The sequence below is a fragment of the Notechis scutatus genome, chromosome 9 (assembly GCF_049901735.1).
Source record: "Notechis scutatus isolate UNSWTSFEM ecotype Mainland chromosome 9, rNotScu1.2, whole genome shotgun sequence".
NCBI classification, from domain to species: Eukaryota; Metazoa; Chordata; class Lepidosauria; order Squamata; family Elapidae; genus Notechis; species Notechis scutatus.
The window spans coordinates 11,537,220-11,681,398 of record NC_142017.1 but is presented as its reverse complement, the minus strand read 5'-3'; the positions used below and the strand labels follow the sequence as shown (position 1 = coordinate 11,681,398).

General features: G+C 41.0%; 4 protein-coding genes and 2 long non-coding RNA genes across 9 annotated transcripts; 3 read left to right on the top strand and 3 right to left on the bottom strand.

Annotated features, from left to right (window-relative positions):
• Nucleotides 1–27,801: 27,801 nt before the first annotated feature.
• On the top strand, nt 27,802–60,781 carry CDH5 (cadherin 5). 2 transcript variants are annotated; one of them, XM_026672040.2, is made up of 12 exons: nt 27,802–28,163; nt 44,528–44,744; nt 47,357–47,645; nt 48,586–48,702; nt 50,259–50,426; nt 50,687–50,874; nt 52,106–52,359; nt 53,021–53,151; nt 54,438–54,565; nt 55,399–55,507; nt 56,339–56,581; nt 59,903–60,781. In XM_026672040.2, exons 2-12 carry the CDS (start codon nt 44,556–44,558, stop codon nt 60,412–60,414), a joined length of 2,328 nt encoding a protein of 775 aa, XP_026527825.2. In that variant the 5' UTR covers nt 27,802–28,163; nt 44,528–44,555; the 3' UTR covers nt 60,415–60,781. The 2 variants fall into 2 exon arrangements, with proteins under 2 accessions (XP_026527825.2, XP_087827735.1); XM_087971609.1 differs by having other exon boundaries at nt 27,943–28,163; nt 44,327–44,744.
• Nucleotides 60,782–67,231: 6,450 nt separating this feature from the next.
• On the bottom strand, nt 67,232–70,200 carry LOC148129835 (uncharacterized). The gene is made up of 2 exons (XR_015750575.1): nt 69,946–70,200; nt 67,232–67,569 (listed from the first exon to the last, which is right to left on the bottom strand). It is a non-coding gene; the product is annotated as an uncharacterized LOC148129835 (long non-coding RNA).
• Nucleotides 70,201–70,389: 189 nt separating this feature from the next.
• On the top strand, nt 70,390–113,245 carry BEAN1 (brain expressed associated with NEDD4 1). 2 transcript variants are annotated; one of them, XM_087971611.1, is made up of 4 exons: nt 70,390–71,056; nt 103,710–103,919; nt 105,180–105,321; nt 112,450–113,245. In XM_087971611.1, exons 1-4 carry the CDS (start codon nt 70,960–70,962, stop codon nt 112,796–112,798), a joined length of 798 nt encoding a protein of 265 aa, XP_087827737.1. In that variant the 5' UTR covers nt 70,390–70,959; the 3' UTR covers nt 112,799–113,245. The 2 variants fall into 2 exon arrangements, with proteins under 2 accessions (XP_087827737.1, XP_087827738.1); XM_087971612.1 differs by lacking the exon at nt 70,390–71,056 and having other exon boundaries at nt 103,781–103,919.
• On the bottom strand, nt 103,748–118,611 carry LOC148129834 (uncharacterized). Its single transcript, XR_015750644.1, has 4 exons — nt 118,370–118,611; nt 117,401–117,540; nt 116,859–116,932; nt 103,748–103,864 (listed from the first exon to the last, which is right to left on the bottom strand). It is a non-coding gene; the product is annotated as an uncharacterized LOC148129834 (long non-coding RNA).
• Nucleotides 118,581–127,456, top strand: LOC113414921 (uncharacterized). Its single transcript, XM_026672042.2, has 2 exons — nt 118,581–119,182; nt 121,712–127,456. Exons 1-2 carry the CDS (start codon nt 118,826–118,828, stop codon nt 123,077–123,079), a joined length of 1,725 nt encoding a protein of 574 aa, XP_026527827.2. The 5' UTR covers nt 118,581–118,825; the 3' UTR covers nt 123,080–127,456.
• Nucleotides 127,457–128,814: 1,358 nt separating this feature from the next.
• On the bottom strand, nt 128,815–143,853 carry TK2 (thymidine kinase 2). 2 transcript variants are annotated; one of them, XM_087971610.1, is made up of 10 exons: nt 143,551–143,853; nt 141,342–141,379; nt 140,411–140,485; nt 138,705–138,758; nt 137,575–137,664; nt 136,657–136,730; nt 134,975–135,063; nt 133,945–134,024; nt 132,557–132,637; nt 128,815–131,376 (listed from the first exon to the last, which is right to left on the bottom strand). In XM_087971610.1, the coding sequence occupies exons 1-10, from the start codon at nt 143,723–143,725 to the stop codon at nt 131,239–131,241; spliced, it is 894 nt and encodes a 297-aa protein (XP_087827736.1). In that variant the 5' UTR covers nt 143,726–143,853; the 3' UTR covers nt 128,815–131,238. The 2 variants fall into 2 exon arrangements, with proteins under 2 accessions (XP_087827736.1, XP_026527830.2); XM_026672045.2 differs by having other exon boundaries at nt 128,815–131,337; nt 143,551–143,849.
• Between the last annotated feature and the right edge of the window lie 326 nt (nt 143,854–144,179).

The window sequence follows — 144,179 nt, the reverse complement described above, 5'->3', positions numbered from 1 at the left end:
CTCTGGCCTTTAAGTAGTGAGAAATATTCAGAGATAGATCTGAATGCTACTCTGCAGAATGGGAAACCTTGGAATGGTGAAAAATACAAAACCATATGCATTATTTCATGGCACAAGTTGGCCTGGAAATTGAATCGATTTCCACTTGATTTTAATCCTAATATAATTTGTAACTTATAATTAAATTTTACAACATCCCGTCTATCTTAATATAAGGGTTCCTGTTTAAACCTGTTTAAACCTGTTTAAAGACCCATATCCCTTAAAAAATTTCATCATGCTGTCAAAGATGGAAGGAAATACAAGGTCTCTGGTTGTTTCCTTGCAGATGTTTCATTAACCAACTAGGTAACATCATCAATGCTAGAAGGGACTATGGGGTTTGCTCTCATTTTATATGCTAATAGCTTGCCCTGTCAGTGTTGGTGGGAGTGGCCTTGGGGTTCCTTGATTAGCTTTACTTGTCTAAGTTGATAGTTCCTTGATTGGAGTATTGTTTATTTGATTGTTGGTCTAGTGTTGATGGAGGGGGGGAATGAAGAGAGCAATCAGCAACAAGAGGATGGCCTTAATTACAGTGGGAATGACTGCATCAGTGGTGGGATTCAATTTTTTTTACTACCAGCTCTATGGGCGTGGCTTGGTGGGCGTGGTTTGGTGGGCATGGCAGGAGAAGGATACTGCAAAATCCCCATTCCCTCCCCACCCCACTAACCTGCTTTCCAGCTCCATTCTCCTGTGAAGGGCAACCAGAGAAGACCCAGCCAATCAGCTGGGACTCAGGAGGCGGAGAATAGATGGGGGCGGAGCCAGTCAGAGGTGAGATTTGCCGGTTCTCCAAACTACTCAAAATTTTCGCCACCGGTTCTCCAGAACTGGTCAGAACCTGCGGAATTCCACCTCTGGATTGTGTCGTTAGAAGACCTGCAGGCCTAGTTTGGGAACAGATTATCTAGGGAAAAAGTTGTCTATGTGATTGCTAGGATTGGTATCGACTTGATAGCACATAATCCTATTTCCAGTTCCACCCAAACAGAGAATTTCCCCCTCCCCACTTCCAGCTCTACTTTTCCCCCATTTCTTTTCCAGACAGCTCACCTAAGGAATGCTGATCAAAATTTGGGCAGTTGGCAACTGGCATGTCTTTTGCAATGTCCCAGGGACACATGGCTGCCATTTGCAAAATTTCCAACAAGCCAAGTCAATGGGAGAAGTTTAACGGTTATGGGATTTGCTTAACAACTGCAGTGATTCACTTAATAACCATGGTTAAAAAAAAAAGGTCATAAAATCAGGTGTGACTTCCACATCACCGCCATCTTGCTTAGCAATGGAAATTGTGATGCCAATGGTGGTCGCAAGTTGAAAACCATCTGTTGCACATCGGTTGTGTTCACTCGTAATTAATATATTTATTTATTTCCCATCACCATTGAACTCAGAGGGGGTATTCAGCAGGTTCTGACCGGTTCTGGAGAACCAGTAGTGGAAATTTTGAGTAGTTTGGAGAACCGGCAAATGCCACCTCTGACTGGCCCCGCCCCCATCTATTCTCTGCCTCCCAATGAGTCCCAGCTGATCAGCTGAGTCTTCTTTTGTTGCCCTGCACAGGAGAACGGAGCTGGAAAGCAGGTTAGTGGGGTGGGGAGGGAATGGAGATTTTGCAGTATCCTTCCCCTGCCACACCCATCAAGCCAAGCCATGCCCACCAATCCATGCCCACAGAACCGGTAGTAAAAAAAAATTGAATCCCACCACTGATTTGAACTCTCTCCTTTAATTTTCCCTATCCCAACCCGGGTGAAGTAGGTTGGGCTGAGAGTGATTGTCCAGCAGAAATGTATATCCCAACACAATTATTCAGGATAAGTTCTCAGAACGTGCTGGGCTAAAGTGGGATTGGTTGGTGCATTTCCCATTGTGTCGTGTGAATAAAACCTTGGCAAGCAACATTCGTTCATTCATCCTGAGTTCTACATAGGTTTTTTTTTTTCTTCCAAACTTCCAGCTTGAAAGTAAATGTGGCAGGCTTTTTCTCCCACACATATTAGCACAATGGGGACAACACTGTCAAACTGCACAAACTGTTTTTTTTAAAGGTGACGCTTCAAATGAATGCCTGCAAATGTGCAGAAGGCTTTGAGAAAAGAATTAGCAACCTAGCCATCATCGAAAAAGTGGCTGCGGTTGAAGGAGGTGCCACAACACCCTTAAAATAAAAGTGTTGGGCTTACTTGTTTTTAACTATTTATTAATCATTCAAACTACAGCCTCCGCTTACCCGCTTAGCAAGATGCCACCAGATTAAACCTGATCTCTGCTAACTGTATGGACAATGCAGGCACTAATCCAGCCTGACTCAATAGTGATAATCAATAGCTCTTCCGAGTAAGTTTCTTGAGCCCATCCATCTATCTTACCCGTTGTCTTCCTCTTCTTCAACCCTCTTCTTCAATCTTGTCACACGTAGCCATTTTTCGCTAGTGCATTAGCTGTTTACATCATATGCCCAAAGTGTATGAGTTACAGGTTGTGGATCATCTCAAGGGAGCAATTAATCTTTATTTGATGCAGAATGGATTGAGTGGCTCTTTTCCAGTTCATGGCACTCTAAGTAACTGTCTCCAAATCTGTGATTCAAAAGCATCTATCTTCTTTTTCTCACTATCCAGGTTTTATACTTGAAGTTTACCACTGGGGGAGAAAAAACAATGTTGTTTGACGTTGAACTTTGCTGGCATAAAAATATCCTTCACAATCTTGTCTAGTTTGATCATTACTTTCTGGCCTAAAAATAATTGCTTCTTCTTCAGCATACTTTGTGCCACTATACAAGTAGTCCTCGGCCTACATGACTAGGGGGGGATGCTGCAATGGTGTGAAAAACGGTCATAAGTCACTTTTTTCAGTGCCGTTGTAACTTTGAACCAGTGGTGGTGTTCTACCGGTTCACCCCGGTTCTACTGAGCCAGTAGCGGCAATGAGTAGCAGAGACTGACCCAGTTCTCTCCACCACTCTGCTGTTGGGCCTTTATCCTCTGCTTTTGAAGCGCGACTGCTTTGCATGGCACAGCTGAAGCAACTGGGAGAGTGCAAGCTTGCAGGAGGTGAGTTGGAACGCCTCTGTGCCTGTGCAAAGTGCGTGTTTGGTGTGCACGTGCACGCAAAGTGTGTGCATGCACAATGCACCCACCAAGCTACACCCACCAAATCAACGGTAAAACGTTTTGAATCCCACCACTGCTTCAATGGTCACTAAGTGAACTGTTGTAAGTGGAGGATCATCTAGAGTAGTTATTTCACAACTGCCCTCCAAAATGTCCATATTTAATTCAGATTTATCCTAGGGTTTTATATGCATGTGGTTTTTCCATACACCAATATTTTCCCCCTTTCAACTGCATTTGAGAAAGCCGAAAAATTAATGCAAGCAGCCACTGCAACATAACATAAACTTTCAAAACACTTTTTATGTGAATAACTTCTCTGTGTGTGCATAGGCAACAATGATTAATGTCAACACGTATCTAAGAACTGGGTTTCTTAATTAACTGTCACCATACACAGCCACTAGGCAGAGTACAAAACATGGTGCTTCAAACAGTTATTGTCTTCTTCTTTTAGAAATCCAGACGTTTCCTGACAGTTTTATAAGTCCTACAGATTGTTTTGTTTTAATCATTCATTATCTCTGCACATTTTTCTGTTATTCGGGGATTTGTCTCATAAATGTGGAACCAAAAAGGGTTGTGAAAGAAAGGATGTTCACAAGTTAGGAAGAGACATGAGAAGATGGGTGCTAAACAACAATGTACCTATTTATATATTCATTTAATTTTATTACTTGGTGCAACTTGCAATAGTTTTGCTATTGATATATATATATTTCAGAACCTGTAAGTTACCTAGAGCTTGCAAGAATTGAGGCTGCAGATAAATTACGTAAACAAATATGGCCTGTTTAATTTGGCCCGACAGTGTCCTGTGAACTGAAGTTACTAAAAAGGGACAATGTAAATGTATGAACGATATTAACATAGATTATTCAGCAGATTATGATTAAAGCAACATACACGCCCTTCGTGCTATGGCTTTCCGAGTCAAGCCACATTATGCAAAGTGTGGTAAAAAAGAGGGACAAGGAGCAGGGGAAAGAAACTAAAAGTATAATAAAAAGAAGCATAGCTAAAAATGGTTCTGTGTTTTTCTATCCTTGTTTCCACCACACCCATACACTACTTCACAGATTAACTCTTGTTCATTAGGCCTCTCACTTTCCCCTTTTGAAGGATCTCATCAGCTCTATTTATTCAGCTAGCTCTATTATTCTTTGACCCCATTTCCTCTTCTTGGCATATTTGTTTTGCAATCCCAGCCTCTTTCGTCCTCTCCACATGATCAAATCACAACAGCATATACTTCTTTCATACTAATCCCCCACTTTCATATTCAAATTGCCTCCATTCAACACCTATTCCGTTGGTGAACCTCTTGTTTTACAAAAGACACTTCTGAAATATCCTGTTCGCACTGCATTCAACCGGTGTTACTCCTGACATGCCCAGCCTGGGCAGAAACACATCCTTATAGTCAGTAACTTCTTTCAAGAAATTTTCCTTCCTAACAGCATCATTTCCTACCCAAAGGTGCTTTTTTTTTTTTTTTTTTACAAAAAGCGACTGGACTTTCCTGCCTTTTGTGTGTGGGGTGTGTGTGTGTGTGTGTGTGTGTTTGTTTGCTCACCATACTGTCGAGCCAGTATTCTACACCGTAATGATCATAAATGTGAAAAATGAGCATAAGTCACTTTTTTCAATGCTGTTGTCACTAAATGAATTGTAGTCCTCGACTTACAATAGTTCATTTAGAGACCGTTCAAAGTTACAACAAAGTTACAAGAGTTAAAAATGGGACTTTTGACTATTTCTCACAGTTACGACTGTTGCAGTACCCCCAAGGTCAGGTGGTCAAAATTCAGATGCTTGCCACTGATTCACATTGGTGATGGTTGCAGTGTATCGGGGTCATGGGATTTCCTTTTTGCCACCTTCTGACAAGCAAAGTCAATGGGATAGCCAGATTCACTTAACAACTTATCAACTGCAGTGATTCACTTAACAACTGTGGCAAAAATGGCCATAAAATGGGGCAAAACTCACTGAATACATGTCTCACTTAACAACAGAAATGTTGGGCTCAGTTGTGGTCATAGACAAGTATACATGAAATGATGCAATTCAGATAACAGATAACAGATAATCAGAGTTGGAAGGAACTTGTAAGTCATCTAGTCCAATCCCTCGCCCAAGCGGGAGACCTTACACCATTTCTGACAAATGGCAGTCCAGTCTCTTCTTGAAGGTCTCACGTGATGAAGCTCCCATGATGTCTGAAGGCAACTTCTGTTCCATTGGTTGATTGTTCTCACTGTCAGAAAGTTTCTCCTTATTTCCAGGTTGAATCTCTCCTTGTTCAGTTTCCATCCATTATTCCTTGTCTGGCCTACAGGCACTTTAGAAAATAGCTTGACCCCCTCCTCCTCTCTGTGGCAGCCCCTCAAATATTGGAAGACTGCTATCCTGTCTCCCCTGGTCCTTCTCTTCACCAGACTAGCCAAGCCCAGTTCCTGCAACCGTTCTTCATATGTTTTAGTCTCCAGTCCCCAAATCATCCTGGTTGCTCTTCTCTGCGCTTTTTCTAGAGTCTCAACATCTTTTTTTTAAAATTGTGGTGACCAAAACTGGATGCAGTACTCTAGGTGTGGTCTTACTAAGGCTTTATATTCCACCTTTGTGATCCCTAATTCAGTTCCCTTCATCTGGAGTCCAGCACCAGATCTTTGGTTCCTCGTATCAAGGAAGATAACGTTCTCAGAAGGGTTCTGTTGTCCTTTTTTTAGCCTGATTGAGTTCACCATTTAAACCAGGGGTCCTCAAAATATTATCTGTGCTGTAGAACCCTACAGGAGTCTCGTGAAACCTCCAGATCTCTTCTCAGAAAAGCTGTGTGAAAAGCATAAAATGAAACACACAAAAGAAGCTCACAATGCTCAGATACGATATGGTCGTTGAAAGGTTAAAAAATAACTACTGTAGCATGTGATGGTAGGTGCTTCTTTAGCAGCTCACTCAAATCATAGCAAGGAGATCTAAATTTCATTTAACGGTTACTGAAAAAAATGTATTTTTTTTCCCCATCTAAGGTTACAGATCCCCTGAAATCCCCAGCGGACATCCAATTGAAACCTGACTTGGCTTTCTTTTCATCCCCTCCACTGTCCACCTCTCCAGACAAAGGACTGATCAAGCCAAGCTGTTCTAATTTTTTTTCCCATGAAACTAGCTTTATTTTTCTCAGTAAGCCAGATCTGCCAAGCTGTTCTAATTTTGACTGTCTTTAGCAGTGTTAAATGAAGGGAGTAAGCATTATGGATTTGCTCATGGCTGACACTGTGGATCCATTTTCAACGAGCTCTTGAAATCAGTGGAAACCATGTCGCTAAATCCTCCTTGAGGTTTAGAAACTCTGCAGCCTCTCATCATCTGAATTACCTTGGCTTCCTGCCAATCATTTTAAATAAAGGCAAAATGCAGAATACATTAGAACCGTTGATTCTTGTGTTTCGTGTTTACTATGGAAGCTGTATGCATCATTTGCTTCAGCTGCCTGGCTCTTTACCCCTGCTTATTATGGATGCAAGTAAGACAATCGGACCAGAAGATTGCTGGTTTTCATAACTTTGCAAAACAGAGTAGCACTACTTAAGATTTGCCTGTTAAGCCACGAACATCTGAAATGCCACGAGTTCTGAGCAAGCTGTAAGGCCACAAACAGAACAAGGTTTATCTTTGACCATCAAGAGCTGATAAAACTTCCATTTTGCTGACCAAAGGACCAGTGCTTGTCAGGAGTCACAACACAAAGACCAACCAGAATCAGGGTAAAGAATTTGATGGAGCCTGGAGGATGGTATTTGAATTGAAGAGCTGAATTATGATTTAAGATCGTTTATTCTGTGCAGGGGGGGCACGTTGGCTCACTGGTTAAAGATGCTGAGTTCATCAGCTGGAAAGCTGACAGCCCAGATTCAAGATCTAAATGCTGCATGATGGGATGAGCTCCCATTACTTGTCCCAGTTCCTGCCCACCTAGCAGTTTGAAAGCATGCAAATGCGAGTGGATAAATAGGTACCATTTTAGTGGGAAGGTAACAGCATTCTGTCTGCCTCGGCATATAGTCATGCTGGCTATGTGATCATAGAAGTGTCCTCAAAACATGCTGCGTCCCTTGTTTAAGGAATGGTTAACACCCCCGCCCCCTAGAATAAGACACAACTGAGCAGGGGAAACCTTTACTTTTACTTTACTCCATGTATTAACATTTCTGTTCTGTTCCACTAGGTATTATAATTTGGCAGCAACTTCTAGAGTTGTTGTTGGAGGCTGCACAACTAATAATCCTTTTCCATAAGGTGAATTATTCTATTGTATAGTAGAATTACAAAGGTGACTGCTTCTGAAACACAACAGACATGAAGATTCAACTCCTCAATAGACTGGCAACAGTATATTTGAAGATTTTCAGGCAAAAAGTGAAATGGCCTTGTCCTTGAAAGGAAGTTGGTGTTGGAGAAACATTTACAAAAAATAAAAAACCTTATAGCAGGAGTGGTTCAATAATGGCCTCTCTCTCCGAGGGATTTCAACAAGGGGCTGAGTGGCTATTGATCAAGAGTGACATCATTGCATTCTGCCTTTTTAAAATGGTATTGAGGAATGGGACTATTGATCTACTTGGCCCTTAAAATCCATGGTTTATATTCAATGCTCAGGAAAAGAAACTTTCCTTTTGTGAAGATGTTCAACAGTTGTATCCTCTTAAACTCTACGTCTTATCAGAATGATCTGTGAAGTATTGTAATCTGGAGCTCAGAGTTGCACAACTTGTGTATTTCAATTCCAGAATTCCCTAACCATTTGACCACAAATTTTAAAGTTGCCAAGGTTCGATGACCCTACTCATGACCAAGTCAGCTTCTATTATTTCTGAAATACAGGCAAGGATGGCAAACAGACCAACACACACCAGTGAAATGTTTGCAGAGCAGAAAACTGTGGTTCACCTTTGATGTTTCAGCATTTTCATGTATACAATAATGAGCCCACTAATGGCATAGATAAACCATCAATCATTTTGAGTATATTGTCTTATTAGAGACTCGGGAGTGCTTGCTAACATCTACTAGATTGGAACATTTGACCTTTCTTAATTTCAAAAGTCAGATTTCAGCTGCTTTGAGGATTTTAAAATAAAACACATTATCCATAGCACAGCTCAGTATCAACATATATTTTTGGAGAAGTCAGAACGAACCATAGGAATTGTCTAACAATGACACTTACCACAATCCTGTAAGGTTGCAGTTAGGGAAAACAAAACCCTTACAGAAATCCACACCAATACACCACACTTTATTAAAATGTGTCTACCAAGAAAAACCCATACCTACATGATTTTTTGATATAAATTTGTTTCATGGAATTCCCAAAGTATTGCAGAATTGAGTTAAAATCTACTTAATTAGAAAAACAATTAAGCAAGATTGAAACAAGCCTGAATACTGTTTCTCTTCCTTGGCTACATCAAAGAACATTGAATATAGAATAAAAGGGGTGGAAGGGACCTTAGAGGTCTTCTATTCCAACCCTCTGCTCAAGCAGGATATTCTATACTATTCTGGCTGTCCAATATTTTCTTGAAAACCTCTAGTTTCTTTGAAAGTCAAACAACACATCATACAGCTTTTACCTGCAATCTACAAGAGCCGCAATCTACCAAGTGTGCTACAGAATTCTTTCCATAAGCCCTAATGGCACAAAAATACACCATATGCTCACTTTCAATCATAAACCCAAATTTTAATAATAAAAGTATTGTTCAGCTTTCTTTTAAGGAATCTTGGGAGCACACAAATTCAATAGTTTCTGTGGAATTCTGTAAGGATATAATGGAAAGCCTGGAACCTATATTTATATTTTCTTTAAAAACTAGAAACCTTTGGGGAAAAAATCATGAGTTCAATACAACAGTCAGCAATAATAGATTCTTTCAGCCGCGGCTCCTCTGACAATTACAGCAAAATAGAGTATACAAAATTCTCCTTCGGATCTGTGTCATAATCTGTAACAAGAGGGGGAAAACCTTGATGCAAAGAAATACACACTCACAAAAGCCTCCATTAGCACTCCTTTTCCTGCCAGCCTTAGAAAGCAGCAGCATTAATTTACTCCTAAGCTTTAAAGCCCGTTCTTCCTTTGAGGAACGAATGGATTGATCTTTATTGATTGGAACATCATGCATTTAAAAATTCTGTTTAAAATACATCATTCAAATAGGATCTGTTGTAATGATTTGCATCAGAGGATAAGTGATGATACTTTTTTAAAAAAAAGTTTTAAAATGATTTTTAGCAGTAGGCTAAGATCAGTGAGAACTGCAACACGATATCACAGCCTCCAATGTCCCAATTTAAGATCTCAGACGACCAATCTAGATCTTCATTCATGACAGGGAATCTCCCAAATAGGCAGCTTGCAACATTTGAGGGGTCTAAGGACAAAGATAAGAACGGGATATATATTTTTCTTGCATAATTTCCTAATAGGTTCTTATTCTGTTTCCCAAAAAAAGGATTTTCAGGCAATGAAAGATGTTAGATGTTAGTGCACTGCACTAAGCAACGCAGACAAGAATGCCCTGGTTTTCAGTGCAGAGGTTCATCACCAATCAGCTGAAAGAACGCAACTATGAAGCATTACTTCAGCATTCTCCACTGAAAACAAGATGAAACTGCTGAATACATTATTGAAGTTCTGTGATTTAGTTTAGTTTACTGTCATTGCACCTCGCACAACGAAATTAACTATCGTCTTCAGTGTATATTATGACTATGAAAATAAACACAAACACACATCCTTCACATTCTATACATTGAATTGAAAACCCCTGATATTGCATCAATATTGCAATATTGCACTATACAATAGTTACAATAGTTACTGCCCTGGGATAGAGGCTGTTTTTCAGCCTGTTTGTCCTTGTTTTTATTCATCCTCATGAAGTAGTTTCTTAGATGGTTCACAGAAGGGAAAGATGTGGAGCCCTGTTGTTCGACTACCTGCAGACTATCTCGAACAAATGATTATCCAATCTTTTCTTGAAAGCCTCCAGTGATGGAGACTCACAATTCTAGTAGGCAAGCTGTTCACTGCTTAATAACTCTCAATGTCAGGAAATTTCTCCTTAGGTTGGATCTTCTTCTGATAAGCTTCCACCCATCGCTTCTTGTCCTACCTTCAGGTGCTATGAGAATGTTTCTTCATGAATGTTTCTCTATGGAGAAAAAAGTGGTGGACAATGTCCTTGGAGATTCTCAGATCATGATTGTCTGCAAAGGTGCTTTTTCAAGAGGCAATTGAACTTTCTTTGTTTTTTGCTTGAAGACATTTCACTTCTCATCCAAGAAGCTTCTTCAGTTCTGACTGAATGGTGGCAAATGGAAAGATTTATATTCCTTGCGGTCATCTTGTCAACACCACCTATCTCCTGTTTACAACATAATCCTTTCAGCAGTTCCAAGAAGGTTCCACACCCATTTGCACTATTCAGGTGATCCCAAAATAAACCTCCAATGGTCTCAATGACTTTCAGAGAGAGTGCTAACAACTAGATGACTGCAAGGAATACAGATCCTTCCATTCTTTACCATTCAACCAGAACTGAAGCTTCTTGGATGAGAAGCTAAATGTCTTCATGGAAAACAAAGAAAATCCAGTTGCCTCTTGAAAAAGCACCTTTGGGACAAGTGGTGGACAACTTTCTCCAACGTTCAGTGCAGAAACATTGATCGTGAAGGTTACTATACCAATGGGTAGCAATAAGACAAAATCTACAACAAACAGCTTTGGATGCTGCTGCCCTTAATATTTGCATTCATGGTTTTAGTTTAACAGTTTAGATTAATAATTAGATTAGAAAAATTTCCATGCATTTGTCTATTTGGTAATGTAATTATTTTACCACTGTTCTATCTTATATTGTACATTATGTTTTACTCATTTAATTTATGGTCTTAATATTAAGAACATGTATATTTATATCTTAGCATTTTAAAATTATATTATAAAATTATATTGTGTTAGTAACACTAGCTTTTAGATATGTTTATAGGTTACACTGAAATGGTGGTAATTTTTACTGGTGTCGTTTTATGCTCTTCTATGACCAAAATAAGCAAAAGAAATCAGCCAAGTGTCACCATCCTCTGCCATTCATAAAGTAGCAAAATTACACCACGTTTCATGACTAGTTGGTTCTACTTTGCTTGCTTCCTTAATAAGATGCCAAGTTATGCTAAATCTCTTAATTCTACCTCTTTCAATTATCATGGGGAAAACAGTTAAGGCAGAGGAAAGATCACCTTCATTCTTCATAATAATTACACAGGACACTGTAGAAACTGCTTGGGGGGATTTAAAAGATGGTATGTGTTTAAACAGCTACCTGGATAAAGGTATTAAGCCAGATCCAAGCATACTCTTATAAGGTCTAACAAAACAAACCCACCCAACATCGGTTATAGAACAGCTAATATTATGCTGTTTTTATTAACTAGCAGTCCTGAAAACAAATACTTTTTTTTTTTGAAACAAATTTTATTAATTTTAAAGACAAACATCATTTTAAAGACAAGCATCATTAAACATTAAACACATAAAACCTCTTTCCATTGTAAATTTTTACAAGGCAGATAAAATATTGTTTTATACAACATAATTCTAGTATATCCCATTTCCACTTAAGTATCTTTTAGCAAATTTCTCATTGTTTCTCTTTACTCTTATTGAATTACATTTCTTTACTATATTTATCCATTTTATAATCATCATATTCATATTTCCCTATGTCTTGTTTACAGTTATTCTCCTCTAGCTTTCCTCCAGAGTTTTATTAAGTCTTAAACAAATATAGACACTCAAAACACAAAAACATAAAACTTCTTTTTAGAAAGTAGCTTGGCCCTGGGTTACCTCTCTTTATATGGACTTCAATTAAATTTATGCTCATCTTATATAGCCTTACCCATCTTATTTACCATACTATATCTTCATTATAACTTCTCCCCGCTTTCCACTCTTCTTAATTCTATTTTATTTATTTCATCTTAGTTTAAATCATTATACTTGTATCTTTTGTCCATTCATTTCCAATTATCCATTTATCTCATTCCCTATAGTAAAAGAAAAAAAATATTTCTCCTGAAATCACTAATTGAAGTAAGATGCCTTTCCATCGCACCCCTAAATTAACATTTATGGTAACACCTAGTTCCCCATCTGATTCTGCTTAGTACATTCTACCTACTAATTTTAAAAAGAAAAAAAATAGTAAATCTATAAAATAGTTAAATACATAATTAATAATTAAACCCTATAACATTCCAATTATCTATTTCAAAGACAAATGCTGCAATAATAAGTTTATACTAACATCCACACAATAATCAATTCAACTCTATACTTAAACATTCCTTTTAATCTTTTATTACAGCTTAAAATCTATCATTATTAAACCTTTAATATTTTAGTCTTTACTTAAATCTTATAAAATTCTAATTTTCTATTTCTAATACAAATACTACAATATTATCTTATGTACCTTGCAGAATCCTTTTAAGAAAAAAGTTATACATTACCCTTCATCCCTAAAAAAAAAATTCTTTTTCCCATCTTGTTTTATACCTTTGTGGCTTTTTTCCCCTCCTTTCTCATCCCACCTAGAAATTTTTACCTTCTATAAAAAAGCAGGCTTTTCAATATCCATTTGTTAGTTCCATAGGAAAGGAGAGTAAACTTTCTCTTTCAGCACTTTCACTCACCACTTAAAAATCTCTTCTGGAAACAAAGTATCGTTCAAAAAAGTCAAGGTTTTCAGGATGTTAAATACATCTTATGGTCCCGGTTCAGCCAAAAAAACTTTCGCTTCAAAACTTTCTCCTTCTTCCTCCAGCACAATCTTGTCCAGCTGCTGGCTTCTTTGTGGCGGCCATTGCTGACCGCCGCTCCACCGCTTGAGAAAGGGGGTTATGCCGGATGGGGAGAGGGTCTGCGAAACCCCAAACCCCTGTCCGGATCCCCCTGTCTTCGGCTGCCTCTACGGGCAGCCTTATCCTCCAGACCCATCGGGATCGGAGGCACCAAGACGGCTAGCGCAACAGGGATCGCGCAGGATCGCGAAACCCTGCCGCCGCCGAAGCCTGGCAAACCGGAAGACAAAAAAACAAATACTTTTAAGGTGCTCCCCCCATCCTGATTTTGCTGTGCAAATGGATTTTCACTTTGATCAGTGTATTCCAATTTTAAGAGCAATATATAGCAGTTGTGGATGCCTAAGGTCCATCATGGTACCTAACAGCAATATCCACAGGTCAGAGGCCTTTTCTTTGCCACATATTACATATATCATCATTTAAGGTAGTTGCTATTTAGAAATAGATGTGATAGTAGGACAAGGGATGGTAGGCCTGGGGATGGAGTCAAGAGAGAATTGTTACATTCCCACAAGCTGTTTAAGTCCAATCTGGACTTAACCAGCTTGTGTTTAAGTCTTCCTGAATTCTGCTAACTCTTATCTAGCACCAATTTATTGCTGGCCATTGGTTGACTACATTCTTGTGTACAGCCATGAGCAATAAATCAGTTTAATTGGAACTTGTTATGTGGTCTTGATTCAATAGCTGAAGAATCCACAGCCTGATATTGTCCAGATGTTTAGAGTTTTAATTTGCAATCTTTTGTCATTAACCATTGTAGATAATGCTGATAGCAGCTGAAATGCAAAAAATGTTTGAATGGCATCTGTCACCTACCCTCACAATAGCCTCAGGGGCTCTACATTAATACAAACAGTGCTTTTGGATGCTTGCAGTATATTTTCAGTCAGCAGATGGGGCTAAAATAGATAATGGTGAGTTTTCTATAGCATTACACATTGGAGTCTGTACAGTAGTGGAAAGAAAATGCAGTTTCCAGTGCAAGGGATTGCAAGCTTTCAAAGGATGCATTGCGAGACAAACAATCTTTTAATTTTGCATTACACTTGAACAAGTTTACATAGATTTATTTCAATTTGTGTGTTCAGCTCATTTATTCAAATGTTGCATGATTATTTTTAGACAAGAGTTAGCACAAATGAATTGTCTCTTTTTTTGACAAGACTTTTCTCATTAATTTGCACTTACTTTAGCCCAAAACAAAAAATACCTAAATTGCTAACTCTAGTCCTCCATCTACACCTTCAAATATAGTAAATCCCTTTGCGATTAGCGAAGATGTATCCCAACATGGCATGTTGGAAGTGCAAAAAGAAAAAAGGTTCATTCTACCACATGTGGTATTCCTGCCCAGAGACCCAAAATATTGGTTAAAAATTAAACAATGATTGCAAGATATTATCAATTAATCAATAGAACTAGAACCGGAATTATTTTTATTGGGGATATTCAAAAAGAAATATGGGAGAAATATAAAATATATAGTACTACGTATTCTAACTGCAGCCAGAATTGCTTGTGCCCAGTGTTGGAAACATACATGTATACCACCAGATGAATTGATTATTCAAAAAATAATGACTTGTGCTAAGATGGATAAATTAACATTGATGTTACAAGAGAAAGAGGAGACCGAGTATTATAAGACTTGGGAAAAATGATATGACGGGATTGAGCAAAGATAGATAAATGGATGATGGAAAAATTAATGATAAGCAACATATAAACTAATGTTTACATTCGCATAAATTGTATATATTTCTAAATAATCCACAAAATAGTAGTATAAGACGAATGCCACAAACTGTTGAAGTTAAGATATTTGTATTCTTTGTTTGTTTGGTGTTTTTTTTAATTATAAAAGACTAATAAAGTTTATTTTAAAAAAAACAACTATAATAAATTCCATGTTTCCTAAAGGAAAGGAAGCTAACAAATTACTACAAATATGTCTCTTATGACTGTGGGTGAGGGCTCTGTATATTTAATGAGAACTGGAGAGGCTAAAATGATACTGAAGACCCAAAGACGCCACGAGTATCTTGGAACCCACCAGAATTCTCTGAGCTTGGTTGTTTTCTTGCAGATATTTTATTACCCTACAGGTAACATCGTCAGTTGTAACAGCATTAATGATATTAGCTAGTTGGGTAATGAAACATCTGCAAGAAAACAACCAAGCTCAGAGATCGCCAAGAACTCCATTGTTCAACTATACAAATATTATTTTTTATTAGAAATCCTTGCTCCCTACTCAGCTTCAATCTTTTAATCTATGGGTTGGTGACTCATTTTCATAATCAGACTACAGCTCCAGGGTCTGGTGTTCAAGAGTTGATACATTGCCCAAAATTGGAGACCTAATTTCCTACCATTTTGAGATGGGAAACACTTCTCATATGTAGGATGAACTTCGAAATAGGGTTAAGGTAGCACCTCCTGCCATAGCAGTTGCTTTATGTTGGCAAAGACTAGCTATTTCAGAAAAATAGCTTAAAATGCCTTTGGTACTGAACATAGAACATAAAATAACAGAGGTGGAAGGGACCTTGGAGGTCTTCTAGTTCAACCTCTGCTTAAACAGAAGACCCTATGATTTCAGACAAATGGTTGTCTAGTCTCTTCTTAAAAGCCTCCAATGATGAAGCACTCACAACTTCTAAAGGCAAGTCATTCCACTGGTTAATTATTCTCACTGTCAGGAAATTTCTGCTTAGTTCTTGGTTGCTTCTCTTCTTCATTAGCTTCCATCCACTGCTTCTTGTCCTGCCTTCTGGTGCTTTGGGAAACATGTTGATCCCTTCTTCTTTGTGGCAGCCTCTCAAATATCAGAACACTGTTATTATGTCTCCCCCAATCCCAAGCTTTGCTTAGACTTTCATCTTTACCTCACAGATGGAGGAGAAAGAGGCTAAGATACAATGCAACAGAATACCCTATGCCTCCATACTTGAAATTTTAGGCTTAGCTAACTTAGAACTATGCCGCCTTTGAGGTGACCTAAGCATAGTACATAAAATTATCCATTACAATGTCCTACCCATCAATGACTACTTCAGCTTCAACCTCAACAATACACGAGCACACAATAGATACAAACTTAGGGTAAACTGCACAAAACTCGATTGCAGGAAATACAACTTCAGCAACAGAGTGGTCAATGCCTGAAATACTCTACCTGACTCTGTGGTTTCTTCCACTAACCCCAAACACTTTTACCTCAGACTGTCTACTGTTGACCTCGCCCCATTCCTAAGAGGTCTGTAAGGGGGCATGCATAAGTGCACCAACGTGCCTACCGTCCCTGTCTTAATGTTCCCTTTTATTCATATCTATTTCATGTATTAATAATATGTTTATACTTATATATATTATCAAATGCATGCTTGACAAAATAAAAAAATAAAAATAAAGATAAAATTAAAACAGTTCCTCTCAGGCAACCTCACAAGAATTAGGGGCAAGATTATGTCCTAATTTACAACTCAACTGCTCAGTCATATGGAAAGCTTTAAGATATAGAATTGGTGTAATTTCATTTCCTCAGGCCTTATAACTTTACAAAACCTGTTGTTTTAATACATCGTCAGTTTCAAGATATTTATAATTTCTGCAGATTTCAGCCAATTTACTCCTAACCAAACCATTTTCTAAACTAATTAAGCAGATTCTGATTGTGTAGAAGTAAAATTAATCCACTCAAGCAAACAGACTCATTCAGCCATTTTCTTCCACCGGCCACAGTTTGGATATTTAAAAATAAATGTATACAGTCAAAGCCTGCTGACACTTTGGATGTAAGCAATCAAAAAAATATATTCCTTCACATGAAGGAACAATGGTACATCTGCAGCCAGAGAGAAAAAGCAAACAACAGGAAAGGATTTCCAGAAAATTGCTTTCCATCTGTGCTTTGAAGACACAACTTTAAAGACACCTTTAAAATCTACAACATAAAAACATTATTATTTTGAATTAGCATCTTGGGACTTTCCATGTGTTTCCTTTAAATCTTCATCATAGCCTTTCAAAGCCAAATCTGTGTTGAATATATCCAGTTATATAAACAATAGAAAATTAATAACCATCTATAAATTACAATCATACTAAATGATTAAAGTCTTTGACAGAACTGAGATTTGAACAATACATGATGGTCTGTAGATTCATTCAAAGTTATTTAAGGCTGTGACAACAATTCCTAAAGTGTCAATAGACCATTAAAACGGCAGTGATTGAAAAGCAACTGGCAGCTGTTACCAAACTAAAAACAAATAGATTGAGCTAAGAATTGCAAGATCTAGAACAGTGATCCCCAATCTTAGCAACTTTAAGATGTGTAGATTTCAACTTCCAGAATTCTCTAGCCAGTGTGCCATGGTTGAGAAACATTGATGTAGAATGAATTTTTAAAAAACCAACATGCTAAAACAACTTATCTGCTCCTCTTTCTAGAACTTCGCCATTGGTACCAATCATTTTGAAATTGCTGCCAATTTGACCCTCTCACCATGTGACTTTATTTCCCCATATGTTCATTACTAAATTCATTATGTCAGCAGTGTTCCAATATCTAAGGGGCTGCCATAAAGAATTGGAGGTCAGTCTATTCTCCAAAGTATCTCAAGGCAGAACAAGAAACAATGGGTGGAAACTAAACAAAGGAGAGAACCAACCTAGGACACTAAGGAGAAATTTTACTGATGTTAGAACAATTAATCTGTGGAACAAGTTGCTTCCAGAAGTTGTGGGTGCTCCAACACTGGAGGTTTTTAAGAAGAGATTGGACAGCCATTTGTCTGAAATGGTATAGGATCTTCTCTACGAGCATGGGGTTGGACTAGAAGACCTCCAAGATCCCTTCCACTTTTGTTATTCTGTTACAACACACAATAACTGGCATAATCCAATTATTTACCCCTCTTCCCCCAGGGGAAGGTCACATCCATAACTTATACTCAGCAAGGCTACAAAATCTTGAAGTTTCCCCAATAAGTCCACTTCTACTAGCAGTTTAATTCTGAGGGCACCTGATATTACAGCAATAACTGTAAAATACATTTAAGAACGTGAATAAAAGGACATGTGGAAAATGCTGAAGCCGATCAAGAACGTGCAGTCAAAGGATGTCACCACACAAGAGTCCCTATTTGCTCTTTTCAGCCACCAGCGCATTTTGATCAACCAGGCACCATGGCCTTCTTCCCCTTCAACAACCACTTTTAGATCCCCTGTTACCCTGCATGTAACTGAACTGTTTCATAAAGCATTTACCACACCATCCCCACTGTTGGCTATTACCATCTGACTCAAAGCCAGGAATATCCCCCGGACAATGCATTTCCAATGACACAATTTTTTGATATAAAGGATGGCATGTTGTTTTCTCCTGGTGCCTTCCATTACTAAAGCCACCTGCTGCCTTGGCTACAGTGGAGGATAGGGAGTAGCTGATAAAACGCCAGCCCCTCATTTGGGATTAAAGTATCTCCAGGAGAAACACACTAATTGGCTTAGCGCATTTGAATGAACGTCCTCTCAACATTAAGAGTATTAAACATTAAATAATCACACTTTCCATCTTGGGGTTCTGATCCACTCCCTTTGTTTCATTTACTGCGCTATCAAAAAGACAAAACAAAACACACAGGATGTAAAGATTAAAAGTTAAACCAGAATAAGTAAGCGGGTATTTTGAATTTACAACCATCCCTGAACGGCAAGAAAGCGTGGAATTATAGTAAAAAAAGATGCCAGAAGGCACCAACTTGCCCACCCTAATTAAAAGGAAAAGAGGCTCTCACTCAGGGGGTCTCCAACCTTGGCAACTTGTAGACTTCAATTCCCAGAATTCCTCAACCTGCAAACCCAGTAATTCTACTGAAACAAATAAGAAAAAAAAAAGACTCCCTAAATTATTTAAGATTGCTTTCCTTATGCTTCTGCTGAAAATAATGAGGAAAATCAGGGGAAAAAAGAGAGTAAAATGAGTACAGCTATCAACTAAAGTTCATTTTTTTATTTATAACACTTACAGGCCGTCCATCTTACCTCAAGTTAACTCTGTTACTTCAAGATTACCTTGAGGTAAAATTCAAAAAAAACTGAAGCCAGGCCTATCTCCCTGATGTTCCAGTTGAGATTTTAAGGTCCTAGAAACTGCACATTATTTCACTCAATATCCCACAACTTGCTTTTTATGGCTCAAAAGAAAAAAAAATGATTTAATTACTTCATTATCGTGCACCAAATATGGATTGCAAAGAGCCAGTTTCAGTTTGTCATTTAAAGATAAGGTCTGCCCCGCTTGCTATTGTTGTTCTTAACAACGTTTCAGTCTTTCTTGATTCAAAGCAATGTTGTTTATCACAGTCTATCACAGTTCTTTTTTTAAAAAAAATGAGTATTTGGTGTTGGTCTTACAATTCCTAGAAGACAACGTGGATGCATAGCAGTATTCAACTCACATTTTTCTTAATAGCCCAAATGTCAGCTTTTCTGAGGAGACACAAAAATCCAATAAACCACATTCAGGAATAAAATAGCCACTTACAGCAGGTTCAAAGCAGTGGTGGGATTCTACCGTTTGGCCCAGTTTGGGCGAACCGGTAGTAAAAAATGCTGCCATTCGGTCAAGCCAGTAGTAAAAAAACAGCTACCAGTTCATCCAAACCTGTATTTTTTTTCCTCCTGACAATCAGCTGTTCCAACGATCAGCTGTTCTGGGATCCCCCTTGCTGTTTAGAATAGGATAGGATAGGATAGGATAGGATAGGATAGGATAGGATAGGATAGGATAGAATAGAATAGAATAGAATAGAATAGAATAGAGGAGAGGAGAGGAGAGGAGAGGAGAGTTGGAAGGGAACTTAGAGGCCTTGTCATGTGAGTGAGAGACCACCTAAGGCCTCCATGTTCTCATTTAATTATCTCTCCTCTTTTAAAGATTAATCTAAAAAAAGCTATGGAATTTGCTCACCCAAGAGTTTCTGCACCATAATGAATCCTACATATTATTTCTGTAGGGTTCTCCTCTCTCCCATAGAGTTTTTATTTAATGCTGGACTGCATATCAAACCCAAAAAATCAGCACGTGGAGGTGGCTACTTGCTTTGTAGAAAGCAGCTTTAAATCTGGAATTTATAATATCCATTTTGCAAAATGAGCCAAACTAACTCCATTTTATTTTGCCCAAGGAAACTGGGAAAATGTAGAAGTCAAAAACAAACTTTATTAAATATCAGTTTCCAGGACACTTTAAAGCACTTTATGAAAGTTCAAATGGTATAATACAAGCATGTACAGGTGCTCAGCAAAAAAAGTGGATTTTGCCTTAAAATTTTCTTCCCTTGCAGTTTTTGTTTCTACCTGTTCTCATTGCATTACATGAGAAAGAACTTGTTCTCAATATTTTTCTGTTTTTCTTCCTGGATTCTGATGGAGAATTCAAAGAGCCAGTACTGTCCAACTCAAAATATATCTGTAAAGGAAAACACTGATTCATCCCAATTCATAGCTAGTTTATTCACTGGGTACATAGCAAATACAGACAACTTCTGGTTTAAAAAAATAATAATCCAGATTTTTAGAATCATTGCAACAAATGCACTTTCTGCCAATTATTTTTTTTAATGCATGGCTCAAAAAGCATATATATTTTTAAAAGGCACAATTTTTCTGGAACAGGGTCTGAGGTGGAGTCCATCTTGGAAGGATTGACTGCCACACATTTCCATTCATTTGTAGCCAGCCTGAAGCTTTCTATACAACAGACTTCCTTCCAAGAGATTGAAGAATTCCTCTGAGTTTCTAATGAAATGCTTTACAGAGGAAACGAGAAATTCCTATTGTCTCTGAAGCTGCAGTATCCAAAGACTGGGTTTTTAAAAAAAAAAATGGTGGCCATTATGGTATAATTAAAGCTTTGTCTGTTTTTTCATGTATGTGCCTTATGTTCACCACCAGAGGTGGCGTTCAGCAGGTTCTGACCAGTTCTGGAGAATCGGTAGCGGAAATTTTGAGTAGTTAGAAGAACCGGCAAATGCCACCTCTGACTGGAGATTTTACAGTATCCTTCCCCTGCCACACCCATGACCACAGAACCGGTAGTAAACAAAAATGGAATTCCACCACTGTTCACCACCTATTTAAAAAAATTGGCAAAAATACAATGGCACAGTCATGGCTGCCATCTTAACGTTTTTTTACCGTAGCCTGCTGAAAAGTAGTTCTTGATGTAGATGCAGGCAAGGCCATTATAGTGATTTGCTTTCCACATTAGGGATTAAGTATTCGCTGAGTTCAACCTTGGCAACTTTAACATAAGAGGACATCAACTCCCAGAATTTCCTAGCTGTAGTAGTACCCACCCTATGGAACATTCTCCCTCCAGAGATTAAGATGGCCCCAGTTCCACTGGTCTTTTGTAAAGCCTTAAAAACTTGACTTTGTGCTTGTCCACAAAGGACCCTGTTTTCTGCCTGTATGAGTGTTGAAAGGCTGGCAAATGCCTTTCTTCTGAGGGTTCGATTGTCCTGCTGGGAGAACTCCGGTGCAAGGATTCAGACAACTGCTTGAAAGCTGGGTCCTTTTATTTTTCAGGAAGGCAAGAGATAGCAAGAAGTCTGCGTTCCTGGGCTAGCTAGCTTTGTATAATAAACCCCTGATTTTTATACTTTTTTCCTCCTTTTGTGTGTGAGTGCTTGTGTTTGTATTTCTTAATGTTTTAAATCCTGTCAGGGGTTGTCTTCATTTCCGCCGGATGGTAAACTCCGTGGGGTGCAGAAGGCAAACTTTGCAGGGTGGTTTGATTGGATTATCAGTTTCCTAATGTTTTCTTGTGGCAATCTCCTGTCTGCTATGGAATTTATTTCATGTCTTTTGTCTATTTGTTTTGCTGATTTGGCATGACCTGTTGTTTGTAAGGGATTTCTTTTTCTTGTTTCCCTAGCTTTCTTAATTACTTGGCTTTTGTCTAGGGGGCTTCTTTCAATATCTTTTATTAAATCTCTTTTCCTATGTAAGTTTGTTTTTTGGCTGGCCTGATGTTCCCTTTGGGCTTTTCCTGCTTGGGTGTCACCACTGTCCTCATGAAGTTCCCTTTCCACATGAGCAACTTTGGTTTTCTGGATTGTATGTATTTTAATTTTTCTATATGGAATTATTTTATTTTTATTGCTTGCCACCCAGAGTCATTCTCTGTATAAATTGATTAAAGAAAGAAAGGAAATTGGCTATGCATTATGATTTTTCTGTAATTCTCTGTGACTAAGGACTTCCCCCTGAGGATTTGTGGCTGGTTCAAAAATAGCTATGAATTTCTGTGACCGCATGAAGTCCGCTATGTTCAAGATTTATTTCTGAGTCGGTTGAATTCTCTTTGAACCCATAATAGAATTGGCCATTTCTTTGAAATTTGTAGTCCTAAACTCCTCTGACCATCGTGGTGCGCTGTCATATCTCTGCTCCTGGAGTTCATTTGCCTTTCAACAAGGAACTTGGCGCAATGTCTTTGTAGATTCCCATCACAAAACTTCCTGGATTCTTTTGATTGTAATGAAACTAATACACACTACATGATGCAAGAATGAAAATGGAAGTTTTGATTTTTTATTAGCCTAGATCAGGGAACGAGAGGACGTTTGTTACTCCATAATCCGGTGAAGTGGGTGGAGGAATAAATGATGTTCTCATATCCCTGTTATTAGCATTTCCATATTAGCAGGAGTGAACACATTCATGGTGTAAACTTGTAAAACATTCTTATGTCTGTGTCCATGTTGCCATAAAAAGTGGGGAACCTGAACGATCATACGGCAAATGAACTCAGAAGTACATTCCAAGCTTATCTCACAAAAATTGTAACTGAGGCAACTGGGGATTTTAGTCACAAAATTCCTCTATTGGAGACCGTGATTGATGACACCCAGTCCATGAATGGTGTTTTGTTGGAGAATCTGAATTATGACGCACCCAGAGGGATGGGGGGGAAACAGGGTCATAGGTGATTGTAAATTACATGTCTCAGAATCGGCTTCATACAGGTCATGCCAGTATGTGGCTCCTAATAAATCTTTTGAAGTTTTTTGAAGTTTGGCTCAAGGCTCATGATTTAATTAGGGCAATTGCTAGAATCCTGACACATGGATTATCATCAAACTGCTTTTGAGGGACTAGGAGGCATAAATTATGGTGATGTACAGTATATCTATGTTCTGTGTTTAGCCATTTGTATGTGTACATGAGTGAATGGATCACCCTAAGTCAGAAATGGGCCATCAATGTCCCAACTTGTCTTGAATTCCAGTTTCCATCAGTTCAAGGTAACATGCTCAATGACCAGAAAATTGGAGTCCAAAATCTGGAAACTCATTGGTCTCCCCCACATCTGATCCTTCCAACAAAAATCCATCACGTTTAATGTGTCATATGTTAATTTTATGATATAATTTCTATCAACAGACCACATAACTGTTCAGCATCTTTGCAATAACTGTACACAGTGGCCCTCCATGTGTGGCTGTGCTATTTCTAGCATGCCTCACTCTTAAGGATCATGAAAATTAGAGTTCAGCAACTTCTTGATGGAATTTAGAGTGTAAACCTCCAAAATGTATCAAAAATCTGGCAGTAAGCAGTTTGCAAAGCAGAATAGCGTTTATATAGGACGATTGGTGAGTCAATTTTACTGCCAGTAAAAATCCATCTGAATCAATATAAGTTTCATTCAAGCTTCAGAAACTGTGCAGAAAAGAAAATTTATCAAGATGCAAACAATAAATTGCATTCCAGCACAAGAATGGAAATCAACCACCATTATCATTCTAAGACGATGAAATCCTAATGAGTTTCTCCAGGGACTTCTGATTTTCAGGTCGCCAAGGATGCCACGAATGCTCCTTCAAATCTCAAATCCTCTATCAATGTAGAGCAGGGATGTCAAACTTGATTTCATTGTTGTGTTTGACCTTGGAGGGCTGGGAGAGGGCATGTGGGGCATGGCCATGGTGGGCGTGACGTTGGACTCGTGTCAGGGACACCTATAGTGGCCAAGTGCTAAGGCAGGACTTCCCTGAGACTCTCCCTCGCTCTCATTATAACCCTTTTTTTCCCCTTCCCTTCTCTTTCCTTCCTTCTCCTTTCTTTTTCCTTCCCCTCTTTCCTTGTTTTTCCTTCCTTGCTCTCTTCCCATCTTTCCTTCTTGTTCTTTTTCTTTCCTCTTTCCCTTTCTCCTTTCCTGTCCCTTCTTGCATGCTCAAATGCAAAAGAGAAAACACTTCTCCTTTTGTTTTGTTTTTAGCTTCTTTTGAGAGCCCTCTGCCAGAGAAAATGGAGCCCAGGGGGCTTGCATGCACCCCCCAAGCTCCATTTTCACTGGCACGGAGCTGCAGGAGGCTGTCATGGCTGGAAACAGGGCATGGTGGGCTCGCTTGTGGCCCCCTGAGCTCCATTTTCATTAGCAGAGGCCCCACGGGCCAGTCCTTTGCTGTTTCCAGGCTGGCCCCACAGGCCAGATCTAAGCACCCTGTGGGCTGGATCTGGCTCATGGGCCTTGAGTTTGACACCCCTGGTGTAGAGGAATTATAGGGCTGATGGTGGTGTGTTTTCGGTATCTCTTTTGTATTACCATCAATGGATTTGGAATGCATTCAATGGAAAAACTAATGTCAGTGCAAAAAGATGCAATGCAGATTTGACTTCAGAGGATAATTAGGACTGCAGAAAAAACAGTTACTACCACCTGCCTTCCATTGAGGACCTGTATACTGCACAAGTCAAAAAGAGGGCTGTGAAAATATTTACAGACCTCTCACATCCCGGACATAAATTGCTTCAACCCCATCCCTCAAAACGACGCTATAGAGCCCTGCACACCAGAACAACTAGACACAAGAACAGTTTTTTCCTGAAAGCCATCACTCTGCTAAACAAATAATTCCCTCAACACTGTTCAACTATTTACAAAGTGTGCACTACTATTACTGTTAATCTTCTCATCACTCCTTATCACTCATCCCCCTCCCACTTGTGATTGTAGGACTGTAACTTTGTCGCTTGTATCCTTACAATTTATATTGACTGTTTCCTAGTGATTTGATTGTTGATTGTACCCCATCTTTAAGTGTTGTATGTTATGATTCTTGATTCTTAATGAATGTATCTTTTCTTTATGTGTATTGAGAGTATTTACACCAAGAAAAATTCCTTGTGTGTCCAATCACACTTGGCCAATAAAGAATTCTATTCTATTCTATTCTATTCTATTCTATTCTATTCTATTCTATTCTATTCTATATAATAGGAGTGTGAGTCAGATTGCTTTATTTCTCTAATTCTCTTTATTTCTCTAATTCCTACTACAGGGAATCAATTGAGTTGAATTCCTAGTATCAGTTCTTGGAAAATTGTCAACTGCAGGCAAATGAGCTAAGCATTTGACCTCAAGCGTTTGTTAGAAGAACTATAGTGTCAAGATGGCTTGCTTGCCTACAGAACACACTTCACAGTACAATAAAATCATTCCCTGTCTTTTTCTTTTGTGTAACAATTCTCATTACAGGAAACTGAAATCAGGCTTACTCGAGGATAAAATTCACCACCAAAAAGGGAAACTGGAAGTGACTGACGGAAGTACACAGTGCACATCAAGTTCCTGGCAATCATGACAATATTTGCATTTTTTTTTCTTTCTCCTCTGCCTTACTTTTTGAAAAGCATTGTTCTTTTTTCTTGCTTTTTTTCTTTGTCTCTGTCACAGAAAAAGAAAAATCAAACAAACACAATTTGTGTTTCAATATACCAGGACATTGCTGTGGCAGAGATCTCTGAAGACAGAGAGATGAGGAACTGACTAAGAAGTTGGAGGAAGCAAACCCTGAAAGCAGCAGTTTATTGTCTCCAATTTGTTGAGCATTCGGGGATAGAGTCTGAAGACCAAAATCACTCTTTGGAGACTAAGGTCTCCAAGCTAAAAACTCAAAATAATGTCCAAAATAAAATGCCCAATCAAAGAAGTAAACTATTTAAGTAGTAAATGTCTATTGAGATTCACAGTCATCCAGGTCACGGTTGCCCCAAAGATGTTTTTTCAAAAGGCAGCTTTGATTTCCCTTGAAGACACTTTGCTTCCCATCCAAGAAGCGTCTTTAGTTCCCAGAAGCACCTTTGGGATAATTAGGTAGCAACAGTTTGAAGTTTGCTTTCCTGCTCTCCCATCAATAGTCTTGATAATCTTCTAGTTGAGAGTCGTTAGGCAGCTGTTTCCTTGGATAGCCTCTGACTTTCCAGCTTCATCATTCAGCTTTTTTCTCTGCTTGGACAATAAGTGCCATCAAAGCCAAGCAGCATAAAAGGGAAAAGATGTGTTTGTACAAACTAAAGATAACTCAGCAGATGCCTTATTTCTAGGTTCCTCTTTGTTGACCTCAAGCATCTTCTCCTTCACCCAGCTAGCCTTTATCCTCAGCAAGCACTGAGTCTGCAGATTCTGTATTTCTTGCTGATGTGGCTTACTCACAAAGAGTCTGAGGTTTTCCCTTCACCACAATTGCCGGAGGATAAAACCTACATTTTAAAAAGGGTAACCACAAACATAGTATATCAGTAAAAAAAGTAAAATAATGTCACAGGGGTATTTTTAGTATTTATTTTAAATATTTAATCCCATGCTTCTATAAAATGCACTCAAAGAAAATAAGAAAACCAATTGAAATACATTTTTGAAATATAATTGTGACAATCCAGAATTTACCAGGTACAATCCCCATTCTTTTAAACCATGTAGGGCAGGGGTCTTCAAACTTGACAGCTTTAAGGCTTGTGGACTTCAACTCCCAGAATTCCTCCTCCAGTCATGTTAGCTCAGGAATTCTGGGAGTTGAAGTTCGCAAGTCTTAAACTTGCCAAGTTTGAAGATCCTTGATGTAGGTAGGGAGTCTTAGTAGCTTCTATATCCTTGAAATTAATCAAGGTGGATTTTTGCTTCTGGTAAGGTCACATCATCATCCATCTGGACGCTAGAGGTGCATCTTCTCAGTAATAGCACTTGCCTCCTGGATTAAGGCTCCAGATTAAAAACATAAGGGAATTAATTAATTAATTGATTGATTAATCAATTCTTTATTGGCCAAGTGTGATTAGACACACAAGAATTTGTCTTGGTTCAAATGCTTCAGTGTACATAAAAAGAAAAGATACATTCGTCAAGAATCATAAGGTACAACACTTAATGATAGTCATGGGGTACAATAAGCCATCAAGTCATCCTAGGAAACAGTCCATATAAATCATAAGGATACAAGCGACAAAGTTACAGTCATAGTCACAAGTGGGAGGGCATGGGTGACAGGAGTGATGAGAAAATTAATAGTGATAGTAATGCAGACTTAGTAAATAGTTGGACAGTGTTGTGGGAATTAGGGTTAAGATTTAGTATGCTTAATTTATGAGAAACAGAAATTAAAGAATTACGAGGAAAGATAAGGGAGGTTGTGACAACGGAAGCAGGAAAAAAAATCTCTAAATTTTCAAAAAAGAAGATTCAAGGGACTCTCTGAATACGTTATCATGAGTAGCTGGGGAAAGACTTAAAGATTTCTCAGCCAAGAAAACACACAAATGCCAAAAAAAGAAAGAAGTTGCATTCCACTCTTTCTAAGTTTTCACAATCCCCATTCTCAGCCTCTGGCTTGAGTTGTGTTTTTGTTAGCGAATGGCAATGAGTCCTGCCATCCTGTTCTCTACCTCTTACTTCTTGCGAGGGTGATTAAGGCATTGACCCCAAGCGGTTATCTCCTTCCTCCACTCTTCTCTTTGAAACATTAATAATATCAGAACAATAACAGGATGTACAGACTCAACGGAGGGGAAGGGCTGGTTTCCCAGCTGTAGACCCCTTGGCAACAAGGAAGCGGATCACTCCCTGACTTGCTTCATGCAGTCAAATAACTGATTTTACTTTATCCAACACACTCCCATGACTTGATCTAGATGCTGCTTAGAGAAGATTGCAATCGCCAGAATCTTTTCAAATTGCGATAAAGAGGAAGCCAGGTAAGAAAACACAAGATTTGAGATTTATTTTTAGATTTTTTTTTTTAAAAAAACCCATAATTGACAGTTGTGTTGCTTGTCTGTCAAAGTTAGGTGTCCCAGAGTCTCTCCTTAGGATATTTTGTAGGCCTGTTGCCAACCAACTTTCTGGATACTTCAAGTTACCTTACCAGAGCCACCTTAACTGTGACTGGAGGCTTTCCAATTGAAAAACAGTAGGAAGATAATAGGAGACTTTATCAGTTCAGGATAAGAAACTTGAGGGCTAAGTTGTTACGTGAAAACCCAAACTGTCGCACCCAAATAAAAACATAGAAAAACTTCTTAGGTTTTCTCAGGTTTCGTGAAAACTGATGTTTTGTTTTTCTGGAAATGAACCAACTTCACACAGGAAGAATATTAGAAATGGATTTTTGTTGTTGTTGTTGTTATCTCCAAAATATGTGGCATAGGGAAGATAGTAATAAGACTTGTAGAAAATTGGGAGGGAAATCTCTCTTCAGCCATCTCAGGATGGTGATCCAGCTTTGGAAGGCCAATCTGGCTCTTTGATTTACAAAAACCTTACAAAGCCTTATATTTTGAACAGTAGTCAGTCATTCTCTTGGGATGCTTTGATCTGGATTCCTTCACTAAGCTTGAGAGTTAAATTCAGTTTTAGGCCAGCTCTAGAATTCTGTTGTTTTTAATTCATGTGATTCTGTGAGCTGAGCTGGGTCTTTTAGTCGCTGAGCAAAAGTGTATTTATTAGTTCTAGAAGATTATGGATTTGGGCTATATTCTTAAAAACCACTAAAGAATTGTTATGATGTCTTTGCTATCCACCAATGTCTAAGCATTTTTGAACGGGAGAATAATTTATACTTAGCAATGCACCAAAGCTATTCCTTGTTCTTATGAGAAGCATATTCTATTTTTCATGTTTGAACTTTACGTATGAGATTTGCAATTGCTATCGTTGAGTTTTTATGTACTACACATTTCTTTAGGCCACTGATCTTGCTTAACAAAAAAAAATAATAAGGAGTTTGGTAACATATTTTCCGACTAACACATTTTATTAAAAGGCGTAACCTTTTGTGAGTTAAATGTCTATGGAGATTCTCAGTCATTCAGGTCAAGGTTTTCCTAAATATGTTTTTCAAAAGGCAACTGGGCCTCAAAGAAACTACTAGAGATGGGAAGGCTGGGAAAAAAATGGAAAAATTGGGGGAAAACAGGTTTTTTTTATTATTTTTTCCCAAACAGCTTTGGAAAAAATGGGGGGGAAACCCAGATTATCCCCAATTTTCCCTGTTTTTCCCCAGGCTTTTCCATTTCTACTTCAGAAAGCTTTCTGTTAAGTGAGGGGAAAAAATCAAAAAGTCCACATTGTACCTTCCAAATCAACTGTTCCTCACTTTCAGACTTTTTCTTCTTTCTTTTCACTTTCCACTCCAATCTTTTCATAAGGCAAAAAAAAGAAACAATACCATCTGATTTACACAATACCAAACTATAATGTGCTTTGCTTGTCTTGGTTAGATGCCATGTCTAGATATTAACATTTGGGGGGAAATCATGATGAATGAATGTATGTGTTTGCGAAGCATGGCTTATTCAGGAAGGAAAGTTTGATGAAATGAGTGAAGCCTTTTCAAATATTGCCTGACTATGATAGTCTATTATGAGAAGAGAAGGAAGATGAAAACAAAAGAGAAAATGAACTTCATGTTGTAGACTTCATACTGTAGCACCTTATTGCCAATACGTCTTATTTTGTTTTATTTATTTGCTGTACGCTTTCATTTGGTTTGCCTCAGCTCAGCTGCCTTTGTTCAGTAGACTAAACACAAATTGCTTAATGACATTTTAGTCTAGTCTGTTATACAAATCCATCTTGAATGATCAGTTTATGATACATGGAAATCCAGAGAATTAAATGATAAATACTTTTTGAGGACTCTAAAATAACTGCCGAGACCTTGATTGTTATTGTGTGTAATTTTTAATGATCTGTGGACAAAATACACAGGTTTGCGAAGAAAATAGCTTGATTCCACCTGCTTAGATATGGGGCTAAACCCAGGAAGTATGAGATTGATGTCTACCATCAGCCATTGAAATTTATTAGCTAACTTTGGCCCAGTTAGTCTCTCTCTCTCTCTCTCTCTCTCTCTCTCTCTCTCTCTCCCTCCTGAGATTATTGTTGTTTGGGGAAGAAGAAAATGTAAAGCTAATGCAGAAAACAGGCATCAATATTGAAAGGCCTCTTCAATGAAATGATTAAAGGCCCAGGACCCAGGAGCTTTATTTTCCTCCACATCTGGTCAAACTGCATCAGATAAAATAAAAGCCAGACTCGGGAAATTCACCTAAACAATTAACAGCTTTGGAGGGATTTGCCAAATGGATAACCTGTTCTCATATCCTGCTTTTGTTGAAGCAAGTTGTTGTAATGGAAAACAGGATATATATGGATTTGTATAGTCCTTTCGCCTTTAGAAACCCTTTGTGATTGACTGCCTTTGCTGAATTGTAAGAACATCAGATACTGGTTTGAAAGGTGGGGGAAACTCTTCTCTAGCTTCACTCCCCCAAATGAAAAAAAAAAGGCATAAATTGCTTAAGTTAACAAATGCAATGCCCTTGCTATTATTTTTCTCTGAGAACAAAGGAAAGAATGTTGGCTTGTAGCTGTAGATTCTTCTCAAAGCTGTTCTCTCTGGAGCAAATCCCTGGACATTAAGGTGAGAAAGGTTTTTGGAAAATTAAAGTTACCAAGTTGCCAAGTTGCTTCTTTATTCTCTCCCCCTGCCATACAAATACCATAACTGAATGGCAAACCAAACTGTAAGAGGCAATGCCCCTTCTTTTTTGAGCCCCAACATTATCAAAAGGCACAGGAAAAAGCACCCTGGCTAAACTTAGGCAGGATCTAAGCAGACCTGAAATGAATCTCTTAGAGACCGAGAAGAAAATTGTCCCATCACAACCATTATACAGATTGACTACATTATCCCCTCCTGAAGATTATAAAAGAGCTAGAATGAACTTGCAAACCCAGGGGTGGGATTCTACCAGTTCGCACCTATTCGCTAGAACCGGTTGTTAACATTCTAAGCAGTTCAGAGAACCGGTTGTTAGAAGAAATTACTGGCCTAATCCTGTAAGGAAGGCAGGAAGGAAACATTCTGGTGTTGCTTACGGAAACTGCCTCTCCGCTAACCCTTATTACATTCTTGGCAGGACTAGACTTCCTGTCTCAGGAACATCTCTGGAGTTTTTTTTACCTCCTTTGCTGGTACTTTGCTTGTGTGGAGTGACCATTAAAAGTTACAATGGCACTGAAAAAGTGACATGAGCATTTTTCATACTTGCGACTGTTGCAGCATCCCCACAGTCACGAGAGGCCAGTCCAGGAGATGCATGCCTCGATGTGAGTGATGTTGAGTTGGCCACGCCTAGCCAGTCACATGACCACCAAGCCACACCCACCAACTAAGCCACACCCACAGAACTAGTTGTTAAAAAATTTGAATCCCACCCCTGTACAAACCCATATGTTTGGTTTAGCAGAATGGGTCACAAATCTAAACATAAGACCTAGATAGATAGATAGATTTGTTGTTGTTAGTTGCAAAGTCATGTCCGACCCATCATGACCCCATGGACAACGTTCCTCCAGGCCTTCCTGTCCTCTACCATCTTCTGGAGTCCATTTAAGTTCACGCCAACTGCTTCAGCGACTCCATCTATCCACCTCTTTCTCTGTCATCTCCTTCTTCTTCTATTGCCCTGAATCTTTCCCAGCATTAGGCTCTTCTCCAGTGAGTCCTTCCTTCTCATTAGGTGGCCAAAGTATTTGAGTTTCATATATTCATATATATTGAGATAGATAGATAGTCCTCATTTAATTATAACAATTGGGCTTGGACTTTTGGTCAAAACTCATTACAATCATTAAGTGCAGCAGTTGTAACTTTGAGGTTGGGATGTAAGTAAACTTTTTTGACTATTGACAAACTTAATAGTCGTTAAGCAAGGACGCCCTATACAAGTAGGCGTAGAATGCACACTACTTATTTTAAAGGAAAATAGCTTGCCCAAATTGGGGTTTGCTTGCAAAGGTGCACAGAAAAATAGATTCCATTATCAGAATGGCTCAAGAACATGCGTATAATTTTCCACACACTCTTCTACTTCTCTTCTTTTTTGGCTAAGTTCACAGGATTGCATAAATGAGCTGTAAAGAAGCTACAGGCAGGAGAATGAAAAATTAAGTTTGTATAAAATGGGCAGATGCTACTACAGGGAGGGGGGAGAGAAATGATACACTAATCAGAAAGTGATTGAATATTCTGCATTCCATTGAGACAAAATGTTGTACTGCACATTATAAATGGAGCCTGTGGCAGAAATCCTCCAAAGCCTCACCCTTCAGGCAATTTTTGTTTCCTTTCCCCTTTCTATGTAAGGAAAGAGACGGTCCCTTCGAACTAAGCCCGAGTTCATTAGGGTTTTATTTCAATTCTGGTTTAGGGTAGCTGGAGAGAGGCCACAAATGCCTAAAAGGAGGGAAATGCATTGTCCAGTTTCTACACGACCCCCAGCCCTCTGTGCCTCAGCTTTTCACACGATTTAGTGTGAGCCCTTTGGGCAGGCATTTTGTGAATTGCAGACTTCAGCACAAAATTCTGAAAAGTGCAGGTTTTTGGCAGCACGTGCCTTCCTGTTTGCCTATGCTGGGGAAAGCATCCTGTTTGGGCATCCTCTGAGCTCTTCCCAACAGCATTAGGCAGGCCAGCCTCCTCCCTGCCTTGAGTGTCATGAGAAACAGATGGGCCCCAGAGTGTACATCGAGCTAAATAGGAAGCAGGTTAGATTCAGTTTAAAAGAAAAAAAGAAAGAACTGCAATGTCTACAAAGCCGAAAGAAACCAAACCAACATGTTTTTGTCCATACCTGTGCAAACTATGGCTGTATAATACCTGTGGAGATTCGCAATCATCCAGGTCATGGTTGTCCCCAAAGTGCTTTTCCAAAACACAACTGGATTTCCTTGGTTTTTTTTTTTCCTTGAAAGAAGCTTCTTGGATGAGAAGCTAAATGTTTGCAAAGGAAAAAAAAACCCAAGAAAGTCCAACTGCCTTTTGGAAAACCACCTTTGGGATATGTCTGCACAGGCTTAGCATCCCTACAACTACCATTTGGGGTTTTGATTTCTCACGCCTATTAAATAGGTCTCCTGACTGATGAATGTATGCTTACAAATTAGGCAGAAGTTTTGCATTTTCATACCACCCCGATCTGGAATTAATCCATCACAGGAGAGTGGTTGGGTAATACACTGATGGGTTCATAATACAGGGAAAGATAAATGATCATGCCAGTTGAGTTCTCACAGCATAGCAAGCAGTGGTGGGATTCAAATTTTTTTACTACCGGTTCTGTGGGCATGGCTTGGTGGGCGTGGCAGGGGAAGGTTACTGCAAAATCCCCCTTCCCTCCCCACCCCACTAGCCTGCATTCCAGCTCCGTTCTCCTGTGCAGGGCAACCAAAGAAGACCCAGCCAATAAGCTGGGACTCAGTGGGAGGCAGAGAATAGATGGGGGCAAGGCCAGTCAGAGGTGGGATTTGCCGGTTCTCCGAACTACTCAAAATTTCTGCTACCAGTTCTCCAGAACTGGTCAGAACCTGCTTAATACCACCTCTGATACCAAGCCACAAAAATTTAACCAAGGCTAAAACTAACTGAGTTAGCAAACTCAACAAAGGTAGGAACTAGAATTTCCACAAAAACATCCACATGACTCCAGAAAATTAACAGTCTCTCCATAGCTGTGCATGGTTCTAGAGCTCTGGCCTCAACCCTTGTCACATATTATTCTGTCTAAAGGAGTAGGTAGGATTTGTTGCTAAGATGGATTTTCTACGTATTTTTAAAACCTTGCTGTTTTGAATCTTACAAGGGATTTCCCATCTTGCAAAAGGGGGTGAAGGGATGAACTTTCATTACCTTGAAAAGCTGGGCATACAATTAATGCTCACCGTTTCCCAGATTCTTTTTCTATCAAACTTTCAGAAGGCAGGGAACAACAAGGAAGGGAAAAACAAGCCCTGATCAATACATGTATAACAGCATTGAAAAAAAGTGACTTATGATAAGGTGACCAATCGTCCTCCTTTAGGGAGGACAGTCCTCCTTCTGTAAGTTCTGTCTTCTCTTGAAAAGTGTCCTCCTCCATGTCCTCTTTTTTGATATTTGAAGACTAATCTGTAAATCTCCATATTTGATCGATGCCGAACCGATCCGTTGCATGTGATGTGACGTATTTGTATTTGACATGACGATTTGTCAAGGCTCGGTACAGTGTGGTGAGATGCAATTATGAGACGCATGCACAGGAGAATTGTTTTGAGAGAGTGCGCCGTGCGCAAGTGGCTTTGTTTTGTTTTTTTCTTCAATTTATTTATGTCCTCCTTCTCATTGTAAAAAAGTTGGTCACCTTACTTATGACCATTTTTCACACTTACAACCATAGCAGGAGACCTGTGGTCACATGATCAAAATTCAGTCGCTTGGCAACTGACTCATACTTACGACCATTGCAGTGTCCCAGGGTCATGTGATGATATTTTGTGACCTTCTGACAAGCAAAGCCAATGGGAAAGCCAAATTCATTTAACAACTGTGTTACTAACTTAACAACTGTTAAGTGATTCACTTAACAGGTGTGGCAAGGAAGGTCATAACATGGGCAAAACTCACTTAACAAATGTCTTGCTTAACAGCAGAAATTTTGGACTCAATTGTGGTCATAAGTCAAGGACTCTCTGTATGAGGCCATGCCTTATTTTTTTCAAAGAGCCTATAGCTCTATAGGAGGGAAAACATTTCAATAATCTAAAGGAACCATTTTAACTGAATATCTTCTAAATCTCTTTAAGTATAATCTGCATCAGGCCCAGGCAGTCAAAAATATCATTGTTCAGGCCAACTGGGGGATACCAACTGGGAAAATCTGCCTACTTTGAAAGCAAAAATTTCCAAATGTTCTGCCATTTACGGTATGTAGCTCAATCTGGAAAATCACATAATTTAATTATTTTCAAAAAGTTGCTAATATGTTTATTATCTCTCTTAAATCAAGCTCCTCCCATTCATACAGTAATTTACTGATGCCATCTTCCCCTGGAATATTTTTTTCAGATTATTAAATGCCCTGTTTTGGGGCATCTCGGTCATGGTCTCACCCAAATATTAACAAGGTTCAGTCAAGTTTAATGCTTTTCAGGAACAGGCAGAATTTGGCTAACCTGTTACAATTGTGTTACTTATTTGAAATTAAAAACACTTCGATCTTCAATTTTATTGGTTTGGTTTGAAAGTAAACTTGTTTTCTTTTTATTTGCTGACTTCTCCACTAAAAACTCCTGGAATTTAGCTGTGTTGTGTTTAATTGCAATTATTCTTAGAAGGCACTGGATTGATTCTTATGATTGTTAATGGCACTAAAGTGCACACTTTTTAATTTTATATCATTCTAGGTTTACATAGGATAAAATATTATCACTAATCTACTTGTGAAACATCTTCCTCTTATTCTCTCTATAGAAAACACTTTTCATGAATTAGAAACCACACAATGAAATATTTCTGGGATTATGAACTAGGAATTTATCCCCTCCCCCACTTAAATTTAAATTAATATTTCAGATAGCACTGGCAAAAGTTTGACTAGGGCAAGTGATATTAAGGGAGATCTTTATACCACACCCTTCTTCCTACTGCAGGATAGAAATGATGCAGATAATAAGACTTTAAGTTTTGAGTAATGGATGATACATTCCAAAAGGTCTTGAGAACCTGAATGTAATTAGAACCCTGAATGTAGTACAGGATAAGAATTACATTCCTAGGTTACAAGGAGAAAAATTAGTGTCAATTTGGTACAGATCTTACATTTCACTGGAAAGTAATTGAGATGTTTACATGACAAACAACTATTTATCTTCCTGCTGGACGGCCTTGTTAGCCTGCAGTGATAGGGTATTCAACTTTGTTCAGGTATTTTCCCACGTCATTATAGTTGTGCTTTTAAAGTTGTAGCAACGTTTCAGCAGAATCTCATCTGCCATCATCAGGCTTCTGTATTGTGTTCGTCTGTGAGTCAGACTTTTACAGTTGTTTCAGTTTTAAATTTGGGGCTAGCCTACTGCTGTGCCAGAATGGTTTTTTCTTCATGCTGATTGGTTGGGAGTCTTGGTCTGTGTTTATTGGTCTTGGAATTTGCTGTGTTCTGCTTGATTGGTGTTTCTAATATCTTCTGTCTGTTTTGTGGCTTTTTTGTGTGTCTTGATTGGCTGGCAACATTGTGTTCCTGTATTGGAGGCTTTTAGTACAGCTTGGCTCCGAGTAAATGGACGGCTATCATTTGTTAGGAAGCTAGGTTTCATCTGGGTGCCTGGTTGGGGTGTGTTTGAGCTGGAGGTATTGGGGGGATCTGTTTGTGCCCAGGTGTTTGCCTGGGCCAGGGACCACCGGTGGGCCAGGGACCACCTGGTAGGCCAGGGACCACCTCATGGGCCACCGGAGGGCCAGGGACCACCTGGTGGGCCAGGGACCACCAGCAGGCCAGGGACCACCTAGTGGGCCAGGAACCACCAGTGGGCCAGGGACCACCTGGTGGGCCAGGGACCACCGGTGGGCCACCAGTGGGCCAGGGACCACCGGAGGGCCAGGGACCACCGGTGGGCCAAGGACCACTACAGAAGGTTATCCTAGTTCTAGACATAGGTAATTTGTCAGTCATCTTAATCAGGGCATCTGCAACAAAAAATTCGAAAGAGAGGGGGAGCAGAGAGAGAGGGAGAAAGAAAGAGAGAGAAAGAGAAAGAGAGAAAGAAAGAGAGGCAGAGAGAGAGAGAAAGAAAGAAAGAGAAAGAAAGAAAGAAAGAAAGAAAGAAAGAAAGAAAGGAAAGAAAGAAAGAAAGAAAGAAAGAAAGAAAGAAAGAAAGAAAGAAAGAAAGAAAGAAAGAAAGAAAGAAAGAAAGCACTTGCAATAAAAATAGTAAAACTTTGGAAAGCTTTAAGGTGCAAACTATTTGAGAAAACCATATGCTAACAACAAAGGATTTAGCATATTGCAATGATAAAAAGAATTCAAATATTCCTGTTGTAGCTATTGTATCTCATGGTTACCCACTCCTTTTATAAGAACACCATACAATTGGAGAAGAGGAAAGAAGACAAATTAATCCCCAGCAGAAGATATCCTAACCAATAGGCCTAAAATTTACATCAGAGATGGGCAAACTGAGAACCAGGGGTTCCTGTGGCCTCTGAGTCTTTCTCTTTATTTACTTAGCAAAGTCCATTTAATTCAGAGGTCTTCAAACTTGACAGCTTTAAGACTTGTGGACTTCAAATCCCAGAATTCCTCCTCCAGTCATGTTAGCTCATGAATTCTGGGAGTTGAAGTCCAGAAGTCTTAAACTTGCCAAGTTTGAAGACCCTTGATTTAATCCAATAGAAGGGTGATGGGGAAGCATTATCTGACTGGAGAGTAATTGTATTTTTTAAATGTTCATTCAGTTGAAATGTAAACAAAATGGGTTCTAATTACATTCAGGTTCTCAAGACCTTTTGGAATGTATCATCCATTACTCAAAACCCAAAGTCTTATTATCAGCTCAGGAGAGAAAAAAATGGGCATTGGTTTAATTTCTTACAGATTTTATTACATTATTTTTGGGTTTGTTTTTTTTCATAAGAAGCATCATAAACAATGCAATCTATTCCATTATTATTTAGTAATCAACTTTTCCAAAATATCTTTCCTTTGTGTTTTTCAACATACTTGGGGTGGGGTTGGGGAACATTCTGGGAAGTATTTCTATCAGTTTCTTGGAATTGTAGGAAACCTGAAGCTTTTGGTAGAAATGCAGGTCTTCGCCCAGATCTCATGACTGCATCATTTCTATCCTGCAGTAGGAAGAAGGGGGTGTGTAAAGATCTCCCTTAATATCACTTGCCCTAGTCAAACTTTTGCCATCTGGAGGAAGTCTGCCATGACGTCATTCTCTTCTCCTTCCTTTAATCTCTAAGCAACAGATGCCACGGAAATTTTCCAAGCTTTCTTTAAACTGCAGCTCACATCAGCAGGCTTGGAATTCAGAATCCAGGTCCCACCCCATTTCCTCGGAAGGAATCTTGGCACGTCTGGGAAGCAGCTGGAGCACAAGTGCATGACTGATTCCCCTTCCTATAGGCTGCCTTAAGAATAGAATCAAGATCTCATGAAATGTTAATACCACTTTATATTGCTTTGGTAAGACCACACTTGCAATTCTGCATCCAGTTTTGGTCATGACGATGTAAAAAAGATGTTGAGACTCTAGAAAGAGTGCGGAGAAGAGCAATGAAGACTTTATATCAGAGTTTCCAACCTTGGCATCGTTAAGACTTGTGGACTTCAAATCCCTGAATTCCCCAGCCAGCAAAATAACTAAGTCTGGACTAAGTTTAGTTCCAGCTGACTTTCATTGTTGTTGTTGTTAGTTGTGAAGTCGTGTCCGACCCATCACGACCCATGGACAATGTTCCTCCAGGACTTCCTGTCCTCTACCATGCTACAGAGTCCATTTAAGCTCACACCAACTGCTTCAGTGACTCCATCCAGCCACCTCCTTCTCTGCTGACCCCTTCTTCTATTGTCCTCAATCGTTCCTAGCATTAGGCTCTTCTCCAGTGAGTCCTTCCTTTCTCATTAGGTGGCCAAAGTCTTTGAGTTTCATCTTCAGGATCTGGCCTTCTGAATAGCAGTCAGGGTTGATCTCCTGTAGGACTGACTGGTTTGATAGCCTAAAGTCCAAGGGACTCGCAGGAGTCTTCTTCTCCAGCACCAGAGTTCAAAGGCCTCCATTCTTTGGCACTCAGCCTTCCTTATGGTCCAACTTTCACAGCCATATATTGCAATTGGGAAAACCATAGCCTTGACACACTTTAGCCTCTACACACTTAGCCTCTACACACTTTTGTTGGCAGGGGGATGTCGCTGCTTTTTAGTATGCTGTCTTGATTTGTCCCAGCTTTCCTCTCTAGGAACAAGCGTCTTTTAATTTTTTGGCTGCAGTATATCCAGTCTATATATCCAGCATATCTTGGCTTTCATACATCCAGTCAATTTCAACCTGCTGATAGAGAAGTTCTATGGTAGATATTTTATATCTAACCTGTGTTTTTAGGAAAGAAAATATAACTTGGTGCCATCCCCATGTTGATGATAACTGGGTCCAGGTCTGTGAATTGCCTTTCCCAACAGATGTATGTACATGTTAAATAATAGAAAGGGCATCAAATTCTACTGATTTTCTTGCAGAAAGTAATGTTAGTTTTCTAACTCCCCTCTCCCTCAGACCTCATTCCAGAACAGTTTAACGGGAGGAAAAAATGCATCATTTCCTTCCATTATCTATGCCTTCTTATGGCAACCTTCCTCTTGAAACACATGGCTGCAATATTCCCAATTGTCAGCTCTTGGATATTAAGCGAGATTCATTCAAGGCTCCTGCTGATAACGTTACGTCGATAAATTTGGAGTCGGAAAAGATGCAGCACAGTCATTTCAACTGGCTCTCCAACCTATAATACTATTCGCATACCACAATTATTTTACTTCTTTCTCTCCTAAAAATCTTAACCTGAATTTTTGTGAGAAATTAGATCGAGGGATGAGTCTACCTTCTACTACATGTAGCCCTTGACTCACGGCCAGAAATGAGCTCAAAATTTCTGTTGCTAAGGGAGACAGTTGTTAAGTGAATTTTTGCTTCCATTTTAGGACCTTTTTTTGTCACAGTTGAAAAGTGACTCAGTGCAGTAGTTAAATTTGTGACATGGTCGTTAAGTGAATCTGGCTTCCTCATCGGCTTTGCTTGTCAGAAGTTCGCAAAAGGGGATCACATGACTTTGGGATACAGCAACAGTCATGAGTACGAGTCAGTTTCCAAGCATCCAAATTTTGATCCCAGGACCATGGGGACGCTGCAGTGACTATGAGTTTGAAAAATGGTGCTAAGTGCCTTTTTTTTCTGTCCGTCCGTCCATCTGTCTGTCCGTCTGTCTGTCCGTCTGTCCGTCTGTCCGTCTGTCCCTCCGTCCGTCTGTCTGTCCGTCCATCACATTCAGCGAACTTCTTAAGTCATATTGTCATCTAAACCCACCACTGAAAGGGTGTCAAAACCAGAGACTCTCAATTAAAGTCCAGAAGCCTGACTTATTTTATTTCAACTGTGGGCCCACTTGTTCTCCAAGTCCTGACTCATAGTGAGGGTATGATTAAGCAATCATCACATCTATTCAGAAAACTAGGTAGTGTTCAAGAATGAGGAGAAGCAGAATAAATGTTACACTGGGAGATTCTTCTGTTCCACTTAACTTTCCACCCATTATGACCATTTGGAGGTAGAACAGTGGGAAGAACTAACCCAGGGGCCTTCAAACTTGATTGCTTTAAGACTTGTGAACTTCAACTCCCAGAATTCCTCCTCCAGGCATGTTAGCTAAGGAATTCTGGGAATTGAAGTCCACAAGTCTTAAACTTGCCAAGTTTCAAGACCCTTGAATTAACCTATCCAATTCAAGCACAGTGGTTCCAACCATGGGGATGACCAGGTGACCACAAACAGTTCTTTAGTGTAATTACTTAGTTTTAGATAATTGCATTAAATACTTAAAGTGGCTCAGGATGTCAGCCAAGGAGAAGGTCTGGCAAACTGCTAACAGCAGACTTTTGCTGGACCATCTAAGGCAGTGTTAACCTTTGCAAGTTTCAGATGTGTGGACTTCAACTCCAAGAATTCCCCACCAAGCCTGATGATTAGGAAATTCTTGGAGTTGAAGTTCAAACTGGATAAGGTTGAGAAGCATGGATGGCATGCTACTGATTCTGCCTGGCTCTATAGAACTGGTAGCTCTGAAGAGCAGCAGACACTGAACCGGTTCTGTGTTTGCCGTTGTTTGGCCCCACCCGCCCACCTGGGCTCTTACCTGTCCTTTATTTCCTGCTTTTTCAACCTCAGCTGCTTTGTGCAGCCCAGCTAAGGTTGAAAAAGCAGGGGAAAAGAAGGTTTTCAAACGCTGCACACCTGCGTGCAGTGCTTTTCAGCTGTCTGGGCGGCACAGCCTAAGGTTTTTTACACACGCGCACAAAACATAGTCACCAAACTGGTAGTAACACCGGTTGAATCCCACCCCTGTTGAGAAGCAATGATCAAGTACACAAGTGAATGGAAAGCTATTTTTGAAGATATCTATTCCAAGATTTATATGATAGGGCAAGGGACTGGATCCATCCCTTCTTAAAATAGATCAAAGGACAGAGAAATCACTATTTCCTGAGATAGTAAATTTGATTTTTGCAATATTAGAACAGTCTTTCCCAATATGATGTTCTCCAGATATGTTGGACCTCAAGGGCAAGAATTCCCAATCTTCATAGCCAGCCATGTTGGCTGGAAAGTATAGAATTTGAAGTCCAATATTATTCGGAGGACAGTAGCATCAGTAGTGACAGTCACTGGCTTTCAAATTTTGGATGTGACATGGAGAATAGAGTTCTGCCTTTTTTCATTTGTGTGCAGTATATGCAACACATGTTAAAAATAGGCAGGACTTTGATCACCTGGTGGTGCCCATCTTTTGGAGTCAGTGGAAATCATTGAAGGTACCAAGCTTGGGAAAGCTGCGTTAGAAAATATTCTTAAAGATCACTCAACATTTATTTCCCAGCAGCTTCTATCCATCCTTCCTTGTGCTGTTTTTTGTTTTAATCATTTTTTCTATAACGATTGCAAACTTTATTTTCTAGCTGAAATGCAATCTGTGCTATACAGAGGCTCTTTTGGTCAAAGTAAACTCGAAGTCAGTAGAGATGCAAAGTCATTTGATCTTAGGAACAAGCTAAGACTTTAACAAGTTGCTCACAATTATTATAAGCCACGAAAGCTGCATATTTCGTGCATTCACCCCTCCAGAGCAATTATCTAGGCCAAGAGCTCAGATTCAGAAAACCATCTATTATTTAGCTAAAGGTTTAAAAAAAGTTTTCTTTTAAATACTTAAAATTATCAGCCAGTATGATTTGGTATGATTTGGCAAGATATTGACATTCATATTTACTAACACAATTCCCCTGAGAGAGAACGGTAATAGATATTTTAAGTGATTTTAAGTGTAATTTATTAAGTTTTCCTTGGGAATAGTGATTCTGCAAATTAGCAGAAATCTTGAGTGGAATTGCCGTCCAAGTATAATTCCAAAAGATTCTTTGGAGACAGGGCCATGAAGCTAAAGCCTCCATCCTTGAGAATGCACATATGACCACTTTTTTAAAAAAAAATCTTGGAAAATTGGTTCAAACAGAGATAGTACTGTAGATCAAGTTGGGTATATAAGCAGTTTCTATCCTGTAGTTTGGGTGGGGACAATTCCATTGTTACGGTTGCTGTTTATATCATTTGTCTGCTTTTCCAAAGGATTCAGGTAGCCTCTACGCTAAATATCGGTTTAGCTTGCAGGAAAAATGATGCAGCCATTAATCCTGCACCTGCTAGGATCCTTGATTTGCAACTCAGAAAATGGCAGGGACGAAATTCTTCCAGTTGTTCACATTAAACAGAGGAACGTTAATAGCCTTCTAGGTGGAGTTGTGTATGCAGTTTCTTTACTCTAAAACAGGGGTGTCAAACTCAAGGACCCCAGGCCAGATCCGCCCCATGGAGTACTTAGTTCTGGCCTTGAGGAAACAGCAACGGATTGTTCTGTGGTGCTTCTGCCAGAGAAAACAGAGCTTGTGGGGGGCTCCTGCAACCCTCTGCCAGAGAAATGGGGTGCGGGGAGAAGGAAGGAAGGAAGGAAGGAAGGAAGGAAGGAAGGAAGGAAGGAAGGAAGGAAGGAAGGAAGGAAGGAAGGAAGGAAGGAAGAAAAGGGAAGGAATAAAGGAAGGGAAATGAGAGTAAGGGAACTAAAAAGAAGGAAGGAAGGAAGGAAGGAAGGAAGGAAGGAAGGAAGGAAGGAAGGAAGGAAGGAAGGAAGGAAGGAAGGAAGGAAGGAGATGATAATGAGAGTGAGGGACGGTTTTAGGGAAGTCCTGCATTAGCCCTTGACGACCACAGGTGCCCTCAACATGAGTCCCATGTCACACCCACCATGACCACATCCACCCCCTGGCCCTCCGAGGTCAAACACAACCCTGATACGACCCTCAATGAGATCAATTTTGACAGCCCTGCTCTAAAAGTTTTTTTTTTAAATCACCCACCACTGCTAGGTGAAACTGATACCTCATTGTTTCTAAACCTGTTTTTTTTCTAGCAGTATCTGATTTAAAAAAAAAAAGACATTGCTCCTGAAATCTGAAATCTCAAAAATATTAATTATTATGCAAGCATTACCATTGGGGGATCTCAAAAGTAGAGACATTGTTTAGAAAAAAGGCTAACCCTCTAGTTTTGAAGTGAGGCAATCAAGAGACAAGTTTATTTTATCTGGTGACACAAAGTCTATTCAAAAATTAGCCAGAGGAAGTGAAAATTGGGTGTTGGGGAACATGAAAATAGAGATAAAGTTCAAATCATTTGAAACATACGAAGATCTGGATTATATTTTTATGCCATATATATCGATGATGAAAGCTTGCCAGAAACAAAAACTGGGAATGTGAACCAATAAATTAAGAATCTTACAAAATCAGCATAGACCAAAGTTCTCTAGCTTATCAAACAAGCTTCTCCCCAGAACTGAAGAAGCTTCTTGGGTGAGAGGAGAAACACCCTCAAGGAAAAACAAAGTACCAGTTGCCTTTTGAAAAAACACTTTTGAAAGAACCGTGACCTGGATGACTAAGAATCTCCATAGACATAAGGAATAAAGGATTTGGTTTGGTTTGGTTTTCAAAAAGAGGATTCGGTTTCAGGGATCTGCGTGTCTAAAAATGACAGCAAAAATTCACCACTGACTTTTAATTTACTAATTAAACCTTGATTATTATTTTTTAACCTGCTAATAGAAAACAGCTCGTGAGTAACAGCCCTAAGTGCCTGAAAACATTCTTATATGAAAACACCAAATAAACGTCTAATGAATCGTTTGCCTTATACTATAGGGTTTTCTTTTCAGCAGGTAGAGTATCCGTCTAACCTTATCTGCTAAGTAGGATTGGACCTGGTTAGCATTGGGATGACAGACCATCAAAGAATCCCAAGGCTAGAGGCTACACTGGGAAGTTCAAAAGGAACAGCCTGTAATAAATCTTTTGTGTGCTGTTATCATGTTGTGCCCATGTAGTCACCAGATGTTTTTTGACTTCTTCAAACACAGGAGTTTCTGAGATCATCAGACTATAAAGATGGCAGTCTGCTCTTACTTCCTCCTCCTCATTTTCTTGATCCTGACATCTTCCAGTGTGCGTGGAGACCATTTCTCAAAGTCAAACACAAACAATAACTTGCATAAGCGAATGAAAAGAGAATGGATCTGGAATAAAATGCATATTCCTGAAGAGCAGAACGGGACTTTCCCTCATCATGTTGGAAAGGTATGTATGGATTTGGTAGTGGTCAATTAGTAGTCACACACCCAAGAGGTACCACAAGCAAATTCCTGGCATGGAGAATTGCCCAGCAAAGCCCATTAGGCAGAGATGCAATAGTACCCATTTGGCTTTTGCACAGTTGAACACTGGCTTCCCAAAAGTAAGGGACACGGTGGCTTGGTGGCTAAGACGCTGAGCTTGTTGATCAAAAAGGTCGGCTGTTTGGCGGTTCGAATCCCTTGCACCACGTAATGGAGTGAGCTTCCATTACTTCTCCCAACTTCTCCCAACCTAGCAGTTCAAAAGCTTGTAAAAATGCAAGTAGAAAAATAGGGACTCCTTTGGTGGGAAGGTAACAGTGTTCCATGCGCCTTCAGTGTTTAGTCATGTCAGCCACATGACCACGGAGACGTCTTCGGACAGCACTGGCTCTTCGGCTTTGTAATGGAGATGAACACCGCCCCCTAGAGCTGGAAACACGAGGGGAACCTTTATATTTACTTTTTCCAGAAAGCAGCCACATTCGATATTTTGAGATGCAGAAAGCAAATCTTTGGGAGTCTGGTTATCATGAAATCTGATGTCTTCTGGAAGGCCCATTCCAATCATCACCATTGCTGGGGGGAAAGCAGATTTTTAGTGTGGGGCATCCATGTTCTTCTTTGCAATTGGAAAGCCATAACCCCTTTATTGAACAGAACTAGGTGGTGGATGATGGGGTAGGAGAAAAACTACTCTTTCAAAAGACCCTGTGAAACTCCTGCCAGTCCAAATAGATGACACTAGGCTACATGGTTGAATTACGTGGTGGGCAAGGAGTTTTAATAGGTTTAAGTATGCTTTGTTATTGCTAGAAACTTCTCTAAGTAAAGATTATTGTTAAAGCCATGAACACTCCTCTTTTTTTTATACTTTTCACAGCTTTGTAACATGCGACATTTTCACCCCATGATTATATAAGCCCCATGATTATATCAGCCCCATGATTATATAAGCCCCATGATTAAGTCCCCCTCTTATATAAATTCTGAATGCACTCAGTTCTGAGAACCCATCAAAAAATACCAAGATATTAGATATAAGAGCCTTTCTTGGACATTAGATACAAAAGTCTTTCTTGGAAGATGTAATAACAAAAGTACAAAAAAAAAAAAAAAACCACTTGGAAGAAGAGGACAGCGTACACAGCTGACTTAACTTAGCTGATAGCCCTTATTCCAAGTGTCTATCTAGGCAATTCTTCTGATCTCAAAAGATCTCGCCTCTTTGTCTTGGCAATCTGACCTACCCCAGAAAAAGTAGAATCAAAGAAAAACATGCACACAGTCATTAAAAACCAGCTAAGCAAATCCTTTTGCTAGCTAGGATGATTTTCAAGGCACTGAATAAGTCCCAAAAGCTCCAATCTAATGTAAGTATTTCTGCATGACTCAAATCTCAAAGTGACCCCGAGGGGAGATACATTTTCAAGATAAATCTAATTTGTTGTTGGTAGTTGTGTCTGACCTGTCGCAACTCCATGGACAACATTCCTCCAGGCCTTCCTGTCCTCTACCATCTTCTAGAGTCCATTGCTCCAGTGACTCCATCCAGCCACCTCATTCTCTGTCATCCCCTTCTTCTTCTATTGCCCTCAACCTTTCCCAGCATTAGGCTCTTCTCCAGTAAGCCCTTCCTTCTCATTAGATGGCCAACGTATTTGAGTTTCATCTTCAGGATCTGGCCTTCTAAAGAGCAGCCAGGGTTGATCTCCTCTAGGACTGACCAGTTTGATCGCCTTGCAGTCTAACTATAAATCTAATAACGTTATTAATTTTGGACCAAGATTTGAATATACTATTTTTATTGTATTTGATCAATTATACAATAAACTTTTTGTACAAAACTTTATAAGCTTTATAGGAGCTTTATATAGGAGTAGTAACAACAATGCTATTTATTATTTACTGATTATATAGCTATAACTAAGCATAGTACAGATGTAGAAGAAATTAGTAGTTGAGACAATATTATATTTTCATTCATCATACCTTTAAACAAAAAAATCCATAATTTATAATAATAATCTCCAAATATTTCAACGAATTTACTTTTTGTATGAAAAAGAAGCATTTTGGTACTTTTTAAAAAATTCTTTTTGAACTCAAACTGTGGTTTCAAAGTTTATGAAGCTTTTTGAATTACCAATGTTTCTGCATAAATATGACCTAAAATATGATGTGTTGTTCACACAAGTCCAAAAGGTAGATAAAGGGAATCCAATGAAACTAATTACTCCAAAACATTAAATTTGTTCATTGATTTACTGAGGGGAAATTATTTGCATTTGGTCCAACAGCTAAGAATTTTCTGGAAAACAGAGAAAGGTTAGGTAGAACATGGATGCCAGAAATGGCAGAGGAATATCTCTAGAAACTCAAAATCAAAACAAATATACAAAAAACTGAGATACTGTAATTTGCGGTGGAACTATGAAATTCTCAGACCACGAGATGGGCATCAAATAAATTTAATAAAAATAATGAAATGTTAAAGAATAACAATGGTGATGCTGATTTTTTTTTATCCTATTGCATCTTTTAGAAGTGATTTTCTCACATATTTCTGCATTCTAGATCACCTCAACTATCAAGAATCCCAATGCCAAATATGTCCTTGAAGGAGAAGGTGCTGGAACTGTGTTCAGAGTTGATGAATTTACTGGAGATGTCATTGTGAGTGAAAGGCTGGACCGAGAGAAGAAAGCCGAATATGAACTCACAGCTCTGATTTATAATCGTCTTACTAATCAACAAATGGAAGACCCGTCCAAATTCCGCATCATCATTCATGATATTAATGACAATGCCCCAGTATTTGTTCAAAAGGTGTTTAATGGTTCAGTGGTAGAAATGTCACCACTAGGTAAGCTTTTTATTCCTCAATTTGGAGCAAGATTGTCTAAAAATCTCATATCACGTCACTGAATTAATCCTTCAGCGAAAAAACAACCTGAAAACCTTGCTTTGCTTCTTAACGCTCAATACAGGTACAAGTGAACGCTTTTTGTTCAGACTTGTTTCCGAACCACAGTAAAATACATGGGAAAATCCCATTGCCAATGAAAATTAAATGAGCATTAAGGTTAGGAACAGGAGCCGCAGTGGCTCAGTGGCTAAGACACTGAGCTTGTCGATCAGAAAGATCGGCAGTTTGGCGGTTCAAATCCCTAGCGCCACATAACGGAGTTACTTGTCCCAGCTTCTGCCAACCTAGCAGTTTGAAAGCATGTAAAAATGCAAGTAGAAAAATAGCAGCCACTTTGGTGGTAAGGTAACAGATAATCAGAGTTGGAAGGGACCTTATAGGTCATCTAGTCCAACCCCCCCTCCCCCGTCCAAGCAGGACACCCTACACCATTTCTGACAAATGGCAGTCCAATCTCTTCTTGAAAGTCTGAAGTGAGGTAACAGCCTTCAACATTTAGTCATGCCGGCCACATGACCACAGAGATATCTTCGGACAGCACTGGCTCTTCAGCTTTGTAATGGAGATGAGCCCCCAGAAATGACTAGCACAATGTATGAGAGGAACCTTTACTTTTACCTAAGGTTAGGAACAGTTAAGGTTAGGTAGTTCTACAGGAATTCAGAGAGCAAAATGGAGATTGCCATATTAAAAGTCTCTAATATATTCATGCCATGATCTAGAATAGGAGAAGATAAAGGAGAGAAGAACTGAGAGAATCATCTCTCACCGTTGTATTTCTATTTTCACTGCTAATTTCCTCAGCCTTCTGTTGACACAAGATGTCTCAAACCATTCAACTGTACCCGATATTTTTCATTCTCTCTTCCTCTTTTAGGAACATCTGTCACCAAAGTGACAGCTATGGATGCTGATGATCCAACCCTTCATGGTCATGCAGATGTTTTCTATGAAGTTACTGATGGCAAAAACTATTTCAGAATAGACAACTCAGGTGCAGGATCTTCTGTATAATTAAAATTTGTACAAGAGCAAGCAAACACAACTGTCCGTGATATTATCTGCCGGATCAAAGAATAAAATGTCATTTATTCTCTTTTCTATGTAGAAGAGATTGTTTAGTAAGCCTGTGATTATGTATTAACTCACTAATAGCAGGCTGAGCTATATTCCTTGTCACATCTGAGGTGACTAGCCATATTTGCATTCTAAGTCCTGGAAACCTATTTATGCTTTTCAAGACTTTTAAGTGTCCTGTTCTTTTTAAATGCATAGCATAATTGCTTCTATAAACCCCAAAAGTCCTCTAAGCTTTTTTTCACTGACAGTTAAAATCAATTCTGGGAGATTTTTAACTAAAAATGCTGGACAAAAGGTGATTTTTCCAAAAGACAAGTGGACTTTATTGATGTTGTCTTTGAAAATCTTTTGTTTCTCTTCCAAGAAGCTTCTTCAATTCGGAGAACCATGACCTGGATCATTGAGAATCTCCATAGATGGATGGACAAAATATTTTTAATAAATATATTCTAAGTCAAACAATTATGGCAATTTTGGGGCAATTTTCTTAAAAGAACAGACCAGATGTTGTCTTGGCAACAGGCACCAATAAAACCTAGATACCTTTTAAAGCTTTTGAGTTAAGTGCTATCATCAATGTCAATTTTAGTGACCCCATGAATAGAATCTTTGCAAAATATCTGCCTTTAACTTGGCCTTTCTGTTCTTTCAAGGATGCCTTCATTATTGCCATAACTAAGTCCATCCACTTAGCTGCTGTCCATCCCCTCCCCTTCCTCCTTTTCTTTCATTTTTTCAAAGTATTTTGGATTTCTCAAAAGAAGTGGAACTTCTCATGATATGTCAAAAATATAATAGTAATTGCCCAGCCATTAGTACTCCGTGTGAGAATCCCAGCTTGATTTATTTTATGATCCATTTGTTTGTTTTCTGGGCTGACCAGAAATCTTCTCCAACATCAAAGTTCTAATCCTAACCCTAATCCTATCTTTTTTTTTGAGATAGGGATATAGATGAGAGAGATATAGAGAGATGAGAGGAGAGAGACAGAGATAGCAATAGAAAGAGATGAAAGAGAGAGAGAGAGAGCAATAGAGAGATGAGAGAGAGAGAGAGAGAGAGAGAGAGAGAGATGAGAGAGAGAGAGAGAGAGGAGAGAGAGAGAGAGAGATAGAAAGAGAGAGAGATGAGAGAGAGAGAGAGAGAGAGAGAGAGAGGAGAGAGAGAGAGAGAGAGAGATAGAGAGAGAGAGAGAGAGAGAGAGGAGAGAGAGTGATAGAGAGAGAGAAAGAGAGAGAGAGAGAGAAAAGATGAGAGGGGGGGAGGGAGAGAGACTGTATATTTCTATCCAGTTTCATCCAAGTCCAACTTTCACATTTATAGAACATCACAGGAACAACCGTTGCCTGAAGAATTTTAATCTTTGTGCTTTGTTATTTTAACCACCTGCACTAAAAATTAAACTTGATTGGGGGGGGGGAGTGGAAGTGACAATATAAACTACATTTGAGCTTTATTTTTATTTTAAAGGAACCATTTACACAGCTGTGCCTGACTTGGACAGAGAACAAAATGCTTCTTATACCATTCGGGTGAAAGCAAGGGATGGCAAGGGTTTACATACTGAAGAATTGGGCACTGCTACTGTCATCATTAAATTAATTGACATCAACGACAATTTTCCAGCATTTAAGCAAAGTGAGTTTTGCAAAGTCAAAGGGCTGAATCTAAAAAGGCTCTCTCTTTATTTCTGCAGACTCCAATTAAGATATCATATAAAAATGCTATGCTTCGTTATTGCTGAGGAAATGAACTTTTGGAATGATTTCTTTATGATAATTCAGACATTGTAAAAATGTAGATTGGAAAAATGCAAGTCTCTCCCATTACATTTATCTCTTCTTCATCACTGAAAATTTTTATCTGAAATATTGGGGCTTTATGAACATCTTTTTCAGAAAATTTCACTTTCGAAGTCCTCGAAAATGTCAGTTTGACCGGTGAAGTCGGTAGATTAAAAGTAGAGGACATTGATGAACCACAAAACAGGGATACTAAGTATAGCTTTCGCCAAGGGAATTACCAAGATACCTTCAAAATTGTACCAAATCGCTACACAAATGAAGGAGTAATTCAACCAACAAAGGTATTGTTTTTGAAACTCAATTGATTTTGTGTCTTGGGCTATTTATACGGTGCCAGTTAGAACTAGGTCTACCTGAAATAGTAAAGAGAAGAAAATTTATTATGGAATAATATGATATGTCGAATGCGTATTAAATGGGTGGGGAAGTAACATTCAAACGTTATTACTATTATTGTTAATGCTGTTTAGCTGTTACAGCATTAGTAAAAATGGAAATGGGATGGGTGGCTATATCAATTTAATAAATAAATAAGACTAAAAAAATAATCTCTATGTATCACTAAAACTCTTGTTGTCATGACCTTTAATTGGGTGAAACGGTGCATCACAGGACAATAATTTTGGAACCAAAGTATCTCAAATGGGCTAACTTACAGAATGCATCCAAACTTCCCAAGGAATGAAATTTGGATAAGTTGTGCTTGTATCAGTGATACTGCCAGCTGCTGCACTGCTGGACTGCTGCTGCGGTCACATGATCTACATTTTCAATGTTCTATGACAATTTCCCAGACAATCTCACAATCCTTTATGTTCTGCTTCATACAGCAGCCCCTTTCCTGCCTGCAGGGGAAGGGCAAGGGCAAGGGGAAGAAAGGCAGGAAGGCATGCAGGAAGGAAGGCATGCAGGCAGGAAGGAAGGAAGGGAGGGAGGGAGGAAGGAAGGAAGGAAGGAAGGAAGGAAGGAAGGAAGGAAGGAAGGAAGGAAGGAAGGAAGGAAGGAAGGAAGGAAGGAAGGAAGGAATTGTAATGCTCCCTGCCAGATTCAAACAAAAATCTCAATGGGGAAGCCAGCAGGAAATCAAAAGTCACTCCTGCTCCCACTGCTTTTTTATTTGCCCTTGGTGATTCTGTTTCTCTGAATGAAATACCTATGAAATAATGAGTTAACTAGGGCACAGGTTGTCTAGTATCAATTAAAACCACTCAAGCAGACAGCTCTTTAGTACAAAGTAGATAATTGTAAAATAATCTCTTGCAAGGGAGTTCCAAATAATACACTGTTGACCACTACAACGAGGTAGAAGTGTTCAGTTATATTTGTGTCTTTTCAATCCAAATTTCAATTAAAAATGAATAAAATGTAATTTTTAACCTGGCGTCACATGCTTTGAGGAGCGTAACTCAAAATCTCATATAAAAAAAGTTGTCCCCCACTCCCCAAAAAAGCAATACTAGCCAATCATTTCTATTGCCTTTGTAACCTGAACATGTTTACTTTTTCATTTAGCTCTTGGACTTTGAAAAGATACCTGAGTACAGGTTTGTGGTTGAAGCTACTGACGCCAATATCAACTATGCCTATTCTACACGGAAGGGTCTTGAGAACCTTGCCAAAGTAATTATCAAAGTTATTGATGTTGATGAACCTCCAGTTTTCACCCAGCCTTCCTATACATTCACTGTTCAAGAAGAAGGTGCAACGAAGATATCCATTGGATGTGTTTCTGCAAGTGACCCTGATAAAGCCAGGCGGAAAATAAGGTAATGAGAAGTTAACTGACCATATCTTAAAAGTACCTTCTGAGTATAAAAAAAATAAGCATAGAGATTCACTGCCCTGATGTGGCATTAAAATGCATTTAACATGCTTCTGTTTTTATTTAATGCAAAAATCAGCTCCTGTAACCTTGCCAATTGCCAAGGTTACAGGAAGTTGGGAGAAGAAAATGTATTGTTTTATTCCTTCCTGCTTTATTCCTAAGGAGGCCCACTACTCTAATGACTCGATTTGCACTTGAGAAAGAATTCTCTCCATTGCTTCCAAACCAAAGTTACAAACAGGCTTAGTGTGGGAGAACAGTAGGGAGAGGCAGGGGGCAGAGTCAAGTGCATCATCAGTTTAAAGTCATAATGATCCCACAAACCTTCTAAGTCAATCCATCTTGAATTCTGTTGACCCTTATCTGGTGCAAATTTAATATGGAACTTTAGTTGACTAAATTCTAGTATTTATTTGCTTGAGCAATAAATCTTGTGAATTGCAACTTAAGGTGTGGCCCTGATCCTTTGTGCCTGATAAGGCTATTTTGCCTTAACATTGCAGGTTTAGCTTTCCTTGTCATGTGTAACTTCAGCCATATGTTCAACCCTTTCTTATGAGGCTCAGTAACATTAAGTTGACTTTTTCTTATACCCACTGTAGTTATCATATCTTAAGATCCACTTCTTTTGAAATAAGTACCAGTGGGTGTATTTTTCCCATAAAGCGTCTGGACAGAGAAGAAAACACTTGGCATAATATAACTGTGGCAGCCAATGAGCTGGATCAAAATAGTAAGTATTTCCCTATATCATGTTGATTAGTTGTGTGGTGGCTAGAGTAGAGCTTTTGCCTCACAATCAGGAGGCTGTGAGTTTAATCCTAGGTAGAGGCTGGTATTTCTCTCTCTGGGAACAGTGAGAATATATTTGCAGAACAAAACTCCTCACTGGCAACAGGAAGGGCATCCGACCATTAAACACTCTTCAAGCTCCATTCGTTTGCCCAGACTCCAGCCCACAAGGGATTACGGGATCGTTGATTAGTGTGTCACTCCTACTGCTTTTCAGGTCCTCTCAGTTAGAAAATAATTATCAATAAACAATAGGATTGTGCAGCACTTTGGATTTGAAAAAGCAAATGTGCTTTTGATACTCTACGTGACTCTGTAGTTTCTTCCCCAAACCCCAAAAACTTTAACCTTAGACTGTCTACTATTGACCTCACCCCTTTCCTAAGAGTAGGGAGTGTGCATAAGCGCACCAACGTGCCTACTGTCCCTGTCCTATTGTTTCTTTTATTTTTCTTATATGTATTCATTTCATGTATTCATAACTATGTTTATCCTTATACTTATTATCTTGTAAGCAATTGACAAATAAATAAATAAATGAATGAATGAATGAATGAATAGTAGAACTCATTAAGCAGCTATTGGCAGTTCCTTAAAGGAGACACACCTTTTCCTGCTACATCTGGTACAAGGCAGATATCCAACCATCTGGGATGAGATCCCATTGAAGGAACTACAAACAGATGTTACATGACAACATGACCTTTTAAAAAAATTCCCCCTTTGAATATGAAAGACTGCACAGCCCTCGTAAATAACTACCAACTCTAAACCTTGCAGCTAATTGCTTGTAATTTGCAATAAACTGGAAAATCCAACACTCGTTGAACCACTTCTGAAGTAACTTTTAAATCAACTACAAGCCTATAAATATAAATAAGCCTTTAAATCAACTATAACATAGTCTTAAGCAAGCTCAGTAGAAAGGTTTGCTTCATGACAATCGAATAATGGGGAGCACCAATAGGAGGTTTAAGAACTTATTTTAAAGTGTATCAGATAATTTTGCTTAATATTATCAACAATGATGTGCAGTAACTCTCCAAGGGGTTTGAACCAAGGGTCATTCAAAGTCCCATCTGGAAATATCAGGTAGATAATTTGGAATCTGGGGATCTTCCAACAAGTTTCCCTCCTCCATTGTACTTTTCATAATAATATGGTCTGGAGGTGTTTACTCTTAATTGGTTTTGAAATGATAACCAGTTAATATTTTTCCTTTTTCAGAAAAGATAATCCCCAGATTAGAAACCCATGTACCAGTTTATATTAAACTTACGGATATAAATGACAATGCCCCAGAATTTGCCTTTCCATACGATCCACGTGTGTGTGAAAATGCTGCAGCTGGACAGGTAAAATTTCAGGGGGAAAAATGTTCTTGCGACTTAGTTTCAATGTTCTACATTTGATTAAAGAATCCATATATTCACCAGTTTCTCTCTTTGAAGAAATAAAATTTAAATCTAAAAAGATCTTCAGTAACACTTGGCCTTTAACTGGCAAAGCATACAAGTACGCTAGTTTTTGATATTAAAGATTGTTAACTGTAATTATTGCATTTTGACCAGTCGTATCAAAGGGATACTTGGGCTAGTTGGTATGAGTTAGGGTTACCACGAACTGTTATAAATTGAGGACTACCTGTAGTTATCTGTGCAAAGGCTTCATAAAATGCTAGTTAGGCATAATTGAGTTTCCTGGTGTAAAAATACTTAATTACAGCTGAGTTCACAAACTCTAATGTGTTTATTTTATTTAGCTTTCATTTAAACATATTGCCTGAATTCTGTCAGTAGTAATTTGTAAATACAATATATCACACCATAAATCGTGTAAAACATGCGATTTGTGGCATGATGTATTGGGTGGCTTCAGCCAATTACAGTTTATTAAATCATGGTAAATGTATTACGTACATTTTTAGTTTATAGGCTAGATTTTCCCTTTGATGTTCTACTGCTATATTTATCTTCATAGAACACATCTCAGGAGTTGTTTTCTGCTATCAGCACACAGGTAGCTTACAAGATATGTTGCCCAGAGCAGAATTATTCAAAGGGGTTATTCGGGTTTTTGCTAACAAGACCAAACCATGCCTTTGATGAGGGCAGTGCACTTGTTCTATAATCCCCGTGGATCTGTTGAAAGTAATGGGAGACTATGTCACACTTTTCTATTCATAAAGGTGATCACACGAATTTCTGCTGTGGACAAGGATGAAACATCGCCAGACGTGAAATTCAAGTTTTCCCTGACTTCTGAAGACAGCAACTTTACTCTCATTGACAATCGTGGTGCGTGTCTGTAGAATAGTTGCAATAAAAATAGGAGTCTTGTTGGCAATACAGTTTTTAAGGTTGCTTTCCGGTTAGCAGAAATAAACAATGAAACAGATCTGGTAAACTCCAAAGTTCCACTTAACATAGCTTACTGTCTAAAAAAGGGAGGGGTAGCATAAACATTTTAGCCCTATCATCCTGGTAATCTCCATTGCTTATTCCAACCCTCCTACGATAGCTCAACCCACTCAAAGTGGAAGGAAGATTTTGCATTTCTAACGCATTAAGGCAGGGGTAGGCAGCTTGTTCCCACCAGGTATCTGGAAAGCCCCAAGATGTTGTACCTCCCCCCATGGGCAATTATGATTTAATTTTAGCCATGGTTGGAGACAGGGTAGAGAGAGTTAGAAGGGAGAGATTTGTTGGATTTTGAAAGTTGGGAATTGAAGAAACGAGACTCTGGGAAATAATCCAATCCCATTTCCACTGTTAAAAATTCTCAACCTCATTGTCCAGCTGAAATTTTGCAGCAAAACACTCCAGTTTGGTGGCAAAGTAGCCCCAAAATCCTTATTTTTGAAGGAAAATGAAAACAAAAGAAAATGTGTGCTAAGTTTCAAAGACACAATCTCGAGGTGCTCAGAGCTACAAACAGGGTTATTGGAAATTCTATCCATCTTGGCAGTAGATCATGCTAAATTAAGAAGTCCCTAGAATGGGAACGCTCTCTCCTTCTACCCATCAAATGGGTTCCATAAACTAGAGGCGCTGTTATGTATGGTAGCTGGAAACCCTTTGAAACAATCACTTTTTGATCATTCAACTGCACGCTATTGCCTTTTCCAGATAACACAGCAAATGTCACCGTCAAGTTTGGACCGTTCAACCGAGAGTTACTCAAAACTCATCTCTTGCCTATCATCATCTCCGACAATGGGGCACCACCACAGACCAGCACGAACACTCTTACCATCCAGATATGCCAATGCGACAAGGAGGGGGCAATGCGTTGCGAAGGGCAAGCGAAGCTAATGGGAGTTGGCATCCAAGTGTTGGTGACCATCTTCGTCTGCATCTTCACCATCCTTGGTAAATCGACCTTCACTTCTCTTTGCTCCTCCCTTTCTGCTTTGAACGGGGCAGGGGGGTGGAAGGGAACTTAATACAAGTAGCAACCCATGTGATGGTGGTTTTTAGAAGAGTAGAGTAGAATGGAATAGGGATAGGGATAGAATGGAATAGGAATAGGAATAGGAATAGGAATAGGAATAAGAATAGAGTAGAGTAGAGTAGAGTAGAGTAGAATAGAATAGAATAGAATAGAATAGAATAGAATAGAATAGAATAGAATAGAATAGAATAGAATAGAATAGAATAGAATAACAGAGTTGGAAGGGACATTGGAGGTCTTCTAGTCCAACCCGCTCCTTAGGCAGGAAACCCTACACTATTTCAGACAAACAGTTATCTGATCTCTTCTTTAAAATTTCCTGTTTTGGAGCATTCACAACCTTTGGAGGCAAGTTGTTCCACTGATTAATTGTTTTAACTGTCAGGAAATTTCTCCTTAGTTCTAAGTTGCTTCTCTCCTTGATTAGTTTCCATCTGTTGCCTCTTGTCCTTCTGGTGCTTTGAAGAATAGTTTGACTCTCTCTTCTCTGTGGCAGCCTCTGAGATATTGAAAGATTACTATCACATCACTCCTTCTCCTTCTTCTCATCAGACTAGACATACCCAGTTCCAGCAACCGTTCTTTATATGTTTTAGCCTCCAGTCTCTTAATCATCTTTGTTTTCCACTTCTCAGAATCATTGCAGAATTTGTAAAATAGCCATCACAACATCAAAACAAAAAAAGAGCAAGAGCATTTAAAAGAATATTATTAAAAATAATAATAAAATGAACATTTCCTGTTACCAGAGGCAATGCAGTTAATATAAACTGAGCAAATAAAAATGCCTTAACATGGATTCGGCAAGTTAACCAAGATGGCACTGAAGGCCTTTTGGTACTTGGTAATGATATTCTTCAAACAATTCGGTGATTTCTTAGACTTTTCCTCCCCTTCAAAAAAAAGGGGGGGGGGCTTCTGATTTTCTCCTACATAAGGATTCCTTTAGAATTTCTCCAGTTTTCTGAGTCTTTGAAGGGGGTAGAAGCAGTGGTGGGATTCAATTTTTTTTTACTACTGGTTCTGTGGGCGTGGCTTGGTGGGCATGGTGGGGGAAGGATTCTGCAAAATCTCCATTCCCTCCCTACTCCCGGGGAAAGGTTACTGCAAAATCCCCATTCCCTCCCCACCCCACTAACCTGCTTTCCAGCTCCGTTTTCCTGTGCAGGGCAAGCAAAGGAGACCCAGCCAATCTGGGACTCAGAAGGCAGAGAATAGATGGGGGCGGGGCCAGTCAGAGGTGGTATTGGCCGGTTCTCCAAACTACTCAAAATTTCCTCTTCCAGTTCTCCAGAACTGGTCAGAACCTGCTTAATGCCACCTCTGGGTAGAAGAACCTGTTGCTTCTGCTTCTACTTCTTCCTGTTCTTTGAACCTTCCTTGACAGTCCCCACTTTCCAAGCTGAAAGGGCTTGGAGTTTGACTGAAGCCTGTGAACCTGGTTGTGGGAAGACGGAGCTGCAGATCACAAGGAAGAGACAGTGCCATGATAATTCATCCGAGCACAGAAACTCCTTGGCAAGAATGCTGCGTTGCATTCCCGTGAACATCCTCTTCAGGCATAAATGTCCCAAATACGTTCTCTTTCACCAAAAGAGAAGGAGCACCAGTGGAAAAAATTGCAGGAGTGTTAAAAGCTTTTTAAAAAAAAAAAAAAAAAAAAAGAATAAAACTCCTGTAATGGTATGTGAGAATGACCTTGAGGGACAAGGGAAGAGATGCTGTCTAGGAAATGATGAGGAAAAAAGAAGTGGAGGAGTCCCCAGTGGTTTCTTGGGGAAGGGAGAGAAACTTAGGAAGGACCTGGCCTACAGGAACCTGGCCTACAGGACAACAAACCTGAAACAACTTTCCTTCAGAAGTTGTAGGTGGTTCATCACTGGAGATTTTTGAGAAGGGACTGGACAATCACCTGTCTGAAATGGTATAGGATCTCCTGCTTGAGCAAGAGGTTGAATTAGAAGACCTCCACGGTCCCTTCCAGCTCTATTCTGATTGATTGATTGATTAATTGATTGATGAATCAGTTAATCAGTTAAAAGTGGCAGAGATTTGTACCTTCAGATTTGCAACCTTGATGTGAGCCCTCCCAAATAAACCAGACAGGAACCATGAGCTAATTCTACTTTGTTGTAAGACTACATTATAAGAGAATCTTGCGCTATCGGAAGGCAGAAACTTCCCACCACCACTTTTGACTGCTTGATTCATTAGGGTGGGTCCTTCCTAAGTTTCTTCCTCTAACTGTTTAAGCCATGGGGGCTTCCCTCCGCCCCTCTTGTCTGATCATTTCCTGGGAAGCATCTCTTCCCTCAGTTCTCAAGGTCATTCTCACATACCATTACAGCTCCACAAAGAGGTTGAGCCTTTAAAATGGCTCACATGCTACCTTGACCTAGTGCCTGTGGTATTCAAGATTTTTCTGAGGGCTAACAGGATTGGGGCCATTCAAATCTCAAAGGGGGTGCTATGAAACAGCTCAGGTGTAGGGACAGAGAAGATGGAACAGCTTGCCTCCAGAAGTTGTGAATTCTCCAACACTGGAAGTTTTTAAGAAGAGATTGGATACCCATTTGTCTGAAGTGGTGTAGGGTTTCCTGCCTAAGCAGTGGTTGGACCAGAAGACTTCCAAGGTCCCTTCCAACTCTGTTATTCTATTCTATTCTATTCTATTCTATTCTATTCTATTCTATTCCATTCCATTCCATTCCATTCCCTATTCTATTCTATTCTATTCTATTCCATTCCATTCCTTATTCTATTCCATTCCTTATTCTATTCTATTCTATTCTATTCTATTCTATTCTATTCTATTCTATTCCATTCCATTCCATTCCATTCCATTCCACTTCACTCCACTCCACTCCACTCTACTCTACTCTATTCTACTATTCTACTCTATTCTATTCTACTCTATTCTACTATTCTATTCTACTCTATTCTACTATTCTATTCTACTCTATTCTACTATTCTACTCTACTCTACTTTACTCTGTTCTATTCTAAGATATGCCTCAGAAGCCCCATCAAATGAAAATGATAAGCAGTTGTATTCAAACCCAACTATTTCATGTCAAAAGGTAGGCAACATTCTTGAACTCAGCTAGGTGGAAGGTATTTAATCCTCATCATAGTGAAAAGCTCTGGTAAAGAATCAAGGAATCAAAGACACAGACTCAACATCGTATGAATACATGATATTGGCTAGTCATCTTTTTCCCCCATTTTTTTTTTTACAGCATTAACTATGCTGCTGATAGTCTGGAGGAGGCGGCACAAGAAAGATCTCAGTGTTCTCAAGAAGAACGTAGAAGAGATCCATGAGCAGCTGGTGGCCTATGATGAAGAAGGCGGTGGTGAAATGGACACCACCAGTTATGATGTCTCGGTTCTCAATTCAGCCCGCCAGAGAGGGATACTATGCCCCAGAATGCCTTTGGAGGATTCACCTTGCAAATATTCCCGGGAACAAAAGATCCCTGAGAACGGACTTTCAGGCATTGGAGAAATGGGCATCATGATTGAGATGAAAAAAGATGAAGCTGATAACGATGGAGATATGTTGCCCTATGATACCCTCCACATATTTGGCTATGAAGGGGCCGAGTCTATTGCGGAATCCCTAAGCTCCCTGGGTTCAGGCTCCTCCGACTTGGATATTGATTATGATTTTCTCAATGATTGGGGTCCCAGATTCAAGATGCTGGCAGAGCTTTACGGTCTGGAACCTAGTGGAGATCTGGTCTACTGAGCGTAGTCAGTTGCAAATTATCCCAACCCTGTCCATAAACAGTAAAACTGAAAAACGGTTCAACTTTTTTGTGCATTCCTCATACAAAAGACAATCAGGTTTTTTACACACTTTCAGAGCAGACTGAGATAACCTAAGGGAAACAAGCTTTAAACAAAATCGGGTCTGTAGATACTTTTTTTTTTTTTTTTAATGGGGATGCCATTGTACTGAGGGATTAGAAATGTTTCTCCTTATATAGAAATCCAATGTTTAAATGCTTTTAAGCACTGTGGGGTTCTTTTTGCCTGTTATAAGAAAGCTTAGATGATGACTTGTTTGTCCTGATTATTGCAGCTATTCTAATTAAATGTATTTTTAGTTACAAGCTTTTTATTGAATGAATTATCTCCTGTGACACTTTTATATATTTGTTACTGGTGGTAATGAACAACTGGTGAAGGACTGGCATCTGAACTCATGTAAAAAGATTCTGTGATAACCCGGGGCATGACACAAAAGCAAGACAGTCAGATAATCAGTAGGAGTCCCTTTATTAGCTCCAACTTTGCCCCCAATGTCCTGGTTACCTTCTGAGGTGGAGAAAAACACTCCCAGGAATAGCTGCAGAGAATCAAGTCTAAAACATGGTCAACAAAACTGTAACTATAAGTCCAAACAAGGCAAAATGAGGTAATTAGTCCTTCAGGAGAAGGAATTCCAGACATGAAGGCACGGCAGTAATTCAACACAGTTGGGAGGATGCGAGGAATGCAGATAACCAAAGTCAACACAAGATAAACTTACGTTTGTTCACAGCAGATGCCACACTCAGCATGCATCTCTTTTAAACTCTCTTCCCAGTTGTGGCTAATGAAGGGAATCAGGGCCCTTTCCTACCCTGTAAACCATGCAACCGACATTGCTCTCTTCTCCGTTCCTCCCTGCATGCCCTAGGATGAAGAGCAGGTAGGCCTGGGTCTTCCTCTGAGCTCCCTCTCCCTTATTCTACCTCTTCCCTGCTCTGCCCAGCCAGACTCTGCCTTTCCCAAGTTTCTTCCACAGCCAACAGAGCCAAACTCCCACTCCCTGTCAGCTGTTCATCTTCTTCCTCGGATTCAGACTCCAAAAGGGACATGACAGATTCAGGTCCCAAATAAAAACCTCTACTAAAGCTATCAGAAGATTAGAAGACCATGGTCCATAATGGACGACAAGCATTTGAAAACAGAGCAGGCATGGATAGAAAAACCAGGAAAACAAAAAAATCCCTCACTAACCTTGATGCCGTCCAAACCTATTCATTGTTTTAGATGTGGGGTCTTTGGTACTCTCTGAGCTTGGTGGTTTTCTTGCAGATGTTTCATTACCAAACTAGATAACATCATCAGTGCTAGAAGGGAGCAGGTTCTGGGTAAAGAAACATCTGCAAGAAAACCATCAAGTTCAGAGAACAGCAAAATCTCCACAGTTAGCCCTGAGCTACAAATACTCTCTTCCATTGTTTTAGATCTCACATATTCACTTTAATACCATTACATGGTTTTTACCTAGACACCCATTTTTACTCATTAAAAAAGCTACATTTTCAAACACATCTAAAGCATTTCAGCTGCTGAAAGAAACTACCCAAAGTGAACAGCCTCATTAACTGTGAAACGATCTTAAGTTATTTGCTTCTTGCAAATTACTTTTTTCCTTACTCGTACCATAAAATGAGGTGTTTTCTCATGATGTAGTTGGCACTTGCAAATGTAAATAGCAGATACATTTCTGATCTGATGATTCCAGGGGGAGAATAGTTCTTTCCCTAATAATGCGATCTTTTAAAAAAAAAACCTTTCGAGTGCTGAATAAGCCCCATGGCTTCACTTGTAAATGTTTCTAATTCATCATGGGACACCACAGGAGTTATTGCTTCTCCCTCAGATATCTGAGAATTGCAAATCTATGAGTACTAGGAACTCCTAAGCTAATTAAGGTAAAGGTAAAGGTTCCCCTTGCACATATGTGGTAGTCGTTTCCAGCTCTAGGGGGCGGTGCTTATCTCCGTAACAAAGCCAAAGAGCCAGCACTGTCCCAAGATGTCTCCGTGGTCATGTGGCTGGCGTGACTAAATGCTGAAGGCGCACGGAACGCTGTTACCTTCCCACCAAAGGTGGTCCCTATTTTTCTACTTGCATGTTTACATGCTTTCGAACTGCTAGGTTGGCAGAAGCTGAGTCAAGTAACAGGAACTCACTCTGTTACGCGGCGCTAGGGATTCGAACCGCCGAACTTCCGACCTTTCTGATCGACAAGCTCAGCGTCTTAGCCACTGATCCACCGCACCCCTAAACCTAAGCTAATTAACTAGGAGTAAAAAGCCTCAAGGCATGTACTGAGGTCCATATCATAGCACGAAGAAATTTCTGATTCCGCTCAGAATATCGCTCAGAAAGTGCCAGGTCTGTAAGTAGTCAAGGGGGGGAGGGACCAGAAATAGATCCCAGAAGAAGGTGCATCCACATTGCAGCCACTAAACAGCCCCAAATCAAGATTGACTGGAGAGAATCTTTACTTGTTTTCTTATGAAATAATTGTTGGCACCTGGCATCTTAGATAAGGTAGATCAGATGAGAACCAGCAGATGAATCTGCACTTGAACACCCTCTAAAATAATCATTAGGTGACTTGACCTAGTTTCGGGGAATGATGGCAGTCATCTTTCCTCTAAAATGCTAGACAAAATTTAAACAGAGAGAGAGAGAGAAAGAGGTGTAGAGGAAGAGAGAGGGAGTTGGAGGGAGGGAGGGAGAAAAGAGACTAGAAAAGCTGTCATTAGATGCAAGCAAGATCAGGCAATTTGCTAATCTCCCTTTTCTGAAAAACAAGGAAAGTCCAGGGCCTTTGATAGCTATATCTGAATTGAAAGTGACTTTTTTCTCCTCTCCAAGCACAAATCTCTCCCAATTCTCTTTAGAAAGATTAAGATGAAAGGGATTTAATTCTAGCAAGTGAACTTTTTCACATTAGGACCAATATCCAGGTGTACAATTTGGAGTGAGACTTTCTGAGTCTCTTTCCCACAGCTTGTTTGCACACTGGGGCAAGGAAGTCAATTTGTTAAAAATAATAATAATAACAGTCTGCAGTTCTGCACCACAGTTCTTTCAAAGAATATTGGTCTAAGAGCCAACTGGTGCAACAATTGCAGTAGAAAGGGAGGCAAGCCAGGAATTTGTTTTCTTGCCTTATTTATTTATTCCATTTGTATGACCACCCATCTCAACAAGTGACTCTGCGCAGTGAACAAAATGAAAACAATTGCAACAATATAAAAAATTAAAATACATAGCAGCCAAGAATAAATCATACATCGTAATTGGTAAATTAATCCAGAAACTGGTCCCTACATACCTTCAGGACCCCCAACCTGGGCCCAGAGTCAAATCTTTAAAGGTAAAGGTTCCCCTTGCACATACATACTAGTCATTTCCAGCTCTAGGGTGCGGTGACTCATCTCTGTTTCAAAGCCAAAGAGCCAGCGCTGTCCGAAGACATCTCTGTTGTCATGTGGCCGGCATGACTAGCCACCAAAGATGCATGGAAAGCTGTTACCTTCCCACCAAAGTGGTCCCTCTTTTTCTACTTGCATTTTTTGCATCCTTTCGAACTTGTAGGTTGGCAGAAGTTGGGACAAGGAACGGGAGCTCACTCTGTTACGCAGCGCTAGGGATTTGAACCACCAAAATGCTGAGCTTTCTGATGGACAAATACAGTGTCTTAGCTACTGAGCCACCGTGCAAGGTCTTTAGGGCCTTACAAAAGGCTAGCAGAGTCTGGGCCATCCTGTTCTCCATCAACCAATATTCCTTAGTTCAGGGTCTCCAAACCTGGCAACTTAAGACTTGTGGACTTCAATTCCCATGCTGGCTGGAAAAGCCCAATCGCTTCTTTTGTCAGTGGGACCCAAGTTGTATCCATCCCACCAGACTGGATTGGACAAACAGAAACAACTGGGGAGTAATCCAACTTGTGTAACTTGTGTAATCCAATCCCAAGACAAGAAGGGTTTTTGAGAAAACAACCAGCATCTTGAATTGCACCCAAGAACACAATGGCAACCAATGGAGGAACGGTGTCACAAGCGCTGAATAACCAATGCCATTTATTAGTCATTTTTTGCCTTCCCCAGAGTCCAAAGGCTTCCCTCGGGCCTCTGGGAGTGCAAAAATGGCCTCCCCCGGGCTCCAGAGGCCAGAGGTAGGTATTCAGCAGATTCTGATCATTTCTGGAGAACCGATAGCGGAAATTTTGAGTCGTTCGGAGAACTGGAAAATCCCGCCTCTGACTGGAGATTTCACAGTATCCTTCCCCTGCCACGCCCACCAAGCCACGCCCACAGAACCGATAGTGAAAAAAACTGAATCCCACCACTGCCAGAGGCCCACCAGAAGCCAGAAACAAGCCTGTTTCCAGACTTCCAGAACTTCCTGGAGGACTGTTTTTCACCCTCCCAGAGCCTCCGCGCAGACCCTGCAGTTACCTCCATCCAAAATGGGCCACGCGGAGACTCCTGGGAGGTCAGTTGGCTGAACTACCAGTTTGGCAAACCAGATGTAAATGTAACACCCGATTCAAACCGGCCCAAACCTGCTGAATACCACCCCTGAGCCCCATGTAGAGTGCATTGCAATAGTTCAGACAGGAGATCACAAGAGTACAAGCGACAGTGAGAAATCAAACGATTGAGTCAAAGAAGCCATGATTTCTTCATCTTCAAGACGGGATGGATCCCATTTATGGTAATTGACCATAATAACGCATAGAATGGAATACTTATTGTTTCCATTTACAAATATTTTTTTTTCTCTCTACTGATAAACATGACTGCCTTGTTTTGCAAAACGTTGTCCTTTTTTTTTGTTTTTTTTTTTTGATATCCTCTTTTCTAGAGACCCATGCTAAAAGCTTATTAAAAAAAACACCTTTTGAGCATCACCGTTCTACTTAATCCTCCCCTTGCTCTATTACTCGAACATAAATCGTAAAGTTCAACATCATCAATTCCCTGAGCAATCCATCAAAAATGGCCTCTTTATGTGAGCCTTCAGAGCCGTCAGCATTTTTTCAGGATAATGAAACTGAACACCAGATGGTGCTCAGCTCCAGAAACAACCAATGATGGAAAGGATTGCCTTCCATGCCTGCTTGCTTCTTCCTTTTCCGTAGTTTGGATAGACAGCATTCTATTGTTCACCCAATCCAGATGTGTTGGGTTCCATGTTTCAGACTTTCACAGCCTCTGTAGATTTTTAGACGGCTGCCGTTGTAGACTGGCGTCCTCCAAGGGCTTTAATTTAGGGAGAGCTGCTGTATCGGTGCTAGATGATTTCATTTACACCTCTTCCTGAATTTTAATGTACTGTACATGCGGAGTTGGAGTAACTTTGCAAAGCTTCTTCTCCGGTAACACTGTATTGCAAACCAGGGCATATAAAACCTTCACCAGACCAATTCTCGAATATAGCTCATCTGCCTGTCATGCACACTGTATAATGGACATTAATACAGTTGAACAAATCCAGAGGTATTTCACAAGAAGAATATTCCACTCCTCAGCTCGCAATAGATTACCTTATGCCACCAAGCTTGAAATTTTGGACCTAGACAACTTAGAACTATGCTGCCTACGGTCTGACCTAAACTTAGTACACAAAATTGTCTGCTACAATGTCCTACCTGTCAATGACTACTTCAGCTTCAACCACAATAACACACGGGCAAGTAATAGATACAAATTCAAAATAAACAGCTCCCAACTCAATTGCAGAAAATACGACTTCAGCAACAGAGTTGACAGTGCCTGGAACTCACTACCTGACTCTGTTGTTATAGCCTCAAACCCTCACAGCTTTAACCTCAAACAGTGTACTGTGGACTTTGCTCCATTCCTAAGAGGTCTGTAAGGGGGCGTGCATAAGCGCACCAGTGTGCCTCCTGTCCCTGTCCTACGGTTCCCATTTATTCGTACTCATTTATTATGTATATATATATCCATTTATATTTATGTTTATATGTTATGTTCATACTGTCAGGATTCCAGCATATTTTATGAGCTGACACATACTTATACTTGTTTTCTCATACATGCTTAACTAAAATAGAATCAGGTTGAATTAAGTGATTGCATAGATGGACCACAGAAAGTATAAGAGGAATTTTGTCTATATTCCGGCATTTGGGTAGGGAAAACCTGGAGGAGAGCAGGAGATTTTCCCCCTGAGATATATTAGTGCAAATTACAGATTGAGCTAGAATAATTCTTCCCCATGTGATAGTTTTTCTACTTTTGGGGAATTTTTTTAAAAATGAAATCATTTGAAAACAGCTATAGAATATGTAAATGTAAATTTGATCTTGGGAGCTTTATGGAACATAATATTTTGTTATAAACCCCCATTTTATATCCCTTATTGTTTCTGAAATGATTGCATGTTTTGGTCCATAAACAAATGTAACTTTCTGGAGGAAAGGATAACAACAGAACAGTTACAGTTAGGAGAAAAACGGAATATGGATGGAAAAATTCATCACCACCCACAATAGAGGACTAGTTGGTGAAGATGATGGAACTTGCTCAGAATGGCTAAATTTATTTCTTTAAATTGCAAATAGATAGTATCTATATTTCTTGGTGTCAAGAACCCCTTACAGACGTTTTGTGTGAAAGAAGAAAAAAATGGACTTGGGGAATTTAAGGTGAAAGTGAAAGTCCAGGCCCCAGTGGGAGACTAACACACTACCGCTTTAAAATATGCTTAGAATTTCAGGTTAATAAGAGCTTAGGATGACCTGCAGCAAGATAAACCCAAGTTTATTTCGATTCAAGGAGCAATGACACAGTTGATGGTTTACATATAAGAAGATGAAGTCCATCTTGTCCGTTCATCACACATGGATTTGGAATTGTCGAAGCACTGGAAGCAATCTTGGAGATGTATCTACCAATGCAAGATAATTGCGCGCTAGATGACTTTATCCCATTAAGTATTATGCAGCACTGCAATCAATCAGTTGCTCTTTGTGGAAAAAATGGGCAGCTTATGGCTCTTGAGCTAATCCCCAAAGTGCTTTTGGATGAGATCAATTCAAACCTCTGCCAAGGATGATCTGTGCCTTCCTAGCAGAAGCCTTGGAAGAAGTGGAAAGGAGAGGAGAGAGAAGGAGGGAGAAGAAAGAAAAGACAGTTACCTAGCAAGAAAGGAGATAGAACTTAGAATCATAGATTTGGAGGTTTCAAATGGTTGTCTATTTTTGAAAACCTCTAGTGATGGAGCACCCACAATTCCAGAAGGGCAAGCTATACCAGTGGTCGCCAACCAGTGGGCCAGGGACCACTGGTGGTCCACGAGAAAATTTTGGTGGTCCACAGAGAAATGTCATCCCCACAAAGCAATTAATCCAGGCTGTGTGGGAACACAAAGAGAAAGAAAGACTTCTGCTGCTTTCCTTGCATGAAGCCAAAAGTCTCTCTCTCTCTCTCTCTCTCCCCCTGAGAACAGAGCTGGAGATGGTATCCTGTGATCCCAAATAAAGAATGATCGATTGGTAGGAAAATGGGGTGGGGAATTTTCCTGCAGACTTTTTTGGGGATTTTCCCAAGGTCTCTGGTCCGGGAGATTTAAAATTATGAGTTTGGTGGTCCCTGAGGTCCAAAAGGTTGGAGACCCCTGAGCTATACTATTGATTATTCTCCTTGTGAGAAATTTTTCCTTCCTTCTAGGTTGGATCTCTCTTTAACAAGCATCCACTCATTACTTCTTGCCCAGCCCACAGGGGCTTTGGAGGAGAAATCCATTCTCTCTTCATGTCTCCCATCCAATTCTTCTCTACAAGACAAACTTCTGCTCTGTGATCTATTATTTGCTATGGAATCAGGTTCTTTCCTCACTCCTATTTTAAGGTATCACAAGACTCTATAATTCTACTGCAACAAACTGACACAGTTTCCTATTAACACCTGATTTTCGTGCTCCACTATCATAATTTTTAACTCTTCTTTTTCTAACCAGGTTCATCCGTCACCAAGCTTCATATATGATTCCCTAAAGCTGTAATTTACAGACTACAATCAGCAGGTTCTGACCAGTTCTGGAGAACCAGTACTGGAAATTTTGAGTAGTTCAGAGAACCGGCAAATACCACCTCTGACTGGCCAGACCCTCATCTATTCTCTGCCTCCTGATTGACTGGGTCTTCTTTGGTTGCCCTGTACAGGAGAACAGAGCTGGAAAGTAGGTTAGTGGGGTGGGGAGGGAATGGGGATTTTACAGTATCCTTCCCCTGCCACGCCCACCAAGCCACGCTCACAGAAGGGGTAGTAAACAATTTTGAATCCCACCACTGACTACAATGGTTTGAGACCACAATCTCACAGGTTTGAAGGGACCATGCAGGCAAAAAAACTAAATAAAATGTTGAAATGAAGCTTGATGAATTTAATGAATAATTAATGAAGGGATCTAATGAATAATCCGTGGGTTTTTTTGTTTAATGTGTCTCCTGAACTGGAAAACGGAACAACGGGGCTTCTTCAGTAAGTAAAAGGGCCCTGACTCTGCATTTAACCCAGTAAATGAAAAAAACGGCCTGATGGTCATAAGTCCAGGTAACCATGTATGACACTCTTTGCAGTGGTCGTTAAGTAAACACCATGGTCATAAAATGAACTCATTGTCCGTAGTTGTGTGTATGGCAGAGACAATACCAAGGATGCTCCCACTGTGTCCTATATTAATAAAATCTGAAAGGAAGGAAGGAAGGAAGGAAGGAAGGAAGGAAGGAAGGAAGGAAGGAAGGAAGGAAGGAAGGAAGGGAAGGAAGGAAAGGAAAGGAAAGGAGGAAAGGAAAGGGGAAAGGAAAGGAAAGGAGGGAGGAAGGAAGGAAGGAAGGGAAGGGAAGGAAGAAGGAAGGAAGGAAGGAAAGGAAGGAAGAAGGAAGGAAGGAAGGAAGGAAGGAAGGAAGGAAGGAAGGAAGGAAGGAAGGAAGGAAGGGAAGGGAAGGAAAGGAAAGGGAAGGAAAGGAAAGGGAAAAAAACCCTGGCCTGATGGATTAGCACAAAAATGCTATGTTTGGTTAGGAATCACCAGGGTTAACCACGGGTGTATTTTTATGGCCAGGACTATCCTGGCCTACAAGGGACATCCTCTCGGGTGTCCCATCTACAGGGCAGCTGGGCATTTCCCATCAGATCCGGGGGAGCGGGAAATCTTCCTCACTCCCCAGGAATAAAAGAGTCAGTGCCCGAATTGAGCGGACCTCAACAGCGCAAAGAGAAAAGCAACCCTTCCATTCCCCACAACCACCAAAGAAGATTCCCACGTGGCCCTAAACCCCGGCCCACCCGTGCTCGGGTCCAGTTAACGCGTGAAGAGCCAAGGCAGCCTCGCCGCAGTCCAGCTCGAGAGGCCAACCCAAGGCATCCTCAAAGCCCTTCTCTTGGCCGGGAAAGAGGGGGGACCCTTATCCATCCGCTGCTTCCTTTGTTCCTGCAGCCCACCCACCCACCCCTCCGGCAAAGCAGGCCGGGACTGTGGGTGGCAGGCAGCGCGGGGCTGGGTTGCCCTGGGACCCAACCGAACCGAACCCCACCCCGCCCGGATGTCTCTCCGCGTCTTCCGCCGCTGCCGTCCCGGGCGGGGAGCATCTTTGCCCGGCTGCCAAAGAGGTCTGGAGCCTTAATGCACCGTGCTCGCCTTTCCTCCGCTGCCCCGGTCCGCGCCCGAGGCGCTGTGCGAGCCCGCACGGAGAGGCAGGCCTCTTGCTCGGATGCGCTCCGGTAAGAGGAGGAGGAGGAGGAGGAGGGCGGGCTCGCACCCCTCCTCCCCTCCCTGCCTTTCTCTCCCCTCCCTCCCCACCCACTCCGGCTTGCCGGTCCCTGATTGGGGCGGCTGGAAGACGGGGAGGGAGGTGGGGGTGTAGGATGTAGCCCCGCCTGGGGCGGGACAGGGGCTTCCCACCCTCCCGGCTCGCTCTGCTGGAGCTAGCGCCTTGCGCTCTCGGCAGAACGGCTCGGATCCCCAAGGGGCGCCCCCACCCTTCTGCCAGGACTTCTTCTCCAAGTCGGGGGCTTTGGAGAGAAGCGAAAGCCTGTTTGGTCCCACCTGCCCACCGGATCTGGGGAAGGGGGAGAGGGAGGGAGGGAGGGAGGGAAGGGGGCCTCGGAGAGCTAAAAGCTCTGCCTCCTGCAGTGGCCACAAAAAGCCGGGCGGAGTGAGCCATTGTCTCGCTGGGAAGTGGGGGAGGAGGGGCTCGGCTGCACGAGGGGATCCGGGAGGGTGGGTGAGGGGGAGGGCGCACGCCTTCCTCCCCCCCCCCCGTACACACACACACACACACACACACACACACACACACACACACACACACACGCTGCTCCACCCCGTCCGTGCGTGTGTGCAGTGTAGCCTGCAGCGGTTCCGGTTAATTGGCTTTGCGGTCCTCTCCGTGGAAAGGAGGAAGGGGGGGACAGGGGGAAACCCCCAAAAAACCAAACTCCGGCCAGATTCTGCTGGGCTCAACATGCCTCCGGCGGTCCTGCGAGGAAAGCCGTCTCGCCGCCCCAGAGGAAGTCCGCAGCAGGGAGAGAAACTTCGGGATCGTGGAGAGCCCGTCGCACGTATGTATGCAGAGGCGGGTGGGGATCGAAGAGGGGAAAGGGAAGGGAAGGGGGTGTCTTCCCACCTTTCTTCTTTCTTCTCCATCCCAGGCAAGGAAGACAAAATGCAAGGAACCCCCAGCCCCCAGCCCCAACCCTCTCTTGGGTTTCTCGCTTTGTTGGGTGGAAAGTAAGGGCTGAAGTCGAAAGGGCAGGAAGCAGGGCTGGGAATGCAGCCACTGCTTTGAACAATGGGGCAGGTGCCTTCAGATCTCATTTCCCTCCCCTGCCCCTCGGGACAATGGGAGGAAGGGAGGGGGGGCTTACTTCCTGAAGGTTGGGCATCAAGCAGACCTTCTGGGTTGTGCATGGCTTTCGGTCTGCCAAAAAAATAAAAAATAAAAAATCAGCCTCTTTTAAGAATGTGGAAGGCTTGAAGTTTCTGTGGCTGTCCCTTTCTCTCGAGCATGGAGTTTCTGGAAGAGGGAAAGCTCTGCTTAGTTTGAGGTCTGGCTGTCAGCAGAAGAAAGATTGGAGAAATAGTTACATGTGAATCCCTGCTTGGTGTTTGGATTCCAGCAAAACAGAAAACCAGAAGGCAAACAGAACTAATGTAGCCTAAAATGAAGAGGGTTTGGGAGGGGGGGAAGGTGGTTGTTTGTGAATGCTGACTTCCTGGCCAAATTCTGGCCAAATCCAAGGCAGTCAAATCAAAATTCAGAATACCAAAGCTTGGGATCAAATTATTGCTGTGTCATCACTTTTAAAGCTGGCTTGGAAGTGGGTGTTTAGTCTGCAAGGGTAGACATTTCTGTAGAAATTGCTAAACAAAGATTTCAAGAAAAGACACGAGGATGGCCAAAAACCTAGGCTCAGTTTCTCGTATTCCTAATCTCAACTCGGTTTGGACCCATTTCCTGGTTAGGTTGGAAATTTGGAGAGGGGACAGTTGAATGGATTTTCTACACAACTTCCAGTGGTTGTGTGTTGCACTCTTCCTGAAGGCTTTGTTTCAAAATATGCATTGGTGTGGCACTTTTCCTTAATATAATTTTACTTTTTTAAAAAGTTGAATATAAGCGCATGGCTTAATTCCCTTTTGCCTATGGATTTGGTGTGTGCAAAATTGGATAAATTCATGCAAACATTTTTTTTTTTGAAGTACAAAAACATTACCTGGAGGCAAACCGGCAATCCATCTCAACTCAGTGTTCCTAGTCTGATTGCCCGGCATTGTTTGGTGTTTCAAATCAGAGTGTCTTTTTCATTGGTCATATCTGGGCCTAGCTGAACCTTTTTGTCTGCAAATATGTTTCTCCAATATGTGGTGCTTCCCTTTCAAGGTTTTTTGAGTTCAGAAAGCTGTATATATTTCTTACTGATTGAGAAATCTTTCTGGGGGAAAAAAATCCTTTTGTTGAAATAGCTGGATTGGATGTCACTTGGCTGGAGAGAACAAATCTCTAAGATTTGGCTAGTAAATTAAGTGGGTGTACTTTCACAATGTTATGTACCATCAGTTAATATCTGCTACACAAAGAAAGACAAAGTATTAAACTCTCTATTTCTTCTCTTTCTCTCTCTTTCTCTCTTTAGTTCTTCTCTTCCACTTTTTTCTTCTTCTGGGAAGTTATGTCCAAATTAGAACCGGTGACAGTTATTTCAGTCGCTGTAAGTAACATGCCAAGGTTTACAAATTTATGTGGTGGCATATAGTGGGCCAGATTCTCATGAGGAATCAGAGGTGCAAAAGATAGCTCATTTCAGATAATTTGTGTGAGTGAAAGTGGGTGAAGACAGCTCCTCCCTAATAGTTCCGAGTATGTGCTTGATGTAGATCACCTATGTCCAATCTGTGGGCTGCAAGCTGCATGCAGCCCTGGAAAGCTAATAATGCAACCCCACAAGATCATAAACTTTTAACCTTGTTACATGGTTTACAAACGTTAAGTATGTAATACATTTTTATATGCGGCCCAAGAAAATTCCTCTTCACTCAGTGTGGCCCAGGCAAGCCAAAAGGCTGGACACCCATGATGTAGATAGTAGTGCTTTAGTTTGGCAAGATTCTCTCTATAAGAGTGGAACAATGTGAAATCTGCTTGGAAGAATCACCCTATTCAAAAGTAATTTTCTTGAACGGAGAATAAAGCTTCCTTGTGCAGGCAAAAATGCAAGCCCTCTTTCTGTGGCATGATTAGAGTGCCAGGGCCACGTTGTTTACAAGATGATCTGTGACCGCTCATAGCAGCTGAAGCCAAAAGTGGCAGAGGTTGCAGAAATATTGAGGTTACATCCATGCAAAGCTTGATTACAGCATGGCAGAACCCACTGCAGATGAGATAAGGCAGATTTTATTCTTTCCCCTCCATCTGGTTTACCCAGTCCCGTGTGGATCCAGCCATGCATCTGTTCTTTTTGAAATTAGCCAGATCCCGTTTCTATAGTTATCGTACTTATTTATTTATAACCCATTTTATTACGATTACAAATAACTCACCTTTCTCCTATTCTCCTCACAACAACCCTGTGACTGGTGAGTTCGGCTGAGGGAGAATGACTGGCCCAAGGTCATCCAGCTGGCTTCCGTGCCTCTGGCAGGGTTAGAATTCACAGTCTCTTGTTTTCTAGCCTGGCGCCTTTTAATGTTTTAAAAATATTAAGAAGTGAAAAGGCTTTAAAAATGGCAGTTTGATGGAATGGCACCATACTGAGTGAAAGTTCTACTTACTTTCTTATACAGGGGTCTTCAAACTTGACAGCTTTAAGACTTGTGGACTTCAACTCCCAGAATTCTTCCTCCAGTCATGTTAGCTCAGGAATTCTGGGAGCTGAAGTCCACAAGTCATAAACTTGCCAAGTTTGAAGACCCTTGATCTAATATTGGCAGTTTTCTCCTACCCTGGAGCTCTCCAAGTCCTGAACATCCTATTCTTCCACATGTTTTCTTGACCTTCCTGTACTAGCCAGTCCCTTACATCTGATGCCCTACTTTTTTCAGTTGTTTTCTTTTACGGGAACTAACTAGTAAGGTTCTCTTGGGACATTCCTATGAGAACTTCAAAGTCTTAGGCATAAAAAGTAAAATGGAGAAATGGGTCCTTTCTTCCAAATGTATAAACAAGACCTTAGTCACCCAATATACTAAGCTGCTGCTTTGAATGTCTCTTACACTGACATTTCAATATGCAGGTTGGAAATGAACTGTAACACATGGATAGACTTTGTCTGTGTGAATAAAGAAATTAAAATGTGATTCCCGATTCAATATACATCTCATGGAATGACTTTGGAAGACATAAGTAATAATTATTATTTGTTGGAAAAGAAATTGCATCTAGATTTTGTGTCCAAAGAAAAATATCCGTTTGGTGAAATTCTCACAAATGGGACAGATGCTTACTTACAAAGTCAGTAAGGGAAGTTTCACCTATCTTTCATTGTCCATTGTTAAGAGCTGGGAATTTACTTTTTGTTTATTAAATTTAAGGCCGCCCAACTCCAAAATAATTCTGGGCATCTTAAACTGAAAAATAAAAATAAAAAATACTAAACCAGAAGAATTGTCAGCTGGTGCTCCATTCCAAATCCAAGAAAGAAATACTTAGACTCTTTTAATTAGAGAAAAGATATCTTTTACTGGAAATCAAGTGGTAGCAACAAAAGAATTCTGAATCTGAGAAAATGGGCGCGTAAATCACATATACAAAGTAATGGCAATGTTCCCACCCCCAGTAGTTCAAATGGTTCTTCCAATTACAAGTTGTGAATATCATCATGTGGGCATCTCCAGGTGGTGATGAGGCTTCTGTCCGTTGACCTTGGCATACTTTGATTAAGGTTTTCAGCTGCGCATAGCATAGAAGAGAAAGCTAAGCAAGGAATAGAAACCTAAGCAAGAATGTACTCCCCTCCTAGTTTATACAGTTCTAGTTTGTAACACCTCCAGCTCACTTCCCATAGTTTCCCCCCCTCCTCCCCCCGTTACTTATGACAGCCGAAAGATGCAAAGCAAAGGGAGAAAATCTTGAAGGCTGACAAGAATACAGACGACACAAATTCCAGACACTTTAAAGCAGGGGTGTCCAACCTTTCACCTTCCCTGGGCCACATTAGAAGATGAAAATTTGGTTTGGGTCAGCACATAAAATAAAATAAAATAAAATTATTTTTATTATTTATTATTAATTATTTATTAAAAATTATTTATTTTTTATTTTATAATTTTCCGGCCAAATTTTGCGGGGGGGAGGGGGAAGAAAGCTCGCCCGCCTCGCGCCTACCTCTCCTCCTGCAAATTATTTATTTTTATTAATTTTCCGCCAAATTTTGCAAAAGCTCGCCCGCCTCGCGCCTACCTCTCCTCCTGCAAATGCAGCGGCGGCGGCAGCAGGGCGGGGCAGAAGCAGCAGCGGTGGCGGCGCGCAGCAGAAGCAGCAGCAGTGGCGGCAGCGGCGGCAACAGCAGGAGGTGGCGGGGCGGGACTTTTTGGGCTGCGGCTGCCTGCCTTTTCTGTTGCTCGCGCCTCGCGCCTGCCTCGCGCCTCCTCCTCCTTGCTGGATCTTTCACGAAGGTTGGGGTGGGCGTTGGGCCGCATTACGAGGCGACCTGGGCCGCATGCGGGCCGCGGGTTGGACAAGCCTGCTTTAAAGTATCCAAAGAGTCTGGGAAAAGAGCCACATTTTTAAAGACTTCTAGAACATATTAAGGTGGAAGCTACATGGATTTCTGGGGCAATGCTATTCCAGAAGGCCAGTATCACAACAGAGAAGGCACACTTCCTAGGTCCCATTAGAGGGCATTGTTTGATAGACATTGACCCTGCCTACCTTAATGACAGCAAGAAACCATAGGAGAGCAATGGCCCTCAAATAATCAGGCTCCAAAGCATGAATCTAGTGGTGGTTGCAGAGATGTATGAAATTGGTAAATTTTGAACCAGAAGGATACAGATACAGTTCAAAGTACCGGTTACCTGTTATGAAACTCTTCATGGCTTTGGGTCTAAAAGGATTGTCTGTCTTCCTTTATATAGCAAACTTGCATAATTCAGAATAACAGAGTTGGAAGGGATTTTGGAAATCTATTTCAACCCCATGCTCAAGCAGGAAACTCTCTAGCCTTTCAGACAAAAGGTTGTCTAATTTCTTCCTAAAAATCTCCAATTTTGGAGCACCCACAACTTCTGAAGGAAAGGTGTTCCACTAATTGTTCTCACTCAGGAAGTTTCTCCTTGACTCCAGGCTGGTTCTTTCCTTGATTAGTTTCCAAACTTCTTGCTTCTTGTCCTCCCTTCGGGTGTTTTGGAAAATAGGTTGACCCCTTCTTTGTGGCAGCCCTTTAGATATTGGAAGACTGATTTCATGTCATCCCTACTCCTTCTTTTCATTAAACCAGACATACCCAATTCATGCAACCATTCTTTATAAGTTTTAGCCTCCAGTCCCCTTATTTTTGTTTATCTTCTCTGCACTAGAGGCTCAACATATTTTTGACCAGAACTCAGTTGAATAGAATTGGCCTCATCTGACAGTATGGCCTTCTCTGTTACAGCACCTGCTCTCTGGAACACCTTAATATTTTCCTGGTCCCCACTTTAACCATGTTTAAAAGAGCCCTGAAAATTTGGCTTTTCCCACAAGCTTTGGGGTTAGACCAGGTCTTACATCTTGTACCATTTTAGAATTTATGTTTTTTTTCCCCCTCCTCCAGACAGTTGCAGGGTTTCACTCATATTTTCGTAATGACTTGACTGTATGCCAGCCAGAGTGACTGTGAAGTTGGACAGCAACTTCAATTTAACAAATATATAAATAAAGGTCTCTCTCCTTCAGCAGCTTCTCTGGCAACTCAGGCTCCTAGGCTTAATCTCAAGGGAAATTCCTCCGAGAGGCTGTTCCACCTTTTCATCGTTCTGCAGGAAGAAACAACATCTTAACCCTTGCTTAGCTCCACGTGAGGCGTTGCTTGTAAAAGCTTCCAGCAGAAATCAATACCTGAGGGAAATAAGCAAACAAAACCCTTATCCCATTATATAATGTTTAGTCAGATCTGAGAGAAGCCAATTGGAGCCATCTCTTCAGTGGCAGATATTTCTCTCGGGGGAAATAGGATTTTTTTTTTTTGAAAAAGCAGACCAAGTTTTCTGTTCTTGACAGGAAATATCATTACTACTTTTTCTTTTCTTTTGCAATTGTAGCCTAAAGGGACTGGGTATATTTGGTGGTTCCCTATCAAATTGTGTGACACAGTTGCTCTGATCAGGGCGTCACCAAAAGAGGTATGTTTCAGATGGTCCTTGGACCTTGCAAAGGCTATAGGTAGTCGTCGACTTACAGCCACAGTTGAGCACAAAATTTAGGTTGCTAAGTGAGGCGTTTTTAAGGGAGTTTTGCCTCATTTTACAACCTTTCTTGCCACAGTTGCTAAGTGAATCGCTGGAGTTAAGTTAGTAACACGGTTGTTAAGTGAATCGGGGTTCCCCATTGACTTTGATTGTCAGACGGTCACAAAAGGGGATCACAGGATCCTGGGGCACTGTAGCCTTTATAGAATAGAATAAGAATAAGAATAGAATAGAACAGAACAGAATAGAACAGAACAGAATAGAAATTAGAATTTTTTATTGGCCAAGTGTGAGTGGACACACAAGGAATTTGCCTTTGGTGCATATGCTCTCAGTATACATAAAAGAAAAGATTCAGGAGTCAAGAATCATAAGGTTCAACATTTAATAATAGTCATAGGGTACAATAAGCCATCAAATCATACTAGGAAACAGTCAATATAAATCATAATGATACAAGCGACAAAGTTACAGTCATACAGTCACAAGTGGGAGGGGGTGGGTGGTAAGGAGTAATGAGAAGATTAACAGTAATAGTAGTGCAGACTTTGTAATAGTTGAACAGGGTTGAGGGAATTATTTGTTTAGCAGAGTGTCCTTGTGTCTTGTTGTTCTTGTGTGCAGTGCTCTATAGGGTCATTTTGAGGGAAGGAGTTGAAACTATGTCCAGGATGTGAGGGGTCTGTAGATATTTTCACAGCCCTCTTTTTGATTTGTGCAGGATACAGGTCCTTAATTGAAGGCAGGTTGGTAGTAACTGTTTTTTCTGCAGTCCCAATTATCCTCTGAAGTCTGTGTCTGTCCTGTTGGGTTGCAGAACCAAACCAGACAGTTATAGAGGTGCAGATGACAGACTCAATCATTCCTCTGTAGAACTGGATCAGCAGCTCCTTGGGCAGTTTGAGCTTTATAAATATGAACCAATTGTCAAGCATCTGAATTTTGATCTCCTTATCAGGGGGCTGCTGCTACGGTCATAAGGGCGGGATATGGTCCTAAGTCACTTTTTTCAATGCCGTTGTAACTTTGAATGGTCACTAAATGAATGGCTGTAATCGAGGACTACCTGTACTTACAACCTGGTTCTAAATTTCCAGTGGCCAGGCACATGGTGGCATTTGCAGTGATCAGCATGCTGTGGTCATGTGACTGTGATTTACAACTTTAATGCTGAAAACCGGCATTTAATTCTGACTTTTCACAAAACCATTCCATAGTGAACCATCAGTTCGCTTAATGACCAAAGCTCATTCACTTAATAACCAAAAAGCAAAAAAAAAGATGGTAAATTCTGGCTCTTTATGTGGCCAACCTGCTTAACAACTGTCATGACTTGAAATCCTAATGGGCAAGCTCCACTGCAGTTGTAAGGCGAGGACTATCTATACTTTGCCAGCTCCAATATGGTTAGTTTTTCCTTATCAAATGATAGCTTGGCTGCTTTAGAAGCAAGAGGCACTGAAAATAAGCCAGGGCTCTCCCACTTTGGCAACATTTTAAGACTTGTGGACTTCAACTCCCAGAATTCCTCAGCCAGCATGGAATTCTGGGAGTTGAAGTCCACAAGTCTTAAAGGTGCCTGCAATAACCAACAGAGGAGACCAACAGGTTTCAGTTTTACAACAACCATGCTGCCTTATCCAATCTTGCAGCCTTCACTGCAACATTGGAAACAGATGTGGACATTCACTCAACAAATGTGTTCATTGTTGTTCCTTCAGTTCTTTTTTCAAAATCTTTCTTCTAAAATCACAGTCTTAACCCAACGGTTAAGATAGCTAAAATGCACCATCAATATATCTGTTCGAATACTTAGATTTATCCCTTCTTATCTCTTTTTTCCTCTTTTCTCTGGTTCCTCGTCTTTTTCTTCTGTTGCTTCTCCTGCAATTGAAGTAAATTCAGATACCCTTAGTAGTTATTGGATGGCACCAATGATATCATCAAGGATGTGGTGCCCCATTCTTCGTGCAAAAATGAAGTTCTGGGCTTGTGCTCAAAATCTTTTTCCCTGTACATTTTGTTTTAATTTAGTTCTCTCTGAAGTTGTAATTCATGTTTGGCCTATCCCCAAAACATGATAAGCAGAATGTGACCTGGTTTTGCTTTCTCTGCTGCTAAACTCTCCTGCTAAAAATATAGTGGATTGTTATTTGCAAAAACAAAAATGATGTTGGTTATTGTAATCTTGCAGGTTTTTTTTCCCCCTGAAAATATGTCTGCGAGCTGGCAGGATACCATTTACAATTTAGGCACCAGACACTATGTCATCTCACACTTTTCCTCCCCCTCCAACAAAATAAAAAATGGCCTGGAGTTTTGCAAAATTGACTTGCAACAATCTTGTGGCATCTCACCGGGGAAGGTTGAGCTGTTGCAAGGTGTTTGATTCTCATTTTAATTCAGTGAGACGTTCTCAAGAGATTTGATGCTGGCCTTTCTTTTCTTTTCTTTTCTTTTCTTTTTTCTTTCTCTTCTCCCTTTTTACACTAAGAATTGTGTTTGGACCAATGCTGCCTTGTCGACTTTGCAAATAGAATGCAAGATTGGATCCTCCAAATCTTTCTTGTGTACTATTGCACTGGATTACACTTCCCCAGTTTCATTGTAGTTTTATGGATTACATCTAAGAAAGCTATTTTGATGAGATCTTTTCTGAAGGAATTATTTTCTATTATGCCTTTGTTACATTAAGAAAAACTCAGTATTATGTTTGTGGATAGAAAATTTAAGGTAATGCCATTCTGCCTTTGTAATCGCATATGTCTTCTTTGTAAGAAAGTCTGTGATTGACACCTGTATGTAGAAAGGATAACTGGAGAAAAGGGGTGCTAACGAATCAAAGAGCTGGGGTAGATACAATGTGGAGAGGAAGCAAGAGGGTGCTTGTACTGTATATCGCAATAGCACTTAGACTTATATACCACTTTATAGTGCTTTACAGCCTTCTCTAAGCAGTTTACAGAGTCAACATATTGCCCCCAACAATCAGGCTCCACATTTTACCAACCTCAGAAAGATGGAAGGCTGAGTCAACCTTGAGCTGGTGAGAATCAAACTGCTGGTAGTCGGCAGAACTAGTCTGCAATACTACATTCCAACCACCGCACCATCATGGTTCACGTGGTGGCAGTTATTTGGTCTGCAATAAGATGTCTGAAATGTAATTCAGATATAGAAAGATGTTGAGATTCTAGAAAGAGTACAGAAAAAAGATCAACTGGAATGATTAGGAAGAAAAGTTATAGGAATTGGGTGTGTCTCTTTTAATAAAGAGGAGATGGGTAGCAGTGTTTCAATATCTAAGGGGCTGCCCCAAAGAACAACTTTTTCTTGAAAGCACCTGAAGGCAGGGCAAGGAGCGATGGATGGAAATTAGTCAAGGAGAAAACCAACCTAGAATTAAGGAGTAATTTCCTGACTGTGAGACGTAACTAGGTGTCATTTGTCTCCTAGTCAACCTGTATTCCATGCAAACCTCCAGATTGAGTAGGTGGGAAGTGAGTTTAGACCGAAGTGCACTGCTGTTCCTAAAACAGCATCAGCCCCCACCTCACCAAGCATTAGCTTTCATACCTCTAAAACAATGCTTTTGCAGCCCACTTCCAAACTGTTTCTCTCTCTCTCTCTCTCATTCTGCCTTGATTAAAAACCCTTACAGGATGGGAGATAAGGATTTGAGGGACATAGAAAGGAGAGGCATGGAAACCCCCTGGTACCTGAATCTTCTCAGAAATGTTTAAATGTTCTTTTGTGGCTGTGTTGTAGGGTCAGTTTGGTGCAGAAGGTAGCTCAGTGGCTAAGACGCTGAGCTTGTCAATCAGAAAGGTCGGCAGTTTGGCGGTTCGAATCCCTAGCACCCGCATAATGGAGTGAGCTTTCCGCTACTTGTCCCAGCTTCTGCCAACCTAGCAGTTCAAAAGCATGTAAAAATGCAAGTAGAAAAAGAGGGACCACTTTGGTGGGAAGGGAACAGCGTTCCGTGTGGCTCCAGCATTTAGTCATGCCGGCCACATGACCACGGAGGCGTCTTCGGACAGGGCTGGCTCTTTGGCTTTGTAACAAAGATGAGCACCGGCCCCCAGAGCCAGAAATGAGTAGCAGGTATGTGTGAAGGGAACCTTTACCTTTACCTTGATACAGTAGCTAAGACAGAGGTGCTATTCGACCGGTTCGCACCTATTCGGGCGAACCGGTAGCAGTTATTTGGCATGGGTCACCGAACCGGTGGCAATCCCTGGCTGGCCAGGCCCCCAACCCAGTCGCCCAGACGCTCACTTGCGATCGCTCTCCTAGCTTTCCGTTCCCCACATCCTCTTTCTCCCCGGGGAAAAGGAAGAAAGGCATGGATGCTGCAAGTATCACTTTCCCCGTGGGAGTTAAAGTGCCTGGAGTGAGAAGGAGTGTGGTCTGACAGAGGGGGTGGGGGAATCCACTCAAGCCTTGGAGAAATTTAAAGGAGCTGCTTCCAAAATGCTTGTCTGTTAAGTGCTCCTTGTGTGTATATGTGTGTGTATGAGAGAGAGAGAGAGAGAGAGAGAGAGAGAGAGAGAGAGAGAGAGAGAAAATAGGAAGAGAGAGAGAGATAAAACTCTGTGCTATTATTTTTAATTGTTCCATTATTTATCATGTGTTCATATTTTACACTATCCCTACACCTAGAGTGATTTTTCTGCCTTTCTTTTGCCTACCACATATTTTTCAGGGTTACATGCATTCAATGTCAATAGTCCAGAGCATACATATGTGTTTAACAAGAGTTGAAAGGGACCTTGGAGGTCTTCTAGTCCAACCCCCAGCTCAGGCAAGAAAACTGAAGATGGCAAATTCTGAGTAGAAATCCTGGGAAAGGTGTCAGAATGATACTTAGAAGGGACCTCGGGGTGAACCCTATACCATTTCAGAGAAATGGCTGTCCAGACTTTTCTTGAAAACTTCCAGTCATTGAGCACCCAGAACTTCTGGAGACAGGCAGTTCCACTGGTTAATTGTTTTCACTGTCAGAAAGTTTCTCATTAGTTTTAGGTTGCTTCTCTCTGCTCAGTTTCCATCCATTGCTTCTTGTTTGCCTTCTGCTTCTTTGGAAAATACATTGTCCCCCTTTCTTTGTGGCAGCCACTTAAAAGCCTGTTGCCTATATCACACTCTTGAGTAAAGTATGTGAGCCATTTCCTCCTTTCAGTGGTCCATGAAAGTACATCTATAGTATGCAAATAATAGAGTCAAAAAAGGTGAACAACATTTTTACAGAACTATAGATAAGTTGAGGCTGGGTAACAAGGAATGGCTGGGAGGGGAGGGGCCAGGTGAAGCACCCCTTGATGTGAGTGACATTGAGTTGGCCACGCCCACCCAGTCACATGACCACCAAGCACGCCCATCCAGTCACATGACCACTAAGCCATACCCACCCAGTCACATGACCACAAGCCACGTCCACCAAATAAGCCACACCCACAGAACTGGTAGTAAAAAAATTTGAATTCCACCACTGAGCTAAGACATCAAGATAGAAACATTTTTCACATTTTTCAGCCTTAGCAACTTGGAGATATGTGGAGTGATCCAAGGTCACCCAGCTGGCTTCATGCCTAAGGTAGGACTAGATTTCACAGTCTCCCAGTTTCTAGTCCAATCTTTTTGCAAACTGGATGACTTTTAGATAGGTGGATTTTAACTCCCAGAATTCCCCAGCTAGCATCCTGGAGTTGAACTTCACACAGGCAGTGTCCACGCTTGCTGGCAGGGGAATTCGAGAAGTTGATGTCCACCTGTCTGTCAAGTTTGAGAAACGTTGGGCTAGAAACTGGGAGACCGTGAGTTCTACTCCTGCCTTAGGTACAAGGCCACTAGGACAGGGGTCTGCAACCTTAAACACTCAAAGAGCCATTTGGACCCGTTTCCCACAGAAAAGAAAACACTGGGAGCCACAAAACCTGGGTGGGTGTGGCTAACTCTGATGACATCACTCCCACCCAGTCACATGACTTCCTGCCATGCCTACCCAGGTTCTGTGGCTCCCTGTCTTTTCTGTGGGAAATGGGTGTCTCTCTCCCTCTCTCATTTCTGTTTTTTGTGTTCTACCTTCTCAGACCAGGCGAGGAGTGACTGGGAGGGGAGGGCGAGGGGCCGGGCCAGCCAGTGTAAGATCACCCAACAGGGAGCCACAGCAGAGGGCCCAAAGAGCTGCATGTGGCTCCAGAGCCATGGGTTGCTGACATCTGCACTAGGATGACCTTGGATCAGTCCCGCCGTCTCTCTCTCAGACCTAGGAAGCTGACAACAGCAAAGCATTTCCAAAATCTTATCAAGAAAACTGCAGGGATTTTTTTCCAGGCAATCGCCAGGAGTTGGCAATGACTCAAAAAAATAAATGGAAAGGAATAGATTTTCCCCATTACTGAAATAAAACTTTTAGTTGGGCAACGGATGATTATCCCCTGCACGCTAAAACATTAAGAACATTATCCCCTGCACGCTAAAAGCACAAAAATTATTTCATTGCAGGTCTTGCGCAAAACTGTGCTGCCAGGCATGTTCTTGCTTATGGCTTTCTGGTCAGAGTGGGTGATATGGGGAAATATAAAGGGAGGGCATCGCGTTTTCTGCTGGAGCAGCAGCGTAAGAAAATGATAAGTCAACGAACAATTATGCCGATTAGCAAGGGCCTTTGGCTATCGAAAGAATGACACCAAAACATCAAATTAAGCATGTATTTAGAGCTATCCAGATGGTTCATCTAAGCAGCCTTTGTGAATCAGGATATAGGTTGGGCTTTTCTTTTTCTTCCCACCTGAATTTGTAGAAGAATAAGCCTTCCATTAATTCAAGTTGAAAAGGTGGTTTTCACAATATTTGATGGATGGAGGGATGGGAAGATGGATGGACAGATAGACTAGGTTTCTCCTTTAAAGCCCGTTGTGTTTAATATAACTTTGATACAGTTGTGTAGTCCGAAAGCTTATATTTAATGCTACAAGGTAATAGCATTATTTTTCTTTCTTTCTTTTTCCCAAAAGAGTTATTTGTACTGTGTTTAAATACTTTCTTTAAAGAAATGAACTGCGGCTTGTTGTAAGGGGTAAGACTTAGCCTCACTCTTTTCCACTGACTCAAGAATAAGATCATTCAAAATTTAGGAGGAGGCACTGCATCTAAATAAAAGGGAACAGGATTATGCTGAACGGTGCTCAAAACCATTGCATCAGTCTGTTTATATTATCTTGCAGTGCATGTGTATACATTTCCTTGGATTCAAATGATGCCATGATAACAGATAACAGAGGCAATGCATATGTCCTCTCTCGGCTGCCTTTATAGCAAAATAAACCGTAAGCTCCTGTCAGACCTCCCAAGCTGAAGCTGCTGAAGGCTCTTTAACTATGCTGCCTTCCTACCACAAGAACCATTAGCAAGACTGGGCAAGCGTCTCTTGGAGACCACCAGGGCTGGGAGCAAAGTAGATTGCTGGCATTTTTTCCACCTGGCCCTTAAGGGAATTAGCTAGACAGTAAACAAATCAAAGATTTGTGTACATTCTGGCTCTAATCTTATATCAAAGCCCATTTCCAGGAATCTGTAGAAATATGAGAAGATCTCCCTACTTCCAAGTTAGAACAATGTTTCCCAGTCTTGGGAAGTTTAAGGTGTGTGAGCTTCAACTCCCAGAATTCCCCAGCCAGCATAAGCACAGTGTTCTGACCCAGCTCCGAAACATGACAAACCCTCTGTAGTTAAATAAATGTTCCCTTTATTAGGAGCGCCAGCACAAACAATATAATGAATATCACAGGATGGTTTGGCTGTCAGAAAGTCCCTTCATAGCATTCCTTCTCAGCCAGCCTTAACAGACATCCATACAGCAGTGAAAGAGAAGAAGGGGGAGATGGGAGAAAGAAATAGACATCATTTAAATAAACATAATTTCAATTTTGACTTCCAGACTAGATTAGGTCCCATCCACTGAGAAAGGAAGAAGAAACCTGTTTATTTATTTCTCTTGGATATCATATAAAACCAAACATTTGAGTCCTCAAGAAATCCGGGGTCTTGCTGTGCACATTGCTCTGCTTGCTGTCGATCCATTTAAAAAAAAAAAAATCTCCCTTACCCTCCGCTTCTTTTATTTCTTTTAGATGAAAAGAATTTCCTGCCTTGCAGAAAATAAAAACTCCAGTGTGGAGATAGCTTCTGCTTGATGAATTGGCCTTCTTTGCTACTATAAGAAGGACTGTGGCGAAGAATGCGACTCCATCCCAGTGACATGTTCAGGTCAGTGGTGATATTCTACCGGTTCGGCCCGGTTCTGCAGAGCCAGTAGCAGCAATGAGCAGTGGAGACGAACCGGTTCCTCTCTGCCACTCTGCTGTTGGGCCCACCTGCCCGCCTGGGCTCTCATACTCACCTTTATCCTCTGAATTTGAAGCACAGCTGCTTTGCGCGGCACAGCAGAGTGCGGCCTGGCAGTTGCTGAAGCGACCGGGAGAGTGCAAGCTTGCAGGAAGTGAGTTGGAACGCCTCTGCGCCTGTGCAAAGTACGTGTTTGGTGCCGTGCACACACAAAATGTGTGCACACATGCAAACTGTGCCCACCAAGCCACGCCCACTGAACTGGTGCTAAAACTTTTTTGAATCCCACCACTGGTTCAGGTGAATGACCCCCTTGGGTGCATCAAGCATGGTTCTCACATAGCCATTCAGCTGAGATTTCTGCTGCTTACCACAGGATGGAGTTGCATTGGGCGTTTGAGTGGCTAAGCTTAAAATGATGTCAACCTTTAGAGAGCCGTTTCTTGAATATTTTGTTGAGAAGAACATTAAGAAGAAGCAGTGCTGACTTCCAGAACATTGCAGAGGGATCATATTCTATTCCGGGGGTCTCCAACCTTGGCAACTTTAAGACTTGTGGACTTCAACTCCCAGAATTCTGGAAGTTGAAGCCCACAAGTCTTAAAGTTGCCCAAGATTGGAAATCCTTGTTCTATTTCATATCAAAAGTCTTCTGCATAAGGAAAACTGGGTGTTGTGGTTTGCCGGCAGACGGCAGTGGAATCGGACAGTGGGGAAGAACGGGGACCAGTCAGGGAGTCTGGAGAGGACTTGGATGAGGGTCCTGCATCCAATGCAGAGATGGGGCCTTCAGAGCCTGGCAGCAGCGAGGCAGAGGACCCAGGGGAGCCTGTTCCCAGGGCGCGTGTGCGCAGAGCTGCTAGAAGGCAAGAGCAGCTGAAACAAAAGGGGCGACTTGGGAGTAAGGCTGGGAGGTGATTGCCCCTCCCATAAGGTATAAAAGGCAGGCCAAGATGACGAAACCTTTGCAGGAAGCAAAGTAGTTCAATCGGTTCAGAGTCATCCTTGAAGCTCTTTGTACTTCGGTTGGGTTTTTTTCTTGTTCATTTGACACTTCTGTTTTTGGCAGCACTTCGCAGAACTGGAAGGTGGGTGCTTATCTTGGGGGACTGTTTGAGATTAATTCCATCTGGGAATGAAAACAATTCCCAGCATTGCAATAAAATAGGTTTTGTTTTTAAAAATAAGTGTGTGCGTAATTATGGTTTAGGAAGCCTTGGTTCCTTAGGGAGGTTAAATATCAGGTTAACCTCATCTTTCTCAAAACATGCTAGCTGTCTGTGAACAGGGATATTCAGATAAAAAGACCAATTGGATCTCATCAGTAGCAAAACATCTGAATTAAGGTGAAAATCTAATTTAATCTAAGTAGCAAAACATCTGAAAATCTGGTGGGTTTTCAAACCATTAAGAGTATTTTAAAAAATGCATAGAGAACTGTCTTTGGAAGAAGGCAAGTCAAGGAGGTTAAACAGTTGGGAGTGCTTTTGCAAATGAGGCACATTAAGAGTATACTCAAGGTTACTTAATGCAAATTAATTATCTTTTAATGGTATTTAATTATTCCATCTTACTTGCAGTTAAGGGTAGTGGAATTTTAAATGACGGCTTCTTGGTCTAGGGAAATGATATGTTAGCAACGGTGACGTTATAAATGCGGTGTGTCATGTCTTCTGTACTTAGTAATGTACAGAACAGAACTGTGACCTTGGGCAAGAGTGTTTTTCCTCTATAAAGTGCCTAGACCTAACACAACACGGAAGGCAGAGTAGCAACACAGTCCATTTGAATGTTGATCACATATGATTTGATTTGTTGAGCGTTGGGATAGATTTCCTTGAGAAGAAACACAACTTCGACACCCTTCATTGTAGGTTGCTACTGTTGATCTGAAGAAAGTGCTCGCAATCCGAGAGCTTTATGACACCTTAAACCAGGGGTGTCAAACTCAAGGCCTGCGAGATGCTTAGATCTGGCCCATGAGGCTGTCCTGGAAACAGCAAAAGACCGGTCCACAGTATCCCTGCCATCAAAAACAGAGCTCGGGAGGCCACCCACAGCCCTCCTAGGCTCCATTTTCATTGGCAGAGGGTTGCAGGAAGTCGCCGCAGCCGAAAACAGAGTTCAGGAGCCCGTTTTTGCTGGCAGAGTGCTTGCTTGGGCCACCACAGGTGCCCTCAACACGAGTGGTGTTGAGCTGGCCACTTCCTCCCCCGAGGTCAAACACAACCCTGATGCAGCCCTCAATGAATTCAAGTTTGACACCCCTGCCTTAAACTATCCATCCCCAATCTGAATTCCTTCAGACTTCCAACTCCCAGAATATCTAGGGAATAGAAGTCCAAGAAATATCTAGGGAATTCTGTAGGTTGATCCATTTATCCAGAAGGTTCCAAGTTGGGAAAGATTTTCTTAAAGGCTTAGCAACTTCAAACTGAGCATTCATGCAGTCAAATCCTGTTTGTCGCGTGTGTTTCCTTCAAGTGGATAAGCACGTACAAAGTTATAAGGACAAAGAGATTGTGAAGGGTCCTAAAATGTATAAACAATTTAAATCTCTAACAAGATCATGAAATGTTCAAATTATCCAAAATGGAGACCACAGACTTGTGCAGAAGGAATAATAGATGACAGTACATACTGTTTTCTTGCAAATGAGCATTAATTATTCTGGAGAGAGTGTCCATTGCTAACAATAGTGTTAATACACACACAAAAGAAATCATCTGGGTTGCCACAAAAGCATCGATGCAACTGTGGGAAATGCAAGTGCTGAGTGAAGCCAATTTGGCCAAACCCTCCAGAAGTACCTTTTAATGTGTAGTACATATTAACAATTTGGAACTTGATTATTTCCATCTCCTACCAACTTGTGAAAAGTGTTTGGTGAGTGCTGTATCACCGAAGATCTTAAGAATAGTATCTTAGGTAAAAGATGGAATCCTTCCTCTACAGATTTTTTTTTAACAGACTGTGTGTCATGGTTATGGTATAGATTCAGTTCTTCCCTGGTGTTTTTTTTTAAAAAAATACATTTATCCATTTGTATCCTGACTTCCTTCTCAAACTGAACCATAAAGTAGCATGGAATTCATTGCTTCGTCACTTTCAGCCAGAGGAGAAATAGGATCATAGCATTCCACAAATGAGAAAGACCGTTTAGGTCAAAACTAGCCCATAGCACACTCCAGGAAATCCAAATTAAAGCATCTGCAACTAGTCTCTGTTCAGCCTTTACTTGAGCATGGTAGCTGCAGTAGTAAAAGGAAGATAATTGGTTGCAATGTCACTCTGTAGTGACTATTGAGAAACCCGAACTAGAGAAAGGAAGATAATTGGCTATACTGTCAATCTGCTGTTACTATTAAAATTCTGCCAGACTTATTTCTGTGTCTTATTCTGCAGAGACAGAATCTCAACCTTTTTCTATATGGCAGCCTCTCTAGCATTTGAATGGGGAGGATCAGTGGTGGGATTCAATTTTTTTTACTACCGGTTCTGTGGGCGTGGCGTGGCTTGGTGGGTGTGGCTTGGTGGGCGTGGCAGGGGAAGGATACTGCAAAATCCCCATTCCCTCCCCACCCCAGTAACCTGCTTTCCAGCTCCGTTCTCCTGTGCAGGGCAACCAAAGAAGACCCATCCGATCAGCTGGGACTTGGGAGGCAGAATAGATGGGGCAGGGCCAGTCAGAGGTGGGATTTGCCAGTTCTCCGAACTACTCAAAATTTCGCTACTGGTTCTCCAGGACTGGTCAGAATCTGCTGAATACCACCTCTGGTGATGATGATGATGTTAGTCCACCTTGAGCCTGTCAGGATTGAACTCCTAGCAGTGAGCACCGAGTTAACCTGCAACACTGCATTCTAACCACTGCGCCACCATGGCTCTCATGAGTCAATTTTGTTCAAGGCTTTCTCTTCAATATCCAGTTGCTCCTAAAGTTTTCCCCAGTCTTTAGATTGTTTTCATTGCTTTTCTCTGAACTGGGTTGAATTTGTCTCAATAGTCGCTGAAATCTAGTCAAGGTGAATTGATTAATTCAGAATTTGGAAACTCTCCTTCTGTTGATGCAGTTTAAAAATCGCATTTGCTTTTTATTTTTTCATTTCTGAGTCATTTCTCATTGCTGACTCTACAATTCCAGGATCCTTTTCATGTCTAGTAATTACTGAGCAAGGCATTCCTCATCCTCTACTCGATCTTTTGATTCCTTTTTCTTAAGTGGAGAATTTGGAAAAGTACTCTGCATTACACATGCACGCACACAAGTATGTATAAATAATGTGATAGCAAAGAGTTTACAAGTGAGCTTTATCCAAATAGTGTGGTTGCCAAGGGGTTTTTGTCAGCCGTGCTGGAAGCACTGCATAATGAGAACTGACTTCCAGCCAAACACTCAATAATGAGAAGCAGCTTCAGGCCAGATAGCATGCATTTATAAATGTTAACTTATAAGGAGAGAGGAAGGAAAAGACAAAATATTCAACCATTGCCATGCTAAGCTTAATCTCAGAAATTATAATGCACAATAGCTAAGAGAAACACAATTGTAGGGAAACATTTCAGGAACTGCCTTTTTTATCGCTCATCTTTGTTTAAAAAAAAAATACGAGAAGTCAGAGTGCTTTTTCTGGTCCATATTTACTAAAGGCTGTTGTGTACTAAGGGACACGGTGGCTCAGTGGCTAAGGCGCTGAGCTTGTCAATCAGATAGTCGGCAGTGCGGTGGTTCGAATCCCTACCGCCACATAATGGAGTGAGCTCCTGTTCCTTGTCCCAGCTTCTGCCAACCTAGCAGTTCGAAAGCATGTAAAAAATGCAAGTAGAAAAATAGGGACCACCTTTGGTGGGAAGTAACAGCATTCCGTGCACCTTCGGTGTTTAGTCATGCCAGCCACATGACCATGGAGACGTCTTTGGACAGCGCTGGCTCTTCGGCTTTGTAACGGAGATGAGCACCGCCCCCTAGTGCCGGGAACAACTAGGACGTATTTGGAAGGGGAACCTTTACCTTTATTGTGTGAGAAGGATGGATGATTTGGGTGGGAAGGCCTGTTTTTCAGAAATTGTTAAGCTTGTTTGTTGTGTGTTTCCATACGGGTGCATAATCATCTTTGCAGCTTTGGCGGTCAGCGTAATCCAGAATGACATTTCCAAGACCACGTTCCTTTGGAGCAAAGTATCTTCCTTCTTGGTGATCTTGAGAACCTTAAAGATCTCATGCTGTTTCAAATGGGCTTGCAAAGAAAGTGTTGGGTTATGGCAGTGACCTAAAGAGAAACTCCACTACCTAAAAGCAATTTGTTTCAGAAGATCAGCTAATCAGGACCACCAACAAGGAACGTCTACCGTGCCTTTGACTTCATTGAATGAAATGATTGACTAGTGTTGGATACTGACCCCTAGCCTGGATAAATCATTGACATGATTTAGGGCTGCCAATCTTATCTTCATCTTCTGTAGTGAAAATTGGCATTTTCAGGCTCAAACCAATTTCAATTGCCTGCACTATAAAAGAGGCTTCTCGACCTTTTATCCTGAACCCATTCCTTTCAAAACAGAACATTTTATACTCTGTTAATGCCAGACTTGATAAGGCAGGAGTCCGTGTCCTTTCATAAAGTCTAACAGCAGGTCAATAGGCACTCTAGTAAAGGAAATTTCTATATTCACAGCATGATTACTTCACTGGCTCAGGTCATCCCATGTTATCTTTCAGAATGCTTTTAAATACACTGGATCAATTTATATGTTGTTATGTGTATGTGTATGTGTATATGTGTATATGTATGTATGTATGTATATGTATGTACGTGTATGCATGTATATATGTATGTGTGTGTGTATGTGTGTGTGTGTATGTGTATATATATATATATATATATATATATATATATATATATATATATATATATATATATATATATATATATATATATAATGTCTTAAGTTTTCGCGGTACTTACATGTATGGCATTCAGCTTGTTCGGGTATTTTCCCACGTCATTGTAGTTGTGCTTTTAAAGTTGTAGCAACGTTTGCAGAATCTCATCTGCCATCATCAGTCCTGCTTCTGTATAGTGACTCACAGGCAAGACACATATACAGAAGCCCGATGATGGCAGATGAGTTCTGCAACGTTCTACACCAGTTCACAACCGGTAGTGGAAATGACGTGGGAAACCATACTGTCTGAACTAAGCTGCCTCCATATATGTGTGTGTGTGTGTGTGTGTATGTATATGTACATGTACATGTATATATGTGTATATATGTGTATATATGTATGTATATATGTATGTATATATGTATATATACCCTGTTTCTCCAACAATACGGCCTCCCCCAATAGGAAGTCCCAGCATGTTTTATAGGCATGAAATGAAATTAAGCCCTCCCCCAAATTAAGGCCTATATTAAAACATCCGAAATGGGGGAATGGTGGGGGGCTTGCCGTTAGGAAGTACTCTTGTTGCACACCTGGATATGGTGCTGCCTGTGTTGACCCCATTATAGTTGCTACAACTTTAAAAGCACAACTATAATGGCGTGGGAAAATACCCGAACAAAGCTGAATACCATATATGTGTGTGTGTGTGTGTGTGTGTGTGTGTGTGTGTGTGTGTGTGTGTGTGTTGGACAATGGACATACTTGCAAACAAAGCTGGTTGAAATCACTGGTCATTTAAATTTTCTAAAGATGCTTAGAATAGAAATAGAATAGAATAGAATAGAATAGAATAGAATAGAATAGAATAGAATAGAATAGAATGTAGAGGAGAATATAGAATAAAATAGAATAGGAATAGAATAGAATTCTTTATTGACCAATGTGATTGGACACACAAGGAATTTGTCTTGGTGTAAATGCTCTCAGTGTACATAAAAGAAAAAATACATTCGTCAACAGTCAAGAATCATCAGGTACAACATTTAATAATAGTCATAGGGTACAATAAGCAATCAAATCATACTAGGAAACAGTCAATATAAATCGTTAAGATACAAGCGACAAAGTTACAGTCATACAGTCACAAGTGGGAGGGGATGGATGATAAGGAGTGATGAGAAGATTAACAGTAATAGTAGTGCAGACTTTGTAAATAGTTGGACAGTGCTGAGGGAATAATTTGTTTTGCAGAATGATGGTGTTGGGGAAAAAACTGTTCTTGTGTCTAGTTGTTCTGGTGTGCAGTGCTCTATAGGAGTTGAAACAGTTTATGTCCGGGATGTGAGGGGTCTGTAAATATTTTTTACAGGTATTCCTTGACTTGCAACCATTCATTTAGTGACTGTTTGAAGTTAACAATGGTCCTGGGGAAAAAGTGACTTCTGACCGTTTTCACGCGACTATTGTCACATCCCCATGGCCACGTGATCAAAATTCAGATTGCTTGGTGACTGATTCATATTTATGACGGTTCCACTGTCCTGGGGGGGTCATGTGATCCCCTTTTGCGACCTTCTGACAAGCAAAGAAAATGCGGGGGAACCCAATTCACTTAACAGCCGTGTTACTAACTTTATAACAACTGCAGTGACTCACTTAACAGCGGCGGCAAGAAAAATAGCAAAATGGGGCAAAACTCACTTAACAACCGTCTCGCTGAGCAATGGAAAATTTGAATTCCATTGTGGTAATAAGTCGAAGACTACCTATATTTTCGTTACTAGAAGGAAGAAACAATGACATACAAGGGCAGAATTGATTGAATTGATTGAATTCCTTATTGTCATTGTACGTATATACATGGTATACACATACAACGAAATTCATGTAGCACCCAGAGACCAGACTCAACATGCATACACACATGACAATCCCCAAACACCCCCCCCACCCACCAAAATTCCCCGCCCCCTAAAAACACACAAGCATTCACACAACAGACCAAGTAATATTGTCCAACAGCTCACTGATGGTGGTCCTTAAGTTAATTGTTAAGTGCAATTATAGGTCTGGGATAAAAACTATTCAGAAAACGTGTGGTCCGAGTTTTAATGGTTCTGTATCTTCTCCCAGCAGGCAACAGTTCATAAAGAATGTCAGCTTCCTAATTAAGGTGGGTTTTTTTCCCTCTATACCCCTTTTTTAAGCGTGGTGGGCAGGCATCCTGTCAGGTAGTAAGAGAGAACGGAAAGGGATACGCGGTGCTCCCTGATGTCATTTTCAAGACTGTAGAAATAATGTTCTCAGTACAGCCAGTCTGGGTTGTAAGTGCTTCCTTGAATGAAAGAAATATTGGCAGAACTCAGTAACTGCCTAATGACAGTATCAACCAGGAAGTGATTTACAAATTATACCACTCGTCTGCTGAATCATTAAAGCCTAACATAATATCCTGAATTCTTTAATGGATAAAGGAAATGATGAGAAGGAGCGTGTGTGTTTTTTGTCCAGGCTTTTTAAAGGAAGCTGGTCCCCGCAGCATCTGTTCAGATATAATTCTTTGTGCCTATCCGTATAATAATGGATGTGTTTCAAAGGAAGCAATTCAGAGAGGCAGAATGGCCAAGATAGGTTTTGGATGGAAATTCAGAGTGTAATTACTGATGAAAATTAAAAAAAAACCCACATCTCTGATGGGATAATAGCAATAGCACAGGTCCATATACCATCTTACAATGCTTTACAGCCCTCTCGGTTTACAGAGTCAGCCTATGGCACCCAACAATTTGGGTCCTCACTGTGCCCACCTTGGAAGGATGGAAGGCTGAGTCAATCTTGAACCAGTGAGATTCGAACTGCCAAATTGCAGGCAGCCAACAGACAGCAGAAGTACCTGGCAGGACTGCACTCTAACCACTGCGCCACCGTGGTTCGATGTTATTCTAAAGGTAAAATGCTGGTAAAAGCAGGATTTATTCAGTGTTAGAGCTGGGTTAACACATCATGCTATCCCTGGTTAGCTGTACTGAGGTGGTTACCTGTGTGAGTTAAGAGGTTTCAATATATTTGAAGAAGTATAGTGGGTGAAATCAGAAACAAAAGGCCTGGTTCATTTCAATAAGGGCACATGGGTGCCAAGCAGTTCCTCATCCAGTAAGTAAGAGGACGAGACATAATCGGGACTTGGAGCAAGTATGTAGGTAGATAGGATGGCTTGAGCTATAAAGTTTATCCTTTTTCTTGTATGGTTGGTTAAATGTAATACATATGGAATTAAGCCAGTTCAGCACTTCAGACAGTTCTACAATTACTTATAACCTGCAAATCTATGGAGATTCTCAGTCATCCAGGTCATGGTTGTCCCATAGGTGCTTTTTCAGGAAGCAACTGGACTTTTTTTTGAAGACGTTTCGCTTCTCATGCAAGAAGCTTCTTCAGCTCTGGCTGGATGGTGGGGAATGGAAGGATTTATACTCCTTGCAGACAGCTGGTCGTTTGCATCCTTTTAGAGAGTAGTTGAGGCACTTGGAGGTTGAAGCATCTGGATGACTGAAAATCTCCATACACTTTAAGCCATGCACTTTGGGATGAACACCCTTCGAATGGTGTGGGAGTATGAATGAATTTCCAGAGAAAAACTGCAGACTACAGGAACATTTGCACTACTCAGGTGACCCAGAGGACACAGATAAACCTCCCAGTGTCTCAACGACTCTCTAAAATGATGCAAAGGACCAGTTATCTGCAAGAACTATAAATCCTTCCATTCCCCACTATCCACTCAGAGCTGAAGAAGCTTCTTGGATGAGAAGCAAAACATCTTCAAAGCAAAAACAAGAAAAGTCCAGTTGCCTCCTGAAAAAAGCGCCTTTGGGACCTGCGAGTTGAACCATTCAGCATCTCAGCAGGCCAACTTTGGATGTGCTCACAAACTCAGTATTTATTTGGATGGGAGATTGCCAGGGCTGTAAGCTAAAGAGAGACATTAATATTAATTTACCTATCACTATTGACTTCACAGTCTCTACTCTAACTGCTCCAAAGTCTTCATTTAAAGAATGAATGAAGACATCCACCTGTGGCTTCTAGGAACTGAGTCCCAGCACATCTGGAAGAAGCCAAATTGAGAAGAAAAGTTCTAGCATAGATTCTCTTTGCTATTTTCTCATTTATAAAGAGGCTGGTGGCGTAGGAACTCATTTAAGAAAACTTAATTATCTTAATTTACCGGCCATATCATGCTTCATTTTGTTGTGCTGGAGTCATGTTTCCAAATTTGGGGAATTATGCTGTGACAAATCTGATTTTCGAAGAATTCTAAATGTTGCCGATCCTATAATTTGGCAGAAAAGGCCTGCTTTTCTCTGGAAGAAATGATTCTCCCCTCAGTTATTTCAAGAAGAGCTCCAACAGCACTATTTCCTGGAATGGTCCCTTTTGAACCGCTGCTAATGAGAGTAGAACCTTTTTTTCCCCTTCCATTCCTGCTGGCCATTTGCACCTTGACCACGCTTATCTTTTCATTAAGCAGTTGATTGAAAAGCTGAGGATGAAAATTGTATTTGAACCAGGAAAAGATTGATATGAAGGAAATGTGAAGGCAGATCTCAGAATAATCCTGCAACAGTAGCAGAGGGGCAGTTGGGGTCATTAGAACTGTCAGGTTGCATTGGGTCCAGGAAGTTTTATAAGCATGTCTATAAAGCTGGGGCATCGTGTTATAATTTGCTTGTGTTTTTTTATTTAACTGATGCCCTGCCAGTGCATTCCAGAATGGCGCTTGAGGGAGCCTGCAGTAAGGTTTTCTTTAATACTTTATGATTCAGTTATAATATGCATAATTCTCCAAGCAATCTGCCTGCTTGCTTGCTTGATTTGTTTATTGTTTCATTTTGTTCATATACCTGTCCATCTCAATCAGTGTCCCTGGTTGCCTCCCAATGCCAAATTTCTTTAATTGTTGCAATCTTCTTTTCTCTCCAAGCCCATGGCCAACGATTAAGTAACATGGAGTCCCTGAGCACCAGGCATGCTGCCTTCCTTACCTGACTTGTTCTTTTTTTAAAGATACTTTTCATTTCAAAATTAAATGAAAAGTTGAGAGCCTCCGGCATCCTGTTTATTTTGTCACGTTGCCTTTGAATGTCAGAAAAGCCTCGCTGGCAAGGAAATCGTTTGTCTTTATGAACTTCGATGTTGAGTGTGTCTGGCTGCACTTACCGGAGGCATTTCTTTTTGAATGGGTGTGTTATGTGTGTGTCTGTGGTTGTGTGCTGTGTGCAAGGGCATGCCTTCAACTTATTGACTCCTGGCAATTGCGTGGACTAATCCCTGAAACTTTCTTGGTAGGATTTGCCTCCTTCCTAGGCCTGAGAGAAAGTGCCTGGCCCAACTATCTTTGTAGCTAAGGTTGGACTAGAACTCACAGTCTCCCAGTTTCTCGTTTGGTGCCTTAACCACACCAAACTGACCCTCTGTGGGAAAAGTAAAGCTTCTATAATAACCATATTACAAGTATGCCGACTAAATGCCTTCAATGTTTGAAATAAGTTTCTTATCTCTTCCCTAACCACTCGGCCCATTTATTTGCTCATTTCCCTCTGCCTGCCAAACATGCCATTTTCCTAGTGTGGTGCTAAGAGAGACAGCTTGAGTAGAAAACCTATTTTTGTCTCTCTCTCTCTCTCTAATGCACTCTTGGTGCAGCGTTTTCTTTCAAATATAAGATAACTTTTTTTTTCCTTCTCTTATGCTGTTCTGTTTTCTTTCTTATGCTGTTCTGTTTTCTTTCAAACCTAGCTTAGATTTTAAAAAGTAGATTTTAAAGTAGATTTTTAAAAATGTAGCTTTAGCCATAAGATACCTACAGCTCCTAGAACGTAGAGTTTTTGCTCATTCATGTACATCTTGCTGGGGTTTTGGCAAGCAAATTCAACATTGAGACCTGGATCAAATGCAGAGCAGTTTATTTCTCTGTAGGAGGAAGGGAGTGGGGAGGAATCTAGCATAGGGAATCAATAAATGATGAGGCCAGGCAGAAATGCTTAACTTCTTTAAGGTTTTTTTAAAAAGGTAAAGGATCCCCATGTCCAGTTGTAGAGTTGTAATTGCAGGAATGTTCCAATCTCGGATGGCAAACCTCAGATAAAGAATGTCACTAATCTAAAGGAGGATTAGAGAGAGGAAGTAAACATATGTTAGACTTTAACTAGAGATAATTAATTGTATGGATTACTGTGCTAAACAGTAACGAAAGTTAAGCAGTAACCAAAGTTAACCAGTGATGGAGGAGAACTAAAAATGTGTATAAATGCAAGACTAGACTCCAATAAAGATCATCATGATTCAGTTGTTCATGATCAAACAACTCGACTGCCTCGTCATTACAACATCCAGTCATGTCTAACTCTAGGGGGCAGTGCTTATGTCCATTTTTTAGCCGAGGGAGCCAGTATTGTCCAAATAGTCTTCTGTGGTCATATGGATGGCAAGACTATATGCTGAGGTGCATAGAATGCTGTTACCTTCCCACTGAAGTGGTACCTATTTATCTACTTGCATTTGCATACTTCCGAATTGCTAGGAGGGCAGGAGATGAGGCAAGGAATGAGAGCTCAGCCCATCATGTGTTACTTGGGTCTCGAACTGCCGACCTTCTGGTTGACGCCCTTAACTTCTTAATATCTGGCAAAGGAAATTCCTCCTTGAAGATTGTCATTAATCTTTCTGAAAAATGTTTGCTGCTGAAGCTTGGCCACTTTTACAGCACCAAACCTCGCAATGCTCCTCTCAAAATAGAAACTGAGATGAAGGTTGATATGCAAAAAAAAAAAAAAAGCAAGCCCCCGGAGGAAAAAATGGCAACGACCCATTTTCAACTCAGTTGTGGAAGCCAAAGGGGAAAAAAGGCATTCTGCAAAACTTATTTTTTGGGGTGCTTTTTAAAAAGTGTTTCATCTATGGAGTAACTAAGATTTTCTTGGTTTTGTTCTTAGCTCGTGAAAGGCTAGCTGTTTCCATCTCGTTCTTGCCTCTGATGATGTGAAACAGAGTTGTTGATTCACTCTGGCACCAAAGTTACTTCTGCACTAAGCCATAGCATGCTTGGGTTGTTTTGGGTTGAAATTGGCATGTTGGATTTGAAGACATAGTTTATGATTTAGTGTTGAATCAGTCCACTGGGCATTAATCAACAAATCAAGACTAAGCATGGTTTTACCTGGTGTACAAACACAACTACTGTTTGTGCTACTATTGCAATAAAGTAATCTTTCCAAAGATTATAAATCAGTAAATGCTTTCCATTCCCTCTCCCCTAAGATCAGTTCCAACCTCGCCATGTAGGTTGCTTGGCCAGTCCATCAGTAAAAGAGAGTCATGGCTTTATTTAAAGCTGATGAATCAAACAAATATATTTCTTGCCAGATGAGGGTTGGCTTGGTAACATCACCTGTAATAAGAGCCGGCTGTATGTATTTTTATATATATTTGAAAAAAGTAGAGCAGGTTGTTAAAAAAAATTGGCCGGCTAATATTTGGGGCTCGTTTATTTTTAGAACAAATTAAATATGTTAAAGGGGGAAAGCAGCAGCCACCATGAGCCGGGATAATGTTTCAGCCTCACAAATATTATCCACTTCCAGACAGTGATGGGGAAAAAAAATCAACCTGAACTGAATTCACACGCTGTACCAAGATGTGGTGTGGTTGTCATAGTGCTGGCTTTGCGTGTATGAACTCACACACTTGTGTTTTGTTCAGCTGACCAGATGCAGAGTTTAGCACAATGTGAAGAATCTGTGCAGTGCTTATGTTCAGCTGAAAGGTTAATCTATAACATGGTACAAAGTGCTGTGTTTATCTCCATGGCTGGTGTGGGTATAGCTATTATGATTTCTGAACCAGAGTTTGTGGATTAGAGGTTGGTGCAAATGTAGTTACTTGTGCATAGCTACTAGTATGGTTTTCCCAGTTGCAATGTATGGCTGTGAAAGTTGGACCATAGGGGGACCTAGACATTGGTTAGAAATACAGATAGCCCTTGACTTACAATCATTTATTTACTCACCATTCAAAGTTAACAATGGCCCTGGAAAAAAATGTGACTTATGAGCGGTTTTCACACTTGCAACCGTTACAGCATCCCTATGGTCATGTGATCAAAATGCAGATGCTTGACAACTGGCATGTACTTATGACAGATGCAGAATCCCTGGGGTTTGTGGATACCTTTTGCAACCTTCTGGCAAGCAGAGTTCACTTAACAACTGTGGCAAGAAAGGTGGTAACATGGGGCAAAACTCATTTAACAACTGCCTCGCTTAGCAGTCGAAATTGGGTCGTAAGTCGAGTATACAATCTGCTTCCTGGCACAGCTGAGAATCCTGAAGCCCCTCCATCCCAGTTAATGCTATAGCTGGTGACCGGCATGTCATGCTTATTTCCTACCTGAGCAATTTCATTCACTCCAGTGGAATTTATCATGTTGATAAAACAGACTGGTGGTGTGAAGAAGAATGAGAAGCCTGCATGTGTTTACCTGCTAATTTGAAATAGCACATTTACCAGTGGCTGTGACATCCACATGGTGGCCTAAAGCCACAGATATCTGAAACTGTTTATTTCTCACCCTCTTTTCCTGGCACGTATTCTTCCCTTCTGACATTCTGAGCGTGCAGGTCAGCAGTGATCCAATCTGATTCCTTCAGACTCTTTCATTAAGAATGTCAGCGCACAACGGCGGAGGCTGTTATCAGGTAGCTGCAGGGAAAAAAAATAAAAAGCAATCGGAAAAGGACAGGCCAGCATTTTGCACTGAAGGAGAAACGTTCACAAATCCTAGCAGATTTGGCCTCTGTTAGCCCATTTAATATGCCTGGATGTATCAAACCAATCTTGGTTAGTCTTGGCCCCACACTGGAGATTTTTTAAGAAGAAACTGGACAATCGTCTAGGGCAGGGATGACTGAAAATTGAAATGGTCTAGGGCAGGGGTGTCAAACTCAAGGCCAGTGGGCCAGATCTGGCTTGCGGGGTGCTTAGATCTGAGCCATGGGGCCACCGTGGAAACAGGGACTGGCCTGTGGTGCCTTTGCCAGCAAAAATGGAGTTCAGGAGGGCTGCAAGAGGCCGTCACAGCTGGAAACAGAGCTCGGGAGGCCATTTTCGTTGGCAGAGTGCTTGGGCAGCCACAGGCACCCCTGACACAAGTGATATCGAGCTGGCCCTGCTACCCACCCCTGCTCCCCTGAGATCAAACACAAACCTGATGTGGCCCTTAATGACACCCCTGGCTTGACACCCTTGGTCTACAGTTTCCTATTTGAGCAGGGAGGTTGGACTACAAGACCTCCAAGTTCCCTTCCAACCCTGTGACTCTGTTGTTCTGCATCAGTATTTTAGTTCAAGAACCTGACAACAAGAGCAAACTATCCGTTGTATATTGAGACTGGTCACAGAATGGATATAGGCATCAAGAAGTTATCAGAGACCCAGAGACACCAGAATTCAAGCACCAGCCTAAATTATATTGCGGTGGGCTGAGGTTAAGTACAATGTGTGAATCCACCAATGTGTGAATTGGCTTGTCAATTGCTGATGCCCAAAGCTGAAGTATATGGCTTAACATGATGTGAGAACCTCGCAATTGTCTCTTAGCCTACATGGAGCAAGTAACTGAGTCCACTTCCTGGAGATAAGTGGGAAGTGCGTGCTTGACAATTAGACAATTTAAAAAAACTATAAAAACTCAACCCACGTCCTGATGGGAACCAGAAGGATTTCATCATAAAGTCCAGATGTTACTGGACTTTTAACTCCTACCAGTTCCCACCAACATAACCCCATGATCAGGGATGGATCAGGGATGGAGAATCCAGCAATACTGTAGTCCCGATGATTGTGATGACTGAAGCTGATGGGATGTTGTCCATTCATGTCAAGCACAAGAAATCAAGAGTCTATGCAGTTCAAATGAATGTATGGGTTTATTGCATGCTAAAGCTGTACAAGAATCCGAATTACTAATGGTCAAAGTATATTGGCGGTAGATAAGGGTCAAAGGAATTCAAGATGGGCTGGCCTTAAGATCTCTTAAGGTCATGAAGCTACTCGAGACTGATGATGCATTTGACTCCTCCCTCCGGCTCAGCCTGGTTATCACATACAATTCACCTACAGACCCTAAAGATTTATCCGGCAATATACATTTGAAACAGACTTATATTAAAATAATAATGTTGCTAATCAATAATAATGATAATCATAATAGTAATATAGTTTTTGCTTATACATAATAATAATCAGTCATAATAATATATTGTTTACTTGTGCATAATATTAATCTTTCATCATTTACTTATACATATTGGTAATCTTTTTTATTTTCTAATCTCTACTTCTATTATCTAACCACTGATAAAACAAGTCCCATGTTAAAAAACATTCTGTTTCTTCCTTGTCCTTTATTTTTAATGTCAATTTATCCATCTCTGCACAATCTAATATATTTTTAATTATATTCTCATCTTTGGGGGTATCCTCATTCTTCCAGTATCGTGCAAATACAATTCTCACTGCTGTCAACACATGTAGTATTAAATATATATTCCCTTTATTATAATTTTCTGGTATTACACTTAACAAAAACATTTCTGGTTTTAAGTCCATATGTTGCTTTACCATTTTTTCTAGCCACGTATGTATTTTCATCCCGAATTTTTTTTGCTTTTGAGCGTGTCCACCAAATGGGATAGTAAGAGCCTGGTATCTGATTGCATTTCCAAAAGTGAGTCAGACAATACACTGTTCTAATAAGTACTTACGTTGATTAAAGAAAAAATGTATAAATAACGTGTTTCTCATATAATAAGGATGGGTTCCTTATTATAAGGATGGGTCTTATTTTTTTTTTGAGCCCCCCAAAAACGGCTAGGCCGTCTTTTCGGAGGTGACTTAATTTTTCCCCCCCCTTGCATCTTTGGGCGGGCGGGCAGCAACGGCTTGGATGTTGACCTCGGCGTTGGTGGGGCACTTTGTATCGGGGTCAACGCAGGCAGCACCATATCCGGGTGTGCAACAAAAGTACTTCCTAATGGCAACACACACACACCCTGCCATCCCCCCCCCCATTTCGCATGTTTTAATATAGGCCTTAATTTGGGGGGAGGGGCTTAATTTCATTTCATGCCTATAAAACATGCTGGGATTTCCTATTGGGGGAGGCCGTATTGTTGGAGAAACAGGGTAAAATATACAAAACTGGCTGTTTCATAAGATCTCGTCAACCAGGAATTGGTATATCTAGTTTGATGAAAAGAAGGACTAGGGGAGACATGGTAGCAGTGTTCCAATATCTCAGGGGCTGCCCCAAAGAAGAGGGAGTCAAGCTATTCTCCATAGCATCTGAAGGGCAGGACAAGAAGCAATGGGTGGAAACCAGAGGTGGGTATTCAGCAGGTTCTGACCAGTTCTGGAAAACCGACAGCAGAAATTTTGAGTAGTTTGGTGAACCGGCAAATACCACCTCTGACTGGAGATTTTACAGTATCCTTCCCCTGCCACGCCTACCAATCCATGCCCACAGAACCGATAGTAAAAAAATATTGAATCCCACCACTGATGGAAAGTAATCAAGGAGAGAAGCAACTTAGAACTAAGGAGAAATTTCCTGACAGTTAGAACAATTAATCAGTAGAACTCCAGAAATTGTAAATGCTCCGACATTGGAAGTTTTTAAGAAGAGATTGGATAACCATTTATTTATTGATTTGATTTGATTTGTCAATCGCTTACAAGATAATAGGATTAGGGTTAGGGCTAATAGATTATACAATAGATTTTTTTTGCCTCAAGTATAAACATGAGTAAGAATACAGGAAATAGGTATGAATAAATGGGGACAAAAGGACAGGGACGGTAGGCACGATTGTGCACTTATGCGCGTCCCTTGTCTGAAGTGGTGTCGGGTTTCCTGCCTAAGCAGTGGGTTGGACTAGAAGACCTCCAAGGTCCCTTCCAACTCTTCTCTTCCCTCCCCTTCCCTTCCCTTCCCTTCTCACCGGGTCCCTTTCTGTCTCATTGTTACATAGAGATCCAACTGAACCGTAGCAGCTTCCTCAGCGAGATTACTCACTACGCAGAAACCAGCCGAGACATTATTATGCTGGATTCGTCCGTGCTTGTGGCTGGGGTAGTCATTGGCGTAGTCCTCTTTCTATCCTGTGTGGCCATCCTGATTGGCAGCCTGCGAAAGAATCATTGCTTTCGACATCTGCAGCTGTGGAGCGATGCCAGCTACAGTAAGAGCGTCTTCTATATATATTTTTTTTTTCTAACAGTACCCTCAAAATTAGGAATTCGAAAAAGGTAGTCCCTGACTTACAACCATTTGTTTAGTGATCATTCAAAGTCGCAACGGCATTGAAGAAAAGTGGCTTATGACCGGTTTTCACACTTACAACTGTTGCAGCATCTCAATGGTCACGTGATCAAAATTCGGCCGCTTGGCCACTGATTCATATTTGTGACGGTTGCCACGTCCTGGGCTTTGTCATCACCTTTTGCGACCTTCTGACAAACGAAGTCAATGGAAAAGCCAGATTCACTCAACAACCATGTAACTAACTTATTGTTCTGACCCAGGCTTCACAAAAATCACGAAGCCGCCTCCTCGTCCTGACAAAACCCCTTTTTATTAGTCTAATGTGAATTCCTCTCATTCACATCCAGCAAAGTCCCAGCAAACAGTCTTTCAAGAGTGATTGACAACCACAGAGTTGGAGAGTTGCCTTGGAGAGTTGCCAGGCTGATAGCTTCCAAGCACAACGCTGTAGCAGAAAATACTTGGCAAGGAGTCAAGAATCAAATCTTCACACTAATTAAATGAACTAATTGTCTTCTGCAAACTCCACTCCCCTTTTGCTCCTTTTTATTCCCTATGGGAGGGGCCATTCACCGTCCATCTGTGCCTTTACTCCCAAATCAACCCTTGTTCCTTAATTGTTCCCTTCTCCTGGCAGCTCTACGCATGCGCACATTGGGAACAGGCTCCAACTATTCTTCTGCCTCAGTGATCTCTGACTCCAAAGGCAGCTGATAACTGTCTGATGGCCCTGCTCCCATCTCTGCCTCCAACGCAGAGCACTCCTCAGAGCCTTCCCCAGATGACAGGACTGGCCCATGTTCCTCCCCAACCTCCTCACTCCAAGTCTGCCGCCAGCTCCACTGGCTGCTAGCCGGTCATAATTCTTAACAACTGCAGTGATTGACTTAATCACTGACAAGGAAGATCATAAAATGGAGCAAAACTCCCTTAACAACTGTCTTGTTTAGCAATGGAAATGTGGGGGCTCAACACTAGTCATAACTCAAGGACTATCGGTAATATGAGAGGTAAATATTTCCAACCTTTCTTTCTATAGCCCTCACTTCATCCTAACAGTTGCATTCCTGGACACATCCTAAATATTTGTGATTTAGGATTTCCAAGGCTCTTTGTCTCCCATTCTTGTTTAATCCACCTTTTGGAATTGTGCTAATATTACTTTTCTTTTCCCCAGCTCCAGACTGTTTTTCCTATGGTGGCTCCGTCGGAGAGCTAAGATCCAGCTGCGCTGAAGAATTCCCACCAACATTTTACTTTAGCTCTTACATGGAGGCACTTTCCCAGGCCAACATCATACATCCAGACTCGCCACCACGGTAAATCTCTTTTAATTGTTTAATTATTCTTTTAAAAGAGATTTTAAAAGGTAAAGGTTTCCCCTGCCTAGTCACATCTGACTCTAGGAGGTGGTGCTCATCTCTTGTTTCCTAGCTGAGGGAGCCAGCATTTTCTGAAGACATCTGCATGGTCATGTGGCCATCACAGCTATACGCCAAGGCGCATGAATCACTGGTAAAGGTAACTGTTCCCCTCGCACATACATGCTAGTTGTTTCCGGCTCTAGGGGCCAGTGCTCATCTCCGTTACAAAGCCGAAGAGCCAGCGCTGTCCGAAGACTGCTCCATGGTCATGTGGCCGGCATTACTAAATGCCGAAGGTACACGGAACGCTGTTACCTTCCCACCAAAGTCGTCCCTATTTTTCCACTTGCATTTTTACATGCTTTCAAACTGCTAGGTTGGCAGAAGCTGGGACAAGTAACGGGAGCTCACTCCATTATGCGGGGCTAGGGATTCGAACTGCCAAACCGCCGACCTTTCTGATCGACAAGCTCAGCGTCTTAGTCATTGAGCCATCATTATCACTGTTACCTTCCCACTAAAATGGTATCAGTTTAATCCACTCACATTTACATGCTTTCAAACTGCTAAGTTCCTATTACCGTGTTTATCGGCGTATAACACGCACTTTTTTCCCCCTGAAAATAGGGGCAAATGATGTATGCGTGTTATACGCCGATATAATGTTAAGAAGCCTTCGGTGAATGCTGCTGGGATCGGGATCAAGGACACAAATGAAAGAAGGGGAGGGAGGAAGCAACCGAAGCCTGTCCTTCTCTCTGGGTCAGCTCTCTCAGTTGCTCTCTCGCTCCTCCACCAGCACAGGAAGAAACTGCTTCAAAGAAGCGGGGGCTTTTCCTGTCGCCTCTCCCCCACCCCCACCCCGTCCGCCCGCCCGCAGTGCTCCGTTCTGCCTGCCTGCCTGCCTTCGTTAATGGTTGAATCGGAACAGCTTCGGCTGAGTAAAAGAGGCGAATAGTTATTATTCTCAGCCGAAGCTGCTCCCAAACAACCAGAAACTAAGGCAGGCAGGCAGAATTTTTTAAATTTTTTTTCCTGAAATTTCCCCCTTAAAATGAAGATGCGTGTTATACGCCTGTGCGTGTTATACGCCGATAAATACGGTAATTGCTGATGGTCAATTTAATGACCCTAACTCGTAAATTCATGTCTAACATTTGTTTAATGTAACTCAGAGTTTGACAATGGCTATTAACTCCATTTGCAAATCCCATCTTAACTTGGTTACTTCATCAAGCCATGTTCTGGGTTCCCAAAGTACACTGAATTGTCAATTATCCAAACCATAGATTCACACAATTCTGCTGCTGGAAAAGGAAGATAAAACCTAATCCAGATTTGTAAGCGGCACAAAAGCAATTATTGGACATTTGACTGAAATTGTAAATGATGTTAGATAGAATTATTGGGCATCATTGCAAAAATCAGCTAAAGCTTCTTGATTTAAGGAATTGTGTTAAGAACAGCCGTATACTAAAACCATTGGCCCATATATCTCAAGTGCCTTTTGGTCTATGAACTCTTTCTGTTGTTGTTGTGTGCCTTCTCTGAACAATTTCACCAAAAATTGTAAGAAGTGTACAAGAATCAGCAGCCTGATTTCCTATCCATTTCCAGATATAACACATACATACTAAAATGAAGAATAAAAAGTGTAGACGCATATTGTAAGTTGCCAAGAGCTCCTACTGTGAGATAGATGACTATATTAACCAAATAAATAAACACTGCACACTTTATCTACTACTTTGATGACTTCTTGTGATCTATCCACATTTCTGAGATTCTAAGATACAAAAGACCATCAGTCTGTCAGAGATGGAAGACTTACTTATCACAGTCAGAGAAAAATGATTTGCAAGCCCTGTTTCCAAAAAAGAAATGGATGGACATCTGGTTTCTCACTGATAAAAGAGGGACCTTTTGCAGCACAAGCATAAGAACAAGGCCTTAAGGGATTGCAACAAGATTCCATAAATGGGGTTTGATTGTGCAAAACCACAGCATTGGGAATGGAGCCGAGATGTTGGGTGAGACTGTCATTGTTTATTTGTGCAACATTTTGATTAGCCAGGTATAATATGGTATATTACAATCCACTGATATATATGATTGGATGGCCATTTTGGATAGATATATATTTCCTCATCATGGCTTTCTAACTTCCCTTCAGTTAAATCTATCTCTATAAATATGTGTCTATCGATAAATGGATGGATGTGTCTATCGATAAATGGATGGATGGACGGACAGTATATCTATCTAACATCTATCTCTATAAATATGTGTCCATGTATGACTATCATCCATCCGTCTGTCTGTCCTTCCGTCCATCCATCTATTTATCAATCTATAGATCTATCTATCTAACATCTATCTATCTATATCTATATGTATGTGTCTATGTATGACTCTATCATCCACCTGTCCATCCATCCATCCATCCACCTATTTCTCTATCTTCTCTTCTTGGATTCTTAAGACTTGGCTTCATTAGATCCAGTCCTGCCTGCAGCTTGAAGGCTGGCAGAAGGAGCTTGGTCAATCCCCCTTTCTCTTCATATTCCCTGGTGTAGAGGTGAGGGTGCCTTGTTTCTTCTCAGGTACTTTTTTTATTTAAGCAGGACTTCATTCCGGTAATTTGTAGAGTCTACTATGCTGTTCTCAAGGGGTGGAAACATACAGATTTTCTCCCACTGACTTAATTACAGGAAGCAAATTCAACTCCTGGCGAGAGGCCCAAAAAAAATCAGGGCTTTTTACAACCTTTCTCTTCCTGCAGCCTAAGTGGGAAGCTGGCCATCTGCTTAACTGATAAGAGTATCTAGAAAGCACAGCTTTTGTTTCCACCAGCTGGCATTTTTGTCCTCCAGGCAGGGTTGCCAACTGCCAGCTCCAGTAATCTTCCAGGTTTCAGCCTTTCTCACCCTCTTCTCCCAAACCTCCCCCTTCTTGCCTTCCCCTTTCACTGTGGGGCAGCGATGAGTCCTTGGTTTTGCATCCACCTTTTCCAGTTGCTAAGCATTTCGTGTTGAGTTACCGAAAGTTTAGCACCTCCCTTTAATTGCGGTGTTTTTCCACTGCAGTATTCAACACCACTGGATCCCAAGTCCAGTGTACTGAATACTTTGATATATTGCAGTTCTCTAGAGCTTCAGACTGGACTTCAAGCCAGCGGTAGATCTTAAAAGATAAAAACCTGCTATCTGTGGTGGGAATTTGAATCAATCAGTTCTCTTCAAATCCCCCTGCATTTACTTTGGTACCCTACATGCTGTAAGGGGCACAGTGGTTCAGTGGTTAAAGATGTTGAGCTTGTCAGTTGCAAAGCTGACAGCCTGGGTTTGAGACCTGAGGGCCATGCAGAACAGAACAGAATAACAGAGTTGGAAGGACGTTGGAGGTCTTCTAGTTCAGGGGTCTCCAACTTTTTGGACCTCAGGTCCACCAAACACATAAGTTTAAATGCCGCAGACCAGAGACCCTTGGACAATCCCAAGAAAAAGTCTGCAGGAAAATTCCCCACCCTGTTTTCTTACCGATCGATCATTCTTTATTTGGGATCGCCATCTTCAGCTCCATTCTCAAGGGGACAGAGAGAGAGAGAGAGAGAGAAACTTTTGGCTTCATGCAAGGAAAGCAGCTGAAGCAGCAGAAGTCTTTCTTTCTCCCTCCAAACTCCACCAGAAATGAGTCTTTGCCAGTGCAGCCTGGTGGCCAGGCCAGGTGCGTGGGGTGAGTGGGGCAAGTTCCCCCCTCCCCTCACTACCTCATATTGTTCACGATGCAAGCGACACAAACCTTGTGTTCCCACAGGCCATATGGGCAGCACAGCCTTGTGTTCCTGCACAGCCTGGATTGTTTTGGGGGTGACATTTCTCTGCGGACCACCAAAATTTTCTTGCAGATCACCAGTGGTCCCCAGCCCACTGGTTGGTGACCACTGTTCTAGTTCAATCCCCTGCTCAGGCAGGAAATCCTAGACCATTTCAGACATGTGGTTGTCCAATCTCTTCTTAAAAACTTCCAGTGTTGGAGCATTCACAACTTCTGGAGGCAAGTTGTTCCACTGGTTAATTGTTCTAACTGTCAGGAAATTTCTCCTTAGTTCTAGGTTGTTTCTCTCCTTGATTAATTTCCACCCATTGCTTCTTGTCCTGCCCTCAAGTGCTTTGGAGAATAGCTTGACTTCCTCTTCTTTGTGGCAGCCCCTGAGATATTGGAACACTAATGGATATTGGAATATATTGGAACACAGGTGATGGAGTAAGCTCCCATGACTTGCCTCAGCTCCTGTCCAGCTAGCAGTTCCAAAGCATGAGAATAGATAAATAAGAACTACTTTGGTGAGAAGGTAACAGCATTTTGTGAGCCTTTGGCATATAACCATGCTGGACACATGACCACAGAAATGTCTTTGAAGCAATGCTGGCTCCCTTGGCTAAGGAACAGAGATGAACATCTCCCACTAGAGTCAGATACAACTGGACAGGGGACACCTGTTACCTTTACCCTTCATGTTGAGCTGACGTCAGTGCAAAAGTAAATCCCACTGAGATCCAAGAGGCTTACTCCAAGTTCATGGGTTACAAAACCATGTGACTGAATGAGTTACAATGACCCCTTTATGGCTTGCAGAAGTCTGAAGAAGACTCCCTATGATAGATGCCAGGTTGTTGTTTTTCCTCTGGGTAACCATGTCAGGATAGCAAATGTTCTCATTGGTTTTGCTCTGTCCTAGCCCCAGGTTAAGAAGTGTGAAAAAATAAAATTTGTAGAGTACATTCGAGAATCGGTATAAAGAATCACTGAGGACAAACGCCTTTTCATGTTATTCTACTGTTTTGCTCCTTTCCAGAGAGTTAAAGGTGGAATCATAAAATACAACGGTTAGGCACATTTAACAAAAGAAAATATAAAGCCATGTGTTTTTCAACTTTGACGATTTTAAGACGTGTGGACTTCAACACCCAGAATTCCCCAGCCAGCCAGGTTTAATGAGGGTTCTAAGAAAATGATTTGTTTAGACAGACTTCAGCTGCATCTGAGATTTTTAATACCATTGCAAGGTTGTTGAGGTTTTTTTTTTGCTCGACTGAACCATAACCAGTACTTGAAATGGAACTGTATGTAATGGGGAGATGGAAAGCACACGTAGATTTTTAAATGTTTTGTCCAGAATCAAATACAAATTGAAGATCTTGCCATACACATGTCCGATAAAGTTTGTACTGGGTGAAAGGGGCTTTCGGGAATTCTGGGGTTAGCATCCCTGTCATCTGGAGGGCACACGTTTTGGCAAAGGGCATAGGGGTCAAATGAGGCAGCCATTACAGCTGAACACAACATCAACATCTGGTACCAAATCTTCTGAGAATCGATTAACTTGCTCTTCTGACCAATGAAGCGAAGCCAAGTCCCATTTTTGGGTGGGTGGCTGTTCTTCATTTTAAATTTTGATGGCTATGCAGGGCAGAAAAACTATTTATATACAATTCTAATTAGGACATTAATTTATGAAAGATGCCTTTGGGATGCTAATAATTAAATTGCTTTGATGTACAAGCTACAGAAATCTCATTTGCGACTAAATGTGATTATCTCTCTAAATGTATCAGTAATCGGTTCTCATACGAGTCTACAGATTTCATTTGGGATTATTTTGCTTTCTTTTTCTTCCTTAATCAGGATCCTGCCAAAGCATTCAGATGGAACCATTCTAGTCTATTTTTCTTGAAAGGGTACATCAAAAGTAATGTCCATAATTATCCCTCTCTTCATGGATTTCCTGGAGACCCAAATTCACTGGAAACATGTCAGATCTATTTTAGAGTTAGTATTTTAGAAACAGCAGACACAGAGATTTTTTTTATAAAAAAAATTAGGCAGACAGACTTTATTTGGCTGCTCTGTGTAATGACTCAGACTTATTTGTTTATCTGTGTATTTATTTAGTAAACATATAGATCATCTCCTCTGGGTGACTCATAATTAAATAATTAACATTAAGTAAAAGTAGAATAACAGAATAGAATATTAAAAAGTTTATAAATTATCTATATAAAGAAGGAAAAACTCTATTATAGAATAGAATAAAAAACAGAATTTTAAAAATATAGCCAAGAAGACTTAAACCACAAAACAGCAATGCTATTATTTATTACAGATAAAGGAGAATATTTGTAGCTCTGGGTTAAAATGAAGGGTCCATGGTGCTGTGAGCTTGTTTTCTTCCAGATGTTTTATTACCAAAGTAGATCATATCATCAGTGCTCAATCTATTTATTTATTATTTCAATTAATATAATTAATGGTCATGTGGGGGATCTGCATTTAATTAGTAGCCCTCTATCCTTTACAGTAAGCATGGCAACTTCCTTTAAAACTTCTTGTTCCTTGAAAAAGAATTCTCCACTTCAGGAAAGAGTTGGTGTTGTAATGTAAAACATATTTAACTTTCTGCTTCACCTGCTATATCGGTTGGTTTCAATTCTATTATCTTCTACTTCCCTTCCAAATGGAGATCTGTATGTTATAGCACTAGGACTTACATACTGCTTTACAGTGCTTTACAGCCCTTTCTAAGCAGTTTACAGTCTCAGCATATTGTCCCGAACAATCTCATTTTACCGACCTTGGAAGGATGGAAAGCTGAGTCAACCTTGAGCCGGTCATGATTGAACTGCTGGCAGTAGGCAGAGTTAGCCTGCAATACTGCATTCTAACCACTGCTCATCATTGATGGATGGATGGAAGGAAGGAAGAGCAACAGCATTAGCACTTAGACTTATATACCACTTCACAGTCCTTTACAGCCCTCTCTAAGCAGTTTACAGATTCAGCACCTTGCCCCCAACAATTTGGGTCCTCATTTTACCCATGTTGGAAGGATGGAAGGCCAAGTCAACCTTGAGCCTGATGAGATTTGAACTGTCAAATTGCAGTCATCTGGTAGTCAGCAGAAGTAGCCTCCAATACTGCACTCTAACTACTGTGCTACTGTGGCTCATAATGTTATTGTTTTGCATTGATGGATTCGCCCGAATTATGCAGGAAATATACCATGGTTGTGCTTTGTTTCAGGTATGAGGAGTGTGTTGGGCCTGGAGCAGCCCAAATCTACCTTCCAACAGAAGATCCTCCACCTTATTCCCTGATAGACCCTTGTCGGCAGAATGATGTGTCTATAAACAACCCCTTGGAAGAAAGGGGATCTACCAGTACAACAATGGGACAGGATTCAGAGGGTTTGGTTAGGATACAGGACCTGCATCAACCTTCCACGGCCTCGTCATCGCCCTTCCCGACCGAAACCGCTCCTCCGTACGAGGCTGTTGTGGGTGAACAGAACGTTCCTCTCCCACAAGTCTCACGGGCTCTGCTGAAAAGTTCAGCAGATTATCATCGGACACTTTTCGACAGAATAGCATAAACAAATTACGCCCTGGGGACATCGGAAGGAAACCTTCAAAGCGAAGACACATAGCAAAATGAAGTGGTCACTCACCCGCCGGTGGACTTGCAACAACATTTATCTCTTTTTTTCTACTTCGAACAGGGCTAGGCTGGGCTGCTTTTGGAGACACGGGTTTCGTTTTCTTTCTTTAGTAGAACATCTTTGGAAAGCTGGCCTGTCTAATGTCTTTTGCACTGTTTTCTCTCCCACTTTGAAAATGTAAAAACACCAAAATCGATGCTAAGGAAGGCGGACAACTCCGAAGCATTTTTAAAATGTCTCCTGCTCACCCAGAGGCATGGAACTGTCAATTCTTGTTGGATCTTCCCTGGCTTGGGAGGAAAAGTTGCCCAGAGTCAACTTCGGTGAGATGGGGCAACTCTATAAATTTGATTAATAAATAAAATGCATTTAAAAAAAAAAGTACAACCAATATTTAAAGCACTGCTTGTAAGTGGTAGAGATAAATAACAGAGGAAGGGATTCTTTGTAAGGAAAATGTGGGTTGGGTTTTACAAAATGCACTAGGCTAAAATGTGGGCTGGCTAGTTTGTACCTCAGTGTGGTCTGGGAAAATAGCCATCCTGAAGCCAACCGGTCTGCCTATCAACACGACCTACCTCGCAGGAGAGTTGGGAAGCTAATAAAATAGGGAGGACACCATCCATGTTGCCCTTGAGGTCTACGGAGTAAGTTCATAATGACGATGACGAAGATTCAATGGATGTACCAAAATACGATTCTCCCAACTAATAACTGACTACAGATTTCTTGAAGTATCTCAGATCGTTCGTTTATGGGAATCTGATTTTTTTTCTCAGCTGTAACTCTGAATTCTAGAAAGTAGTTTCTGGTTTTGCAAGCAGGGAGCAAAGGAATTCTTTTGCTGGGACTCTAGGATTTTAAATCTGTGCTTAGGTTCTTGATGGGTTGCTGCTATATTCTTGTTTTACTGCGGCTGTTGTTTCTGTCCTAACAAAACACCTAACATCATTAGAGAATTTTAACCCAAGTATTTCATCTCCTTTTACAAAATCACATTCTTGGTCTTTGGGGAAAATGGAGGTTCTGCTTCTCCTCCTCCAGCTGTTCCTTTGATCTCTCCCATTCAGACTAAATTCAGTTCTTTAAGGCAAGCAGGGCTGCCCAACCTAAGTCCACTTGCCTTGGAGCATGCTCTGTAGCCCGGAAATCTCTAAACTTTCTGTCCAAAATTCATATTTCCGTTGGTGCATTTTAATTTGATTTAAAGGGAGAAATGTGGCACATGGAAGGTAATGAGCATGAACTTGATGTCCTTGTATTTCATTAACCCTTCCAATCAGGTCATCTTTCATTTTGGTTCTTCCCCATTTGTTTTTGAAAGTGTAATCTCAAAAGAAAGTGGGCCTTTGACAAAGGACACTCATTTCTAGCTAGAACTCCCACGCACAAAGTCTCTATGATTTCCCCTTTGTGACCAGTTGAATTTTGATCACATGAGCATGGGGATGCTGAAATGGTCGTAAGTGTGAAAAATGGTCATAAACCCCTTCTTCCCGTTCCGTTGTAACTTTGAACAGTCTCTAAACAAACTTTTGTAAATCAAGGACTACCTGTATTGCGCTGAACTTGTAGAAGGTCTACAATGGCTTCTTATCGAGCACAAATTACCATCATCCTTATCTCTGATCCATCTAGGACAGTGGTTAACCTCTTTGGGTTCCTGTGCCAATAAATTGTGCATGCACCAACGCGCACACACTCGTGTGCCAGCACCCAGAATGCAATGTGTGCCCCCTCCCCACGCCCCCTGCGCATGTGTGCCCAATCCCCACCCCACCCCCTTGCCTTCACTGTGCCTCACAGCTGATTTTTCGGCTGGTTTGAAGCCTTTTTCGGCCTCCCAGAGGCTTGGGAAAAGCTTCTGCAAGGCTTTTCAGGACGAATTATAGGCCCGTTTCGTCACTTCCGGTATTACAGGAAGTGACGAAACGGGCCTATGATTTGTCCTGAAAAGCCTTGCAGAAGCTTTTTCTAAGCCTCTGGGAGGCCAAAAAAGGCCTCAAACCAACTGAAAAAAATCAGCTGTGACGCGCATGCATGTGCAGTGAGGTAAATTTGCCTGCGGCTCGCGTGCCAGCACAAATGGCTCTGCATGGGTGCATGCCATAGGTTCGTGCACTTGTGGCACGCATGCCATAGGTTCGCCATCACGGATCTAGGATCAAATATCCTTTTTTGGTGCCGAATAATAAAACTTTCCCTTAAGATTTTGATTTGGACCTTTCCCAACAACTGCATCCATTCCCCAGAGCCATAACCAGAAGTGCCCCCATCTTAATGTTGCCAAGTTGAGAAACACCATGGCGCTTCATCTCCCATGAATGCCCCATTCTTCCTCTGCAGGTAAACCTCGACTTACGACCACAATTAAGAGCAGAGTTTCTTTTGCTAAGCAAGATGGTTGGAAAATGAACCGCATCTGATTTTATGACTTTATTTCCCAGGGTGGTTAAGCAAATCACAGCAGTTACTAAGCAAATCCCATGGTCGTTAAGCAAATATGGTTTCCTCCAGTCGACTTTGCTTTTCAGAAGCTGGCTGGGAAGATCATGCATGACCCTGGAACATGACAGCTATCATATATACATGCCACTTGTCAAGCACTTGAATTTTGATCCTGTGACCGTAGGGAACACTGCAACATTTGTAAGTGTGAGGACCAGTCATAAGTTCTCTTGTAACTTTGAACAAGTGGTAAATGAATCGTTACAAGCTGAGGACTATCTGTACATTGTAGCAAGAATAGAATATGGCTTGTTTTGCTCTGCTTGTTTGTCTATTAGCAATCTTTAGAAATGTAGCAGCAAAAAGGTGGCATTTGCCTCTGAATATAGAAGGCTAAATATTGTAAAGCATGGGGTTCCGTTCACAATTAAATGCAAAAACAAAAACACCCATCTGTGATGATTACTTTATGCAGAAAGAGAATTGTGTTTCTTCATGCTGCTAATTAAACGATGGATATTTGTATAATGATTCCAAAGAGAAGAGCAATAAAAAAAAACATGGAAAGCTTTTACAACATGTATTAAAACAGCCTTTTTGGAGTTAGAAATAGTCTAGCCATTTAAATGTATACAGGATAATTCATGCGACTAATCTTAAATACTGCATGATTCAAAAGCTTGCTCTATATTTATTAAATACGAATGGGTGTTCCAAAATATTCCAACATCATTAAGTCCTTGGTTTGCATCCAAGTTACATAATCTAAGATTATAAACAGCCTCCCTGACTCAAAGACATACTTCGGGGAGAAGAGAATCTGCGGGATGTTTCGATCTCATTCATTTGAATTGTTTATCTGTAATGTTTTGATTTTTTTAAAAAAACTTTCCATCACAACCAAGTTATGGAAACTGGTATCTTCAAAGGCCTCACGGGAGTAACTGTTTTTACTTACAATCAATGTTCACAACATTTATGAATCTAGGAAGGGTAGAGTAGATCAACTACTCTAAGCATTTATGTCCCAGAATGGCCTATAGTGACAACCACTCCCCAAATGTTGGGCTCGGGGTTGCATTTAAACTGGTTGACTTTACTATAATCAGCAGTGGTGGGATTCAAATTTTTTTACTATCGGTTATGTGGGTGTGGCTTGGTGGGCATGGCAGAGGAAGGATACTGTAAAATCTCCAGTCAGAGGTGGTATTTGCTGGTTCTCTGGACTACTCAAAATTTCTGCTACTGGTTCTCCAGAACTGGTCAGAACCTGCTGAACGCCACCTCTGCACCCCACTAACCTGCTTTCCAGCTCCGTTCTCCTGTGCAGGGCAACCAAAGAAGACCCAGCCAATCAGCTGGGACTCAATGAGAGGCGGAAAATAGATGGGGGCGGGACCAGTCAGGGGTGGTATTTGCTGGTTCTCTGAACGACTCAAAAATTCTGCTTCCGGTTCTCCAGAATTGGTCAGAACCTGCTGAAGACCACCTCTGCTATAATGATGCTATAATGATGATAAAGATTGAAAGAAAATGCTTGCTTTACCTGAACACCCTTCCGATGGCCCTATTCCAGATGTGGGCTTCAGGGCAAGCAGTCCCAGGTTTAGTCTCCTGCACCTGAGGTAAAACAAAACATTCATTCATTCATATCCCACCGTTTATGTTTACAAATAACTCAAGGTGGCAATGTATTCAACACACCTTCCTCCTCCTATTTTCCCCACAACAAACACCCCTGTGAGGTGGGCTGGGCTGAGAGAATGACTGACTGGCCCAAAGTCACCCAGCTGGCTTCCGTGGCTAAGACGGAACTTGAACTCAGAGTCTGTAAAATACAGGCAATCCTCAACTTATGACCACAATGGAGCCCCAAATTTATGCGGCTAAGAGACATTTGTTAAGGGGCTTTCGCCCCATCTTGTGACTTTTCTTGCCACATTTGTTAAGTGAAACAATGCTCTCAGTGTACATAAAGAAAAAATAAATACATTCATCAAGAATCATAAGATACAACACTTAGTGATAGTCATAGGTTACTAATAAGCTATCAAATCTGTTTATGAACCGTTGTAAGATGAGGAGTACCTGTTGTTCAGCTAGTAAGATGGTTGTTAAGTGAATCTGGGTTTCCCCGTTGGCTTTGCTCATCCGAAGGTCGCCTGAGGGGATCGCATGACCCCGGGACGCCGCATAACCGCCAGAAATGTGAATCAGTTGTTAAGCATCTGAATGTAAATCACATGACCATGGGGATGCTGCAACGGTCCTAAGTGTGAAAAATGGTCCTAAGTCCATTTTCAGTGCAACAGTCACTAAATGAATAGGATAGGATAGGATAGGATAGGATAGAGATAGGATAGAGATAGAGATAGAGATAGAGATAGAGGATAGGATAGGATAGAGAATAGAATAGAATAGAATAGAATAGAATAGAATAGAATAGAATAGAATAGAATAGAATAGAATAGAATAGAATAGAAAGGAATGGAATGTGGAAGAGAGAATAGAATAGAATATAGAATAGAATATAGAATGGAAAATAGAATAGAATAGAGAATAGAATTAGAATTAGAATAGAATATAATGTAGAGGAGAGAATAGAATAGAATATAGAATAGAATATAGAATGGAAAATAGAATAGAATAGAATTAGAATAGGATAGAATGTGGATGAGAGAATAGAATAGAATAGGAATAGGAATAGGAGACAGAATGGAATGGAATGGAATGTAGAAGAGAGAATAGAATAGAATAGAATAGAATAGAATATAGAATGGGAGGAAGAACAGAACAGAATAGAATAGAATAGAACAGAAATAGAATAGAAATAGAATAGAATAGGAGACAGAATGGAATGGAATGTAGAAGAGAGAATAGAATAGAATAGAAAGTAGAATGGAATGTAGAATAGAATAGAATTCTTTATTGGCCAAGTGTGATTGGACACACAAGGAATTTGTTTTTGGTGCATAAGCTCTTAGTGGACATAAAGAAAAAATAAATACATTCATCAAGTATCATAAGATATAACACTTAGGGATAGTCATATGTTACTAATAGGCAATCAAATACGTTTATGGACCGTTGTAAAACGAGGACTACCTGTAATAGCAACCATCACCCATGGTGGCACGTCTAGAACAACTCCAGGCGCTCGAGCGAGCCAGCTAATCCCTTCCAACCTGCCTTTGAACTCGGGTACCCAAAGCAGACCTCCCCCCCTCCCTTCTCCCTTCGGTTTCACTTTCGCTTTGCGGCCCCGCCCACTTCCCCGAAATGAAAAACGACGCCCGCTGGCCTTGAGCGACAGCAGGGGCAGCCACTGGCACGGCGGGGCAAGGCCACGGCCAGGCCAATGGCAGCCCCTCGAGAGCCTATCTCCCCCCTCCCTCCGCCCCCCCAGCCAGCCCAAGGAAGCCACGCGTGGGTGCCTCTCCGCTTCCGCGTCGTCCTGCTTGGTCCTCGAGGCGCGGCGCGAGTTGGAAGCCGAGTCGAGGGGGGTCAGTCAGGATGAGGAGCTGCCCGTCTCCGGCCGCCCCGCGCGAAGAAGTTTTGCAAGGCTACCGGGCTTTCTACCGCGCCGGCTGGGCGGAAGGCAAACTTCGCCTTTGCAACGAAGCGCCGCTCAAGAGCCGCGCCGGGCTCCTGCGGGTGGCCCAGGCGGGCAAGTGGGACGTGGGCGCCATCGCCCAGAGCTGCGGGAAGATGCGCGGCCGGCGGAGGGGGGAGAAGGAGGAGGAAGAGGAGGCCGGCAGCGCCGCCGCCGCCGCCCTCTTCCGCAAACTGAGCCAGGCCTTCGGCTACCTGGAGCTGCTGTGCATCAACCTTTGCCTCTCGCCCTGGAGGAAGGAGATCAAGTCGCTGAAGGTAGCCGGGGGGCGAGGGAAGGAAGGATAGGAAGGAGGCAGGGTAGGAAAGGGAGGGGAAGGAAGATCTCCGGTGGGTTTGGGCCACTTCGCGTCTTGAGGGAGGGGGGTGGATCTCTCGCAGGGGGGGGCTTTGCTCCAGGAACCCGAGTTGGAGAAAGTTTAAAAACAAAAAAAATCTTTCCTCCGATTTTGCATCCTAAGTAAGATAGGCGGGGTTGAGAGAAGTAAAGAACAGATCATCGGAGTTGGAAGGGGCCTTGGAGGGCATCTAGTCCCAACCTCTTGTGTTGCTGCAATGTCTACTAGGGAAAAAAACATTGGTTACAGAATTATAGCTGTCAATTGGTGACCATTTTTGGAGATAGAACAAACTTTGGAAAATGATATTTACACACATACTTACTGGCTCTCCCACTCTCATAAACCAACTAACTGTTTGAGAACATGTATTTTCTTAACAGATGTTTTTTATCCACTATGAATGTATTATAATGTGTCAGTATTTTTTTTTAATGTATATTGTAAATAGTGATGTCTATTGCTTGTCTAAGACCGTAATGAAGTTATATTCTATTCTAAAAAAATGTAGTCCAACCCCCTGCCCAAGTAGGAAACTCTACACCGTTTCTGATAGAGAGGCTCCGAAGCTCTTCCGTGGTGAATCGGCAGGTTCTCCCTAAACTTAGTTCAAGCCTTTAGCCAAGCATTCAAGCTGCTTTAATTTTTAATATTGGGTTAGGGCAGAGGTCTCCAAACTTGGCAAACTTTTAAGACTTGTGGACTTCAACTCCCAGAATTCCCCTGCACCAAATCATCAGAATTCTGGGAGTTGAAGTCCACAAGTCTTAAAAGTTGTCAAGTTTGGGGACCCCTGGATTAGGGTTAAGGTTTTACCGCTCCTGTCTTTACTGGCAATGACCCTAGAGCAGGGGTGGGCAACTATGGCCCTTTTATGAATTATGGACTTCAACTCCCAGAATTCCTAAGCAAGCCATGCTAGCTCAGGAATTTTGGGAGTTGAAGTCCACAAGTCATAAAGGGGCCATAGTTGCCCACCTCTGCTCTAGAGCAAGGGTTCCCAACTCCCGGGTCGGTCCAGAAACCAGGCCGCGCAAACAAGTGAAGACTCATACACGGGATGCAGACCGCCAGTGGTGTATTAACTAATAATGCAGACTAAGCATGTGCTTAGGGCACCAGGGCTCAAAGGGAGAAACCACAAAGTTGAGAATATGGCTTCGTTTGCACATTATGTACAAAGGAGGAAGGGCACCAAGATTTGTCAGTGCTTAGGGCACCAGCGAGCCTTAATCCACCACTGCAGACAGCAGACTAAACGACACCCGCTCCAATCCGTGGGAAAAAAAACTCCGTCCACAAAACCGGTTCCTGGTACCCAAAAGGTTGGGGGGCTTCTGCCCTAGATAGTGTACTTAAAGCACAGTTAAAAATGATATTAGTAAAATTACTCACCAACATGAAATCCGTGCAGGATCACTGGGCATCCATCCAGTTCTTGTAGCTGTTATGATCTTTGAGATATGAAGAAGGTTTTGGAAGTATTTGCAAAAGATGCATCAATTTGTAGCCCACCCAGATATTATTTATAACAGACTTTGGGGGGGGCCTTCTAATGTTTTCAGTGCCTGCTGTCCTCATCTCCAGCCACCCTAGGCCATGTCGAGGTGGGAGTGTGGCAGATCTAGAGGGCACCAGGTTGATCTGATTTCTCAAACCATCTGGAGTTTAATTTTTCCTAGGTTAGATCCATCCTTTATCTTGGAAGTTCAAGGCGATATACTTTTTTGCTTCTAGTTCTAGATCCAGCTTTCAATTCTGCCTTTCGGTTTATAGCATCCAAAGTGATCAACTTCACCTTCCAATTTAATTCACCCAATAGCAACCCTGTGAGGGAAGCTGGGTGGAGAATGTTCCCACCCAATTTGGCCCACTTGGTGGCCTCCAGATTTGTTAAGATTGGAACACCAATAACCTCATATAAGTGCTCAGAAAGCCAGAATATTGCAGCCCCAGTTCCACTAAACCTATTGAGATAATGTGCCATATCTTTTTGTGATACTAGGATCTGCTAATCATTTTGCCAGATTCCAGACCAATGATAGATGTCCTAAAGGCCAGATTTGGCTAACTACATCTCAGGTAAAGAGATAACAGAGGAATATCCAATGGAACAGCTTGTGCTCGGAAGTTGTGGGAGCGCCATCAATTGAGACTTTCAAGAAGAGATTGGACCGCCATTTGTCAGAAATGGTGTAGGGTTCCCCGCTTGGGTGGGGGGTTGGACTAAATGACCTACAAGGTCCCTTCCAACTCTGGTTATCTGTTATCTGAGGTTCAGCAGGAAGGAAGATGTCTAAAGTCAGTATGACTCTTTGGAGCCAGTCAGCCTGAAGTCTGAATTCTTCTGCTTATTGTATCCACAAGGAAGATCTTCAACCCATAATTTCACAGAATAGTAATATCTCCATGCTGATGTCTCCTGATGTTATTTTCTCATTCTCTTTAGACTTTTACAGGAAACTTTGTCTACTATGTAAAGTCCATCCTTCCAGAAAGTGTAGTACAACAGCTGCTGTCTGAAATCGGCTATGTTGCCACCTCTGCTACCGAATATTCCCTGGTCAGAAAACCAAATGAGGTAGAAGCGGAGAACACCGCATTTGAAATATTCCTTGCAAGAATTGAGTGCGAAAACCTTCTTGAAGTTGCAAGGGACATGAAAGACAGTGACCTTGCTGACATCCTACAGATGAGGGTCCAGAAACATGGTCTTCCTGGTGTTGGCCTAACTAAAAAGCAGGAACACTCACAAACAAAAGAGGACGTCACCGTTGGAGAGAGCAACGGGACACCAAACCCTGCAATGGCCTACTTGAGTCACAGCCAGCATGCCTTCAAGGAGCAGGGCAAAACTGAGCAGGGCGAGAGCTTTGGGCTCCGATGCATCACAACAGAGGCTCAGCCAGCTGCTTCCAAACAGACTACTGAGCTGAACAGGAACCAAAACCAAACAGAGGAAATCTCAACACACTCCTGCATCCGAAGCACGGACAGCGAGGACTTTCTGATTAAATACAGTGACATTGTCATTGGACAACAGCCTCTCCACTTCTCTGCCTCTTCTTCTTCTTCTTCGAGAGCAACCAAAGAGGAGGCCTGGCTGACAGAAACAAGGCTGGGCCTACCAGCCTGCGGGGCAGAAACCCTCCCTCATCTGCCTTCTGATGAAAGTGGACCTCAAGCTTTAGCCATCCTCAACAATTCTACTGTGGTAAGCAAAGCTCCTTGTGATTACCAGACTCGGCAAACGAGGATTGGATCCAAAACCTGCGATGCGATGAAGCGCCTGAGCATTCCTGGGTCAGATACAATCGACGAACCCAAAGAACTGAAAGGCAGCATGGCCCAGGAGTCACCTAACCCCTCCAATAACTTGGCCTTGATGGTAGAGAAGCCGAAGCCCAAGGAAGACTACGTAGAGAAGTTAATGTATCCTGTGGAAGAAACGGCATGGCCAGAGTCTGCAAGGAGCCACAGAGTCCCTGGAGAACATTATCACCCTGAGATGAATTCGGCAAACTTCTCCTGCAGAGACAATTACAACGTGGACCTCTATTCATCAGATCACTTCAGTCATATCACTGGGTGCAGATATCCCACGCCTGGTCCAAGTTATAGCAGACATCTGGGTGTCCCAATTTTAACCTGCCCCGTTCCCACCGAGGATCAGTACTGTAGTGACAGCCCAGCAGGCATTCGACACAGGCGAGAAAGATATCCCCTCCATTCCTCTTTGGCAGACTTCAATACTCGTGGGGTGCATATGGACGAACCTAGCCTAGAAGGTTATGTTGTTATTAAGAAAGATAATTAAAACGTACGTCCCTAAGAGCTCCAGTTAACAGCAAGTCAGGATTTACTGAATTGTAGCGAGATTGGTCATACGGTTGGGGTGTCTACATGCTTCTCATCAAGTGGTAAAATCTTGCAAGACAGGATCATGGAATGTTTCCATAGGACTTCAAATGTGCTCAGCTAAAACCTCATGAAAGGTTTAGCATCATCTTACTGTGAGAACATTGAAAACATTCCTTTATTTCCAATAAAGGAATTCTCATCCACGTATGCAGCTCCAGTGTCTCATCTGGATTTCCTTCTCTCTGCTCATGGCATAAAAGTTGGCGGTCATGCTAGAAAAGGGTACATACTTTGGGAGAACGCTGGTGCTCCTTTCTTCCTCTTTTATGCAGTCCCTAAGTGCCTGAAAGTTGTCCAGGATAAAGAACTAGGACCAAGAAACTACAAATCGGGAATGTTTGGTGAGGGTTTTCTGTTCTTCCCACCCAGTTCAGATTTAATCGAAGAAATGTAAATTGTGAACTTTAAAATATACACGTGGTCCTCATTTAGCAATGAGAATTGGAACCAGCAACTTGGTTGTTAAGCAGTCATCCAAAGAAACCAGCATTCCTGATCTTACTTCAACTTTCCTTTGCTTTACAGGCCTGTGAAGTTCATAAATGCGTTACTTTTTCAGCTCTGTGAATGGCCACTGCCTTAAGCAGTCGCTAAACAAGAACTACCTCTATAAGAAAAAGTTATTGAATTTTCAGGATCCTGAATGCTCTCAGTTCATAACAGGCTGTTTCATAAATACCTGAATCATGTTATTTAAATGTTAAATACGATTGCTTTTAATGTAGGAAATATATCCAGAAACACAGAATATCAAACGGTTTGCATAGCTACAAGTTAGCTCTTGATTGGTTCAATTGTTACTTCTTTCTGTTAAGATTTTATGCAATATAGCAGGTTGGTCAGACAAGATGAAAGGTAATGCAAGCTGCTTCTATACTGAAATATAACCAAAAATAATTGGATAGAAAACAATTCAAAAATGTTGGTATGACTTCTTTTTTTAAAGGAAAAGCGTATTGGACTCAACAGGAAATTTGAGAGGGGAAAGCACTTAAATTCTAGTATGGTCTTGTAAAAACAAAAAAGATGAAAATGAGAGAAAAAATAATTCATGCATGGAAGGTATGTTGTTATTAAATGGAAAAGCCATTTGGATCCCAAATACGTTGGGTGATACTAAACTTCTTGTATCTCCTTTTGATTTTCTTCTCTCATTTGTTTGGCTTCTTCAAGGCTTTGTGGATAAACATTTTGTCCCATCCACGATCAGACAACTAGAATTCAAGTCTGTCCAAAAATGTTGTCTTGTAATAATGAACCAGCAGCCAACATACTATGCATACCGAAGTACCAATATAATCAATGGCCTGGAAATATTTTCAACATTTAGTGAAGGAATGCATGTGGAAAACGTTCAATCATTTCTCACCATAGACACAGGTAATCCTCAAACTACCACAATTTATGTTGCTAAGTGAGACATTACGTTGAATGAATTTTGCCCTGATTTACGATTTTTCTTGCCACTGCCATTAAGTGAATTACCGCAATCATTAAGTCAGTCACACCGTTGTTAAGCAAATCTGGCTTTCCCAATTGACTTTGCTTGTCGGAAGGTTGTAAAAGTTTTATCACATGACCCTGGGACGCTGCAACCGTCATAACTATGAACCAGTTGCCAAGCGCCTGAATTTTGATCACATGACCATGGGGATGCTGCAACGGTCATTACATGTGAAAAATGGTCATAAGTCACTTTTTTCACTGCCACTGTAACTTTGGTCACTAAACAAACTGTTATAAGTTGAGGATTATTTGTATTTTGATTCCCTGTTCTTGGTTATTGTTTCTAATCATGTTACTCCAGTTCATTTTGTGCTTCTCTGCCAGTATGGCTGAGCTGAAGAACTTCTTGGACTTTCAGTTCTCATCCGCTTCAGCTAATGACCAATATTCAAGGGAACATGAGCCTTGGACGCTTGCAATTGAAGGGGTGCCAGTTTCTTATCTCTGCAAGAAGGACACTTGTAAAAAATACAATTCTGAAGCTGAACAATTAGCCATTCACTCATTGCCACAAGGAACTGAAGTTCAAGGCTCAGAACATGGGCTGCTTATAAGTTAATGCTTAAAAAGCCAAGGTAGAATGCCTGTGAAATATTTTCTGCTTGAAAATTACTCAAATATATATTCTTGATTTGTCTTCTTTTTATAACATTACCCTACCATCATATTCCAAATTGTAAGCTATCTTTTCTTGGGGCTGCTTAAATAAAGCAAGCCAATTGGGTGGTGTGGTTTAAGGCACCAGGCTAGAAACCTGGAGACTGGGAGTTCTAGTCCAGTCCTAAGCATGGCTGTGGAACAAACTGGGGAAGGACACAGTCCAGCTGGGCAGAGCAAGGGACAGGGAATTCAGAGGAAGATCCAGGCCCACCCCCTCTTCATCCTAAGGCACGCAGGGAGGAACGGAGAAGGGAGCAACGTGAGTTGCGTGGCTTATGGGGGAGGAAAGGGCCCTGATTCCCTTCATTAGCTGCAGCTGAGAACACAGTGTTTAAAAAGGGAAGCTGCGCGCAGCAACTTGTTGGAAGCAAATTGTGAGTTATCTGTTATTGTCAAGGCTTGTCTGGGTTCCTGGTGTCTTCCCAACTGTGTGTGTTTTCTTGGCCTTTCAAGTCTGGAATTCCTTATCCTGCCCTGTCCAGTTAATTGCTGCAGCGTGGTTTGTGTGGATTTTTATTTACAGTTTATATGTACTTTGTGTTTGGACTGAATTTCCTCCACTTAAAGATTGTTCTTGGGAGAGTTTTTTCTCCAACCGAAGGTAACTGGACATTGGAGGTATTAAAGGGACTTTTCTTACTTATGTGACTGTGTTGCCTTTGTGCCATGCCTCGGGCCATCACACAAAGCCAGCTGGGTGACCTTGGGCCAGTCACTCTATCTTAACCCCAGAAAGGAAGCAATGGGAAACTATTTCTGAAAAATTTTGCCAAGAAAACTGCAGGGGCTAATCCAGGATTCAAAATTGACTTTAGGGCATGTGCAAAGATGTATACACACACACACACACACACACACACACACACAAAACCTCTTTACATAAAGGTTGGAAGAACACCCTGTAGGAGTAGCATAATTTTCTGTTTCAGTGTTTGGACTGAACATACAAGATCCAAGTCTTTCTGTAGGCTTGCGTGAAGAGTCCACTGCCAAGTGCACTTTTTTCCTATCCAGCCCTAAAAGAGAACTATACAAAATCATTTGTGGATCTTAAAAGTTATTTCAAAATTGCTTTCACTTTCCCAACCAGACTGACGCCAACTATGGAGACTGAAAAGATTTTATGATCACCGTATTTTAATATTAGATGGGAAAACAGATAAAATTGCCGTGTTCCCAATGACATAGATCGATGACAATAACTGCTAATATATTAAAGATTTTTAATGTATGCTTGTATTTTTCTTTACACTGCTATGCAGCTCAATTCGAGAATAACTGAATCACAGTTAATTTTCTACCAATAACATTACAATTTAAATAAAAGACATAATCAACTCTTCCATCTTAGAATTCCGTGTCTCAGGGAAAATAAGCTAAATAACAGGTTGACAGTTCTCTTTATTTGGACTAAGAATGTGAGACAATAATGCATTTTGATGCATTTGTAATGAAGAAGGAAAGGAATGATAAATACTTTGGAATCGCATCTGCTGTTCTTACCCCAGTAAACTGTAACCAAGAGAACCTAAAACATGTTGAATAGAAACTTCTACACTCATTTAATATAACTCTACACTTCTTTGTAAGAAGTTGAGCAAAATTACCTTCTCTTCAGTGTAAACATGTACCTTCCAACCCATGTTCTATTTCAGACCCAAAACTATCCATCTCAAGGACATTTTAGTTCCAAACTAGGTTAACAGTAAAAGATAGATAAAAAACTCATGCCTGTACTCCGGAGAGAGGACGGAGCTGACGTCACGACGATACGGCTTGCAATCTCGGGGCTCTGAGACTGCAGCCGATATCTTCGCCCCTGGTCGGTCCAAACGGACCTAAATCATCCCGTAGAGACGGTGATAGTGAAGGGCACATCCTGTGGATCCCAGGGACACTGCAAAGTCCCTGGTCGATTCAGGAGAAGCCCTTTTTGCCGGCGGCGGAGAGGCAGCCATCAAAGCTGCTGAAGTTGGGACAGCTCCGGAACGGAAGAGACTGAAAGAGAAAGTGTGTCGGCTCGGTGAGAACTTTTTTTTTACCAATATTCTGAGATTTGAAAGGACACCCTAAGAATAAGAAGAAATCTGTAAGAGTTTTGACAAAACTGAATAAGCGGCGGTTTTTAAAGGGAAACGTCAAAGTGAGGCTTGGCTTTTTACTTTTTTACTTTCTTTATTACTGGATCTCTATCGCAACTTAGCATTTGTTAACTGGACTGGTTTTTCTGTTATATATATTTTTTTCCTTCTCCTTTTTGATTTTTCAACTTTTTAGATTAGAGGCTCCCCTTAGTTATTTTTCTTTTATATATATATATATATACTCTCTCCTTTTTTAAAACTTCTATTACGTTTTGCCTGGGAAAGGAGGGGGAAAGTGAGAACAAAGAAACTTTGTAACACTGCCAACTAGAGGCTTGAAAATATTTTAGTTGAAGTTGAGAGAACTGTGAAAGACTCCCTCTCAAGGACATTGCAACTTGATAAGATAGAGGGAAGAGCACGGGAAAGTGTTATTACAGGTGTTCTGGATTTCTATCAACAATTGAAGTTTGGCTTTGAAGCTTGTGGAGAAGAAAATTATAACAAGAGCCTTGGATAATTAAACAAAGTGCAGTGTGTTCTTTTTAATTTTTAGTTGCGCTACCTCTCCTAACCAGCTCTATTCTACTCCTTTCTGTTTTTAAAAAAAATCTTTATTTTTGTAATATTCCTACTTTTGCTTTTTATTTTAAAGGGAAAGCCTCGAAATTTTTCCTCTTTCTTTTTTCATTGGGATTTTTGCTTTTTCCATCCATACTTTTGGTTTATATTTACGTTTTTTTTTTTTTTTTGGAGATTTCTTAATTGGATTAACGTGTGAGATTTGATGAAATGGGAAAACCTACAATTGTCATTAATAGGGAGAAATAGGGAAATATTGGATGAAAAGGGTGAACTTAAATCGATGCCAAATTTAGAGGAACAAGGTATAAAGATGAATTGGTTTTCATATGCGCAAATACATTCACGGTATGATGAAGATTTTAAAACAGAAGGATTCTATGATAAATTGACTGATTTAGATAAGATTCTGACAGGTACTGATGAAAAGGTGATTAAAAAATTATATGGTTATTTATTGGAAATTAAACTAGAGGAAGAACAAGTTAAAGAAACTATGATTGCTTGGGGAAAGAATTTTGGATATGGGATTGATTTAGAGAAATGGCAAAAATTGTGGTCTCAAAACTATAAAATGACAATGTCAACAGCATATAAAGAAAATTTGTTTAAGATGTTTTACAGGTGGCACTTTTCCCCGACAAGAATAGCAAGAATGTTCAAGAATAAATCTGAAAAATGCTGGAAATGTCATCAGATACCTGGCTCATATTACCATATGTGGTGGACTTGTGCGGACGCTAGAAAATATTGGACTAAAATTCGCATGTGGTTGGAAAAAATGACAAAGAAACACATAGACTTGAAACCAGAGATCTTTTTATTGGGAATTTTACCTGATACATATAGTAAAGATCTGAAATACCTGATTGTAAATGTATTAACAGCGGCTAGGATTGTATTTGCTAAAAACTGGAAAAATGAGAAAATACCATTGCAGGAAGAAATCATTAAGAAAATATTGGAATGTGCTGAAATGAGTAGATTGACATTTGAAATTAGAGAACAAGAGGATAAACAATTTTATAAAATTTGGGACCTTTTCTATCAATTGTTAGATAATAAAACACAATAATAGAATATCTAGAATTTTAGAAAATAATGAATATATAAAGATATATTTCTTTTTTTTTATATCATATCTATAAAATGTTTTTAGGATAGATTTGGTATGATTATATGATTTGTTATAAAATAAATAAGTAAATTATAGTTATCTCGCAAAGTATGAATGAATAAAATTATAGTCAAATGATTGTTTAATAGTGATACTAAGGTATTTAATTTCTGATTGATAATATGAGTTATTATGTAATGTAACTGTAATTGAGACTATGAAATGGATGCACAAAAAACTGGTAAACCAACCGACACACTGTTTGTATATTTATGAAAGAAAGCTGGGTGTTTTTATGTTTTGTTTGTCTTTAAAAACCAATAAAATTGTTTTCAAAAAAAAAAAAAAGTTATGCCTATACTCCATCATTTATCTATATACACCCACGTAAGTCACTGATCCAGCATGACTGTTCCTTGAACCAGACTCTTAATATCAAATACAAAATTCTCTAAAAGAAATAATCCCAAATGAATTGACATGTAGGGAATAGTAAAATAATAAATAAAAGGCTGAAAGTTGGACCATATTCACTCATCCTGCGCAGATGTGGCCATGGACGTGATTTAGGCATGGCGGTTACCTTAATTTCTGTGCTCACCTGGCTTGAGCTGCCTAAAAGCTCAGTGTGAAGACACAGGGATTTATCTGCCCCTGAAAGACAGGAAGAATGAGGAGGCAAAAGGATCTGCATCCTGGTTGAGTTGCCTTGCCTGGTGCTCAAGAGTGGGTTGGGGCCATCCAAAGTGAGCCCCTGGAATGAATTCTGACAACCACTCAGTTTTGGGTGTCAACACAATACCGTCTATCTCCGTTTGTTGCTTTACCTGTTTCATATAATCTATACAATTTATGTATTCATGGATGCATCCATATTGCAGTGATCCCCAAGCCCCGGGGATGGGGGCAGCGTCACGGACAGGTATCGTGCTGCATCCCATATGTGCTAGTCATTTCCGGCTCTACGGGGCGGTACTCATCTCCGTTACAAAGCCGAAGAGCCAGCATTGTCCAAAGACGCCTCCGTGGTCATGTGGCCAGCATGACTAAACACAGAAGGCACACGGAACGCTGTTTCCTTCCCACCAAAGGGGTCCCTATTTCTCCACTTGCATTTTTACATGCTTTCGAACTGCTAGGTTGGCAGAAGCTGGGACAAGGAACGGGAACTCACTCCGTGACGCGGCGCTAGGGATTTGAACTGCCGAACTGCCAACCTTTCTGATCGACAAGCTCAGCATTTTAGTCAACTCGACCCTTATACAAATAGAGGATGAGCACACAAAGCTCCCTTTGTGCATGTGCGGGATTAGGTTGTGTGCACAAAACTATTCCTCCCCCTCCCCCGCCTTTCCCCCCCCTCCCAGCAACAGTGATGCTGCCAGCCAAACACCAAGACTGCCAGTTTGCAGAGCCAGAAAGGTTGGAGGCCGCTGCTATATTGCATAAACTTTTTAGTATACTTGAAAGAATTAACACAAATGCAATAAGTAGTACGTACTAGTAATAAGCCTGGCCGGTTGTTTTCTTTGTTCCCTTCTATTAAAATTCTTTTTTTTTGGAAAAAAAAATTTTTTAATGTCATTGCATTTGAGCTGCACATTTGCTAACTCCAAACGGCACCGTCTCTTGGCAGCAGGAGGAATCAAGTCATAGCTACACATTCCATTCAGATTCTCTTCATATTTCTCCATCATTTGTGAGTCTCTTGGGCCTCACTAGCAGCATTAAGTGCAAGCGGCTGAAAAAAGTAGATGGGCTGTTGCGAAAGAGAAGAATTAGCCACACCTTATGTGTACGTATTTACTCTTCGAGGGTACAGTCCAAAAACAGAGAAGAGGCTGAGGATGAGGAGGGGAAGCAGAGAAGAGTGCAGAATCCATTCTGGCTCTGGGTGGGTCATCCTGCATGGAAATAGTGGACCTTCTCAGCGATTCTGTAATTCCAAACACTTGGACTGCTCAGAATGCCTTCAAGTTTCCAAGCCCACCAATTCAAGCTGCTTGCAGAAACCAAGCCTACAGCTCGCTCTCTCAGTTAAGCTAAACCCTCTGTGTACTTGTTGTTTTGGGCAACAGAGTCTTGTCCATAGTAAGACAGCTGATTCTACCGACGGCGTTGGGTGTTGTCCAGCATTAAGATTTGGTCCTGATTCTCTTCATATTTCTCCATCATTTCCTGCAGGTCATCATCAGCCTGCAGCACCTTAAAAAGATTCAAATGATCAAAGGCTGAAGCACATCTCTGGGGGGAAAAAAGTCTACAGATGAGACAGTATCCAAGTCTGGAATTGGGATTGTACATTAAGCAAGCCAACATTCATGAGCTTGAGCTAATTTAGGATTTGTTCTTGGCTTACAAACCCCAGCTTGCTTGGCATAAGTATTCTTGGCCTTCTTTGTTTCGATGGCATGTAAATCTATTCTTTTTGTTTAAGCAGCCAAGCTACCTGCACTAAGAGACAACTCATTCACATTGCTGTTTATTCAATTTGGCTTAAAAATGTTGCTTAGTTGTAGTATAACATGCAAATGCAAGCAATTATAGTTTGTATAATAAGTTGTGCTTTATAAAGCCCAGGCAACATATATGATCTGCTCAATTAAATAGTATTTTTGTAGTCTTTTTATATAGGCATAAATATTGCAACACGTATGTACGTGTGCACATGTCAATTTTATACTTCTGTCGAATTCCAGACTATCATATTTTATATCAGTATCTGGTGTGGCAACCAACAAGAATAGATCTTCAAGCTTTATAAAGGTCCTGGAAATGATTTAAGTGCGTTTTTTAAATCTGAGGCGATCAGGCCCCTAATGAAGTTCAAAGAGGGGAGATAACTAAAAAGAGTAGGAGCTACATAAAAAAGGGTTCAAATCTTGAGGTGACTGCTTGCAGAAATAAATCTGGCACAAACAAACATGAATTGCAATCAAATAATGCATATAATGGGATGTTTCTCACCAGAAGTTTGAACTGTGAACATTCCTGAAGGCCAGTCAGCAGAGGGAAGAATAAGGGTAAACTGGGAAAGGCCAAGGAGTGCACAGACTAGTTTGAGACTCAACTAAAGGGCAGAGAAGTAAGTCAGATCTCAAACCATTAACAAGAAGCCAAAACAGGCACACTAAGCGGGGGGGAAAAGTAACAGTCAAATTCCCCAGCTGGTCATTATTTCCTAGAAGGAATCAAGTTGCCGAAATCCAAGCTGATGTCTGTCACAATGCCATTATCTTCCTCTCTTGTGGGAAGTTTATAGTAAGTCGAAGAAGCCTTTGAAGATAGTTAATATTGAGACATGACAGGATGGGGAGGCAAGACATTTTTTATAAAGATAATAAAAAGTTATGCACTAATTCAGATACCGTTTTCCTGTTTTGGCCAAACTATCTTTCAAAACAAATCGTGAATATATACTTACAAGCACTGGAGAAGGGACTTTGAACAATGTTTGGTTAATGAGCCAGTCTTCATAAAGCTGATGAATAGCTTCTAAATATTCCTGTTCAGAAGAGGCAGAAAAAGGAGGATGATCAGGTTTATTTTTTTAACAGAAGCAAAAACACTTTGATGAATCATGATTTATGTTCTGTAAAAGCGAAAGATAGGATAGTTGCAATTATAGCCAAATATCTGATGTAAGTTGCAACAGGACAACCAGATTTGGAAGGGGGGCTGGGTCTCATTTATCTAGGACAGCCGTTTTCCCATCTTGGTTCCTGAACATTCAACACTTTCCCAGTCAAAGGTACAATTGTGAGCTTTTAATTGAGCAGGAAATTCAAAACAACAGCCTAAAGTAGTGTTTCTCAACCTCAGCAACTTTTAAAATGTCTGGACTTCAATTCCCAGAATTCCCTAGCCAGCATGGAGACGGCATTTCCTGTTCTGTAACATGCTCTCCACAGGCAGGGAACATCAGCCCCAAACTCCAGGGACAACTTTAGCACAGAAATCTACTTTCTGCTAATCACAGAATGCATCTTTTTCAGCAATATTACAAATTAACAGAGTTGGAAGGGACCTTGTAGGTCATCTAGTCCAACTCCCTGCCCAAACAGGAAACCCTACACCATCCCTGACAAATGGCAGTCCAATCTCTTCTTAAAAGCCTCCAGTGATGGAGATCCCACAACTTCTGAAGGCAAGCTGTTCCATTGGTTGATTGTTCTCAGTCTCATAAAATTTCTCCTTATTTCCAGGTTGAATCTCTTCTTGTTCAGTTTCCATCCATTGTTCCTTCTCTGGTCTTCAGGTGCCTTGGAAAATAGCTTGAACCCTTCCTCTCTGTGGAAGCCCCTCAAATATTGGAAGACTGCTATCCTGTCTCCCCTAGTCCTTCTCTTTACTTAGACTAGTCAAGCCCAGTTCCTGCAACCGTTCTTCATATGTTTTAGTCTCCAGTCCCCTAATCATCCTGGTTGCTCTTCTCTGTACTTTTTCTAGTATCACATCTTTTTTATAGTGTGGTGACCAAAACTGGGTGCAGTAGTCTAGGTGTAGTCTTACTAAGGCTTTATAGAGTGGTATTAGTACCTCACTTGATCTTGAGTATCTGTGCCATGACCTCAAAATGATGGGTTATGTGGATCAGGGTACCACTACACAATGCCACACTTCCACCATGATGTCTGATGGAAGAACTAAAGTTGTGTTATCTCTGTGGTGACATCATGTATACATTGACATTTGACCTCCTGCCTTAGTGGATGCTTATGACTGTCTTATTAGGGGACGGAAGACTTTCGATTTTTCTTCCAACCAACCAAGTTGTAATCTTCCAAAAAAATTGAAAGGTTTTCTCCTTACCATGGGAATCACCTTTTCCTCTTCCCTGCACCTCCGCTTGAGTCTCTGATAACACATGCCAGGAGAGGTCTGTAGGTAAACTGCATTAAACCATTATAGTTTTAAACTGTTAAGGATGCAAGGCTGTTTCAATCATTTCAGAAGTATTTTAATTCAGAAGCAGAGCTGATTAAGCCCTGAAAGAATTCCAGAATGGTTACAGCAATTGTAACAATGACTACCCATTTGAAACTGAGCATTTTCCATTCAAAATGCTTGGCATACTAAAATAAACTAGATATTCTTGAAGAGACATCCTAGTTTTTGAAAGCTCAGATCTCACTGGCAACAGCCAAGATTTTTAACTATGGTTATAAAACGATGGATTTTAGTAACAATGAATTGGGGTTTTAAGTCTATGATGTAATGTGTATTAAATATTTTACTTGTTAAACTGTTTTATTCAATACCAAATTTAGATTAGATTATATTTGTAGCTTGTATGGGGGCCTTTTGGCCATAAATAAAATTGAAGCTCAGAGAAAAATTGTTCCTATTTGCTTCTCAGGGAAAAAAAAATAATCCCAAAATGATAAATATTTCAAGTTTAAAAAGTACAATACGTTCATGAAATCACCTATTAAGTATGCAATGCAGAAGCTACTGAAGCCTTTTAATGCCAACGTAGACTAAATATGAACATATTCTTGATTTTAAACTATCAAAAGAAAAAAAATAATTTAGAGCTAAAAAGTTAGTCTATCCTACACATACATAGGGACAAACACCAGTTTCTTATTTTATTAAAGAAAAGAAACAGCACAGATTTCACATATGATTTCCCCCACCTACTTCCCCTCATATATGTTGAAGTTCAACTCCCTTAATTCACAGTGATTAAAGAATTATTGACAATGAAATACAAACTATCTGATTGGCATCGCATTGGAGAACCTTGTGTTAGTCTCTTAAGACTCAAATTACCAAAGTTATCCCTAATGATCGGTAGCCACGAAACCTCCCCACCCCTGAAGAATCAAGAGATGTTTACCTATCAGATCAATTGACACGTTCATATTCTTGACGATCCAGTCAAACCATTCAGTCAGGATGACATAATCTACTTCTGGCATTTTCCCACTGCAAAAAATGTAGGAGAATAATATGAGGAGGCACTTAGTATTGGAACTCGAATTTAAGAAACAATTGTCAACAGTTCAGTTACTCATCTTCATACTGTCAACTGTCAACTGCTAATCTTTCTCTTCTTCTTCTTCATCATCATCATCATCATATGTACACTGGCCCAATCTTCCGCTAAAAGTAATCACCAAGATCTGATATCTGATTGTCAAAATCTCAGCCTGTCTATGGCAGTGTGGGTGCTCACAGGTAGTCCTCATTTAAAGACATTAATGGGAACCAGCAACTCTGCAACTGTGTGGTGTGACCACAAAGTGTGGCATCACGTGATTGCATCCTCTTGTGACACCAACTAGGACAGTTCCAATTGCCATTGTTAGGCCTTCATATAGATACATTCTTATCTTTTATTTCACAAAAAGTACAGAAGCAATTCACCACTTCCTTCTTCTGGGTATGTTCACAACTTTTCAGTCCAGCCAACAATCCTGTCTTTTCTAGTGGTCTTCCTCCAAGTTGAAGGGCTGCTCAATTTTATTTACCTTTGAGAATCAGTGAATATATTTCCCCTCACATGTGTGCATTTCTACCTCAATCACTCCATTTTTACGATCCTGTAATCCTATAATTTAGGGTGACTGGAGGGAGCCGAGCGTTTACTGGCCAGATGCCCTTCCTAAGGTCTATGTGGAGTTCACAGCAGATTTTGTTTTCTTTGCGCCCTAGGAAAGAAACATCTGCCGCTACCTAGGATCGAACTCTCAATCTTCTGTATGGGAGGTGAGTGACTTCACCACTAGGCCACCACATTGCTGTATTTTTACCTCAACGACAATCAAGCCAAAATATTTTAATGTAATGGATCTGATCTGTTTTCAGTAATCATTCACTAGAACAACTTCAACATTCATATGAATCAGTTCGGTGTTGCCTGGATACCACACGTAACCAAGGACTGTATGCAGAAGAGTCAATGAAAGTAAGTCATATGCTTTCACTAGCTTCCTCCTCCTTAGCTAAGAGCATATAGCATATAACCATGGTTTCTTTATCAGGTTTAAATAATACAAAAGCACAACATAAATTTCATAAAACTAGTGTATAGCTTCCACCCAATCCAACAATTAGCAAAGCTAATTGTATCCAATATGCACGTGCAAAAAAGGCAGTAATGTAATTTCTTCAAAGTCACACATAAACAGCAATCAGACAAATTCAGTAATCGCTACATCATATTACTTCAGCAATTCGGATAAAAGAGAACCAAAAGGTATTTTCGTAGCATCACATCTGTATCTTTGCTCAAGAGATGCTGTAGCAGAGATGCCACCTTGTGGATTAACAAATTGCTTCTCCTTTCCCTCCCATATTTCGGAACGGAAATCTAGTTTGGCTGTATGTTTATTCAGAGTGCAAAAATAATGGCAAGACAAATCGAAAATATATTGCAAGACGAATAGCAGCAGCCAGCGTGCCTTAGTCAGTCAATGTGCAACTGACAATTTGATGGTAATTTGGCTCTGTTCCTGGGCCATTTCAGAATGAATAAAATATGAAGCCACTCTCCTAAAAACATGCTTTGTACCGTACCTGCGATATAAGTTCTCCACAAAAATGTACTTTGCGCTGTGAATTGACCTCTCCATCATTCTTATGGGAGAAATCTGCAAATTAAATGTCAAAAGCCATTTAAAAGGATGGATAGATAGGTGGACGGACAGACACGCAGATTGTTAGCTATTCAAGGGGAGGGGAAAGTTAGCTGTTCTGCAGCATCCACTCAACTGCAGATTCCTTGTGGAAAAGTGATTTATTCCCTTTATTTATTGCCTTAAAGAGTTTATTTAACTTCAGCAAGGCCATTATGAAACCAGCAACCTTGTTAGTTTTCGATCCTTTCGTTCAAGAACTCAAACTGTATAATCCTCCCTCCTCCTATTTTCTCCACGGTGATAAGCCAAGGAAGTAGGCTGAAGTGAAGGCGACGGATCTAAAATTACCCATTTAGAATCCATTGCAGAGACTGGATTTGAACCAGGGTCTCCCTATTCCCTTTCCAAGATCTTAACTACGCTGGCTTTTAATATAGGTAGTTTTCAACTTACAGCCGTTTGTTTACTGACTGTTCGAAGTTACAACTGCACCGATAAAAGTGTTTGACCGGTTTTCACACGATGGTTGCAGCATTCCCATGGTCACGTGATCAAAATTCAGACACCCTGGCAACTGGCATGTATTTATGACGGTTGCCACATCCCAGGGTTGTGTGATTTCCCCCTTTGCAACCTTCTGACCAGCGAAGTCAATGGGAAAGTCAGACTCGCTCAACAACTGCAATGATTCACTTATCAAGTGTGGCAAGGAAGGTCGTAAAGTGGGGATAAAATGAACAACTACAACTAACAACTGCGGAAAACTTAGCTGCAGAAAATTTGGGCTCGATTGTGGCCGTACATTGAGGACTACTGACCTGCTCTAGGATTCTAGTTATTACTTTATAAAACGTACCATTGGTTTTGTATGCCGGTCCAACATAGTCAACTGCACGTAAGTCTGTAATGTCAGTCCCCACCGGTTTGCGTCTTGATACATTAAGGCCTGCCATTGGCGAGAAAACAATAAGACTATATTCAGAGGAGAGGAGAGGGGAAGGGAGAGGAGGGAGGAGGAGGAGGGGAGAGGGAGGAGAGGAGTTGCAATATTAGGAAAGGAGAGGAGGAGAGGAGGAGGAAGAGGAAGAGGAGAGGGAGGACAAGGGAATAGAGGAGGAAGCAGAGGGAAGGGAGGGAAGGGAGGAGGGGGAGAGACAGGGAGACAGGAGTTGCAATATGAGGAGAAGAGAGGAGCAGAGGGGAAGGGGGAGGAGGAGGGAGGAGGAGAGAGGGAGGGGAGAGGGAGGACAAGAAAGTGCAATATGAGGAGAGGAGGAGGGGAGGGAGCAGAGGATAGGGAGAGGAGAGGAAGGGAGGACAGGAGTTGAATATTAGGAAAGGAGAGGAGGAGGAGGAGGAGAAAGGAGGAAGAGGGAAGAGGAGGGGAGGAGGAAGAGGGAGGAGGAGAGGGGAGGACAAGAAAGTTGCAATATGAGGAGAGGAGCGGAGCGGAGGGGGAGGGGAGAGGAGGAGGAGAGGACAGGACGGAACAGGAGTTGCAATATTAGGTACATGAGTACATATAGTTCCAAATCCTCCAGTATTTATTTAATTTATTGTCCCCAATGTGAAGGACTTACTAAGTATATTCAGTTCTGAATGGGACACTGGCCATCAAGGAAAATTTGTGGCTCATATCTTCCTTTGGACCTAAATGTATTTTGGCTTCAAAAGGTTTAGCACTTGAGGCCTACTATTTTTTTATTTTATTTTTTAAAAGAAGGCTTGAAAATCATGATCAAATTACAAAGAAGTAGTAGTACAGCACATGCTGTCTTGCAATAGCTTATTCTAATGAATCATATAAGCAACCTTATTGGGGGGGGAAATCTAAATAATAACTCTTGAACTTAGAGTATCAATATATTTTCTGGTGTTAGACAAGGGTAGTTCAGCTTTACTTTCTCATTATAATTCAAGGGCTTTCAAGCAGTTACAACAATTAATACAGAAAGTAAGCCCAGGAGCTTCATTCTAGCAACTCACCAAAGGGTTGTGACCACGGACATTCCTCCATTTAGATACTGGTTCTGTCAACACCTGGGTTGAAAGTTTTAAAAAATAATAATCAGTGCAATACAGAAAATTTTAGTTTACTTCTCCGAAACAACACTACAGAAACGACCAAGGAATGTGGAAGATTAGCTGCTGGTACCCTCAGATAAATAGCATGCAAAGTATGTAAGCTTCTATATGACTGACTTCTTTGCCTGACCAGTTTTGCCCTTGAAAAAATTACCTTACGATTCCTCTTATGCTCTTTCGCTACTATGCGAAACCAGTAATCAATGAATTATGTATATTAGTGGTTCTCAACCTGTGGTCTACAGACCTCTGCAAGGCTGCCACAGCGTCACAGATTTGAAGAAATGTCATTTAAATCTTGCATTAAGTCTTGAGGGTCCGTGGACACAAAAGGGGGTGCGTGATGAAGACAAGGTTGAGAACCCCTGATTTGTGATCTTTTCACTGTTTCATTAGCTTCCGCTTTTGTCTCTGCTTTGTGTTTCTTTCTAATTCTGCAGTGTTTAAGGAAGTTTCGTCTTGATTTATTTATTCATTTAAAAAAAAAAACATTTTTTTTTATTTTTGCCACACCTTCTTTAACTTCGCTTTCTGAACGTCCAGCCAGCCTTTTCAATCCTCCCACCGTTTTTATAGAAGCTTAACACAAGCACTTTCTGTGGCGGTCCAAGCTGGTATATGTCAGTTTCAGAAGTGATGCAGCAACAGACAACTTTTGAAATTGACGTACAGCGATACAGAGATGGGTTTAAACCAGGTTGGGTCTGCCAGTTACCAGTTAACAACTGAGTCCGCTTTTTTCAAAGATAGGTATGTATTAATGATCAAAATGCCACTCAAATTATACCAGCCCACCCCCTTTATTATAGTTTACTAGCAGGGTGCCCGTGCTTCACTAGGAAACTATGTAATTGGATAAGTCTTTGGGGAGGAAAATTGGGGGGTGAGGGTGAAATTCTGCCTCAGCCTACCAGCATCTATCGGTGTTCATCTGGCTAGCGTCCTGTCAGTGTGTTAGAGTTGAGGGCTGTTTGGAAACTGAAACAGTATTTGCTGTGTGAGCAAGGAGACAGCAAGGAGCCTGGGCATGGCTTAGCTCAACTGCAGTCGGAACAGATTCCTTTTCAGGTGGGGAGGGGGAGTAGAACTCCTTAGCATCAGAGCGTGTTAATAATAATAATAATATATGAAATATTAATGTTCTGATGGTCATTTTGAAAAATCCTTTCTTAGTGAGCCCCTAGAAGCCAAGAGGAACATACGTGCCAAATTTCAAGTTTGTAGGCTTTACGGTTCTGGAGATTTTGTGATGATGTGTGAGTGGCATTTCGCTTTTATATAAAGTTCCAGCCTGTTTTCACCAAAGCTTTTCAGGTGTTATGTATTTTGTGGAATTGAGTTTTACAAATGAATTTTTATTACGTTTTTGTAATCTGCCCTGAAGCATTGAAAACAAGTCATATAAAGTAGTTTGAGGGAAGGGGAAAAAACAGCAACGTTTTTGGAACTCTCACCAAGACACGATATTCAAAGGAACTGTGGTGGGGGGGGAAAAATTCATAGGGCAGGAATTTCACTAAACTTGTGAACCATAATCCTGATCCTATTTGTTTCCAACCACATGAAGCACACTTTAAAAAGAAACTTAAGGAGCCACAATGCATCACCTCAATGCCAGTGTTTTTAGCAAAATAATCCAGGCAGGTTGTTTTCCCGCTAGCAATATTCCCCTCAATGCAGATCTGATGAAAACAGAAAGAACAAAATCCTGATTAACGCTGGAGGGTTGATGAAATGACAGCAGGTAAACAGGCTTAATGGTGATACTCAAATTCCGCAGAAAGTTAGAACTCTTTCAATTTGAAAAATCTAGAGGACTTTGTTTTCTCTCTGCATAAATTAAAAACCCTCCCCAAACCCACATTGTAAATCACCACATAATCAAGTTACATGGTTTAAGCCATCTTATAGGTGTCTTTATAGATACCCTTAAACCATTTGCTGAAAGAATATCTTTCTCTACCACGGGATGGTCTTGAAGGAAATACTCAAAAGTTCATATAGAAACAAGGGCAAACACATTCCTTAACCCTTGGGAAAGGAGAAAGTATTATGAAAATATTCAGGCTAGTTCCTTCCTAACATTCTGGGGTGTAAGAAAGAGGAGAAGAAAAATACACCCAACTTTCTACTTATAGCCTACTGATTCACAACCAATTCACAATCCAATTCTGTTACTATAGTCTACACGATTTCAATAAAGCTTTGTTCTAACCTTTTTGTGGAGTCAAGTTTCCCATCTGGATAAATTCAAAAACTGGATACATCACATATCAAATAAAAAGGTGGCACAAAGTCCATGCAATCATGTTATCAATCAAGCGAGCGAGCATGAATGCATCAGTTTCCAGTCACTTCAATTAGGGTTTCAATACAGAACTTCACATATTCTTCCCATCTGCAGACTGTATGCCCCAATATTGTTGTTATTCTCCTTTATGGAATCCAACAAAAAGATTTGCAAGTCTGCATTCAGTAATGCAGTGATTTTTTTCATTACTGTCTCATTAATGCAATACATGGGAGGTTCATACTTACAACTGTCTTTTTTTCTCCTCCGTTTTCCAGGTGCTTATCTTTAAAAGAAAACAAAAGCATTCAGTTGGAAGAGTAATTGGTGCTGGTAATAAGTTGAAATATTAGTAGTGCTACAAATTAAAGGGCAATATAGTATTAAGGCTATTTTATATGGAAGACTATAGAAACAGCAATCATGGAGAAATGGGTTATGAAGACAACAGAAATGGCTAAATTGACTTGTTTTAATTACGTTAATTAATTCTGGCAGTCTAAAGACAAAACTAGACACTGAAGAACTTATTTAAAGAGAAAACTACAATTACTTTGATAAAAAACTGGAAACCACTTATGGACTTTTTGCTGCATATGGATAAAAATGAACTGGTGATTTCTGGATATGTTGATTAGAATGATTTGTCTATGGGAAGAAAAGGAACTATGACATGCAATATAGGAGGGAGAAAATGGTAATCATTATGTTTGCAACTGCTGCAAAGAACCAGATTTGCTTAAATATCTTTCTTCTTGCTATTCTTCTGTTTCCTTTTATCCTTTTTGCTATTTTTCTGTCATTTTTAAAACCTTTGTAAAATCTTCTTTTAATATCAATTATTTAAAAGAAGATGATGATCAAGGGTAGGAGGTTGAATAGCCTTGCTAGAATCCTAATCAACAGTGCCGCTAAATGGCGGAATTGAATTGCAAGACATGCCATCAATGTCACTTTATTTGTTCCTTGAAAGTTTCACGCGTCATATTAAGCCATGAGATGGCTTGGTTGTTAAATACGATGTGAAACTCCAGCCAATGCAAACTAGAATTAATAGATATTTTGGCACAATGTGTGAAAGAAAAAGTCAAACATCTTTGCCATTGCTGGATAGAGAGGAGGGGGGGAAAGGTAAAGATAGGACAGGGGTAGCGTGAATGCACGTGCCACAAACACATCTGCACAGCACTTATCCTCATCACACCGGATGCAGACACAAGAGGACAGGAAGGATGTGGGAAAGGGCAAGACTGGGTAACAGAATCCAGATTCTCTTGGATCAAAGCAAGGACCAACTGACATATTTATCCAGGAAACAAGAATAGCCCTGATCACAGACTAGACCCAGCTCAATGTCTTTGTCAGATGTTGGCATCTTGTCTGCCACTCAACTCTTATTTCACAGGCCTCGTTTCATACCGGATCCTCATTAAACCCAGAGTTGTGACACTTTCCCATGAATACATTTACTATGAGATAAGCTTTTATGCATCATACACCACTTCAACGAAGGCAAACATACACACACACACACACACCCTAAAAAAGCAGAAACAGTAATGCTCCAAACTCTTCTTGGTCACAAGTTAGAAATTTCAGCTTTCCAATTCAAGGGGTACTGAAACTTGAATACTTGAATACAGCTCATCAGTCTGGAACCCACATTATGTATCTGATATTAACACAGTTGAGAAAGCCCAGAAATATTTCACAAGAAGAGTTCTCCACTCCTCTACTCATTGTAGAATACCTTATGCCACCAGACTTGAAATTCTAGACCTAGAAAACCTAGAACTACGCCGCCTTCGGTCCGGTCTAAGTATAGTACATAAAATTATCTACTGCAATGTCCTACCTGTCAATGAATACTTCAGCTTCAACCATAACAATACAAGAGCACACAACAGAGGTAAACAGAGCACACAACTCAAGGTAAACTGCACCAAACTTGATTGTAGGAAATACTTCAGCAACAGTGGTCAATGTTTGGAATACTCTACCTGACTCTCTGGTTTTTTCCCCAAACCCCAAACATTTTAACCTTAGACTGTCTTCTATTGACCTCACCCCTTTCCTAAGAGGTCTGTAGGTGACGTGCATAAGCGCACCAATCGTGCCTACCGTCCCTGTCCTATTGTTTCTTTTTTATTTTTCTTATATGTATCCATTTCAATTCTATGTTTATACTTATACCTGTTATCTTATAATCGCTTGACAAAATAAATAAACACTCCCTTCGTTCATTTAATGAATTAAATAAGCAATCTACGCTTCTATTTCCACGTGGTTTTAGCATTCCCAAGCCACTTTTTAAACAAAACACAGGCGAATCTCGGAGCACCCCTGGGACCGTTTGCATCTTCCGATGGGCAGCAGCCCAGAAACCTGGCCAGCCCCCGCGTTCCCCATCCCGGGAATGACCCCAGGCCAAGCCAAGCCAAGCCAGGCCGGACATACAAGAGGCGTGCTGGGAAGACCCGGCCATGGCGCAGCGTTGATCCCTCGGCGGCGCAGGGCGGCGAAGCTCCGAGAAGCCGGTTTTCCAGCTGCAGGAAGCCGAAAGAGGCCCAGCCGCCCAGAGCTGGAAGCCAGGCAGCCGGAGCCGGTGACGGAGCGATTGCATGCACCACATCGCTCGTGTCCGGCCGCGGAACCGGAGGGCGGCCGCGTTGCAAAAGTCAGGAAAAGGGAAGCTGCCCGGGCAAAAGACCCACTTCCCTTCTGCCGCTCCAGCAGCTGCGCTTTGCAACGGGGGGGAATGGAGAGACGCGCAGCTGCGATCCGCAGGGGATGCTGGGAGTTGTAGTTCAAGCCTGGTGAACTGGCGGGGGTTGCAAACTGTGCCCCCCCCACTTTGATCAGGTGCAGGCGGGCGGGTGCGATTCAGTTCAAAACTTTGCATCTAGCATTCGCACCATCCGCTAAGCGTAAGTGAGCTCAGCCCGCTTGAACAACCCATGATTCTGGCTATTATTATAGACGCCCAGGGAGGGGGTGGGGTAGTGAATTGGGTAAACTTGGTTAAGTGGATTGTGGGATGGGAGTGAGGCAAGGGCTCAGCGGTGGCTTGGGGGTTAGCTGCTTTC

Bases quoted from the DNA above. Each gene is read 5' to 3' on its own strand.
- CDH5 (XM_026672040.2), top strand. From the start codon at position 44,556: ATGGCAGTCTGCTCTTACTTCCTCCTCCTCATTTTCTTGATCCTGACA. The intron at 48,703-50,258 runs GTGCAGGATCTT...TTTATTTTAAAG, and splicing joins TTTCAGAATAGACAACTCAG to GAACCATTTACACAGCTGTG. The intron at 54,566-55,398 runs GTAAAATTTCAG...CTATTCATAAAG, and splicing joins AAAATGCTGCAGCTGGACAG to GTGATCACACGAATTTCTGC.
- BEAN1 (XM_087971611.1), top strand. From the start codon at position 70,960: ATGCCTCCGGCGGTCCTGCGAGGAAAGCCGTCTCGCCGCCCCAGAGGA. The intron at 71,057-103,709 runs GTATGTATGCAG...ATTGTTACATAG, and splicing joins TCGTGGAGAGCCCGTCGCAC to AGATCCAACTGAACCGTAGC. The intron at 103,920-105,179 runs GTAAGAGCGTCT...TCTTTTCCCCAG, and splicing joins GTGGAGCGATGCCAGCTACA to CTCCAGACTGTTTTTCCTAT.
- LOC113414921 (XM_026672042.2), top strand. From the start codon at position 118,826: ATGAGGAGCTGCCCGTCTCCGGCCGCCCCGCGCGAAGAAGTTTTGCAA. The intron at 119,183-121,711 runs GTAGCCGGGGGG...CATTCTCTTTAG, and splicing joins AGGAGATCAAGTCGCTGAAG to ACTTTTACAGGAAACTTTGT.
- TK2 (XM_087971610.1), bottom strand. From the start codon at position 143,725: ATGTGGTGCATGCAATCGCTCCGTCACCGGCTCCGGCTGCCTGGCTTC. The intron at 136,731-137,574 runs GTACGTTTTATA...TTTAATTTGCAG, and splicing joins ACCGGCATACAAAACCAATG to ATTTCTCCCATAAGAATGAT. The intron at 131,377-132,556 runs GTAAGTATATAT...TTTTCCCCCCAG, and splicing joins AAGTCCCTTCTCCAGTGCTT to AGATGTGCTTCAGCCTTTGA.